Consider the following 144179-nt stretch of genomic DNA (forward strand, 5'->3'; position numbering starts at 1 on the left):
GCGTTTTTCAACCAAAGTGGATTCATATCCAGCCCCTCCATAAGTAGGTCTGACACGCGAAAACAAAGATTCCAGAGGAGACACGCCAAGCACTTTAAGATCTTCGTGATTTGCATCACTAGAACGCACCCTTTTAAACCATTCATGTCTAGCGCAAATTTGGGCGGTTCTTTCTTTGCTCTCATTCATGGAGATACGCATAGCTTTCAAAGTTTCATCAAAGTTGATATTGGGAGGAGCGCATCTAACTTTCAAAGCATCAATATCACAAGACATCCTATCAACCCTCTTAGCCAAATCGTCTATTTTGAGTAGTTTTTCATCTATGGACGCATTGAAAATATTTTGAGAGTTGATGAACTCTTTGATATTACTGTCTAGATCAGAGGGTAATTTGTTATGATTTCCATAAGTGTTGCCGTAGGAATTGCCATAATTGTTAGAGGGGTTACTAGGAAAAGGCCTAGGAACATAGTTTCCTCTAAAAGCATTGTTTTTGCCAAAAATGTTCCTACCAACAAAATTCGCGTCCAAACTAGCGTTGCTACTCTCAATAAAAGAAGATAGTGGCATGTCATTAGGATCTACGGTAGCGTTTCTACTAGCAACCAAATTCATCAACTCGTCCATCTTAGCACTAAGTGAGTTAATCTCTTCTATAGCGTGCACCTTTTTGCTAGCAGGCGACCTTTCAGTGTGCCCCTGAGAGTAGTTGGTCATGATATTGTCTAGGAGTTTTGTAGCGTCTCCTAACGTGATTTCCATGAACGTTCCACCTGAGGCGGAGTCCAAGATATTGCGAGAAGCGAAATTCAAGCCAGCGTAAAAGATTTGTATAATCATCCACAAACTCAAGCCATGAGCAGGACAATTTCTAATCATAAGCTTCATCCTCTCCCAAGATTGTGCAACGTGTTCATGATCAAGTTGTTTGAAATTCATGATATCGTTACGTAAGGAGATGATCTTAGCCGACGGAAAATACTTGGATATGTAAGCATCTTTGCACCTATCCCAAGAATCGATACTATTTTTAGGCAAAGAAGAAAACCAAGTTTTTGCGCGATCTCGCAACGGGAAAGGAAAAAGTTTCAACTTAATCACGTCATTATCCACATCTCTTTTCTTTTGCATATCACAAAGCTCAATGAAGGTATTGAGATGGCCAGAGAATTTCTCTTTCATAACAAGATTCAGCAGAGCTGCGTTGGTTTCATACGATTCCGCACTAGTGGCGGAAGCAATCGGAGTACTAATAAAATCATTATTATTAGTGCTCGAGAAGTCGCAAAGTTTGGTGTTTTCAGACATGATGTCTTCAACAAACAAACAAGCACACAAGCAAGCAAGAAACCGGCAAAGGAAAAACAGCAAGGGAGAAAGGCGAATGAAAACGATAAATGTGAAGTGGGGGAGAGGAAAACGAGAGGCAACTAGCAACAAAAGTAAATGCAAGAGAAGAGTTTGTGAGACCTACTTGGATAGATCTTGATTTCTACTCCCCGGCAACGTCGCGAGAAATACTTCTGCTACTTAAAAAAGAACCCCTACAATGGTGCCAGAAATACTTCTGCTACTTCAAAAATATCCCCGGCAATGACGCCAGAAATACTTCTGATGTTTGTTGTGTATCCCTTGCAACGGCGCCAGAAATAGTTGTGTCGACGGCACCAGGAATCTTTCAGCTACGGCTACGCCTTAAGGGACTTCCTAGGAAAGTATGCAAAGGATTTCCCCCGTGGCCTTGGAGCCTTGCGTTGGTGTTCCCTCGATGCGGAAAGGGTGATGTAGCACAGCGACGGTAAGTATTTCCCTCAGTTTGAGAACCAAGGTATCAATCCGGCGGAAGAATATCTCAAGATCCTGCACAAACACAAAAGCTTGCACCCAACGCTATGAAGGGGTTGTCAATCCCTTATAGATTGTTTGCCAAGTGAGAACTGAAAGCAACAAAGTAACAAAGCAAAGTAAAAGCGGAGATGTAAATGATGGATGTGAATAGACCCGGGGGCCGTAGTGTTTACTAGTGGCTTCTCTCATGAAAGCAAGTAGACGGTGGGTGAACAAATTACTGTCGAGCAATTGATAGAACTGTGTAGAGTCGTGATGATATCTATGCAATGATTATTTCTATAGGCATCACGTCCGAAACAAGTAGACCGATACTTTCTGCATCTACTACTATTACTCCACACGTCGACCGCTATCCAGCATGCATCTAGTGTATTAAGTCCATAAGAACAGAGTAACGCCTTAAGCAAGATGACATGATGTAGAGGGATAATCTCAAACCAATGATAAAAACCCCATCTTTTTACCCTTGATGGCGACTGCTTGATGTGTGCCTTGCTGCCCCTACTGTCACTGGGAAAGGTCACCACATGGCAGAACCCAAAACCAAGCACTTCTACCATTGCAAGAATCATAGATCTAGTTGGCCAAACAAAACCCAAGAGTCGGAGAGACTTACAAGGATATCAAATCATGCATATAAGAAATCAGCAAAGACTCAAATATATATCATAGATAATCTGATCTCAAGTCCACAATTCATCGGATCTCGACAAACACACCGCCAAAGAAGATTACATCGGATAGATCTCCATGAAGATCATGGAGAACTTTGTATTGAAGATCCAAGAGAGAGAAGAAGCCATCTAGCTACTAACTACGGACCCGTAGGTCTGAAGTGAACTACTCACGAGTCATTGGAGGGGCGATGATGATGACGAAGAAGCCCTCCAACTCCAAAGTCCCCTCCGGCAGGGCGCCGGGAAGGGTCTCCAGATGAGATCTCGCGGAAACGGAAGCTTGCGGCGGGGGAAAAGTATTTTCGAGGCTCCCCCCGATTTTTTGCGGAATATTTGGGAATTTATAGGCCAAAGACCTAGGTCAGGGGGCGGCCAGGGAGGCCACAAGCCTGCCCACCGCCGCCTCCCCGTGGTGGCGGAGTGGGGGCTTGTGGGCTCCATGGAGCCCACCTGGCTTGGCCCAAATGCCCCTGGACTTCTTCCGTTTGAGAAAAAATCATTTTGGGGTTTCTCTTCCGTTTGGACTCCGTTCCAAAATCAGATTTGAAAAGAGTCAAAAAACACGGAAAAACAGGAACTGGCACTTGGCACTGAATTAATAAGTTAGTCCCAAAAAGATATAAAAAGGTACATAAAACATACAAAGAAGGCAAGATAACAGCGTGAAAACATCAAAAATTATAGATACGTTTGAGACGTATCAAGGAGATCAACGATCGTCGTGGTACTCGGGTCTCGTCGACGGTAGTCGAACACGTTCCGGGGGTCGTCGAGGACGTAGTCGTACACGTCGAACTTGTCGGTTCCTCGGCGCGGGGATGGTCTAAGCGGAGACGACAGGCGACAAAACATCAACTTGCCGCAATCTAACAACAACAACTAGCTTAGAAGCAAGGCATCGCTAGCATCTATCTATCGGCAGCAAGCAACAACATAGCAACGACATCAAGCAGTAGCAACCTACATCAACCGGCATCAGGCGGCAGCAACAACATGCGGCAACAACAAGGCAAACTAGCATCGGCTAGCATTAGCAGCAAAGCAGCTAGCACAGCATCAGGCAACAAGCACGCAAGCACCTACATCAACACCATGCATCGGCCAGCAACTACAGCAGCTCAAACAACAACAGTAAGGCACCAGCGGCACATGCAACATCAAATTGGCAGCAGGCAAGATTCAGCTAGCAGCAAGAGCAGTGGCACAATAAACCGCAAGCAGCAATACATGGCAGCAGCAACGACATCAAGCGACATCAGGCAACAGAGCAGCGGCGCATCAAGCAAGCTAGCAGCAGCGGCTACAACTTCGACCGCAGTAGGCAAAGCAGCAACACCATGCAGCGACACCGCAAGGCAACAGAACAGCAGGCAGCAACATCTCCATGGCGGCGCGACACTGGTGAGCGGACGACGGCCAACGAGGTTGAGGAGAGTCTCGGGACGAGGCCGACGGGCGAAGTCGAGCACCGGCGAGCACGGCGGCAGCAGGCCACGGTGGGGCGAGGCCGAGGGCGAGGGCGACGACCGGCTCGAGCAGGGAGGTCAGGCCGGCGTGGAGCAGGCGGGGCGGCGGCGGCGGAGGCCTACATGCGGCACGGGGACGGCACCGGCGGGGGGAGGGAGGTGCCATGGCGCAGGGGAGCAGAGGGGGGACCGCATCCCAAGGGAACGGCCAGCGGCTGCGGGCAGCGAAGCGGCACGACGAGGGGACCAGCTGCTGGCAGCGGGGAAGCACGGGAAGCGAGGGGTCCCTGGCGCGCGGGAGAGCCGAGAGGCGGGGGGGCTGCGAGCAGGCGAGGCCGAGGGAGAAACAAAGGGATCGGGGGAGGAGAGGCTGCGCGAGAAGGAGGCTGCGCGAGGGGAGGGATCGGGACAGAGGGGGCCAGCTCGCTAGGGTTGGGCGGCGACTGGGCTGGTTCCCTCTCAACCTTTTGTTTTTTTCCTTTTCTTTTTAAAACAGGGAAACACCGCAAAAGAAAAAGGTTCAAACATAAGAAAATAAAATAAACGTTTTTGAGCTCCTTTAAAAACCCACACCCCAACTATAAGAAATAGTTGGGATCTTTTTATTAAAAGAAACAAAATGAAACCTTTTGAAGAAATAAATAAAACCTCTTTTATTTAAATAATAAAATAAAAGTTCTTTAAAGGAGAAAAGAAAATGAGACGGTTTTAAAATAAAACAAGAGAAGAAATAAAAGAAAAACCCAAGGGGTTGCCCCCACCTTTTAACAAAAGGAGTTTTAAAAGAAGACGATTTTTAAAAGGGGTTAAAAGGGAAACTTTTACGCAACCCCAAAACAAATAAAAGGGAAGAGAGGAGGGGAGTTACTATCACACTAAGACTCGGAGAGCACTCGAAGCACACACACTCAAAACACCACACACGACAAACGATGCAAGATGCCATGCATAATGCGACGATGCAAACTAAATGATGATGCAACAAATAAAAATAACACATGACGGAAACGAAATAGAAGGGGAAATCTTCTGGGGCGTCGGTATCGGGCTGTCACAAGCACCTTACTCGTCCTCACCACAGGACTGAGCTCCTTCGTCCCGCACCACCTTGGTCATGCCCGTCTTCTTCTGCCCCATGCACTCCGCCAGCTCAGCTTCACCGTCAGCTCCCTACCATTGAGGAGTTCAATCAAGTCATTGCTCCTGCCCCCATTAAAGTTGCTATGCCTGCTAGTCCTGTGCATGCTTCGCCGTCTCGTGCAGTCCGCTTAAAGCCAGTGCAAGAGGAAGTGAACTCCCCAGCTCATCATCTGGGACTTTCCTTGGGTTAGCCAATCCAGGTTCCTTCCGACTCTGCCTAGAGATGGTGCAGCAGATCGCTAGTACGCTTGTATGATATGTATCATATGTATGATGTTGTGCTCCTAGACCAAAGTGGAGTAGTCGTGTTGCGTCATGTAGGACAGGAGAAGTGCACTAGCTTAAATAACAAGTCAGGCATACGAGAGTACGACCTGAGGGACGTGTAAGATTATGTACGATATAAGATGTACCGCAGTCCTTCTCCGAACACGACAGTTTAATTCGGATAACTCCTTGGAGTGTTCCTTTGGAAAATATTTCTAAATTTTTTATTTCCCCCCGAGCTTCAATTTTATTATTGGTTCTTGCAACATTAACCCAGCTTTGAGATAATGAGCCGTCCCTAGACACGCTCGATGCAAAGGGATCATGGAGAGAATCAATCCGCTGAGACAGGGAACAACTTCACACAGGGTCAGTCAAGCCAGCAAGAAAGCAACACAGTACTTTCAGAGGTCTGATGTTTATACGAGCAAAGCCAGCATCAACATCACGAATGATGAATCAACTGATGAATATGGGGAATCAGTGTGGTCCGCACCCACAACACTCCCGACTGACAGAACTGCAAAAGACACGTCCGCCAACATTTTGGCACACGGACAAACCAATGGAAGCAGACGATTGGCTGCGTGACATTGAAAGGAAGCTGACAATTGCACAATGTTCAGATCGTGAAAAAGTACTTTATGCACCCCACTATTTGACTGGAGCTACAGCCTCGTGGTGGGAAAATATCCTCCGCGTGCATCCAGACAAGAACAACATCACGTGTGCCGAGTTCAAGGAAAGTTCTCCTGGGGCACACATCCCCAACAGCGTCATGAAAATCAAGAAGAGGGAATTTCAAGACCTGAAGCAAAGAAGTTCCAGTGTGATGGAATATCTGGATCAGTATAATCAACTGTCCCGTTATGCAAGTGAGGACTACAAGACAGAGGAAAGAAGGATGGAGAAGTTTCTGGATGGACTTGCACCGGCATTAAAATGCCAGCTGGTTGTTCACACGTTTCCAGATTTTAAAACACTCATAGACAAGGCCAATGTGCTAGAAGCTGAATGTCGCAACTTGGATGACATTCGCAAATGTCGTCGCAATAATTCCGCCCCACTACGCAACATCAAGCACAAAACAGAGGACACAAAGATTCAAGCTCCGCGTACTCCAGCACCAACAACTAAATGCAACGACAACTCTTATGCACGGAACAAGGATCTTACTCCTCGTCCTAGTATCACTTGTTTTGCATGTGGAGAAGCAGGACGCTACACCCGACAATGCCCAAAAGCCGAAAATTGTATGACCAAGACCAACACTTCCAACTTTGATTCAGCACCAAAGCGCAACAATTTCAACCCCAACAACAATCACAGGAAGGGTCACGTAAATCTTGTCACCAAGGAAGATGCTCTGAACGCGCCTGAAATTGTACTCGGTAAGTTTCCTGTCAACAAAATTCCTGCCCTGGTTTTGTTTGATTCTGGAGCTTCCCATTCATTCATCTCGAAAAGATTTGTTTCGAAACACAAGTTTTCAACCCTTCCCTTGGAAAATTCAATGACTATCAAGTCCCCGGGAGTACCACAAACTACACAAGAATATTGCAAGGATGTTACTATTGAGATCAAAGACTTGGTGTTCTGGGCAAATCTTATTGTAATTGAAAGCAACAAGGTGGATATTATGCTGGGAATGGACTGGATAAACACCAACAAGGGATTTATTGACTACTTCAATCGGACGGTCACCCTCACCCACAATCAAGGTAAAAGAGTAATAGTTGCAGCCTTACGGAGGGAAAAATCAAGCAAAGCAAGGTTAAATCAGACAGAAGCTAGTGAGTTGAAAGACGTCCCAATGGTATGTGAATTCCCGGATGTATTTCCTGACGAACTACCAGCGCATGCCACCGGACCGGGTAATAGAATTTGTTATTGAGCTTGCACCGGGTACCATACAAGAAGTCGTACCGCATGGCACCAACTGAGTTAGTCGAGCTCAAGAAGCAAATAAAAGAACTATTGTACAAAGGATACATTAGACCAAGCTCTTCACCTTGGGGATCACCAGTACTGTTTGCCAAAAAGAGAGATGGGACACTGAAACTGTGCATCGATTATCGAGCCCTCAACATGGCCACTATCAAGAACAAATACCCACTGCCCCGAATAAATGATTTGTTTGATCAGTTAGCTCAAGCAAAGGTATTTTGAAAGTTCGATTTGAGGTTAGGGTATCATCAGCTTAAGATCCGCTTAGAAGACATTCCAAAGACAACCTTTACATCTAGATACGGATTGTATGAGTCTATAGTAATGCCTTTCGGACTAACAAACGCACTAGCTTACTTCGTAAATTTGATGAATAAGGTATTCATGAAGTACATGGATAAGTTTGTCGTAGTCTTCATAGAAGACATACTTATCTACTCCAAAAGCCCCGAAGAGCATGCGGAACACCTGAGAATTGTGTTGGGAGAACTGTGTAAACATCAATTATACGCAATGTTCAGCAAATGTGAGTTTTGGCTTAAACAAGTTGGATTTTTGGGACATGTAATGACCCAAGATGGCATGGCAGTGGACCTAGAGAAGGTTAAGGCCGTAAGTGAATGGCCGCAACCAGCCAATGTGACAAACATTCGGAGTTTCCTCGGGTTAGCAGGATATTACCGGAGGTTCACTGAATTTTTTTCCACTATTGCCCGACCCATGACCCAGTTGCTCAAAAAGGAAAAGAAGTTTGAATGGACCGAAGCTTGTGAAAGAAGTTTCTAGGAGTTGAAGAAGAGATTTATTACAACTCCCGTGTTGATTGTGCCAGACTTAAACACGGATTTTGAAATATACTGTGATGCCTCTAGGAAAGGCCTTAGATGCGTACTCATGCAAGATTTAAATGTCACGGCTTATGCATCACGACAACTACGGTGACACGAAGAAAACTACCCCACTCACGATTTGGAGTTGGCTGCCGTGATTCACGCTCTCAAGGAATGGAGACACTTTCTGCTTGGAAATCACTGTGAAATATACACGGATCATAAGAGTCTCAAGTATATTTTCACGCAACCAGATCTCAACCTTCGACAACGGGGATGGTTGGAGTTAATTAAAGATTATGATGTGGGCATTCATTGGGACCCTGGTAAGGCTAACGTAGTAGCAGCTGCTCTTAGCCGGAACCCCGCCTCAGGCAAGAACCCTGTACCAAATATGAGACCTGAGCTTGCAAAAGAGTTTGCTCTGCTAAACCTGCTTCTCGTTCCAGAAGGTACATTGGCACAACTTGAGGTACAACCCACTCTAGACGGGAATATCAAGGAAGCTCAAAAAGGGCACCCCAGCATAGAAGGCATAAAGGAAAAAATGATCCTCGGGAAGGCCCCCGAATTTATTATTGATGAGCAAGGGATCCTATGGTACAGAGACCGACTGTGTGTACCGGACCAAGAAAACCTCAAAACTCAAATTCTGGAAGAAGCTCACAACGTGCCATATTCTATCCACCCAGGAGGCACAAAAATGTTCAAGGACCTTTAGACAAAGTATTGGTGGCATGGGATGAAGATAGATATTGCCTCTTTCATTGCTCGTTGTGATTCATGTCAGCGAATTAAGGCAGAACACTAGAAGCTAGGAGGGCTATTACAACCTATGAAGGTACCCGAATGGAAATGGGATGAGGTAGGAATGGACTTCATTGTCGGACTACCCCGGTCATGGCAGGAACGCGATGCTATATGGGTGATCACAGATCGACTCACAAAAGTGGCTCACTTCATTCCAGTAAAGACTACGTACCCCACTCAGAAGCTAGCAAGACTATACCTCGCCCGTATTGTGTGCTTACACCAGATACCTAAGACTATTGTATCCGATAGAGGCACCCAGTTTACTTCAAGATTTTGGGAGTATTTGGAACAAGCCTTGGGAACTAGATAGTATTCAGCACAACATATCACCCTCAAATTGGAGGACAAACCGAACGTGTAAATCAGATTCTCGAAGATATGCTCAGGGCTTGTGTGCTCACATATGGGAACGGTTTGGAAGACAGTTTGCCCTACGCTGAGTTCTCATACAACAACAGTTATCAGACAAGCTTGGAAATGTCACCTTTCGAAGCCTTATATGGAAGAAGATGTCGAACTCCTCTAAATTGGTCAGAAACCGGAGATAGCCGTATCTTCGGCCCATAGCTACTTCAAGAGGCAGAGGACAAGGTAAAGATCATAAGAGAGAAACTCAAAACATCCCAAAGCCGTCGGAAGAGCTACTACGATCAGAAACACCGTGATATAGCCTTCAGTCCTGATGATTATGTGTATCTTAAGGTATTTCCCATGAGAGCACTACAAAGGTTAAAAGTCAAGGGCAAGCTTGCGCCCCATTTCATCGGACCATTCTGCATAATTGCTCAGAGAGGACAAGTTGCCTATCAACTGGATCTACCCGCAGAAATGTCACATGCACACAATGTGTTCCACATTTCCCAACTAGGGAAGTGTGTGAGGAACCCCGAACAACAGGTAGCCTGATGACCCACAAGTATAGGGGATCAATCGTAGTCCTTTCGATAAGTAAGAGTCTGGAACCCAACGAGGAGCAGAAGGCTCTGATAAACGGTTTTCAGCAAGGTAATAACTGCAAGCACTAAAAGTAGCGATAACAAGTGATGGTGTAGTGAGGTGAAACGTAGCAAGCGAAAAGTAACAAGTAAAAAGTAGTAGCAACGGTGCAGCAAGTGGCCCAATCCCTTTTGTAGCAAGGGACAAGCCTAAACAAAGTCTTATAGGAGGAAAAACGCTCCCGAGGACACACGGGAATTTCTGTCATGCTAGTTTCATCATGTTCATATGATTCGCGGTCGTTACTTTGATAGTTTGATATGTGGGTGGATTGGCGCTTGGGTACTGCCCTTACTTAGACAAGCACCCCACTTATGATTAACCCCTCTCGCAAGCATCCGCAACTACGAAAGAAGAATTAAGACAACGTCTAACCATAGCATTAAACTAGTGGATCCAAATCAGCCCCTTACGAAGCAACGCATAGACTGGGTTTAAGCTTCTGTCACTCCAGCAACCCATCATCTACTTACTACTCCCCAATGCCTTCCTCTAGGCCCAAGTATGGTGAAGTGTTATGTAGTCGACGTTCACATAACACCACTAGAGGAAAAGACAACATACAACATATCAAAATACCGAACGAATACCAAATTCACATGACTATTATTAACATGACTTATCCCATGTCCTTAGGAACAAAAGTAACTACTTACAAAGCACAATCATAATCATGATCATAGGTGTAATGAATAGCATCAAGGATCTGAACATAAACTCTTCCACCAAGTAATCCAACTAGCATCAACTACAAAGAGTAATCAACACTACTAGCAACCTTACAAGTACCAATCGGAGTCGCGAGACGGAGATTGGTTACAAGAGATGAAATAGGGATTGGAGAGGAGATGGTGCTGATGAAGATGTTGATGAAGATGCCTGCCCTCCGACGAGAGGAGTGTTGGTGATGACGATGGCGACGATTTCCCCCTCCGGGAGGGAAATTTCCCGAGCAGGATTGTCTTGCCGGAGCTCTAGATTGGATCTGCTCAAGTTCCACCTCGTGGCGGCGGCGAAATCACGAAAAAGCTCCCTCTTGATTTTTTCTGGAACGAAACCCTTCATATAGCAAAAGAGGGGGGCCAGTGGGCCGTCAGGGAGCCCACAAGCCCTGTAGCGGCCACCAGGGGGTGGCGGCTACCAGGCTTCTGGGCCCCTGGTAGCTCCCCTCTGGTACTTCTTTCGCCCAGTATTTTTTATATATTCCCAAAAAATTCCACGTAAATTTTTAGGGCATTTGAAGTTTGGCAGAATAGAGGACTCAGATTTGCTCCTTTTCCAGTCCAGAATTCCAGCAGCTTGAATTCTCCCTCTTCAAATAAACCTTGCAAAATAAGAGAGAAAAGGCATAAATATGGTACCACAAAGTAATATAACAACCCATAAAGCGATAAATATCAACATGAAAGCATGATGCAAAATGGACGTATCAACTCCCCCAAGCTTAGACCTCGCTTGTCCTCAAGCGGATACCAAGTTCCGTAAACCTGTCCACATGTTTAGGGACGAAGGTGTCGATAAAACATAATACGGACATGAGGGCATCATGAACACACATAGAACAACAATACATCATAAAGATTCTTATGGGAAAGTAACAATTCCTTCACAAAGCAAAGTATGAAGCAAAAACCTTACCGAAAAGTAACCAACACCAGTCCAAAGTCATTGAAGCAATTGCAATTTATCATAACATCAGAAAGAGTCAAATAAGAGCTTGTAAGGCAAACCCACATACTCAATCATCTCTTTTATTCTCCACAATTGTTACAACTAACGTGGTACTCATGGTATCAAAGTTTCAGTTGGACACAGAGGAAGATAGGGGCTTATAGTTTTGCCTCCTAACTATTTACCTCAAGGGTAAAGTCAACAATAATACAGCATAAGTACTCAACTCCAAGTTGATATAAGAATATAGATCTTTCCCAAACATGTGACGGTAGCCAAGACAAAGGAAAAAATAGGGAATTGGTGAAGATCACCATGACTCTTACACGGGCAAAAAGTAAAGGTACAAGATAGGCCCTTCGCAGAGGGAAGCAGAGGTTGTCATGCACTTTTGAGGTTTGAATGCGTGTCCTCTTAGTGCGGAGGAACGTCACTTTATATTGCCTTGTGTGATAAAGAACTTTATTATGAAGTCTGTCGCTTTTATGTCTTCCTCATCACAGGTTCGTACAAAGCTTATTTTCCACACACTAGTAGATCATACATATTAGAGAGCAATTTTTATTGCTTGCACCGATGACAACTTACTTGAAGGATCTTATTCAATCCATAGGTAGGTATGGTGGACTCTCATGGTAAAACTGGGTTAAAGGTTTATGGATGCACAAGTAGTATCTCTACTTGGTGCAGGAGTTTTGGCTAATATGAGGTGGAAGCAGTCGTCACATGCTAAGTGATCTCTAATCATATAACATTGTTTGGAACCAAGCAAACACAATTCATTATGTTGTCTTCCTTGTCCAACATCTACTCCTAAGCATGTAATAGTTTGGTGAGTGCTCACAATTGTAAAAACTGTCTAAGATGCTATATTTATATGTGAACCTCTCTTTCCTTATTACTTATTATTAATTGCAACAATGACTGAGGTCTATGTTGATTTATTCTCAACAAGTTTCAATCATCATACGTGTCATATGTGAAGCTATCACTTTCCATAAGATCATCTCATGATCTTTCATGCTATCGTTCTTTTCATACTTTTGATCACGACACAAAGCAAAGCCCTTGACTAAGATACTCTTAATTATATAGCTCGTAAGCTCGAATACATCGGGGGACACACAAGGCAAAAGACTCAAACTAAACACTAAAGACTTATTTCTTTAAGAGAAGAAATAAAAACTGAAAAGGGAAGAACTAAAACAAAGGTAAAAGAAAAAGATATAAAGGTGATACAATACCAGGGAAACTCCCCAAGCTTGGCAAAAGCCAAGGGGATTGCCCATACCAATGCTTAGTTGTCTTCCTTTGGTGGTGATGGTGGTGGTGTTGTTGAAGAAGTCTGATCCTCCGTCTTCCAAGGCATAGGTGCTCCATCATGGCAGGATGAACGAGTCGCAGGAATCCTGAAATCTGCAACCAACCTTATTGATTTAAATCTATACTCATACTCACAGTTTTGGTTCTCCAGGTCATAGATCTGGCCCTGAAGTTGGTCAACCCTGTCATAGAGCCTAGAGAGGTGTTTCCCAATGTCAATGGCATCCATCTTGTGATTGCTGTAGAACTCCGTGATCATCATGTGGTTGGCGTTGAGTCCACGCTCCACCATCCCTTGGCACTTGAAGACTTGTTGCTCCATTGCTTCGACCCGTCTCCACGCTTCCGGTCATCTTAGGCCCCTAAACATCACGGATGTGCAACATCCCCTCGCTCATATTGATAGATTGTGGGTGTTTCAGCACTTCCGTTAGGTAGAAATTGATGACCTTCTCAAAGATCTTGTCCTTAGGAGCATTTGGGGAAGTCATGATGATCTAGATCTGCCACAGAAACAGGCTCGAAACAAAAACTGAGGAAAACTACATGATACGGAGATCAAAACCTTCGGGCATATATATAATGATTTTTTCTGGGCCAGAAGGAGAGCTCCGCAAGAAAACGGAGTCCGGGAGGCACACGAGGTGCCCACAAGCCCTCTAGCCGCCACCAGGGGATAGGTGGCGGCTACCAAGCTTGTGGCCGCCTCGTGCGCTCTCCGGACTGCTTTTTATTTTTCTAATTTTCCAAAAATTCCAAAACGGAGGAAATTTCCTATTGGAAAAGTTTCGGAGTCCAATTACTTACCGAAACAGATACCTTTTCATTTCCAGGGTCTGAAATAGGCTGATAAACATCCCTTATGTACTCCTTTGGAGTTATGATATTGATGATATTGGTCTCAACATTTATGGGAGTACCAGAGATATAATGCTTGATTCTTTGCCCATTTACCACTCTAGGAAAATTTCCTTCCGTGTTATTGATTTTGATGGCGCTGGAACGATATACTTCCTCGATAACGTAAGGACCTTCCCATCTAGAGAGAAGCTTGCCTGGGAAGAATCTTAAGCGAGAATTGTATAGCAGGACATAATCACCTACATTGAACTCTCGTTTCTATATTCATTTATCGTGCCATCTCTTAACCTTTTCCTTGAACAACTTGGCATTCTCATATGCCTGAGCCCTCCATTCATCTAATGAGATGATATCAAACAACCGCTTCTCACCGGCAAGTTTGAAATCGAAGTTGAGATCTTTGCTTGCCCAATAAGCTTTGTGTTCCAGCTCAAGAGGTAAATGACAGGCCTTACCGTAAACCATTTTATATGGCGACATGCCCATGGGATTCTTATAAGCAGTCCTATAAGCCATAGTGCATCGTCAAGTTTGCTAGACCAATTCTTTCAAGATCTATTGACAGTCTTTTGTAGGATCAATTTGATCTCCCTATTACTCAACTCCACTTGACCACTAGACTGAGGATGATAAGGAGATGCAACTCTATGGTTGACATCATACTTAGCGAGCATCTTCTGGAAAACACCATGAATGAAGTGTGAACCGCCATCAGTCATCAAATATCTAGGGACTCCAAATCTTGGGAAAATGACTTATTTAAGCATCTTAATAGAGGTGTGGTGATCAACATTTTTAGTGGGGATAGCTTCTACCCACTTAGTGACGTAATCCACAGCAACTAAGATGTGAGTGTACCCATTGGAACTCAGGAAGGGTCCCATATAATCAAAACCCCAGACATCGAACGGTTCAATGACAAGTGAATAGTTCATAGGCATTTCCTGACGCTTACTGATGTTCCCTATTCTTTGGCATTCGTCACAAGACAAGACAAACCTATGGGCATCCTTGAAGAGAGTGGGCTAATAGAAACCTGATTGCAATACCTTATGAGCAGTTCTATCTCCAGCATGGTGTCCTCGGTAGGCTTCGGAATGACACTTCGGCACGATCTGTCCCTGTTCATGTACAGGCACACAACGTCTAATAACACCATCTACTGTTTCCTTATAAAGGTGAGGATCATCCCAAAAGTAGTGTCTCAAATCAAAGAAGAATTTCTTCTTTTGCTGATAGGTGAAACTGGGTGGTATGTATTTGGCTACGATATAATTTGCGTAATCGGCATACCACGGTGCACTATGTGAAGTGCGGATGACATTTAGTTGCTCATCAGGAAAGCTGTCATCAATAGGTCATGGGTCATCAAGGACATTCTCTAGCCTGGACAAGTTATCTACTACAGGGTTCTCAGCACCCTTTTGGTCAACGACGTGCAAATCAAATTCCTGTAGCAGGAGAACCCATCTGATTAGCCTAGGCATAGCGTCCTTCTTCTCCATAAGGTACTTAATAACAGCATGATCAGAGTGAATAGTGACTTTGGAGTCAACTATATAAGATCTGAACTTTTCACATGCAAACACGACTGCTAAAAACTCCTTTTCTGTAGTGGTATAGTTTCTTTGGGCACTGTCTAGAGTTTTACAAGTGTAGTGAATAACATTCAACTCCTTGTCAACTCTTTGTCCTAGAACAACACCAACAGCATAATCACTAGCGCCGCACATGATTTCAAAGGACAAGTTCCAGTCAGGTGGTTGAACAATAGGTGCGGTCATCAAAGCCATCTTAAGTATTTCGAAAGCTTCCTCACAATCCTCATAAAAAACAAAAGGAACATCCTTCTACAAGAGGTTGGTAAGAGGCCTAGAAATCTTAGAGAAGTCTTTAATAAACCTTCTATAGAAACCAACATGACCTAGGAAACTTCGTATACCTCTGATATCTGTGGGGCAAGGCATTTTCTCAATTGCATCAACCTTAGCCTTATCAACATCAATGCCTCTTTCAGAGATTTTGTGTCCTAAGACGATGCCTTCATTAACCATAAAGTGGCACTTCTCCCAATTCAAGACGAGGTTGGTATCTTTGCATCTTTGTAAGACTCGATCAAGGTTGCCTTGTTCAGTTTCCGGAAGTCTATCACCATCCTATAGCCAGTAATAATCCTTTGTGGGATTAATTCATTATTATCATTAGGAACGACGGTGATACCTCCGTTCTTAGGTACGCAATGTACTGGACTTACCCAATCACTATGAGCAACAGGATAAATGATTCCTGCTTCCAGAAGCTTTAATATTTCTTTTCTAACGACCTCTTTCATCTTAGGATTTAATCTCCTTTGATGATGAGCAACTGGTTTAGAATCAGGATTGGTTTTAATCTTTTGCTGACATAGAGTGGGACTAATACCCTTAAGATCATCAAGAGTATATCCAATAGCAGCCCGGTGCTTCCTCAGAGTTTTTAGTAACTTCTTCTCTTCGTGCTCTGAGAGGAGAGCACTAATAATAACTGGATATATCTCCTTCTCATCAAGATAGACATACTTAAGAGAATCAGGCAACCGTTTAAGCTCGAACACAGGATCACCCTTTGGTGGGGGAGGATCCCCAAGCAGTTCAACAGGTAGATTATTCTTGAGAATAGGATATTGTTCTAAGACAATTTTATCTATCTCATCTCTTTCCTCCATATGCATATCATTTTCATGCTCAAGCAGATACTGCTCTAAAGGATTTGTAGGAGGTACGGCAGTAGAGGCAAGAGCAATGATGGGACAAAATCTATCTTGTGTAGTACCAAGGACGAGGAAATCAGCAGGATACTTCGCCTTACCACATAGGACTTCTACGTCTCTCACAATTCCCAGAGGGCAGATAGTGTCTCTATTGGCTAGCGTAATAGTGACATCAATGGGTTCTAGCTCAGCAGGTGCAATCTCATCTTTGATTTCGTCATATAAGGAATGGGGTATTGCACTAACACTAGCTCCCATATCACATAAACCATGGTAACAGTGATCTCCTATCTTGACAGAAACAACGGGCACGCCAACTACAGGTCTGTATTTGTCTTTCGCGTGAGGTTTAGCAATTCTAGCGGAGTCCTCACAAAATTTGATAACATGCCCATCTATGTTTTCGGCTAAGAGATCTTTGATAATAGCAACACTAGGTTCAACTCTAATCTCCTCAGGGGGTGCAAGTGGTCTAATGTAACCCCTACGTATCATAGTTGGAGCTTTAGAATAATCATTTTTCCTAGCAGGGTAAGGTGGTTTCTCAGCGTAGGCACAAGGAACAATAGGATCACTAAAAGCAATGACTTTCTCCTCAAATAGATTGGTTTTGACTATGTTACTTTCTACAGGAGGATGATACTTAAACCACTTCTCTTTGGGAAGATCAACATGAGCAGCAAAAGATTCACATAGAGAAGCTACTATCTCAGAGTCAAGTCCATACTTAGCGCTAAAATCTCTAGAAGTGTTTTTCTCAACAAAAGATTTAACGCAATCAAACTGGAAATTCATACCTCACTCCTTACCTTCTTCCAGCTCCCAATCTTCAGAGTTACGTTTGATTCTTTCCAATAAATTCCACTTGTGGTCAATATCCTTCTTCATAAAAGAACCGGTACAAGAAGTGTCAAGCATGGTACGATCTTCATGAGAAAGCCGAGCATAAAACTTTTGGTTGATAATTTCTCTCGAGAGCTCATGATTGAGGCATGAATATAGAATTAATTTAAGCCTCACCCAAGCTTGAGGTATGATTTCCCTGTCACGAGGCCAAAAGTTATAAATATAATTCCGATCACGATGTACTAAATGCATATGATAGAACTTTTGATGAAATTCTAATTTCAACCGATTGTAGTCCCATGATCCAGTATCATCACATAGCCTATACCATGTCAACGCCTTATTCTTCAAAGATAAAGGAAATACTTTCTTATTTACCTCATCCTCGGGCAAACCTGCAAGCTTAAATAAACCACAAACTTCATCTACATAGATCAGATGCAAGTCTGGATGTGAAGATCGATCTCCTGTAAAAGGATTAGCCAGCAGTTTCTCAAGCATACCCGAAGAAATTTCATAAAAGATATTTTCAGGTACCTCAGGTTGAGGAACAACTCCTCGTGCTTCCGTTTGTGGTGAAGATACCTCGAACAAACTCCTCAAAGGAACAGTTTCCATAGTGACAAGTGACAATAAATTTCAGCACAATATATAAATGTTTCCTTACCAAATTCCACTTACCAAAGGCACCTACCTCCCCGGCAACGGTGCCAGAAAAGAGTCTTGATGAACCACAAGTATAGGGGATCAATCGTAGTCCTTTCATAAGTAAGAGCGTCGAACCCAACGAGGAGCAGAAGGCTCTGATAAACGGTTTTCAGCAAGGTAATAACTGCAAGCACTGAAAGTAGCGGTAACAAGTGATGGTGTAGTGAGGTGAAACGTAGCAAGTGAAAAGTAACAAGTAACAAGTAGTAGCAACGGTGCAGCAAGTGGCCCAATCCCTTTTGTAGCAAGGGACAAGCCTGAACAAAGTCTTATAGGAGGAAAAACGCTACCGAGGACACACGGGAATTTCTGTCATGCTAGTTTCATCATGTTCATATGATTCACGTTCATTACTTTGATAGTTTGATATGTGGGTGGACTGGCGCTTGGGTACTGCCCTTACTTGGACAAGCATCCCACTAATGATTAACCCCTCTCAGAAACATCCGTAACTATGAAATAAGAATTAAGACAACATCTAACCATAGCATTACACTAGTGGATCCAAATCAGCCCCTTACGAAGCAACGCATAGACTGGGGTTTAAGCTTCTGCCACTCCAGCAACCCATCATCTACTTACTACTCCCAAATGCCTTCCTCTAGGCCCAAGTATGGTGAAGTGTTATGTAGTTGACGTTCACATAAAACCACTAGAGGAAAAGACAACATACAACATATCAATATACCGAACGAATACCAAATTCACATGACTATTATTAACATGACTTATCCCATGTCCTCAGGAACAAAAGTAACTACTCACAAAGCATAATCATAATCATGATCAGAGGTGTAATGAATAGCATCAAGGATCTGAACATAAACTCTTCCACCAAGTAATCCAACTAGCATCAACTACAAAGAGTAATCAACACTACTAGCAACCTTACAAGTACCAATCGGAGTCGCGAGACGGAGATTGGTTACAAGAGATGAACTAGGGATTGGAGAAGAGATGGTGCTGATGAAGATGTTGATGAAGATGCCTCCCCTCCGACGAGAGGAGTGTTTGTGATGACGATGGTGACGATTTCCCCCTCCGGGAGGGAAGTTTCCCCAACAGGATCGTATTGCCGGAGCTCTAGATTGGATCTGCTCAAGTTCCGCCTCGTGGCGGCGGCAAAACCACGAAAGAGCTCCCTCTTGATTTTTTATGGAACAAAACCCTTCATATAGCAAAAGAGGGGGGCCATTGGGCCATCAGGGAGCCCACAAGCCCTGTAGTCGCCACCAGGGGGTGGTGGCTACCAGGCTTGTGGGGCCCTGGTAGCTCCTCTCTGGTACTTCTTTCACCCAGTATTCTTTATATATTCCCAAAAAATTCCACGTAAATTTTCAGGACATTTGGAGTTGTGTAGAATAGAGGACTCAGATTTGCTCCTTTTCTAGTCCAGAATTCCAGCTGCCTGAATTCTCCCTCTTCAAATAAACCTTGCAAAATAAGAGAGAAAAGGCATAAATATAGTACCACAAAGTAATATAACAGCCCATAAAGCGATAAGTATCAACATGCAAGCATGATGCAAAATGGACGTATCATAGCCCATGACAACATAGAAGTGCAACTAGACCTATCCTATCAGGAACACCCCGTGAGGATATTAGAGGAATCAGAAAGAAGGACACGACAAAAATTCACCAAGCTATTCTGAGTACGGTGGAGCAACCACTGAGAGGATGAGGCCACTTGGGAAAGATAGGATTACCTCCAGAAAGAGCAACCGCTACTTCTTGAGGACTGGGTGAAATCTCGGGGACGAGATTTTTCTTAAGGGGGTAGGTGTTGTAACACCCAAGATTTTTAAATTTGGATTCCCTTGATTTCCTTGGATTTTGAAATTTTTGGCCTTGATAAAAACTTTTAAGCTCTTTTACAAACCTTCTTCAGAAAACTTTTGGAGCCTTCTTTCTCCACAAAATAAGTTTTAAAGATATTCTTTTAGCCTCTTCTCAAAATAAATTGGTTTAGAAGAATAATCATTTTTTGCAACTTTGGAAATTATTCCATAAACCTTCTATTCTTTCTGTCAAAAAGTTTTACTTCAACCCCATTGTGTTTTAAATATTTTTACACCTCTCCTAGCCCTAAAGATTCATTTCTTATTATTTTCCGAGACTTTAGAAGGGCTGGATCACCCTTCATATTTTATTTTGATAAAAAGGGATTTTTTGTAATCATTTTGATCCCGTGCCATTTTACAAAGGAACTCTTTTATTCCTTTGGATTCTTGACCCCAAACTTATACAGTTTGTATCCCTTAGTATCTCCATTCATTTCCATAAAAAACTTTGAGTCCACAAGTTTGAAAATTTCAAATTTGTTTGACTAAAGTTTGACAATAGAATCTTGTTTCTTTTCAAACCTGTCTTAAACTTCTCCAAAAATTCTGAAAAATTTATGAAATGCTTCTGCACCCAAAGAGAATACTTTCCAAAAAAAAAATCAGCTCGAAATTCATTCAAGAGCTACCACTTTCAATTCACCAAACACCTCACCTACACTCTGAAACTGCACTTGTCGGAATTTAATTTCACACAAGGTTCAGTTCAGAGCCGCAACTCCAAACCTTTGTCAATCTCGCCAGTATCATCGCATGCACCGTCGATCTTGTGCCCAAGCTTATCCATTGCGCTGCTCGAAGCTTGGATTCATCCCAGTGTCGGTGACAAGCGGGCAGAGCCAGCCAAGCTCCGGCAGTGGCCCTGCATCAGCCGCATCATCTCCTCTGCTGCAGCCCCATAACGCTCGGCACCGTCCAACGCCTCTACAACCTCCGCGTGTCCTCCATCGCCAATGCACACCGTGAAAGCCGTCGCCATGCACCGAGATGCTCAGAGCGCATTTTCGGCTACTGCAACACACAACAAGAGCCGCGTCGTCGCCGCGCTCCCACCGTCGATGACCAGCCCGTCTCTGGTCAAAAATGAGCCCCCATGGTAGTTAGGTATGACCCGCGCCACCTAAATGCCTGCCCGAGCTCCTGCTTCACCGAAATCGCTCGCCGGAGTAAATGGCGAAGCTCCTCCCGCGGCGCCTATATATAGAGCGTCTCCCTCGATCTTCGGAGTTGATCCCGCTCCTCTCGACACCTCTTCTTCACTCCACAGCACCACACGATCCAGGAAGGTGTACTCAAGGGGCCTTCTTCCCTAACTCCGGCCACCCGGAGCTACTTTGGGATCCGGCCATTCCTGAGCTGGGTAAGCTGTGGTAGGACCTCCAGAGGCTTCCATTTGCACCGAGGAGCCCTTCCCCTCCTAACCCCTCGTCCAAATGATCACAGGAACTTCTCTGTCATCGAATCCCGATCTTACCGGAGCTTCCATCCGCTGGAGTCTTGCTGCCGTCGACGTGGAGCTTCCCCCTTAGCCAAAACCATCTCCATCAGACGGGCGGGTCGAAGGTGAGTGCAGCCGCACCCTCAGCCACCCCTCTCCTCCCTCCTATTGTCGCCGGCGGCCACCGTGTGCTTCTAGCACCGGTGAAGCCTTCGAACCTGCAAGCCCACCCCCCTTGTCAGTGTCTCCCCCTCCTCTGAAACATATTCTGTCAGAAGTTATTTTCCTTTCAGGGAAACGTCTTTCTATTCGGGCGCTTTGACTTATCTCAAGCTATCCCGTGTTTCTATTTATTCTTATTACAAATGAGTCCCTGAAACTGTTTTAGCTATAACTTTTGATCCACAACTCATTTTTCAGTGATTCTTTTTGCATAATGATCCTTATAATGCCTAGTGTATTTTAAGGGTTTTCTAAAAATATTTTGGAAGCAGTAGCTAGGCAGTGCCACTTACGTCATTGTTTGCTTTATACCGTAGATTCCGACACAATGAATACCGACGTTAACTGCATCGAGCTTGATCCCGACTACGTGGAACCACACAAGCATGTTTGAACACTTGATGTGCTGTTTGCTAACCTAACTCATATTTAATATTCATCAGCTTTTATGTTTCATACAAGCTACTTATATTATAACAATGGTAAAAAACATGGTGATGGCATGTGATAGTTATGAGAGGTCGTGGAATAACCTAGTCACGTGGAACGTGATAGGTTATGGCCTGGTCATAACATGCGCACAATTGTGCCGGTAAAACTTGGTTAAACTCCAGTATCGACCTAGATCGAGTCTTGTCCGTGTCATAATTCTATAACGTGCTACCATAGTTTCGTGGATAATGGATTCAGCAAAGTCAGTTGTAGACCTATTATCAGTCACACACCAAGTAGAGGGCTGGTATGAAGGTATCCATGGCCCTGGCCTAAATCCAGTCATCCGTTTAGGGGGCATGGGTGTTTCCGATCTGGGACCGGAAGGGAGGGCACTCCCCGTGAGCGCGCGATATAAATTTTCATCCCATGCTAGTCGAGGTTGGGGCCTCCCCGTCTTATGGTTTTGCCTTGGCAGCGTAGTCCGGGTGAAGCCGGGCTTCGCGTAGTTAAAATGGGTGTGTGCTAGTTCTGAGTGTCCGCTTCTAAAATGCCCTACGCGGGATTATTCTTCTTGACTATCGAAATCTGTGAGCTATGGGTAAAGAGTACACCCTCTGCAGAGTCAAAACTATTCGAGTAGCCGTGTCCCCGGTCAAGGACGTTGTTTTACAAGTCAAGTTTCGGTTCCAGAGTCGGTCTTTGGAGTATAAGTGATGGGAATAATAATGGTTGTGGAAAATTATATGATTATGTGGAACATGATTAAATATTTTTATTGGTTCAAGAATTATCCTGAAGGTTGGTTGTACCACCCGGATACTTCTTGTTATTTATTTATTATGCCCTTTCTACGGTGTCGCTGAGACGTCCGACTGCGGCTTGTTATTTATTTAATATGCCCTTTCTGCGGTGTCGCTGAGACACCCGTCTGCGGCCTGTTATTTATTTATTATGCCCTTTCTGCGGTGTCGTTGAGACGCATGACTGCGTCTTGTTATTTATCTATTATGCCCTTTCTGCGGTGTTGTTGAGACGCCCGACTGCGGCTTGTTATTTATTTATTATGCCATTTATGCGGTGTCGCCAAGACACTCGACTTTGGCACGTTATTTATTTTAGGCCCTTACTATGGTGTCGCTAAGACGCCCGTTTGTGGCTTGTTATTTATTTCATTTTTTATGTTATCTCGTGTATGTGGTGTCGCTCAGACGCACGACGGTGGTTTTACTAACCCCTGTTGACCTTTCGAGGCGTCGCTCCAGGCACCCGATCGGTGCATTTGTTTCTTTTCTGTTAAGGATATCTCGGGAGGACTACCGCTTGATTTATCCAGTAACATAATTTACTTTCAGCACTTATATTTTAATATAACCTGATTTTAACCATGCATATTAAAAATGAACTACATGCATCTCATCTTTTGTGCAAACTTTTTGTGAGTACTTTTGAAAGTACTCATTGGCTTGTTGATATGGTCAGATATGGATGAAGGAGACCTCATGGACGAGGAGTTCGATAGCGAGTCCGATGTCTAGAGGAGTCCCAGTCAGTCTTCGATCCTGGAGTCTGTCACTGTATTATTTCAGTACTTCTGCCACCTCTTATAAATCGTCGAGCCTCACTCTGATGCTTGACGCATAGTAGTACTTGTCATGTCACATTATTCCGATGTGACGTGCCCCTTTTATTTTATGAGCAGTAGAGTCACCCTAAGACCACTGTAACATTCCATGTGATTGAGACTTGGATATGTTGTAATAATTGTGGAGCAACCCTTGCTCTACTTGTATAATATTAAGTACTACTGGTTTTCTATATCAAGATGAGTATGTCAGTAAGAAATATTTTTCTTCACTGGGGACACACATGGCTGATTTCCAAGTAATTATTTATTTGGAAACCGGTCGTGACAATGGAGGGCCAAGGAAAATGCTATTAGGATGTTGTCTGGTGGTTACGAAGAAGCATACAACCAACTCCCGTGATTGTTGGGAGCGGATGCACATAGGAACCCGGGCATGTATCATGTGGTCGATGATAAGACGGAGTGTTCCACCGTGCCTTTTGGAGTTATGGACAATGTGTGGCACCATTTAAGAATTATCATCCGGTCATGTGTGTAGATGGAACCTTCTTGACCAACAGATACAAAGTTACACTAATGGTAGCAATGTCTCACTCGTCGAACGACAATGTGTTGCCAGTTGCATTTGCTTTGGTGCCTTCCAAGCACCCAGACAACTGGGACTGGTTCATGGGTCATGTGAGGCACAAGGTGATTGGTGATAGGAAGGTATGCATCATATCGGACCGACACCATGGCATACTCAAGGCAGTGGACATTGTTATTCCAGGATTTTTAAAGCTTCACCATATATGGTGCATGAGGCATTCGTGGCCAACTTTTACCGGGCATATTAGAGCAAGGAGTTCAATAAAGACCTTACCCATTTATTTGTGGACTTCACCACCCAAGCTTTCGATGCTCGCTACAACAAACTCTTTGCAGCAGTGAACGAAGGGGGAAAAGAAATTTTAACAAGGATTTTCAGCGAGAAGCACAAGTGGGCACACACTCATGATGATGGAGGTAGGCGGTATGGCGACATGTCTAGCAACTTGGTTGGATGTTTCAACGACGTGCTCAAGGGTGCTCGTTCATTACCGGTGACTGCAATAGTGGAGTATACATTCTTCAAGCTTAATGAGTACTTTCAGAGGCATTTAGAAGAGACTATCAAATGGATAGGTGAGAAAATGGATTATCTGGAGAAGGTTGATGAATGGCTTGAGTTACAAGCAAGCAAGTCTTCGCAACAACAAATTATCACATTCGACAGGACTGAAATGAAATATCAAATCGATGAGCTAGGTGGCACAACACGAGACGGTCATTCATATGGTGGTGCCGCATTTGAGGTGCACCTCAAGACATGGTGCTTCTTGTGTGAGAGGCCTAGTAAGTATCATTGGTCATGCTCACATTTGATAACAATGGCGAAGGCGGCACACATATCAGTTTGTGATGGGAAACAGTTCAGATGCAAGAGTTCCATGTGGAAGCTACTAGGATGACATGGGCGCCTCGGTTTCACACTTTCTTAGAACAATCACAATGGCATGATTATCATGCCACACATATTATGCCAGACCCTCTCTTGAAGGTGGAGACCAAGGGTAGAAGGAGAACTAAGAGGTTCAAGGGTGATATGGATGACCTTGATGCTCGCATGAATCAATTTGGTAGCGGTCATTTCATGGAGGCTCCTGATACTATCAATTGTGGGGGTGCGTTGAAGGGCGACACAATGCATGGACATGCAATAAAATGAAAACATCAAAGGGGGCATTCCTAGCAGTAGCCATAGAGAAAGGACAAGTCGTGGAGGAGGATCTGATGGTGGTTGTCGAAGAGGAAGGACAAGTGTTAGAGGTAGTGGTGGTGGTGTTATAGGAAGGACAAGTGATAGAGGTGGTGGTGGTGGTCGGACAGGAAGGACAAGTGCTAGAGGTGGTGGTGGTGGTCGTAGAGGAAGCACAAGTGTTAGAAGTGGTGTTCATCATAGAGGACAGGTTGATAATGGATCAACATTCAGTTATTTGCTCAATCCAGATGGTTGATAGAAGAAGAATGGTATATATATATGTTCATACAATTCATATGATTTCTTGTTTTATTGTATTTACACATTTAGTTTGTTTTTGTATTTTGCTAACAGTCATTCATTTTGTAGGCATGGCTTCATCCGGTTCCATGACGAGGCAGTCGTGCGTCGACCGAGATGACATGCCAAAGATGTGGAGAGAGGCAAAGTTGGACAAGATCAAGGAGAAGGATGTGCCTACACCACCATGTTGGTGTGGTGATGTCTGCAAGGTGAAGGTGTCCACTCACCGTAAAAAGTCATGGACAGAAGGCAACAGATTTTTTGTGTGTCCTAACTACGCACATGACCGTGCGTGGCTAACTAACGCATATGACATTCCACCGATATGTTAGATGCGAAATCCAAACAATTTCGATTTGTTTGAACTCATATTAGTAATTCAAACATGTTCTTTATGTAGTCGCCTCCGCCTCTTTGCAAGTACTTCAATTGGATAGATCATGAAGTACAAGAACGCATCGAAGAGGACCAATATCGAGATTGCATGTCGAGGCAACACCTTTTCAATGAATACTCAGCACATGTTGAGGAGAGGGAGCATCATGAGAAGGAGAAGAAGGAGCAGAAGAAGCGTGAGGAGGAGAGGAAGCGCAAAGAGAAGGAGGCTCGTTAAGAAGAGAGGGCAAGAAAGCTTGCAAGGTCTCGTGATGCACAAGCAAATGATGAGGCACGCGACAAGAAGGGAAAATGGTCATGTACTGCTCAGTAAACAGGGGGTTCATGGCAACGGCATCAATGATGGACTTTACTCTTGTGTGTGATGAACTTTTCATGTTATTTGGGACCTCTTGTGTGTGATGAACTTGTCGTTGTCGAGACTATGTATGTGTACCAAGTGCGTGACGAACTTGTCGTTATCGAGACTATGTATGTGAACCAAGTGTGTAATGAACTTGTTGTTGTCGATACTATGTATGTGAACCAAGTGTGAAACTACAATTCTATTGGTATGTCTTATGCACATTGAGACACCAAGGATGGTGGCATTTGGCACTAACGCCCACATCACCACAGACGCCAGGGACCTTGGCCTCTCGGTCCTTAATGAGAGTGTAATTTCTCTGGTATCTCTTATGCACACCCAGACACCAAGGATGGTGGCATTTGGCACAAAGGGACACGTCACCACACGTCGGGGACCTTGGCGTTTGGGTCCTTAACCAGAGTGCAATTTCTCTTGTATCTCTTATGCGTACCTAGACACCAAGGACGGTGGTGTTTGGTACTAAGGGACACATCACCAGACGCCAGGGACCTTAGCGTCTGGGTCCTGAATCAAAATGCAATTTATTTAGAATCTCTTATGCACACCCAGATGCCAAGGATGGTGGCGTTTTTCACTAAGGGGCACATCACCAGACACTAGGGACCTTGGCGTCTGGGTCATGAACGAGAGTGCAAGTTCTCCGGTATCTCTTATGCACACCCACACGCCAAGGGCGATGGCATTTGGCACTCAGGGCACCAGAGGCGAGGGACCTTGGCGTCTGGGACCTGAACAAGAGTGCAATTTATCTGTTATCTCTTATGCACACCGAAACGCCAAGGATGATTGCATTTGGCACTAAGGGCCACATCACCAGATGCGAGGGACCTTGGCGTGTGGGTCATGTTGAAGGCATGATAACCTTCTGCAGCTGACGGGCACTAGTAGAAAACAGGGCTATAGTCCCGGTTGGTAAGGGCCTATAGTCCCGTTTCACCAACCGGGATTATTAACTTGGGACTAAAGGCCCCCCCCTTTAGTCCCGGTTTTCCACGAACCGAGACTAAATCCCTTCCACGTGGTTGTCAGAGTGTGCCAGGGGGCAGGGACCTTTAGTCCCGGTTGGTAACACCAACCGGGACTAACAGATTCTATGATTTGGGGTTTTGGGGTTTTGGGATTTGGGGGTTAATTGTTTATTTTTGCTGTTCATTTTTTGTTTTCCATTTAATTCTTTCTCATTTCAAACATATCATAGAATTTGGTACATATATATATCTCTGTCTCTGTGTGTGTGTGTGTGTGTGTGCATACACACATGTATATATATATACAATTTGGTATATATAATTTCTCTTACAACTTGCGGGTCAATTACATGCATGCATTAACACGTGAAGTGGTTTTCTCCCGTGGGATCTATGACGTCATCGAGCAAAAATCCGGGAAATTCCTCTTGAAGTGCTCGCATGCATTGTGTTCGGAGGAGTCCCTCTCGCTTCTCCATCATCTTTTAAAGAAGGAGACCAATACGAATATTTTATATGTGCGTATATATATATTAGACCATGAATATAAAAATTGTGAATAATGTTTATGTACCGCAAGAGTTCCTGGTTTAATGGGCAGTTCGATCGTAAAGGAGCGAATGTTATCGCAAACAAAGTATGCACATAGATTATTCCCTGGTTGCTGCCGCATGCAAAACTTTACGAGAATAGAATTCAGTCAGATAATAATCAAGCATTATAATGATATTGAAACTAGAACTAAAGAGATGCACTGACGTAGCTAGTACTACTTAATTACTTTGGACGGTGTCCATCGCAGCTCTGGTTTCCATTCACCGCGAACAGTCTTGATGAACCGGCTCCAAACCCTGCCCGACAAAGAAAAATAATAAAAGGATTCATTGATTAATTGATATCAGTGAATGAACTAAAGATGCCCACATAGTGCGATAATGATTGACATTACCGGTCTAGCATCAACTTCAGGGACTTCTACTCGCCTTCGTCTTTTCTTAGTGAGTCGAGTACTTGAACTTTTCCGTGGTCAATCGTAATGACGAGTAGGATAAAGTGGAATTTGTGTTGTATAAACGGGCATGCATGCAACTCATCAAGAACTATACGTAAACTTAACATCGACCAGGTAAGAAAAATAAAATTTATAGTACAAGACAGCAGTAACACTTACTTGAAGTTGTAAGGAAATAATTTTTTTCATTGTGACTTAGTATCTTGAAAAATCGAAACAAGTTCTCCTCTGTCTCTTCTGGGTATTATACTACTGCCTATTCAAAAATGATATTTGGGTCAATGAAGCCAATGCCATATAGTCCATCTCTTTTCATTTCAAGCATCTTCATTTTGGATAACACCACAACCACAAAAGAATATAGTGAGGATAATTAGAGGCAAATGAACGAGCCGATGAGCTAGAGACTTGAATTACAGAAAGAAATCACTTACAAACAATAGGAACTGACGAGAGATTTTTTGAGTGCGTCTTGATTGTATAACTTCCAAAATTCTGGCATCTTAACCTACAAATCTTTGCAATTGAAGAAATGCTCTGGCTTGACTGTCAACATTAGAGACTGATGCCCGAGTTCTGCTTCCTTCATGCACCAGTTATGCAATTTGTACATTTTCGTTGGTAGCTACTTGACAAGCTCAGGCATGACGAGAGGTTTCTTGGGTTGAAATTTCCATACTAGTTGTTTATCCACCGTGGTGGGAATGCTCTCGTTGCCTAGGAGTTGTGCAAGAGTGACACCGGCAATCATAGCCATCTTTTGAGCAACAGCAGGATCGACTTCGGAATAATCTGTACCCACCTTGAGTGGCGGGATTGATTGCACTGGCTGTTCTCCTAGCTAGGGAATGGTATTCCTGCTTCTTCTATTAAGGAGCGTCGTCTTTGTTTGCCCTTTTTGATATGACTTGGCAATAGAGTGGTCATAGTCTGATTTAAGTCTCTTCGGAGGCAGCGGGTCGGCAAGATTGGCCAGAACGCGCTTGACGTCTTCCTGAGGTGTTATATCCTTTGGTACATGCTTTCTCTTGTCTTTATGGGCCCGTAACTCAACAACCATTGTCTTGTCTAATTCCTCTCTGGTCTCTTGTAAGCCAACTTTGGCGGGGGAGGTGGGGTGCGTTTCTTCCTAGGCTTATTCTCCTTTAGAATTTGGTTCTTTGACATAAAATGAAATGGCTTTTCGGTGGCGGGTTGGCAGGGTGGAGTCGACTGGCGGGGTGGAGTTGGCTGGCGCGGTGGACTTGGAGGAGGACTCGATGGCCTTCGAAAGACGATGCGGTCCTTTCTCCATAAGCAGAGGCCACATATGACTTCTTGCAGTGTTTGCTGCCCTTCACCTCCAGGAATGTCGAGATGTAGTGACTCATATCCCGGCATCACTTCAACCACCCCAACACGATCATAGCCAGGTGGAATCGAAGTGCTATGAAAGGTTGCACTAGCGGGATTGGTTAAAGCATAGCCGACCGCTGCCTTCACGAATATGTTCTTGAGTTTCATGTGAAGCTCACAACTTTGTGTCTCTCTGATTTCATCAACGGGGTAGCTAGCCAATAGTGCATCGTCGGCAAGGACCCCCGTGGAACCCACACTGCTTTTCGATATCAATGGGACGGTATTATCCAATGCTGGATCGGCTGGTTGCTCTCACAGCTGAGGCGTCCTTTGCTGGCTAAGTGTGTCGATCAGCTCCCACGGCTGCAAGAATTTGTGTTCCAAATCCGCAAGCCGGTCAGCATCCTGCTTCTTCCTGGCTAACTCAGGATTCTTCTTTCTCGCACGGATTCTGTAATCACCCCAGTCCTTAAACCCCCTCAATCCACGGAATAACACCATTGCCTCGTGTTCGTCCCGGGTGTTCAGGTTTCTTGAGGGCGCGTGTAATCTCGTCATTCTCTCTCTCGGCCTGGAATACCCCCGTTCGAGCATCTTCTATTGTAGCAGGTATAACTTCAGAGGCATTTTTAAGACTTGCCTGCTCCACAAGCAACCATGTCTTTGGTCCCAACTTTCTCCCATGCCAATAAAACCAATTCATGCACCTTTCAGGCCAAGTGGATGTTTGTGGAGTGACCCCTGCATCAATCATCTTCTGCTCAAATTCATCCCACTTGGGAATGCCACTCTTGTAGCCACCTGGCCCTAGAGAATGGTGATACTCTTTTTTCTCAGCATCTTCCTTGTTTATCCTAGCCCGCTCCTTAGCTGTTTCTGATTGCTTGAACTGCATGAATAAGTCCAAGTGATCTTTTATCTTCTCGTATTGTCGAGTGAATTCTGGAGTCTTGCCTTGTTTGCCAAAGTTGGCCCACAACCTTTTCTTCCAGTTGCAGAATTGGGTGGCCATCTTCTTAAGAGCAAACTTCTTGACTTTCTCACGTTGTTTATCTAAGAAATTCTATGGTATGGTTAAATGTGTCATGAGCGTATCCCAAAGCAGAATTTTTGCTCTTTCGTCCACAAAACTAACTTCTCGATCTTGCTTTGGCCTATTCCATACTTCAATGGAGATAGGGATTTCGTCTCTGACAATAATTCCGCATTGACGTACAAGTTTGAATGCATTCTTTTGGGGATCAGTTGGGTCTCCACCTAATGTTGTACCTTGTGCCCTCGGGCAACTTTTTGGCTGGGCCTCGTACTGCCCTACTCGCAGAAGATTTGCTCAATACGGAGGGCTAGGAGAGGAGATTCGTTAATTAATATATATATATATATATATATATATATATATATATATATACAGACCAATTAATACACATTTAATGATCACCACTTGCCAAGTATATACCTCGCCGAACTTTGATAATTCAAGAAAATTTCTTCAGCATCATCGTCATCTGGTTCCCCTTCGTCTCATGGTTGTTCTTCCTCAATTCCCCCACCGGATGGGTTAAGGTATTGTGAGCAATCATCTTCTTCTTCATTCTCTTTGTTTCCACAGCGTATCATGTTGTACAAGACATGCTCTTGATCATGGTCCTTGTCTCTACCGTCCATAGCTTAACTAACCGAGAAAAAGATAAAACAATTTAGTATTCACTTTAGCTAGCAATATCATCATATATATATATATATATAATATCACTAATACGTCAAATAATTCACTTAAATAATGCATCATCCAATAATCCACTTAATTTTACCGAATATATAATCTCGAATACATCACTAATACATCTCTCGGATAATATCTAACCGGTCAACCAACAAAGAGCTGCCGCTGTACTGAGATGCGGGCGATAGACATCTAAAGAGCAGGAACCATCACCGGATCATAGCTTAGGTGAGATCCTTGAAGAACCTGCCAGGTATTGGAGAACCTGGCTTCCAACGCCTCTATGTAGTGATGGACGTGCTCGTCCTCCTCCCTCACACGGACGTACCTCCTCCTCGGATGCCGGGAGCCTCGGCACGAAAGTGGCCCACGCGACCGCCACTAAAGAAGCTCCGGGTCGATGACGGGAGCCCGGTTCCTCACCAAGCTGTACGCCCCGGAAGGTAGCTCCTCCCAGTGCCAGCCAGGCGGAGCCCGGTCCCGCACATGCTGGAGCCTATCAAGCAGGTGGTCGCCACCGAGTCGACGACGAGGATGCGGGCCAGGCATTATCGACGTCGAGAACCAATTCTACAACTATTTAAATTCCTACTTGAAATCAGGCTATTTAAAGAAAAGAATACTATATTGTGTTGTTTTGACTTGCTAGTTTATTGTTATGGTTCTATTGAGCAAGAGGAAGATAATAAAGCAACTATACGCTCACGAAAAATAGCAAGCGTGCAACCACCAGGACTACACTACATCAAGTTTCCGTCAATCCTTATTAAAGAAACCACCAAATGTGACAAATTGGCAGAGAAAATCATCAATAATTAGCCAGCTAAATTTCGGATTGACTAGAAGGAGCACTATCCAACAAATTGAGATAGCACTCACCCCTACCCAAAGCTAAATTTCGGATTTTCCTATATTTTGTTTTTGATTCAACACATGTTCTTATTGCTAAAGCAGTCCAAGTGACATTTTCCATTGAACTCATGTACTGAAACATGAACTCATCTACTAAAAGAGGATTCAAGTACGCCGTACCTTCTTGCCAATTTCCACTATCATCATTTAAACGACTAAATCTATTTCTCTTCTTTCGAGTAGAGACAAAATATTCGTTGTTCTTCCTTGTAGGTTATCATGTGAAGAAGAAATGACTACTATTATCGAGAGGAGAGGAGAGGCTCACCGACAGGGATGGTCGCCAGAGACGAAGGAGGAGGCCAGAGGCGGGAAGGAGCGGCTCCAATGCGGGATCGGGACGCGGCGGCGCTTGGAGGATCGAGGCGGGCGCCCACGGAGGACTGGCGACAGCGTCGGCACGGGCTCGGGCGACGCTTTGGAGCAGACCAGCCGGACGGTGACGTCGAGGGCGCGCACTGGTCGCCTGTGAAAATGGGAAGCCTGACGGCGTCGGGATGGAGAGGGCGGCGTCGGCTCTGCTCTGTTTGATGGGCGGTGAAAATTGGCGGCGACGGTGAAACTGATGGTCGATTGGGAAGGGGAGAAGGCAACGGTTATATATGCCCGATACCTTTAGTCCGAGTTGGTGCCATGAACTGGGACTAAAGGGTCTTTAGTGCCGGTTGGTGGTACCAACCGGTATTAAAGGTTGGGCGCGTGGCCCACTGGCAAGGACCTTTAGTCCCGATTGTAACCACCAACCGGGACTAAAGTTCTATTTTCGACGGCTCAAATTCCGTGCGGGAAGGGACCTTTAGTCCCGGTTGGTGGTTCCAGCCGGGACTAAAGGTCAATTTCCACTTTTTTATTGTTTTTGTTTTTCTAAACAAGACAATTTCTGTTTTAAAATTTTAAATAACGGTTAGACTATTTATAGTTTTTGAATGAATCTTTTTGTTTTAGGTCAAAAAACTACAAAATTTCTTTTGGTGCTAGTATTTTTCAAATTTACATAGTTTAAATTTGATTTTTTTTTTTGAAATTTGTGTGAATCACTAGTTTGTGAATAACTTTACTTTAAAATATATTTTTAGTCATTCTTCTTTGTGATGTTTAATATTAGTGTGTTATATCATTATATTAATTTTGGTAATTTTTAGGTTATTAAAAAAATGAAATGTCTTTGTAAGAGATGAGTATTCGTCCAGAACCCTCATACTTCGAAAGACATGGTTTAGTTTGTACACGAAGTGTATCCTGTTTTTCCCGTAACCCTTCCAACTTTTTATCACATGCCATGTCGGTGAAATGATGATACCATGCCTAGTTTCAGCCTTTTCTGAGTTGATTTGTAGTGCTTTTCAATTTCAGGGTCATTTAGCTAAAAAAACATTTAATGCATGGAAAATAGCAAATGAGGCGAGAAAGGGTTGAAAATTTATGAGGTGGGTTTGAATGATGCATATTGAGGGCGCAAAAAGTCTGAAGTTCAAATAAGATTAAAAAATGAAATGGCTTTGTAAGAGATGAGTATTCGTCCAGAACCCTGATACTTCGAAAGAGATAGTCCAGTTTATACACGAACTGCATCCTGTTTTTGCCGTAATCCTTCCAACTTTTTAGCACATGCCATGTGGGTGAAATGATGATACCATGCCAAGTTTCAGCCTTTTTCGAGTTGATTTGTAGCGCTTTTCAATTTCAGGGTCTTTTAGCTCAAAAAAGATCATTTAATGCATGGAAAATAGGAAATGAGGTGAGAAAGGGTTGAAAATTTATGAGGTGGGTTTGAATGATGCATATTGAGGGCACAAAAATTCTGGAGTTGAAAAGATTAAAAAAAGGAAATGGCTTTGTAAGAGATGAGTATTCGTCCAGAACTGTGATACTTCAAAAGAGATAGTCCAATTTGTACATGAACTGCATCATGTTTTTGTCGTAACCCTTCCAACTTTTTAGCGCATGCCATGTGGGTGAAATGATGATACCATGCCAAGTTTCAGCCTTTTCTGAGTTGATTTGTAGCGCTTTTCAATTTCAGGATCATTTAGCTAAAAAGTCATTTAATGCATGGAAAATAGCAAATGAGGTGAGAAAGGGTTGAAAATTCATGAGGTGGCTTTGAATGATGCATATTGAGGGTAAAAAAAGTCTGGAGTTGAAATAAGATTAAAAAAATGAAATGGCTTTGTAAGAGATGAGTATTCGTCCACAACCCTCATACTTCAAAAGAGATAGTCTACTTTGTACACGAACTGCATCCTCTTTTTGCCATAACCCTTCCAACTTTTTATATGAAAGAGATACATAATGTTTCTTCGCATTTCAAATGCCATAACACACACATATATATAGTCGGAAACTCACTAAGAAGAAAGTGATGATAGTGATAGTTGGTCACATCCGAGATTGGGATGTTGGGGTATAAAACTTTTCTTCGCATGTGTCCCTTTGTGTCGTAACCATGGACAATCTTCATCATTTAACAGGATGCTTGGGTCAGTCTTCACTGTGAAGGGAGGAATTTTGTGAAACTTTTCATAATCTTCTGACATGTCTGTCTTGTCCTCCACTCCCATGATGTTTCTTTTCCCTAAAAGAACTATGTGGCGCTTTGGCTCATCGTATGATATATTCGCTTCCTTACCTTTTATTTTTCTCTTCTTGGTAGACATGTCCTTCACATAGAAAACCTGAGCCACATCATTGGCTAGGATGAATGGTTCATCTGTGTACCCAAGATTGTTGAGATCCACTGTTGTCATTCTGTACCGCGGGTCTTACTTTACCCCGCCTCCTTTCAGGTTGACCCGTTTGCACCGAAACAAAGGGACCTTAAAATTGTTTCCATAGTCAAGTTCCCATATCTCCTCTATGTAACCATAATATGTGTCCTTTTGCCTATTGTTGGTGTTTGCTGCATCAAAGCGGACACAACTGTTTTGGTTGGTTCTCTTTTTTATCTTGGGCGATCGTCTAAAATGTATTCCCATTTATCTCGTACCCTTTGAAAGTCGATATAGTCGAAGATGGTAACTTCACCAGTAAGTACAGGTCATCTCAAACTTCAGGGTCATGCATGAGACGTGTTTGCAACCAACCGCCGAATAAAGACATGTGTGTATGTTTGGTCCAGGGATCAGACTGCTCCGGATTCTTGGAGCGTACAATATCCATATGTTCCTCGATATACGGAGCCACCAAGGTGGAATTTTGTAGAACTGTGAGTTGTGCTTTCGCCCAAGAATGCCCGTCCTTACATATTATTAAATCCTTTCCTAGTGTGCCTTTTCCACCCAGTCTGCCCTCATGCTTCGATTCAGGAAGACCAATCGACTTAATATCAGGAATAAAGTCAACACAAAACTCAATGACCTCCTCTGTTTCATGGCCCTTGGGGATGCTTCCTTCTAGCCTAGCATGGTTGTGAACATATTTCTTTAAGACTCGCATGAACCTCTTGAAGGGGAACATATTATGTAGAAATACAGGGCCCAAAATGGCAATCTCTTCTACTAGGTGAACTAGAACGTGCGTCATGATATTGAAGAAGGATGGTGGGAACACCAACTCAAAACTGACAAGACATTGCACCAAATCATTCTGTAACCTTGGTAGGGTTTCTGGTTCAATTACCTTCTGAGAGATTGCATTGAGGAATGCACATAGCTTCACAATGGATGATCGAATGTTTTCTGGTAGAAGCCCCCTCAATGCAACCGGAAGCAATTGCGTCATAATCACGTGGCAGTCATGAGACTTTAGGTTCTGGAATTTTTTATCTGCCATATTTATTATTCCCTTTATATTCGACGAGTATCCAGACGGGACCTTCATACTGAGCAGGCATTCAAAGAATATTTCCTTCTCTTCTTTGTTAAGAGCGTAGTTTGCAGGACCTTCATACCGCTTTGGATGCATGCCGTCTTTTTCGTGCATACATTGCTGGTCCTCCCGTGACTTTGGTGTATCTTTTGTCTTCCCATACATGCCCAAGAAGCCTAGCAGGTTCACGCAAAGATTCTTCGTCATGTGCATCATGTCTATTGTATAGCGGACCTCTCGGCTTTTGTCTTCCCATACATGCCCAAGAAGCCTAGCAGGTTCACGCAAAGATTCTTCGTCATGTGCATCACGTCTATTTGATAGCGGACCTCTCGGACTTTCCAAAAAGGTAGGTCCCAAAATATAGATTTCTTCTTCCACATGGGTGTGTGTCTGTTAACGCCATTCGGAACCGATTGTCCGCGAGGACCCTTTCCAAAAATTAATTTTAAATCCTTGACCATATGAAGTATATGATCACCAGTACGATGGATAGGCTTCTTTCGGTAATCTGCCTCACCTTTGAAATGCTTGCCTTCTTTTCTTAAGAGATGCTTGATTGGAAGAAATTGACAATGTCCTAGGTACACATTATTCTTACATTTATCCAATTATATATTTTTGGTATCATCTAGACAATGCGTGCATGCATGGTATCACTTCTTTGTCTATCCTGAAAGGTTACTAAGAGCAGGCCAATCATTGATGGTTAGAACCAACAATGCTCGTAGTTCAAATTCCTCCTGTTTGTGCTCATCCCACACACGTACACCTTTGATAGCCCACATGTGTAAAAGTTCTTCAACTAATGGCCTCAGGTACACATCAATGTCGTTGCCGGGTTACTTGGGGCCTTGGATGAGCACTCGCATCATAATGAACTTATGCTTCATGCACAATAAGGGAGGAAGGTTATAGATACATAGAGTCACGGGCCAGGTGCTATGATTGCTGCTCTACTCCCCAAAAGGATTAATGCCATTTGCACATAAACCAAACCAACAGTTCCACGGGTCATCTGCAAAGTCCGGCCACTCTCTCTCAATTTTCCTCCACTACTACCCATCTGCGGGTACTCTCAACTTCCCGTCTTTCTTAGGCTGGTCTTTGTGCCATCGCATCAACTTGGCATGCTCTTTGTTTTGGAACAAACGTTTCAACCGTGGTATTATAGGAGCATACCACATCACCTTGGCAGGAATCCTCTTCCTGGGGTGCTGGACCTCAACATCATCACTGATACGTCTCCAACGTATCTATAATTTTTGATTGTTCCATGCTATTATATTATCAACTTGGGATGTCTTATACGCATTTATATGCCATTTTATATCATTTTTGGGACTAACCTATTAACTCAGTGCCCAGTGCCAGTTTTGGTTTTTTCCGTGTTTTTGACCTTTTTCAGATAAGAATATTAAACGGAGTCCAAATGGAATAAAACCGGCGGGATGATTGTTTCCATAATAGAAGATACCCAGAAGACTTGAGAACCAAGGCAGGGGGTCTCGTGGGAGGTCACGAGCCCCTAGGCGCGCCCAAGGGGGCGCCTAGCAGGCTCATGGGCCCCCCCGTGCCTCCTTTGCCCTACCTCTTTCACCTATAAATTCCCTAAAATCCCAAAACCAACAGGGAGAGCCACGAAAATACTTTTCTGCCGCCGCAAGCTTTTGTTTCCATGAGATCCCATCTGGGGACCGTTCTGGTGCCCTGCTGGAGTGTGATTCGGACATGGAGGGCTTCTTCATCAACACCATTGCCTCTCCGATGATGCGTGAGTAGTTCAACATAGACCTTCGGGTCCATAGCTAGTAGCTAGATGACTTCTCCTCTCTCTTGGATCTTCAATACAAAGTTCTCCATGATCTTCATGGAGATCTATCCGATGTAACTTTCTTTTGCGGTGTGTTTGTCGAGATCCGATGAATTGTGGATTTATGATCAGATTATCTATGGATATTATTTGAGTCTCCTCTGATTTCTTATATGCATGATTTCGTATCATTGTAATTCTCTTGGAGTTATGGGTTTTGTTTGGCCAACTTGATCTATAATTTTTTCAATGGGAGAAGTGCTTGGTTTTGGGTTGATATCGTGCGGTGTCCTCGCCTAGTGACATAAGGGGCAGCGAGGCACGCATCGTGTTGTTGCCATCAAGGGTAAAAAGATGGGGTTGATATCATATTGCATGAATTTATCCCTCTACATCATGTCATCTTGCTTAAGGCGTTACTTTGTGTGTTATGAACTTAATACACTAGATGCATGCTGGATAGCGGTCGATGTGTGGAGTAATAGTAGTAGATGCAGAAAGTATCGGTCTACTTGTCTCGGACATGATGCCTCTATGTATGATCATTGCCTTAGATATCGTCATCACTTTGCGTGATTCTATCAATTGCTCGACAGTAATTCGTTCACCCACCGTAATACTTGCTATCATGAGAGAAGCCTCTAGTGAACACTATGGCCCCGGGGTCTATTTTACACATTATATATTCAGATTTACATACAAAAATACGAAAAATAACTTGGTGCACTTTTATTTATTTATTTATATTTATCTATTATCACTATCAGATCTCACCTTGCAAGTAATCGTAAAGGGTTTAACAACCCCTTTATCGTGTTGGGTGCAAGTTTGTTTGTTTTAGCGCAGGTGAATTGGTGCCTCATCTTGATACTCCTACTGGATTTATGCATTGGTTCTCAAACTGAGGGAAATACTTATCTCTACTTTGTTGCATCACCCTTTCCTCTTCAAGGGAAAAACCAACGCAAGCTCAAGAAGTAGCAAGAAGAATTTCTGGTGCCGTTGCCGGGGAGTATTCAAGTGAAGCATATCTACCAAGTACATATCGCAAACTCATGTCTTGAATTTACATTATTTGCCATTTGCCTCTCATTTTCCTCTCCCCACTTCTAAAACAAAATTTACAAAAATATTTGCCTTTTTCGTTCGCCCTTTCTTTTGCTTGCTTTCTGTTTGGTTGTGTGCTTGTCTGCTTGCTAAGTCACCATGTGTGAAAACACTAAATTGTGTGACTTCTCTAATACTAATAACAATGATTTTATTAGTACTCCAATTTCTTCCGCCACTAGTGCGGATTCATATGAAATTAATGATGCCTTGTTGAATCTTGTTATGAAAGAGCAATTTTCCGGCCTTCCTAGTGAAGATGCCGCATCACATCTTAATACCTTTATTGAGTTATGCGATATGCAAAAGAAGAAAGATGTGGATAATGATATGATTAAATTGAAGCTATTTCCGTTATCATTACGAGATCGAGCAAAAACTTGGTTTTCATCTTCACCCAAAAATAGTATTGATTCATGGAACAAGTGTAAAGATGCCTTTATTTCCAAGTATTTTCCACCTGCTAAGATTATCTCTCTCCGTAAAGATATCATGAATTCTAAGCAACTAGATCATGAACATGCTGCACAATCTCCGGAGAGAATGAAATTGATCATTAGAAATTGTCCCGCTCATGGCCCAAGTCTTTGGATGATTATACAAATTTTCTATGCTGGTTTGAATTTTGCTTCTAGAAATATCTTGGATTCCGCCTCTGGTCGAACTTTTATGGAAATCACAATAGGAGAAGCTACAAAACTCTTAGATAATATCATGACAAATTATTCTCAATGGCACACTGAAAGGTCACCTACTAGTAAAAAAGTGCATGCTATAGAAGAAATTAACTCTTTGAGTGCTAAGATGGATGAGTTAATGAAGTTGTTTGCTAGTAAAAGTGCTCCTCTAGATCCAAATGATATGCCTTTATCTTCCTTGATTGAGAATTGCAATTAAAATTTGGATGTTAATTTTGTTGGTAGGAATAATTTTGGTAACAACAATGCTTATAGAGGTAACTTTAATCCTAGGCCTTTTCCTAGTAATCCCTCTAATAATTTTGGCAATTCCTACAACAATGCTCATGGAAATTATAATAAAATACCCTATTATGTGGAGAGTAATATTAAAGAGTTTGTTAATTCACAAAATATTTTCAATGCTTCCATAGAAGAAAAACTGCTTAAAATTGATGACTTGGCTAGGACTATTGATAGAATGTCTCTTGATATTGATGCTTTCAAATTGAGATGTGTTCCTCCCAAGATTAATATGGATGAAACTTTGAAAGCTATGCGTGTTTCTATGAATGAGAGTAAAGAAAGAACGGCCCAAATTTGTGCTAGACATGAATGGCTTAAAAAGGCGTGTTCTCGTGATGAGAATCACGAAGATCTTAAAGTTCTTGGTTTGACTCCTATTGAATCCTTGTTTTCTAATGTAAATCTTAATTATGATGGGGCTGGATGTGAATCCACTTTGGTTGAGAAACGCCCCAATCATTTGGAGTCTATTTATCTTGATGCTAAAAATACTAAAAGTGGAGTAGAGGATATCATAACTTTGAATAGTGATGAAATTACTGCTTTGGATTTCAAGGAATTTAATTATGATAGTTTCTATTTGATTGAATGTGTTTCCTTAATGCAATCCATGCTAAACTCTCCACATGCTTATAGCCAAAATAATGCTTTTACCAAACATATCTTTGATGCTATGATGAAATCTCTTGAAGAGAAACTTGAGTTGGAAATATATATTCCTAGAAAACTTCATGATGAGTGGGAACCTACTATAGAAATTAAGATTAAAAATTATGAATGCCATGCTTTGTGTGATTTGGGTGCTAGTGTTTCCACAATTCCAAAATCTTTATGTGATGTTCTAGGTTTCAATGAGATTGATGAGTGCTCTCTTAATTTGCATCTAGCGGATTCTACTATTAAGAAACCTATGGGAAGGATCAGTGATGTTCTTACTATTGCAAATAGGAACTATGTGCCCATAGATTTCATTGTGCTTAATACGGATTTCAATCCGACATGTCCCATTATTCTTGGTAGACCTTTCCTTAGGACTATTGGTGTTGTTATTGATATGAAGGAAGGGAATATTAAATTTCAATTTCCATGAAAGAAGGGAATGGAACACTTTCCTAGAAAGGAAATAAAATTTCCTTATGAATCCATTATGAGAGCTACTTATGGTTTGAGCACTAAAGATGACAATACTTGATTCTATTGCCTTACGCCTAGCTAAGGGCGTTAAACGATAGCGCTTGTTAGGAGGAAACCCAATGAATATATTTATTTTTTCCTTTTTACTTCCTTTTTTGTTGAGTCCACACCATCATGATTCTGTTATGATTGTGTTTTTTATGTTTTAGTTAGTTTTTTTGCCAAGTAGAACCTTTATGATTAGTTTTGGTGATAGTTGTTTAATCATGCTGAAAAAAGACAAAAACTTTATGCTCACAAAATTATTTGTAATTCCTATCCAGAAAGAGATTGTGAGTTGATTATTTTTGCTGCTGATTGATATGCAAATTTCCCTAATTTTCGTAATTGTTTCAGAATTTTTGGGATAGCATAGGTATACGAAATATACATATTGCTACAAATTGTTCTGTTTTTGACAGATTCTGTTTTTGTTGTGTTGATTGCTTATTTTGATGAAACTATGGTAAGTATCGGGGGGTAAGAGCCATGGAGAAGTGAGAATACAGTAATATAACATCAATATAAATGGAAATTAAGTTTACTACAGTAACTAAAAAGTTGGTGGTTTGTTTTCTTATGCTAATGATATCACGAGTTTCTGTTTAAGTTTTGTGTTGTGAAGTTTTCAAGTTTTGGGTGATGTTCTTATGGACAATGAAATAAAGAGTGGAAAGATCCTAAGCTTGGGGATGCCCAAGTCATCCCAAGACAAATTCAAGGATACCAAAAAGCCTAAGCTTGGGGAAGCCCCGGGAAGGCATCCCCTCTTTCGTCTTCACTCCATCGGTAACGTTACTTGGAGCTATATTTTTATTTACCACATGATATGTGTTTTGCTTGGAGCGTCGTGTATTATAGGAGTCTTTGCTTTTTGTTTTATCACAATCAGCCTTGATGCACACCTTTTTGAGAGGGATTTGTTAGAATACACAATGAGCTTCACTTATATCTTTTGAGCTAGGCAATTTAGCTCCCATGAGCTTCACTTATATCTTTTGAGCTAGATAATTTTGCTCCCATGAGCTTCACTTATATCTTTTGAGCTAGGCAATTTAGCTCCCATGAGCTTCACTTATATCTTTTGAGCTAGATAATTTTGCTCCCATGAGCTTCACTTATATCTTTTGAGCTAGATAATTTAGCTCTAGTGCTTCACTTAAATCCTTTTAGAGCACGGCGGTGTCATATTTTGTAGAAATAAAAACTCTCGATCTTCACTTATATCATTTTGAGAGTGCTCTCTCTAAATAACTTGGTAATTGGCTTGTGTTATGAAATTAGTCCTAAATATGATAGGCATCCAAAGAGGATATAATAAAAACTTTCATATTCAAGTGCATTGATTAGTAAGAGAAGTTTGATTCCTCACAATTAGTTTTGAGATATGGATATGGTAATATTAGAGTCATGTTAGTAGGGTGTTGTGAATATAGAAATACTTGTGTTGAGGTAAGTGATTCCCATAGAATGCACGTATGGTGAACCGCTATCTTAGGAAGTCGGAGCATAATTGATTTATTGATTGTCATCCTTTGTGTGGCGGTCGGGATCGCGCGATGGTTAACTCCTACCAACCCTTCCCCTAGGAGTATGCGTTTAGCACTTTGTTTCGATTACTAATAGAACTTTTGCAATAAGTATATCAGTTCTTCATGAATAATGTGAGTCCATGGTATAGACACACTCTCACCTTCCACCATTGCTAGCCTCTCTAGTGCCGCACAACTTTCGCCGGTGCACAAAACAGCCACCATACCTACCGATTATGGCATTTTCATAGCCATTCCGAGATATATTGCCATGCAACTTCCACCGTTCTGTCTCATGACATGTGCCATCATTTTCATTTTTCCATTGCATGATCGTAAGATAGCTAGCGAGATGTTTCAAAGTCATACGCTAAGCTAGATCGTTGAAATCCCGGTACACTGCCGGAGGCATTTCATATAGAGTCATTATTGTTCTAAGTATCGAGTTGTAAGTAAATTAAAGTGTGATGATCATCATTATTCGAGCATTGTCCCATGTGAGCAAATAAAAAAATAGGCCAAAGATGCCCACCAAAAAAAAGAGAAAAAAATGAAATGAAAAAAGAGGCCAAAGAGCCCAAACAAAAAAAATGATGAGATAAAAAGAGAGAGGGGACAATGCTACTATCTTTTTCCACACTTGTGCTTCAAAGAAGCACCGTGTTCTTCATGAAAGAGAGTCTCTTGTTTTTTCACTTTCATATACTAGTGGGAATTTACATTATATAACTTGGCTTGTATATTCCAATGATGGGCTTGTTAGGGAACCTCGCATGGGAAACAAAAAATTTCCTACGCGCACGAAGACCTATCATGGTGATGTCCATCTACGAGAGAGGATTATATAGCATAGGGCCCTTTTGAGCTGTCCCACCAGCCCACCAAGGGCTGGTGCAGCACCCCTAAGGCCTATGGGCTTCCCCGGGTGGGCTGGCCCCTCCCGGTGAACATCCAAAACCCATTCGTCACTCCCGGTACATTCCCGGTAATGCCCGAAAACTTTCCGGTAACCAAATGAGGTCATCCTATATATCAATCTTCGTCTCCGGACCATTCCGTAAACCCTCGTGACGTCCGTGATCTCATCCGGGACTCCTAACAACATTCGGTAACCACACATATAACTCAACTATACTAAAACATCGCCGAACCTTAAGTGTGCAGACCGCGCGGGTTCGAGAACTATGCAGACATGCCCCGAGGTACTCCTCGGTCAATATCCAATAGCGGGACCTGGATGCCCATATTGGATCCTACATATTCTCCGAATAACTTATCGGTTTAACCTGAGTCTCAAGGATTCTGGCAATGTCGTATGTCATTCCCTTTGTCCTTCGGTATGTTACTTGTCCGAGATTCGATCGTCGGTATCCGCATACCTATTTCAATCTCGTTACCGGCAAGTCTCTTTTCTCGTTCCGTAATACAAGATCCCGTGACTTACACTTAGTCACTTTGCTTGCAAGGCTTGTGTGTGATGTTGTATTACCGAGTGGGCCCCGAGATACCTCTCCGTCACACGGAGTGACAAATCCCAGTCTTGATCCATACTAACCCAACGGACACCTTCGGAGATACCTGTAGAGCACCTTTATAGTCACCCAGTTACGTTCTGACGTTTGATACACACAAGGCATCCCTCCGGTGCTAGTGGGTTATATGATCTCATGGTCATAGGAACAAATACTTGACACGCAGAAAACAATAGCAACAAAATGACATGATCAATATGCTACGTTCATAGTTTGGGTCTCGTCCATCACATGATTCTCCTAATGATGTGATCCCGTCATCAAGTGACAACACTTGTATATGGTTAGGAAACCTTGACCATCTTTGATCAACGAGCTAGTCAACTAGAGGCTCACTAGGGACAGTGTTTTGTCTATGTATCCACACATGTATTTGTGTTTCCAATCAATACAATTATAGCATGGATAATAAACGATTATCATGAACAAAGAAATATAACAATAACTAATTTATTATTGCCTCTAGGGAATATTTCCAAGAGTCTCCCACTTGCACTAGAGTCAACAATCTAGTTCACATCACCATGTGATTTCAACGAATCCAACACCCATATAGTTTCGGGGTATGATCATGTCTTGCTCGTGAGAGAGGTTTTAGTCAACGGTTCTGAAACTTTCAGATCCGTGTGTTCTTTACAAATCTTTATGTCATCTTATAGATGCTTGTACTACGTGCTATTCGGAAATACTCCAGATATCTACTCTACTATACGAATCCGTTTCACTACTCATAGTTATTCGGATTAGTGTCAAACCTTGCATCAACGTAACCCTTTACGACGAACTCTTTAACCACCTCCATAATCGAGAAAAATTCCTTAGTCCACTTAGTTACTAAGGATAACTTTGACCGTTGTTCAGTGATTCAATCCTGGATCACTCTCTGTACCCCTTAATAGACTTGTGGCAAGGCACACATCAGGTGCGGTACACAACTTGGCATACTTTAGAGTCTATGGATAAGGCATAGGGAATGACCTTCGTCTTTTCACTTTCTTCTGCCGTGGTCGGGCTTTTAAGTCTTACTCAAATTCATACCTTACAACACAACCAAGAACTCTTTCTTTGCTGATCTATTTTGAACTCCTTCAAAAACTTGTCAAGGCATGCATTTCATTTGAAAGTTTTGTTTAGCATTTTGGTCTATCTCCATAGATCTTGATGCTCAATATTCAAGTAGCTCTATCCAGGTCTTCCTTTGAAAACCCACTTTCAAACAACCTTTATGCTTTACAAAAATTCTACATTACTTCTGATCACCAATATGTCAACCACATATACTTTATCAGAAAAACTATAGTGCTCCCATTCACTTCTTTGGAAATGCAAGTTTCTCATGAACCTTGTACAAACCCAAAAGCTTTGATCATCACATCAAAGTGTATATTCCAACTCCGAGATGCTTGCACCAGTCCATAAAAGGATCGCTGGAGCTTGCATACTTGTTAGTATCTTTATGATTGACAAAACCTTCTGGTTGTATCACATACAACCTTTCCTCAAGGAAACTGTCGAGGAAACAATGTTTTGACATCCTATGTGCAATATTAAATAATGCAGCAACTACCAAGATAATTCCAACAGACTTTTAGCATCTCTACGAGTGAGAAATTATCATCATAGTCAACTCTTTGATCTTGTCGGAAACATCTTTGCGACAAGTCGAGCTTTTCTTAATGGTGAATAGTCACCATCATCGTCTGTCTTCCTTTTAAAGATCCATCTTTACTTAATAGTCATACGACCATCAAGTAGTTCTTCCAAAGTCTACACTTTGTTTTCATACGTAGATCCTCTCTCGGATTTCATGGCCTCTAGCCATATGTCAGAATCCGGGCCCACCATCATTTCTCCATAGCTCGTAGGTTCATTGTTGTTCAACAACATGACCTCCAAGACAGGGTTACCGCACCACTCTATAGTAGTACGCGACCTTGTCGACCTACGAGGTTTGGAGTAGCTTGATCCGAAGCTCTAATGATCACCATCATCACCTTCCACTTCAATTGGTGTAGGCGTGATAACCCTGAAGTATAGGGGATGGCAACAATTTTTGAGGGTAGAGTATTCAACCCAAATTTATTGATTCGACTCAAGGGGAAGCGAAAGAATATTCTCAAGTATTAGTAGTTGAGTTGTCAATTCAACCACACCTGAAAGATTTAGTGTCTGCACCAAGGTATCAGTAGCAAGGTGGTATGAAAGCAGCAGTAGCAACAGTAACCAGTAGAAGCAAAGTAACAGCAGTAAGAGCAAAGTAACAACAGTAGCAGCAGAGTAACAGCAGCAGCAGTGACAACAGTAGCAGCAAAGTAACAAAGCAAGGACCAGTAGTAAAAGACTCGTAGGCATTGGATCGGTGATGGATGATTATGCCGGATTTGATTCATCATGTAACAGCTATAACACGGAGAGATAAGTAACTAGCTCCCGTTCGTCAATCTAATGTAGGCATGTATTCTGTATGTAATCATACGTGCTTAGGGAAAAGAACTTGCATGACATCTATTGTCCATCCCTCCCATGGCAGCAGGGTCCTAATGGAAACTACGGGATTTTAAGGTTCTCCTTTCAATAAAGAATCGGACCAACGCATTAGCACGTGGTGAATACATGAACTCCTCATACTATGGTCATCTCCGGGAGTGGTTTCGGCTATTGTCACTCCGGGGTTGCCGGGTCATAACACATAGTAGGTGACTACAACTTGCAAGATAGGATCTAAAACACACATATATTGGCGACAACATAATAGGTTCAGATCTGAAATCATGGCACTCGGGCCCTAGTGACAAGCATTAAGCATGGCAAAGTAGTAGCAACATCAATCTCAGAACATAGTGGATACTAGGAATCAATCCCCGTCAAAACTAACTCGATTACATGATAGATCTCATCCAACTCATCACCGTCCACCAAGCCTACGATGAGATTACTCATGAACGGTGAAGAGCATCATTGAATTGGCGATTTAGGAAGGTTGATGATGACGATGGCGACGATCTCCCCTCTCCAGAGCCCAGAACGAACTCCAAATCTGCCCTCCAGATGAAGAACAGGAGATGGCGGCGCCTCCGTATCATAAAACGCGATGAATCCTTCTCCCTGATTTTTTTTCCCGGGCGAAACGGAATATATAGAGCTGATATTGGAGACGGTGGAGCCTCGGGAGCCCCACAAGCCCTCACGGCGCAGCCAGGGGGGTGGCCGCGCCCCCTGGGCTTGTGGCCCACTGGATCACCTCCTCCGGTGGATCTTTGCGCATGTATTTTTCATTAATTCCAGAAAAATTCTCCGTAAATGTTCAGGTCATTCCAAGAACTTTTATTTCTGCACAAAAACAACACCATGGCAATTCTGCTGAAAACAGCGTTAGTCTGGGTTAGTTCCATTCAAATCATGCAAATTAGAGTCCAAAACAAGGGCAAAAGAGTTCGGAAAAGTAGATACGACGGAGACGTATCAATTCCCCCAAGCTTAAGGCCTTGCTTGTCCTCAAGCAATTCAGTTGACAAACTGAAAGAGACAAAAGAAAAACTTTGACGAACTCTGTTTGATCTTGTTGTTGCAACAATGTCTAACTCACAACCAGAATTTCAGCAAGATCACAAGCTAACCACATAACCAAATGACATCTAGGTCTCACGGTAAACTCATATCAATGGCATAAGCAACTAGCGAGCAAATAATAATAAGCCTCAAATGTCAACACTTCAATCAAAACAACATGAAGCAGTATGAACAGGTGGTATCTTGCTAGCTCTTTGTGAGACCGCAAAACATAAATGCACAGCACCTTCAAAGACCAAGGGCTGACTAAACATTATAACTCATAGCAAAGAAGATCCAGTCACAGTCATACTCAACACAGTTAAAAGCAAAGCATAAAAACGACAGAGGTGCTCTCTAATTGGTGCTTTTATAACTGGAGGATGACTCAACAGGAACATAAATAGACAGGCCCTTCACAGAGGGAAACATTGATTTGCAGAGGTGCCAGAGCTCAAGCTTTTAATACAGAGATAATAATTTTGGGTGGCATTCTCTCATTTTCAACGCAATGGCTAAGAGTTCTCAACATGTTCCACGCTACACATTCTATAGGAGGTTCCCAAACAGAAAAGTAAAGTTTCGACTCCCCCACCACCAATCAATCACACTCCATGGCTAGTCGAATCCTCGGGTACCGTCCATACCAACATCAATCCTGGGGGAGTTTTGTTTGCAATTATCTTTTCGATTTGAGCATGGAACTGGGCATTCCAATTACCGACCCCTTTCTCGTGAATGATAGTGAATAAACACATATCAAGGATAACACGCCTAGCATGGAAGATACTGATAGCCCCTTGTCACCACATGACCGGTTCGGGCACACAAAACATATTATTTCTTGAAGGTTTTAGAGAGTGGCACAGGCAAATTTACTTGGAACGGCAGGTAGATACCGCATATAGGTAGGTATGATGGACTCATATGGAACAACTTTGGGTTTATGGGGGTGGATGCACAAGCAGTATTCCCGCTTAGTACAAGTGAAGGCTAGCAAAAGACTGGGAAGCGACCAACTAGAGAGCGACAACAGTCATCAAAATGCATAGAGATTAACTAACATTGAATGCAAGCATGAGTAGGACATAAATCACCGTGAACATGAACATCATAGAGGCTATGTTGATTTTGTTTCAACTACATGCGTGAACATGCGCCAAGTCAAGCCACTTGAATCATTCAAAGGAGGATACCATCCTATCATACTACAACACAGTCATCTCAAAATTCATGTGGGCATCCAAGACAAACCATTATAAGCTCCTAGCTAAGTAAGCATGGCATAAGCAACTATGATCTCTAAGTTGTCATTGCAAACATGTTTCTCTCACAACAAAGCTGAATCAGGCATGATGAGCTAGTCATATTTACAAAAACAAAATAGATCGAGTTCATACCAGCTTTTCCAGGCTCAGTCACTTCATCATATATCGTCATTATTTCCTTTCACTTGCACGACCGAACGATGTGAACAATAATAAGTGTGCTCGTGCATTGGACAAAAGCTGGAATCTGCAGGCAAACAGAAAGGAGAAGACAAAGTAATATGGCTCTTTAACAGCTAAACAGGTATGCATGCGAGAGCCATTAAACATTGTAACCATGGTCTTCTACCTTGACCCAAAGCAAAAGTAAACTATTTACACAGGAAAGCTCCCAACAAGCAAAAGAAGAATAAGAAAATCTTTTTGGGTTTTCTCAAACTAGACAAACACACGAAAAGAAAACGAGAAAAAGAAAATAAACTAGAATGGATGATACAGTGGCAAGGTGTGAACACCGGCTAACAAAGTGAAAGCATAAGAAAAAATGTAAAGTCGGTGAGAACATGTACTCCCCCAAGCTTAGGCTTTTGGCCTAAGTTGGTCTACTCCCAAGGAGGGAAATAACCAGCTCCGGGGTACTCCGGAGTGGATTGAGGATGCCACTGCTGTGTGAGCTCCTCTGGCTCCCACTGATAAACCGGCGTCTGGTACTCGACTGGTGGCTCAGGCACGGGCACCTGTGGTTGGGCTAAGCCCCAATATGCGTAGATGTCCGAGGGCATAATAATGTACCTGTCTGCATGAAGATTGAACAAAGAAGGAGCAGGCAAAGTAATAGTCTCATGAGTACCCTGACTAAATGCCAGGTTATAAATCATCCTTCTATTTATATCTCTATCAAGGAAGTCATGGAGAACCATGCTATCGTAATCTAGTTATCTCTCGGGAAGAAGAATCTCTTCTTCCTCTTCCAGTCTAATAGGTATCTCGAAGTGTCCAAGAAGACGAGTAGCATAGATACCTCCATAGACAATGCCTTTAGAACGGTTCGTGTTCAACCGTTGAGCTACTATAGCGCCCAAGCTATAAGTTTTTTCATTATAAAGAGCTTCGCGCAAGACCGCAAGATCTGAGGAACTGAGTGACCCAGCTTTCCCACGGCCAATCAAACATTTTCCCACAAATAATGAGAAGTACCGAAGCACGGGAAAAATGTATGCTAGCAGCTCTAGAGCAAGGCAGTCCTCTCTCCTCTCCTACAACAATTGTATCGATGAAAGCTTCCAAGTCCCTGGACGAGGTTCATGAATATCCCCAATGTAAGGTAATTTGCAAACATTGCAAAAATCTTGGAGTGACATGCGTTGGGGGATATCATAAAGTTTGAACTCAACCATAGGAGGGTTCTTCCTCAGATAGAAGTTAAATATTTGTACGAAGATATTAGTGAGGAGGAGGTATTGCAGACACTTATCTTGAACGAAGGCGGTAAGGCCTACGTTTTCCACCAAATGATAAAAGTCCTCATAAATTCCAGCGACGCGTAAGAACACGTCGCTTGGCCACTCGCAAGCTCAAACTTCTACGACTCGAGGGACCAGATACTTGGGCTTCTTCTCACTCCCATCATCCTTGGGGTCACGGCTTGAAGAGCGTCTTAAGAACCTGCTCATCTTTTCCCTTTTCTATCTCTGAATTTTTTTGAAATTCTTAGTGATTCTAAGGAAAAGTGAACAAGGCTCAACGGAACTCGTAGAAACTGCTCCCACAAGTGCCTAGAGGCCATATTTCGCATCAAAACTACTTGGGACCAGCTAAAATCAGCATGCAAAGCTCAAGAACATGGTCACCAAGGCAGCAAAAGTACGCGGAGTATAAGGCACTAGAGCAAAAACTAATTGGACCAATGGAGGAGTCACTTACCAAGGAGTAATTTCCCCAAAACAATTCGGAGAATGGTGCTTTGAGCAAAGAGATCAAAAATCCTAGCAAGAGGAGCAAGAACACGGGTTTGAGCTACGAAACGATTTTTTCTGGAGATAGGAGAACCAGATGAGAGCAAGAATGAGTGGAGGGGGTGCCTGTGGGCCCCACAAGCCTGGGTAGCGCGGCAAGGGGGGTGCCCGCGCCCCAAGGGCTTGTGGCCCACTGGTGCAGCCCCCAGACAAGCTCTTTGTCTCATAATTTTTCAAAAATTCCAGAAAAAATCATACTTGATTTTCAGGACGTTCGGAGAAATTTTATTTTCACGGTACTTTTCTATGGGACGCTAAAACTGAAAACAGGGAAAACTAAACTAAACCTGTCATTTTCTTCTAAGCAACCGAAGGTGAAAACTTGGAACAGAGGTTTGTGACTCCTCAATTCATCCATCTCATGGTCATCGAAAGAAATCCGTCAGTGAGGTTGATCAAGCCTCCTCGACAAACCTTTTCGTATCGCAAAAGAGAACGGAGAATTTTCGAATAGCCACTAGGTCACCTCAATGGGGATGTGTATCTCCCCAACAAGCAAATCATACTTCATCTTGACACGAGGAATAGGGCATTCAAAGCTCCCAATAAGAATCGATGAAGTTTTTTCGATAGCATTGATGCAATGTACTCGATATTGTTTCTTCGGAAAGTGCACCGTATGCTCATTACCGTTGACATGGAGAGTGACATTTCCTTTGTTACAATCTGTAACAGCCCCTGCGGTGTTTAAAAAGGGTCTTCCGAGGATGATCACCATGGCATCGTCCTCGGGAATATCCAAGATAACAAAGTATGTTAAGATAGTGACATTATCAACGACAACAGGCACATCCTCGAAATGCCAATAGGGAAAGCAGTTGATTTGTCGGCTATTTGCACAGAGATCTCAGTGGGTGTCAACTTATCTAGTTCAAGTCTACGATAAAGAGAGAGAGGCATAACACTAACACCGGCTCCAAGGTCGCATAACGCAGTTCTAACGTAGTTTCCTTTAATGGAGCAAGGTATAGTGGGCACACCGGATCACCTAGTTTCTTAGGAGTTCCACCCTTGAAGGTATAATTAGCGAGCATGGTGGAAATCTCAACCTCAGGTATCCTCCTCTTATTAGTCACAATATCTTTCATGTACTTAGCATACGGAGACATTTTGAGCATATCTGTCAAACACATTTGCAGAAAGACCGGTCTGATCATTTCAACAAAGTGCTCAAAATCCTCATCATCCTTTTTCTTGGATGGTTTGGGAGGAAAGGGCATGGGTTTCTGAACCCATGGTTCCCTTTCTTTACCATGCTTCCTAGCAGCAAAGTCATTCTTATCATATCTCTTATTCTTAGGTTGTGGGTTATCAAGATCAACAGGTTCAATCTCCACATCCTTATCATTGCTAGGTTGAGCATCAACATGAACATCACTATTGGTATCATCATTAGGCTCATGTTCATCACCAGATTGTGTTTTAGCATCAGAAACAGAGGCATCGTTTGGACTCTCAGGTGTAGCAGCATCTGGGTTGCTAGCGTGCAGGTTCCTATCATCTTTCTTCTTCTTTCTAGGATGACTAAGTGCATCAGTGCTAACTCCTTGAGAATCTTGTTCAATTCTCTTCGGATGACCCTCAGGATGCAAAGGTTCCTGGGTCATTCTACCGCCTCTAGTGACGACTCTGACAGAATTGTCATTCAACTCATTGAGAAAGTCATTCTGAGATTTAAGTACTTGTTCTACCCGAGTAGTAACCATAGAGGCATGTTTACTCAGAAGCTTAAGATCATTGACATTTCTGTCCACACAAGCACTTAAATGACTAAGCATACGAGCATTCTATTCCAATTGTTTGCTAACAAAATCATTGAAGCTTTGTTGTTTGGCAACAAAGTTATCAAATTCATCCAGGCGTAGGCTAGCACGTTTATCAAAAGGAATATCACTCTCATCAAACCTACGCAGAGAATTTACTTCTACTACCTGCATCGGGTTATGAAGACCATGGATCTCTTCGATAGGTGGTAGATTTCTGACATCTTCAGATTTAATTCCTTTCTCTCGCATAGATTTCTTGGCTTCTTGCATATCTTCAGGACTGAGGATTAGAATACCTCTTTTCTTCGGAGTTGTCTTAGGAGGCGGTTCGGGAATAGTCCAAGCGTTCTCATTGCACAAGATGTTATTCAGTAGAATCTCAGCTTGTTCTACGGTTCGTTCCCTAAAAACATAACCAGCACAACTATCTAGGTGGTCTTTGTAAGCATCGGTAAGTCCATTATAGAAGATATCAAGTATTTCGTTCTTCTCAAGAGGGTGATCAGGCAAAGCATTCAGTAGCTGGATGAGCCTCCCCCAAGCTTGTGGGAGACTCTCTTCTTTAGCTTGAGCAAAGTTGTATATTTCCTGCAAGGCAGCTTGCTTCTCGTGGGCAGGGAAATATTTTTCAGAGAAGTAGTAGACCATATCCTGGGGGCTACACACACAACCAGGAGCAAGATAAGTGAACCAAGTCTTAGCATCATCCTTTAGCGAGAAAGGAAACAACTTGAGGATATAGTAGTGTGGATCTTTTCCTCACTAGTGAATAGGGTGGCTATATCGTGCAGTTTGGTAAGATGGGCTATAACCGTTTCAGACTCATAACCATGAAAAGGATCAAATTCGACCAGAGTGATTAACTCAGGGTCGACAGAGAATTCATAGTCCTTATCGGTCACAAAGATAGGCGAAGTAGCAAACTTCGGGTCGTATTTCACCCTAGCGTTCAGAGATTTTTCTTTCCACTTGAGCAGTAATTTCTCAACATCATAGCTATCCTTACACGCAAGAAAGTCCTCAGCTATCTCTCCTTCCATAACATAGCGTTCAGGCATAACAGGCAAGTCAGGCATAGTAGCAGGTTCTACTTCAATAGTATCAACAGTTTCAGAAGTATCATCACATCTAGCAGCAACTCTAGCAATTTGTGCATCAAGGAATGCACCTAGTGGCAAAGCAGTATCAGGCATAGCATCATCAGGGAAAGCAGTATCAAGCATAGCATCATCAGGCAAAGCAGTATCAAGCATAGCATCATCATAAGCATCATGGGCAACAGAAGTAGCATCATCAAGCACAGGCAACATATCAAGATTTCTAGAAGGAGGTGATGTTGCAAACTTACTCATAACTGAAGGTGAATCAAGTGCAGAGCTAGATGGCAGTTCCTTACCTGTCCTCGTAGTGGAAGGCAAGATTTCAGTTCTTGGATCTTTCGGATTCCTCATAGTGACCAGCAAACGTCAATCCCAAGTGACTCAGGGAATATAGCTGTGCTTCCCGACAACGGCGTGAGAAAAATGTCTTGATGACCCTCAAGTATAGGGGATCGCAATAGTTTTCGAGGGTAGAGTATTCAAACCAAATTTATTGATTCAACTCAAGGGGAAGTGAAAGAATATTCTCAAGTATTAGCAGTTGAGTTGTCAATTCAACCACACCTAAAAGATTTAGTGTCTACAACAAGGTATCAGTAGCAAGGTGGTATGAAAGCAACAGTAGCAACAGTAACCATTAGCAGCAAAGTAACAATAGTAGCAGCAGAGTAACAGCAGCAGCAGTGACAGCAGTAGCAGCAAAGTAACAAAGCAAGGACCGGTAGTAAAAGAATCGTAGGCATTGGATCGGTGATGGATGATTATGCCGGATGTGATTCATCATGTAACAGCTATAACACGGAGAGATAAGTAACTAGCTCCCGTTCGTCAATCTGATGTAGGCCTGTATTCCGTATGTAGTCATACGTGCTTAGGGAAAAGAACTTGCATGATGATACGTCTCAAACGTATCTATAATTTTTGATGGTTTCACGCTGTTATCTTGTCAACTTTGGATATTTTGTTTACCTTTTATATCTTTTTTGGGACTAACTTATTAACTCACTGCCAAGTGCCAGTTCCTATTTTTTCTGTGTTTTTGACTCTTTCCAGATCTGATTTTGGAACGGAGTCCAAACGGAATAAAATCCCCAAAATGATTTTTTCCAGAACGGAAGAAAATCAGGAGGCTAGAGAGCCAAGCAAGTGGGCCCACAGGGAGCCCACAAGCCGTGTTGCCGCGGCCAGGGGGAGGCCGTGGCAACCAAGCTTGTGGCCTCCCTCGCGCCGCCCTGCCCTAGGTCTTTGGCCTATAAATTCCCTAAAAATCCAGAAAAAAGCAGGGCGTCCACGAAAAACTTTTCCGCCACCGCAAGCTTCCGTTTCCGCGAGATCTCATATGGAGACCCTTCCCGGTGCCCTGCCGGAGGGGAATTTCAAGTTGGAAGGCTTCTTAATCAACATCATCGCCCCTCTAATGACTCGTGAGTAGTTCACTTCAGACCTACGGGTCCGTAGTTAGTAGCTCGATGGCTTCTTCTCTCTCTTGGATCTTCAATACAAAGTTCTCCATGATCTTCATGGAGATCTATCCGATGTAATTCTCTTTGGCGGTGTGTTTGTCGAGATCCGATGAATTGTGGATTTGTGATCAGATTATCTATGATATATATTTGAGTCTTTGCTGATTTCTTATATGCATGATTTGATATCCTTGTAAGTCTCTCCGAGTGTTGGGTTTTGTTTGGCCAACTAGATCTATGATTCTTGCAATGGAAGAAGTGCTTGGTTTTGGGTTCTTACCGTGTGGTGACCTTTCCCAGTGACAGTAGGGGCAGCAAGGCACACATCATGTAGTTGCCATCAAGGGTAACAAGATGGGCTTTGTCGTAGATATGAGATTGTCCATCTACATCATGTCATCTGCTTAAGGCATTACTCTGTTCTTTTGGACTTAATACACTAGATGCATGCTGGATAGCGGTCGACGTGTGGAGTAATAGTAGTAGATGCAGAAAGTATCGGTCTACTTGTTTTGGACGTGATGCCTATAGATATAATCATTGCCATAGATAAAGTCACGACTTTGTGCGGTTCTATCAATTGCTCGACAGTAATTCGTTCACCCACCGTCTACTTGCTTTCATGAGAGAAGCCACTAGTGAACACTACGCCCCCCGGGTCCATTCACACCTATCATTTCCACTTTTGCTTTTACTTTGCTTTGTTACTTTGTTGCTTTGAGTTCTCACTTGGCAAACAATCTATAAGGGATCGACAACCCCTTTGTTAGAGCATATATCTCCATATGTGGTTTCGTTAATTGATGACAATTCCTATGGACTAATGGTTGCCTTAAGTTACATTTATAGGATTTGTCCATAGGCACTTCTTGAAGTCCATCTGTTGGGTTCAAGGAGTTTATATAATGACCAAGATGTTATTCAAGGTATTATCCAAAGAATGGTCATAGAGACACATGGTTGATCAAGATCTCAGACAAAGAGTAAATCAAGATGATCAACACACAAAGTGTACAAGATGTACCGAGAGGAATCAAGTGATCCCATGGTATGGTAAGCATTGTCCATTACGTGTTTGTGTACTAACCCATGGTCTTCGTGAGAGTTCTATGTGGTTGTTAGGTGTGTTTCCATGGGCTTGCGTCAAAGGGAAGATCTCATACAACCCATGAAGTATGACGTCAAGTTGTGATCGTCATCAAGATTGCGATGTGCAAGTTCAAGTGGATCGGCACGAAGATATCATGCTTGAAGCTTGCCATCCATTGTGGTGGCAATGGACTTGTGAAGATATGCTGAAGAGTGGCTCACCCATAGTGAGTATGGGGGAGCAATCAACTAGTCTTCATCAAGCCAACGCAATCAAGAAAGGTGGTCCATCTTGAGGAAGCCAAGATCATCATCATCTAGCTCAAGAGGACGAGGTGCAAGGTATAGGTTTGCCCTTGATAGGTTTTCTGTTTAGGATAGATTGCTGTACTATCAAGGGGGGCTCTCAAGTGAGTAGCTTGATTGTATCGTTCGTTGAGAGCTCAAACCATTCGCATCCTTGCATCATACTTCTTGCTTCTTGTTTGGTGTTTCTCTTTGTGAGTTTTAGAGCTTATGGTCATCTTCGTGACAAGCTCGAGTTCATCGAAAACGGAGTCCATATGCATCTACAATGATGTTTTGGATGTGGGAGTTTTTTCCGGTTCTTCATTCATAGAGGACCCACATCTCTATATCATTGGCATTTTCATATCTGCATGGTCTTAAGATTTCCAACAAGCTTGGGTTTGCTCGATTCGGAGCTCGTATGCGAAAGTTATGGCTGTTTCAGTGGCGAGCGGTAGTACCGCGGGCCCTAGCGGTAGTACCGCTAGAGCTGGCGGTAGTACCGCTGTCCTAGCGGTAGTACCGCCCCTGGCCAGTGGTAGTACCGCTCCAAGTTTTTAGTACCGTCATCTTTGTGGTTGTACTGCGTCGGACATTTTTGTGAAGACTTTCCTGGCGGTGGTTGGCCCGGTAGTATCTTTGCTCTACCATGGGCTCAGCGGTAGTCCTGCTGCAGCTAGCGGTAGTACCGCTGGAGGGTCAGCGGTAGTACAGCTGCAGCCAGCGGTAGTACCGCCACAGGTTCAGTGGTAGTACCGCTGGAGCCAGCGGTGGTACCGCTGGGCTCGGGCTGTAAGTGGGGGTAACGGTTTGATTCCTTCCCCCCACTATATAAAGGGGGTCTTCTTCCCCCTTGGCCTTATCTATCTCTTGAGCTCTTGTTCTACCTCCATTGTTGACATTCTTAGAGCTTGCTTACTCTCAATCCCTCCAATGATTCTTGCTTGTTCTTGAGGGAAAAGAGAGAGGAGATCTAGATCCACATCTCCACCAATCACTTTCTCCTCTATGTGAGGGGAACCCCATGGATCTAGATCTTGGAGTTCTTTGTGAGATCCTTGTTCTTCCTCTCATATTTCTCCATAGCTTTCGTTGTTGTGGAGGGATTTGAGTGTGAGGGACTTGACCACTTCGTGTGTTCTTGCCATTGCATTGGTTGCATCGGTTTGAGTTCTCCACGGTGATACGTGGAAGTGAAGTTTGAGAATCTTATTACCTTTGGTACTTAGTACCCTAGATATTGTTCTTCGTGGATGCTTTGGCGTCCTAGAAGCTTGGTGGTGTCTCGGATCTCAATCATTGTGGTGTGAAGCTCCGGGCAAGCTTCGGGGTCTCCAATTAGGTTGTGGAGATTGCCCCGAGCAATTTGTACGGGTACCGGTAACCGCCCCCAAGGGTTGCCACGTGTACGGGTTCGGTGACCGCCCCCAAGATTTGCCATTTGTACGGGTTCGGTGACCGCCCTCAAGGGTCCCTTAGTGGAATCACGGCATCTTGCATTGTGCGAGGGCGTGAGGAGATTACGGTGGCCTTAGTGGCATCTTGGGGAGCATTGTGCCGCCACACCGCTCCAACGGAGATTAGCATCCGCAAGGGTGTGAACGTCGGGATACATCATCGTCTCCGCGTACCTCGGTTATCTCTTACCCGAACCCTTTACTTATGCACTTTACTTTGTGATAGCCATATTGTCTCTTGTCATATATCTTGCTATCACTTAGTTGTTTATCTTGCTTAGCATAAGTTGTTGGTGCACATAGGTGAGCCTAGTTGTTTGAGGTTTTGTGCTTGACATATTAAACTTTAGTTTTTTTCCGCATTTGTTCAAGCCTAAACCTTAATTATTTTGAAGCGCCTATTCACCCCCCTCTAGGCGACATCCACATCCTTTCAATTGGTATCAGAGCTAGGTCTCTCTTTATTAGGTTTAACCACCTAGAGAGTAAGGATATCGACTAGGGGTTTAGGATTCACTGACACTCTTAGTTTTGATGGCACAAATTTTGATGTTTGGGTAATTCGATGCTTAATCACTTTAGGGTCATGGACCCAAATTTAGAGCGAATTGTATATATGGGTTTTTCTCCTCCAAAGGATTCTCAAAGTATATCTTTAGAGGATGAGAAAAACTCTTATCTCAATGCTCAAGCTTCTAATGTGCTTTTTGATGCTTTGAGCAATGTAGTTATATTTCAACTCATGCCATTCCGGGATGCTCATGAGTTGTGGACAAAGCTTCAAGAGAAATATGGTGTGTCCCAGATTTGCAGGGATGATTGTTCTCCCTCCACCTCCGGTCGTGTGGTCTTCTCAACTTCATCTACTTCACCTACATGTGGATTGCCACAAGGTAATGATATGGTGAGTAGTGGTGACCATTGCAATAATGAAAGTGGGTTTATTGTTAATGATCCTTCATCACTATATTATTGCAATGCTTCATCTTTGGGCGTTAACACTTCGAGCACTCTAAATGTTTCACATGCTTGTGTTGATAGTCCGTGCATATCATGTAAAAACTGCCTGTCTAAATCTCATGATGATATGCCTCCTATATCTTGTTGCCATGATAAAAATGTATATATTTCCTCGAGTTGTTGTGCTAACAATGTAGAGGAAATTTATCACTCCATGGAACAAGATGTGGCCTTGAATGATGCTTCAAGGGATCCTACATCATCATCTATTGTGACTCACTTTTGCCTTATGGCTAAGGCTTCAAAGGTATCTCCTACTTTGAATTCCAATATATCTCATGATGATGATCTTGATGATAATGGGGATGAGGATAATGATAAAGAGAGTGATAATATTGCATCCTTAAAAATTAAGGGTGAAATGATTTTTAAATCTCTTTATAAGAATAAACTTGCTTGTTCCAACTTCTTGGAAATCATGTCTATTGCCACTGAGGGCAAGAAATACATTGAGGAGTTGGAAGATAATCTTCAGGAGCATGAGGCCACCATTGAGACAATGCAAGGTCATGAGCGTGATTACGCTAATGAGATCGCAGAGCTATCTCAAGCTCTTGATAATGAACAAACCACCAAGGAATCTCTTGAGGAAACCTTTGCTCTAGAATTATCTAGATTAAAGGGATCCTATGATAGAACTCTCGAGGTGGCTAATGATTTTAGAACTAAAAATGATAAGCTTCAAGTTGCACATGCTAAACTCCTTGAGGACTATGAGCACCTCGGAAATGGCTCAAGGGCTATTAAGAGCTCGCTCATCGAACTCACCGAGTCTCATGCTCAACTTGAAGCTTCATATGCTAAAGAGCTTGCCAAGGTGCCTTCTCCTCTTATTGCTAATGAAGATGCTTGTGCTACTAACTCTACTTCTTGTGAAGCATCCATTTTAAAGGATAATGTTGAGCTAAGGGCTCAACTTGAGTTGCTATCTAGCAATTATGGGAAATTGGAAGAAAGTCATGTAATGCTCACAAGCTCTCATGATGATCTTCTAGCATCCCATAATGTGCTAAAATTAGCTCATGAGGCTATTACTACCAAGGTAACATCGAGTGAGCCTCGTGTGGACATTAGCACTACTTCTAGTCAAAAAGCTATATTGCCATGTGCTAGTCCTTGTAATTCATCTACTCATAATGTTGCTACATCTTGTGATGAATTACTTTCCATGCCTTGTTGCTCTAACAATGAAGCTTATACTTCCTCTAGTACTTGTGTTGATACTAACCATGTAGAGGAAATCAAAGAGCTCAAGGCCCAAGTCACTTCCTTGAAGAAAGACTTGGAAAAGAGTCATGAAGGGATGTCCACACTCAACAATGTCTTGTGTGGACAAAAATCCCCGAATTATAAAAATGGACTTGGATTCAACTCCAACAAGAAGAAGAAGTCCAAAAGCTTCAAGAAGAAGGGCCAAGAACAAGTCAAGAATTTGGCCAAGATTATTTGATTCAAGTGCAAAATTGAAGGGCACCATGTTAGATCTTGCCCACTAAAGAAGAAGCCCCAAAGTCACAAGCAACAAGGGAAGAGGCCACAAGTGCACTCACATACTCAACTACAAGTTGAAGAAAGGCCCCTTCCCAAGAAGACCCAAGCCAACACTCCTCATGTTGAGAAATCAATAGGGAAGAAATTAAAGGGTAGATGTTGCTACTTATGTCGTGAGAAGGGTCACTTCGCTTCTTCTTGCACGAGAGGTAATTTATCCAACCCAATCATTATTGATGATATCTATTCTCTTGGGAAGGATAAGGTTGGCAATGTGTTTGCCAAGTTTGTTGGTACTCAAAGTGGTGTCAAGAAAAGTACCATTTGGGTTGCCAAGCCTATTGTGACTAACCTCTTAGGACCCAACGTGGTTGGGGACCAACAAGCTCAAACTTGATCAATAGGTGAATATGGAGGACATTAGAGACTTGTATACATAATGAAGAATTAAGGGGTCTTCATCATTCATATTATATCAAGCCAAGTCATTTGGATTATCGAGTTTCTATCTTATATCCAATGTGCCTCCTTACGGTAACTTGTACTTAAACTATTTACATTGTTAGTTGATTGCCCCTCTTGCATGTTGTGGTTTTGTACCTTGCATGTGTTAGTATATGTTGTGCTTCCAACTTGCTTATCTTGAGTAAACGAATATGTGTATGTTGGTTTGCATATCATGTACATGTGAGTCTTGTATTGAGCCTTATTGCATCTTGTTTGTATCTTTGATTGGCTCTTGTCAGAGATTAATGGATTATTTCATTATGGGGGAGTGATGTGCTTTGCACACCTCACGATCCTATAAATGTGTATACATGGGGAATACCACTTAGTATTGATATTTCAAGATTATCTAGTTTCTGTGTGGTATGTCTTACTCATGAGAAATTCAAATTCTAAATGGTCCATTAATTATCTCTTGTTGGTTTTTCGTTTGCCACTTGTTAATTGTTGGGTTATCACATTATGGGGGAGTAATATGCTATGTGCATATTACAAGCCTAGAGAATGTGTACATTTGAGGTATTGCCACTGAGTGTTGATATTGTAAATTATCTTGTTCCTAGGTGGCATGTTTGCTCTACAAGTGTCATTTGCTTGCGTTTTATGGGTAAAGATGATCTTGGATATATTTGCGATCTACCAATGAGTATCATTTCCAAAATACTTCTTGTCCTTGACAATTGGTATTCCCATCATGTCGTAGGAATTGCTAATCGTCTTTACATTGGATTTTGTGTTTCGTTTGTCTTCCTTGCCTCGTGTGGATCTATTTTAACTTGTCTAGTGTTTTTATAGATATAGATAAAGTGATGATCCCATCTTGTGCATTTTGTATTTAAATGCAAATTCTATATAATGCACAACCCTTGGGGGAGCTATCCTATTTTCTTTAGAACACTCTCTTTATTCGCCCATCATAAAATCTTTTGATCCCCATCAAGTGTATGTTGATGGGCGAATAAAGAAAGTGATGATCCCATCTTGTACATTTTGTATTTAAATGCAAATTCTATATAATGCACAACCCTTGGGGGAGCTATCCTATTTTCTTTAGAACACTCTCTTTATTCGCCCATCATAAAATCTTTTGATCCCCATCAAGTGTATATTGATGGGAGGCAAGTCTTGCTCTTTATGATGCTTTGTGCCATCATGAAAATTTGTCGAGGGTTTGGTTTGTTGGAACCTAGTTCTCTTTTGGAAACTAGATACCCCGTGTCTGTTTTCCTTCAATTGGTATCTTGTTTCCTTTTTATTTGGCATGTGTCAATGGATATCTCATTCCTTGTTGTATATTTTAATTGATATCCCTCAAGTGATAGTTTTTCATTTGCTATCTTATTATCACTTGATACCTTGTCTTTTGGTATCTTATCAACTATATGTTGATTGGATTCTTGAAAGCCTTGAGCATGCATATTTACTATATGTATTTCCTTTGGCATACTTTCTTTCTTTGACCCAATATATAGGGGAAACTCCACCTTATCATAAAATGGCTAACGTGTGCATGAAATTCAAATTCATATCTATATGCACATATGTATGTGGAGTTTGTCCTATGTATTGTTGGTTTTCTAACTCTTTGGTCCCAATGAGTTTGGGCACCATTTTGTTTGTTTTGTTGTTCCAGGAACAATTGGAGATGCATTGGATGCTCGGCTCACCTATAAGGAAGGTGTTGAGACCATGTGATTATTGGAGCCAAGTTAGGATGATCAAAGAACAACTATATACTACATCAATCCAATGTTGTCTCGGTAACAAGTATCTACTTCATGCATTCTTTTCTTGCAAAGGCCCCTGTCTTTTCTTTGCAGGTTGCATCATGGCATGAATCTCTTGATTCGTTCTTGTAGTACTTGTTTCCTTTCTCAAAGCATCCTAACGATGATGTCTTATTACTAGTTGGGATGTCTTTGATGTTCGTATGTTGGAAGTTCATATTGTACAATAAGAAAATATTAGGCCATGTTCTATGCTTCCAAGCAAAAGATCTTATTGATATATTTATGACTTCCTTTTGGATATCTAGTTTGTTCCTTCTTGTAACCATTTCGTGTGTACATTCTTCTTTGTGGATATATATCATCATGATTGTCTTCTACTTAGAATCTTTTACACATGAGAGAAGTTACATCTCTAATTTATATCCTCTTTTCTTTTACGTCCACCGTTGAATTTCCTTTCTCAGTTTTTGGTGGCTTCGTGAAAGGATTTGTCTTGAGTGCGTATCTTATTTTCCTACATCTTGATGCACTCTTTGGCCGTGAAGATTATTTTTCCTCATGCCTGTCTTGATGAGGGTTTTGCCATTTCGATTGGTGTCCCTCCTCTCTTGACAAGGTTCTTATTTCCTATCTTCACCATGGGTTGTCACAAGCGTTGGTTCTTATTTTGTTTATTAGTAAGCTTGTGAACCCATTTTCTAGTATGTGTGTGTGGGAATGATATGTCTTGCACTTTGTGTCTCATTTCATCAAGACTATGTTGATGAGTAATGTTCATCCTTATCTTAGTCTTCTCAAGTGCCTTGCCATGACTCACACACATTATTTTGGTTGAGCCTAATCTTAAGTTGCTTCTTTTACATGTTGCTCAACCACTTGTTTTGTGCAAGAGATTTGCTTATTGTCTCATCTTTCTTCTTGCACCCGTTGTGTGTTTTTATTAATTTTGGGGGAGCAAAGATCCTATTTTGTGCACTTGTATCATATACAAAAATCTCTTATTAGTGCACAAATCATGGGGAGCTTCTCTAGTTTTGATAAAACACTCCGTTGCTTTTATCATAATATCTTTTATTCATGTGGTTCGAAGGACCATATGATTGTTTGTTCCATCCGGTATCTTTTGATTGCTTGCCTCTATTTTGGTATGTCCTTGTAGCATACGATTCTTTTATTTGCAATCTTTGGGTCCTCAATATAGTTTGTTTTCCTCCAACTACTTATCATTGTATTTGTGTATTTCTATGAACTCATTTGCTGAGAGGTACACACTTTTTGGAGGACCACCAAGTATATTGGCTTTCTAAACTTTTCGTCCATTTTGGCAATCGATGCCAATGGGGGAGAAGTTTAGAGAGTTTACTTTGGATATGTTTAGAGGGGTTTGCTTTTATTGTGTAAGCATTTACATCTTGCACGCATGCATTATTGTTTTGTATGTGTGCGGTTGGTTATGCTTATTTCCTTATATAAACTCTCTTGAAGTAGTTGTCATCAATTACCAAAATGGGGGAGATTGTTAGAGCATATATCTCCATATGTGGTTTTGGTAATTGATGACAATTCCTATGGACTAATGGTTTCCTTAAGTTACATTTATAGGATTTGTCCATAGGCACTTCTTGAAGTCCATCTGTTGGGTTCAAGGAGTTTATATGATGACCAAGATGGTATTCAAGGTATTATCCAAAGAATGGTCATAGAGACACATGGTTGATCAAGATCTCAGACAAAGAGTAAATCAAGATGATCAACACACAAAGCGTACAAGATGTACCGAGAGGGATCAAGTGATCCCATGGTATGGTAAGCATTGTCCATTACGTGTTTGTGTACTAACCCATGGTCTTCGTGAGAGTTCTATGTGGGGGTTAGGTGTGTTTCCATGGGCTTGCGTCAAAGGGAAGATCTCATACAACCCATGAAGTATGACGTCAAGTTGTGATCGTCATCAAGATTGCGATGTGCAAGTTCAAGTGGATCAACACGAAGATATCATGCTTGAAGCTTCCGTCCATTGTGGTGGCAATGGACTTGTGAAGATATGCTGAAGAGTGGCTCACCCATATTGAGTATGGGGGAGCAATCAACTAGTCTTCATCAAGACAACGCAATCAAGAAAGGTGGTCCATCTTGAGGAAGCCAAGATCATCATCATCTATCTCAAGAGGACGAGGTGCAAGGTATAGGTTTGCCCTTGATAGGTTTTCTGTTTAGGATAGATTGTTGTACTATCAAGGGGGGCTCTCAAGTGAGTAGCTTGATCATATCGTTCGTTGAGAGCTCAAACCATTTGCATCCTTGCATCATACTTCTTGGTTCTTGTTTGGTGTTTCTCTTTGCGAGTTTTAGAGCTTATGGTCATCTTCGTGACAAGCTCGAGTTCATAGAAAATGGAGTCCATATGCATCTACTATGATGTTTTCGATGTTGGAGTTTTTGCCGGTTCTTCATTCATAGAGGACTCACATCTCTATATCATTGGCATTTTCATATCTGCATGGTCTTAAGATTTCCAACAAGCTTGGGTTTGCTCGATTTGGAGCTCGTATGCGAAAGTTATGGCTGTTTCAGTGGCGAGCGGTAGTACCGCTGGACCTAGCGGTAGTACCGCTGGACCTGGTGGTAGTACCGCTAGAATTGGCGGTAGTACCACTGGCCCTAGCGGTAGTACCGCTAGAGCTGGTGGTAGTAGCGCTGTCCCAGCGGTAGTACCGCCCCTGGCCAGCGGTAGTACCGCTCCAAGTTTTTAGTACCGTCATCTTTGCGGTTGTACTGCGTCGAACATTTTTGCGAAGACTTTCTTGGCGGTGCTTGGCCCGGTAGTATCTTTGCGCTACCATGGGCTCAGCGGTAGTATCGCTGGAGGTTCAGCGGTAGTACCGATGCAGCCAGCGGTAGTACCGCCGGAGCCAGTGGTAGTACCGCTGGGCTCGGGCTGTAAGTGGGGGTAACGGTCTGATTCCTTCCCCCACTATATAAAGGGGGTCTTCTTCCCCCTTGGCCTTATCTATCTGTTGAGCTCTTGTGCTACCTCCATTGTTGACATTCTTAGAGCTTGCTTACTCTCAATCCCTCCAATGATTCTTGCTTGTTCTTGAGGGAAAAGAGAGAGGAGATCTAGATCCACATCTCCACCAATCACTTTGTCCTCTATGTGAGGGGAACCCCTTGGATCTAGATCTTGGAGTTCTTTGTGAGCTCCTTGTTCTTCCTCTCATATTTCTCCATAGCTTTCTTTGTTGTGGAGGGATTTGAGTGTGAGGGACTTGACCACTTCGTGTGTTCTTGCCATTGCATTGGTTGCATCGGTTTGAGTTCTCCACGGTGATACGTGGAAGTGAAGTTTGAGAAGCTTATTACCTTCGGTACTTAGTACCCTAAATATTGTTATTCATGGATGCTTTGGCATCCTAGAAGCTTGGTGGTGTCTCGGAGCTCAATCATTGTGGTGTGAAGCTCCAGGCAAGCTTCGGGGTCTCCAATTAGGTTGTGGAGATTGCCCCGAGCAATTTGTACGGGTACCGGTAACCGCCCCCAAGGGTTGCCACGTGTACGGGTTCGGTGACCGCCCCAAGGTTTGCCATTTGTACGGGTTCGGTGACCGCCCTCAAGGGTCCCTTAGTGGAATCACGGCATCTTGCATTGTGCGAGGGCGTGAGGAGATTACGGTGGCCTTAGTGGCATCTTGGGGAGATTGTGCCTCCACACCGCTCCAACGGAGATTAGCATCCGCAAGGGTTTGAACTTCTGGATACATCATCGCCTCCGCGTACCTCGGTTATCTCTTACCCGAACCCTTTACTTATGCACTTTACTTTGTGATAGCCATATTGTCTCTTGTCATATATCTTGCTATCACTTAGTTGTTTATCTTGCTTAGCATAAGTTGTTGGTGCACATAGGTGAGCCTAGTTGTTTGAGGTTTTGTGCTTGACATATTAAACGTTAGTTTTATTCCGCATTCGTTCAAGCCTAAACCTTAATTATTTTAAAGCGCCTATTCACCCCCCTAGGCGACATCCACGTCCTTTCACCCTTCATAGCGTTGGGAGCAAGCTCTTTCTGTTTGTGCACGCACTTGTGATACTCCTTCACTGGATCGATACCTTGGTTCTCAAAACTGAGGGAAATACTTACCGCCGTTGTGCTACATCACTCTTTCCGCTTCGAGGGAACACCAACAGAAGGCTCCAAGGCCACGGGGAAATCCAATGCATATTTGCCTAGGAAGTCCCTAAAGGCGTAGCCGTAGCAGAAGGATTCCTGGTGCCGTTACTGAGGAGAATCAAGACAAGAATAGTCTCCCGTCAGCACGCTTTTTTCTGGCGTCGTTGGAAGGTCTTTTGTCGCAGTAGCAAAAATAATTTCTGGCGCCGTTGCCGGGGAAGGGGAGATCTATCCAAGTAGGTCTCACAAACTCATCTCTTGCATTTACTTTTTTTGCCAGTTGCCTCTTGTTTTCCTCTCCCCCACTTCACATTTGCCGTTTTCATTTGCCTTTCTCCTTTACTGTTTTCTTTTGCCTTTTGCCTTTTTGCCGTTTTCCTTTGCAAGTTTTCTTGCTTTCTTGTGTGCTTGTTTGTTTGTTGAAGTCATCATGGCTGAAAACACCAAACTTCGCGACTTCTCGAGTACCAATAATAATTATTTTATTACTACTCCGATTGCTCCCGCCACTAGTGCGGAATCGTATGAAATCAACGCAGCTTTGCTGAATCTTGTTATGAAAGAGCAATTCTCTGGCCTTCCTAGTGAAGATGTCGCATCCCATCTCAATACCTTCATTGAGCTTTGCGATATGCAAAAGAAAAGAGATGTGGATAATGACGTGATTAAGTTGAAGCTTTTTCCTTTCTCGTTGCGAGATCGCGCAAAAACTTGGTTTTCTTCTTTGCCTAAAAGTAGTATTGATTCTTGGGATAAGTGCAAAGATGCTTACATATCCAAGTATTTTCCGCCGGCTAAGATCATCTCCTTACGTAACGATATCATGAATTTCAAGCAACTTGATCATGAACACGTTGCACAATCTTGGGAGAGGATGAAGCTTATGATTAGTAATTGTCCCACTCATGGCTTGAGTTTATGGATGATTATACAAATCTTTTACGCTGGTTTGAATTTCGCTTCTCGCAATATCTTGGACTCCGCCTCAGGTGGAACGTTCATGGAAATCACGTTAGGAGACGCTACAAAACTCCTAGACAATATCATGACCAACTACTCTCAGTGGCATACTGAAAGGTCACCTGCTAGCAAAAAGGTACACGCTATGGAAGAAATTAACTCGCTTAGTGCTAAGATGGACGAGTTGATGAATTGGGCTGCTAGTAGAAACGCTCCTTTAGATCCTAATGACATGCCACTATCTTCCTTGATTGATAGTAGAAACGCTAGTTTGGACGTTAACTTTGTTGGTAGGAACAATTTTGGCAACAACAATGCTTTTAGAGGAAACTATGTTCCTTGGCCTTTCCCTGGTAACTCCTCTAACAATTATGGCAATTCCTACAACAATACTTATGGAAATCACAACAAATTACCATCTGATTTAGTGAGTAATATCAAAGAGTTTATAAACTCTCAAAAGATTTTCAATGAGTCCATAGAGGAAAAACTACTCAAAATTGACGATTTGGCTAAGAGCGTTGATATGATGTCTTGTGATATTGATGCTTTGAAAGTTAGATGTGTTCCTCCCAAGGTCAACTTGGATGAAACTTCGAAAGCTATGTGTGTCTCCATGAATGAGAGCAAAGAAAGAACTGCCCAAATTCGCGCTAGGCATGAATTGTTTAAAAGGGTGTGTTCTAGTGATGCAAATCACGAAGATCTTAAAGTGCTTGGTGTGTCTCCTCTTGAATCTTTGTTTTCGTGTGTCAAACCTATTGATGAAGGGGCTGGATATGAATCCACTTTGGTTGAAAAACGCCCCAATGATTCGGAGTCCACCTATCTTGATGATAAAGATGTGGAGAGTGGAGTAGAAGAAATCAAAATTTTGGGTAGTAATGAAACTCCCACTTTGGATTTCAAGGAAATCAATTATGATAATTGCTCCTTGTTTGAATGCATCTCTTTGATGCAATCCATTGCAAACTCTCCACATGCTTATAGCCAAAGCAAAGCCTTTACCACGCATATCGTAGACGCTATGATGAAATCTCTTGAAGAGAAGCTTGAACTAGAAGTCTCTATACCTAGAAAACTTCATGATGAGTGGGAACCTACTACCAAAATCAAGATCAAAAACTATGAGTGCAATGCTTTGTGTGATTTGGGTGCTAGTGTTTCCGCGATTCCAAAATATTTATGTGATATTCTTGGTTTTCATGAGATTGAAGAGTGTTCTCTTAATTTGCATCTTGCAGATTCTACTGTCAAGAAACCCATGGGAGGGATCGATGATGTTCTTATTATTACAAATAAGAACTATGTACCCGTGGATTTCATTGTACTTGACATAGATTGCAATCCTTCATGTCCCATTATTCTTGGAAGACCTTTCCTAAGGACTATTGGTGCTATCATCAATATGAAGGAAGGGAATATTAGATTTCAATTTCCCCTAAAGAAGGGCATGGAGCAATTTCCTAGAATGAAAATAAGATTGCCTTATGAATCTATGATGAGGGCTACTTATGGTTTGAGCACCAAAGATGACTATACGTGATTCCGTCACCTTTTGCCTAGCTAAGGGCGTTAAACAATAGCGCTTGTTGGGAGGCAACCCAACGAATCTATCCTTTTCTTTCTGTTTTGTGTTTTCCACACTTTCATATGTCTGTTATGATTGTGTTTTTTGTGTTTATTTTTGCGTTTGTGCCAAGCAAAACCATTATTATTAGTCTTGGGGATGATCGTTTGGTCATGCTGGAAAAGACAGAAACTTTCTGCTCACGAAAAGAATTTTCATTTTTTATGTAAGAGCTTTTGAGTTGATTCCTTCTGCTGCTGATTTCTAAGCAAAATATTCAGACTGTAGTAATTTTTAAGAATTTTGGAAGTACCAGAAGTATACGAAGTATACAGATTGCTACACACTGGTTTGTTGTCAACAGATTCTGCTTTTGTTGTGTTGGTTGCTTATTTTGATGAAACTATGGATAGTATCGGGGGGTATTAGCCATGGAAGATTGAAAATATAGTAACCCAACATTAACATAAGTAGAATTCAAGTTTTCTACAGTACCTAAGGAAGTGGTGGTTTGCTTTCTTATACTAATGTTATCATGAGTTTCTGTTTAAGTTTCGTGTTGTGAAGTTTTCAAGTTTTGGGTGAAGTTCTTATGGACAAAAAGATAAAGAGTGGCAAGAGATCAAGCTTGGGGATTCCCAAGGCACCCCAAGATGATTCAAGGATGCCGTAAAAGCCTAAGCTTGGGGATGCCCCGGGAAGGCATCCCCTCTGTCGTCTTCAATCCATCGGTAACGTTACTTGGGGCTATATTTTTATTCACCACATGTTATGTGTTTTGCTTGGAGCGTCTTGTATCGTAGGAGTCTTTTATTTTTGTTGTGTCACAATCATCCTTTCTACACACCTAGAGAGAGATACATGCACTCACCGTGATTTTGTCGAGCTTCACTTATATCCTTTTGTTAGACAATTCAGCTCACATGTGCTTCACTTATATCTTTTGAGCTAGTTGATTTTGCTCTGTGTGCTTCACTTATATCTTTTAGAGCACGGCAGTACGTGGCTTGGTAGTTGATCTATGCTTTGAAAGTAGTCTCAAAAGGGGTAGTTATCCAAAGGGATACGAAAACTTCCACCTTCATGTGCATTGAATAGTTAGAGAAGTTTGATTCATCTCAACTAGTTTTGAGTTGTGGTTATGGTAATATTGAAGTTATATTAGTAAGGTTTTGTGGATCTAGAAATACTTGTGTTGAAGTTAGTGATTCCCGTAGCATGCACATATGGTGAACCATTATGTGATGAAGTCTGAGCATGATTAGTCTATTGATTGTCATCCTTCGTGTGGCGGTCGGGATCGCGCGATGGTTTATACCTACCAACCCTTCCCCTAGGAGTATGCGTTGAATGCTTTGTTTCAATTACTAATAAAATTTTTGCAACAAGTATATGAGTTCTTCATGACTAATGTTGAGTCCATGGTTTAGATGCACTTTCATCTTCCATCGTCACTATCTTCTTTAGTATCGTGCAACTTTCGCCGGTGCACAAAACCCACCATTAGCCTCCCTCAAAATAGCCACCATACCTACCTACTATGGCTTTTTCAAAGTCATTCCGAGATATATTTCCATGCAACTACCACCATGACATGTGCCACCACGTCTACATTGCCATTGCATGATTGTAAGATAGCTAGCATGATGTTTCCATTAATGCCCATGCCATGCTAGATCATTGTCACGGTACACTACCGAAGGCATTCCATAGAGTCATCGTTGCTCTAAGTTTTGATTTGTAAGTGTGATGATCATCATTGATGGAGCATTGTCCCATGTGAGGAAACAAAAGAGGCCAAATATTCCCACCAAAAAAATGAGGCCAAAGAGCCCATTCAAAAAAATGAGAGAAAAAGAGAGAAGGGACAATGCTACCACTTTTTCCACACTTGTGCATATTAAGCACCATGATCTTCATGATTGAGAGTCTCTCGTTTTGTCACCACCATATAGCTAGTGGGAAATTTTCATTATATAACTTGGCTTGTATATTCCAATGATAGGCTTCCTCAAATTTGCCTTAGGTCTTCGTGAGCAAGCAAGTTGGATGCACACCCACTAGTTTTATTTAAGAGCTTTCACATACTCTTAGCTCTAGTGCATCATTTGTCTGGCAACCCCTACTCATTCACATTGATATCTAATGATGAGCATCTCCACAGCTCATTGATATGCCTAGTTAATGTGACCATCTTCTCCTTGTTTTTCTTGCACCCTCCACCACACTCCACACCACTTATAGTGCTAAAACCATGGCTCACGCTCATGTATTGCATGAGAGTTGAAAAAGTTTGAGAAAGTAAAGGTGTGAAAACAATTACTTGGCCAATACCGGGGTTGTGCATGATTTAAATTCGTTGTGCAATGATGATAGAGCATAGCCAGACTATATGATTTTGTAGGGATAACTTTCTTTTGGCCTTGTTATTTTGAAAGTTCATGATTACTTTGCTAGTTTGCTTAAAGTATTATTGTTTCCACGTCAATAGCAAGCTATTGTTTTGAATCTAATGGATCTGACCATTCACGTCACATAAGAGGAGTTACAAAGGACATCTATGCTAGGTAGCATGAAAGCATCAAAAGTTCATTCTTTATCACTTCCCTACTCGAGGACGAGCAGGAGTTAAGCTTGGGGATGCTTGATATGTCTCAAACGTATCTATAATTCTTGATGGTTTCACGCTGTTATCTTGTCAACTTTGGATGTTTTGTTTACCTTTTATATCTTTTTTGGGACTAACTTATTAACTCAGTGCCAAGTGCCAGTTCCTGTTTTTTCTGTCTTTTTGACTCTTTTCAGATATGATTTTGGAACGGAGTCCAAACGGAATAAAATCCCCAAAATGATTTTTTTCAGAACGGAAGAAGATCGGGAGGCTTGAGGGACAAGCAAGTGGGCCCACAGGGATCCCACAAGCCCTGTTGCCGCGGCCAGGGGGGAGGCCGCGACAACCAAGCTTGTGTCCTCCCTGGCGCCCCCTGCCCTAGGTCTTTGGCCTATAAATTCCCTAAAAATCCAGAAAAAATCAGGGCGTCCACGAAAACACTTTTCCGCCGCCGCAAGCTTCCGTTTCCGCGAGATCTCATCTGGAGACCCTTCCCGGTGCCCTGCCGGAGGGGACTTTGGAGTTGGAGGGCTTCTTCATCAACATCATCGCCCCTCCAATGACTCGTGAGTAGTTCACTTCAGACCTACGGGTCCGTAGTTAGTAGCTAGATGGCTTCTTCTCTCTCTTGGATCTTCAATACAAAGTTCTCCATGATCTTCATGGAGATCTATCCGATGTAATTCTCTTTGGCGGTGTGTTTGTCGAGATCCGATGAGTTGTGGATTTGTGATCAGATTATCTATGATATATATTTGAGTCTTTGCTGATTTCTTATATGCATGATTTGATATCCTTGTAAGTCTCTCCGAGTCTTGGGTTTTGTTTGTCCAACTAGATCTATGATTCTTGCAATGGGAGAAGTGCTTGGTTTTGGGTTCTTACTGTGTGGTGACCTTTCCGAGTGACACTAGCGGCAGCAAGGCACACATCATGTAGTTCCCATCAAGGGTAACAGGATGATCTTTGTCGTAGATATGAGATTGTCCATCTACATCATGTCATCTTGCTTAAGACGTTACTCTGTTCTTTTGAACTTAATACACTAGATGAATGCTGGATAGCGGTCGACGTGTGGAGTAATAGTAGTAGATGCAGAAAGTATCGGTCTACTTGTTTTGGACGTGATGCCTATAGATTTAATCATTGCCATAGACAACGTCACGACTTTTCCTAGTTCTATCAATTGCTCAACAGTAATTCGTTCACCCACCGTCTACTTGCTTTCATGAGAGAAGCCACTAGTGAACACTACGGCCCGTAGGTCTATTCACACCTATCGTTTCCACTTTCGCTTTTACTTTGCTTTGTTACTTTGTTGCTTTCAGTTCTCACTTGGCAAACAATCTATAAGGGATTGACAACCCCTTCATAGCATTGGGAGCAAGCTCTTTGTGTTTGTGCAGACACTTGTGATACTCCTTCACTGGATTGATACCTTAGTTCTCAAAACTGAGGGAAATACTTACCGCTGCTGTGCTACATCACCCTTTCCACTTCGAGGGAACACCAACGCAAGGCTCCAAGGCCACGAGGAAATCCTTTGCATATTTTCCTAGGAAGTCCCTAAAGGCGTAGCCATAGCAGAAGGATTCCTGGTGCCGTTGCTGAGGAGAATCAAGACAAGAATAGTCTCCCGTCAGCACGCTTGTTTCTGGCGCCGTTGGAAGGTCTTTTGTCGCAGTAGCACATGACATCTATTGTCCATCCCTCCCGTGGCAGCGGGGTCCTAATGTAAACTACGGGATATTAAGGTTCTCCTTTTAATAAAGAACCGGACCAACGCATTAACACGTGGTGAATACATGAACTCCTCATACTATGGTCATCTCCGGGAGTGTGGTTCCGGCTATTGTCACTCCGGGGTTGCCGGGTCATAACACATAGTAGGTGACTACAACTTGCAAGATAGGATCTAAAACACACATATATTGGCGACAACATAATAGGTTCAGATGTGCAATCATGGCACTTGGGACCTAGTGACAAGCATTAAGCATGGCCAAGTAGTAGCAACATGAATCTCAAAACATAGTGGATAGTAGGGATCAATCCCCGTGAAAACTAACTCGATTACATGATAGATCTCATCCAACTCATCACCATCCAGCGAGCCTACGATGAGATTACTCACGAACGGTGAAGAACATCATGGAATTCGCGATGGAGGAAGGTTGATGATGACGATGGCGACGATCTCCCCTCTTCGGAGCCCAGAACGGACTCCAGATCTGCCCTCCAGATGAAGAACAAGAGGTGGCGGCGCCTCCGTATCGTAAAACGCGATGAATCCTTCTCCCTGATTTTTTTTCCGGGCGAAACGGAATATATAGAGCTGAGATTGGAGGCTGTGGAGCCTCGTGGGCCCCACAAGCCCTCACGGCGCGACCAGGGGGGTGTCCGCGACCCCTAGGCTTGTGGCCCACTGGCTCACCTCCTTCGGTGGATCTTTGCGCAGGTATTTTTCATTAATTCCAGAAAATTTCTCCGTAAATTTTCAGGTCATTCTCAGAACTTCTATTTCTGCACAAAAACAACACCATGGCAATTCTGCTGAAAACAACGTTAGTCGGGGTTAGTTCCATTCAAATCATGCAAATTAGAGTCCAAAACAAGGGCAAAAGAGTTCGGAAAAGTAGATACGACGGAGAGGTATCATGGCACCAGAGGAACAACTTCCTGCGCCCTGCTACACACTGGTTGAAGTGACGATTCAATAACCTCATCAAGTTCCACCACTCTCCCACTCAATTCTTTCGAGAGAAACCTTTCCTCGAGAAAGGATCCGTTTCTAGAAACAAACACTTTGCTTTCGGATTTGAGATAGGAGATGTATCCAACTGTTTTGGATATCCTATGAAGATGCATTTATCCGCTTTGGGTTCGAGCTTATCAGACAGAAACCTTTTCACATAATCACCGCAGCCCCAAACTTTCAAGAAACGACAGCTTAGGTTTCTCTAAACCATAGTCTATACTGTGTCATCTCAACGGAAATATGTGGTGCCCTATTTAAAGTGAATGCGGTTGTCTCTAATGTATAACCCATAAACGATAGTGGTAATTTGATAAGAGACATCATAGTATGCACCATATCAAATAGGGCGTGGCTATGACATTCAGACACATCATCACACTATGGTGTTCCAGGTGGCATGAACTGCGAAACAATTTTCACTTTGTCTTAACTGCGTACCAAAAACTCGTAACTCAGATATTCATCTCTATGATCATATCGTAGACAGTTTATCCTCTTGTCACGATGATCTTCACTCTCAAATTGCTTTGAACTTTGCAATATTTCAGACTTGTGATTCATCAAGTAAGTACTCCCGTATCTACTCAAATCGTCAGTGAAGTAAGAACATAACGATATCCACTGCGTGCCTCAGCACTCATTAAACTACACACATCAAAAATGCATTACTCCCAACAAGTTACTCTCTTGTTTCATGTGGCATGTTTTGCATGTCTCAAGTGATTCAATATCAAGTGAGTCCAAACGATCCATCTCTATGGAGTTTCTTCATGCATTTAATACCAACATGACTCAAGTGGTAGTGCCACAACTAAGTGGTACTATCATTATTACTTTGTATCTTTTGGCACCAATATTATGAACATGTGTAACACTACGATCGAGATTCAATAAACCATTGGGGGTAATTATTCAAGCAAATAGAATAACTATTATTCTCTTTAAATGAATAATCGTATTGCAATAAACACGATCCAATCATGTTTATGCTCAACGTAAACACCAAATAATAATTATTTAGGTTTTACCACCAATCCCGATGATAGAGGGGGCGTGCAATGTTTGATCACATCAACCTTGGAAACACTTTCAACACATATCGTCACCTCGCCTTGAGCTAGTCTCCGTTTATACCGTAGCTTTCATTTCGAGTTACTAATCACTTAGCAACCGAACCAGTATCCAATACCCTCGTGCTACTAGGAGTACTAGTAAAGTACACATCAATATCATGTATATCAAATATACTTCTGTCGACTTTGCCAGCCTTCTTATCTACCAAGTATCTAGGGTAGCTCCGCCTTAGTGACCGTTCCCCTCATAAGAGAAGCACTTAGTATCGGGTTTGGGTTCAATTTTGGGTTTCTTCATTAGAGCATCAACTGGTTTGCGGTTTCATGAAGTATCCCTTCTAGCCCTTGCCCTTCTTGAAACTAGTGGTTTTACTAACCATCAACAATTGATGCTCCTTATTGATTTCTACTTTCGCAGTGTCAAACATTGTGAATCGCTCAAGGGTCATCATATCTATCCTTGATATGTTATAGTTCATGACGAAGCTCTAGCAGCTTAGTGGCAGTGACTTTGGAGAACCATCACTATCTCATCCGGAAGATTGACTCCCACTTGATTCAAGCGACTGTTGTACTTAGACAATCTGAGAACATGCTTAACGATTTGAGCTTTTCTCTTTTACTTTGTAGAGAAAGAATCTTGTCGGAGGTCTCATACCTCTCAACAAGGGCACGAGCATGAAATCTCAGTTTCATCTCTTAGAACATCCCATATGTTCCGCGACGTTTCAAAACCTCTTTGACGCCTTGCTTCTAAGCTATTAAGTATTATGCACTGAACTATCATGTAGTCATCAAAAACGTGTATGTCAGATGTTCGCAACATCCACAGACGACGCTCGAGGTGCAGCACACTGAGCAGTGCATTAAGCACATAAGCCTTGTGCGCAGCAATGACGACAATCCTGAGTTTTACGGACTCAGTCCGCAAAGTTGCTACTATCAACTTTCAACTAAATTTTCTCTAGGAACATATAAAAACAGTAGAGCTATAGCGCAAGCTACATCGTAATTCGCAAAGACCATTAGACTATGTTCATGATAATTAGTTCAATTAATCATATTACTTAAGAACTCCCACTGAAAAAGTACATCTCTCTAGTCATTTGAGTGGTACATGATCCAAATCCACTATCTCAAGTCCGATCATCACGTGAGTCAGGAATAGTTTCAGTGGTCAGCATCTCTATGCTAATCATATCAACTATATGATTCATGCTCGACCTTTCGGTCTCATGTGTTCCGAGGCCATGTCCGCACATGCTAGGATCGTCAAGCTTAACCCGAGTGTTTCGCGTGTGCAACTGTTTTGCACCCGTCGTATGTGAACGTTGAGTCTATCACACCCGATCATCACGAGGTGTCTCGAAACGTCGAACTGTAGCAACGGTGCACAGTCGGGGAGAACACGATTTCGTCTTGAAATTTTAGTGAGAGATCACCTCATAATGCTACCGTCGTTCTAAGCAAAATAAGGTGCATAAAAGGATTAACATCACATGCAATTCATAAGTGACATGTTATGGCCATCATCATGTGCTTCTTGATCTCCATCACCAAAGCACCGGCACGATCTTCTTGTCACCGGCGCCACACCATGATCTCCATCAACGTGTCGCCATCGGGGTTGTCGTGCTACTCATGCTATTACCACTAAAGCTACGTCCTAGCAATATAGTAAACGCATCTGCAAGCACAAACGTTAGTTTAAAGACAACCCTATGGCTCCTGCCGGTTGCCGTACCATCGACGTGCAAGTCGATATTAACTATTACAACATGATCATCTCATACATCCAATATATCATATCACGTCATTGGACATATCATATCACAAGCATACCCTGCAAAAACAAGTTAGACGTCCTCTAATTGTTGTTGCATGTTTTACGCGGTTGCAATGGGTATCTAGTAGATCGCATCTTACTTATGCAAAAAACCACAACAGAGATGTGCAAATTGCTATTTAACCTCTCCAAGGACCGCCTCGGTCAAAACCAATTCAACAAAAGTTGAAGAAACACACACCCGCCAGTCATCTTTATGCAACGAGGTTGCATGTCAATCGATGAAACTAGTCTTTCGTAAGCGTATGAATAATCTCGGTCCGGGCCGCTTCGATCCAAAAATACCATTGAATCGAGAAAATACTAAGGAGGGCAGCAAATTGAACATCACCGTCCACAAACCCATTGTGTTCTACTCGAGATAACATCTACGCATGAACCTAGCTCATGATGCCACTGTTAGGGAACGTCGCATGGGAAACAAAAAATTTCCTACGCGCACGAAGACCTACATGGTGATGTCCATCTACGAGAGGAGATTTGGATCTACGTACCCTTGTAGATCGCACAGCAGGAAGTGTTAAGAAATGCGGTTGATGTAGTGGAACGTCCTCACGTCCCTCGCTCCGTCCCACGAACCGTCCCGCGATCCGTCCACGATCCGCTCTGATCTAGTGCCGAACGGACGGCACCTCCGTGTTCAGCAAACGTACAGATCGATGATGATCTCTGCCTTATTGATCCAGCAAGAAAGACGGAGAAGTAGATGAGTTCTCCGGCAGCGTGACGGCGCTCCGGTGGTGGTGAAGGATCTACTCCTTCAGGGCTCCGCCCGAGCTCCGCGGAAATATGATCTAGAGGAAAAACCGTGGTGTTTGTGGTCGGGCTTCCGTGGCAAAAGTTGTCTCAAATCATCCCTAGAGCTTCACTATATATAGGAGGAGGGGTGGGAAGGCTTGCCTTGGGGTCCAAGACCCCAAGGGTCCGCCGGCCAAGGAGGTGGAGAAGTCCACCTCCAATCCTAGTCCAACTAGGATTGGAAGGTGGAGTCCTTCCCTTCCTTCCCACCTTTTTTTCCTTTTCTCTTTGATTTTCTATTTCCTGCCCATATGTCCCTTTTAGGCTGTCCCACCAGCCCACCAAGGGCTGGTGCGGCACCCCTAAGGCCTATGGACCCTCCCGGTGAACATCGAGAACCCATTCGTCACTCCCGATACATTCCCGGTAATGCCCAAAAACCTTCCGGTAACCAAATGAGGTCATCCTATATATCAATCTTCGTCTTCGGACCATTCCGGAAACCCTCGTGACATCCGTGATCTCATCCGGGACTCCGAACAACAATCGGTAACCACACATATAACTCAACAATACTAAAACATCGCCGAACCTTAAGTGTGCAGACCCTGCGGGTTCGAGAACTATGTAGACATGCCCCGAGGTACTCCTCGGTCAATATCCAATAGCGGGACCTAGATGCCCATATTGGATCCTACATATTCTCCGAATAACTTATCGGTTGAACCTCAGTCTCAAGGATTCAGGCAATCCCGTATGTCATTCCCTGTGTTCTTCGGTGTGTTACTTGCCCGAGATTCGATCGTCGGTATCCGCATACCTATTTCAATCTCGTTACCGGCAGGTCTCTTTTCTCGTTCCGTAATACAAGATCCCGTGACTTACACTTAGTCACATTGCTTGCTAGGCTTGTGTGTGATGTTGTATTACCGAGTGGGCCCCGAGATACCTCTCCGTCACATGGAGTGACAAATCCCAGTCGTGATCCATGCTAACTCAACGGACACCTTCAGAGATACCTGTAGAGCACCTTTATAGTCGCCCAATAATGTTGTGACGTTTGGTACACACAAAGTATTCCTCCGGTGTCAGTGAGTTACATGATCTCATGGTCATAGGAATGAATACTTGAGAAGCAGAAAACAATAGCAACAAAATGACACGATCACATGCTATGTTTTTTCCATCACAGTGGGCCCCAAGATACCTCTCCGTCACACGGAGTGAAAAATCCCAGTCTTGATCCATACTAACCAATGGACACCTTCGGAGATACCTGTAGAGCACCTTTATAGTCACCCAGTTACGTTCTGACGTTTGATACACACAAGGCATCCCTCCGGTGCCAGTGGGTTATATGATCTCATGGTCATAGGAACAAATACTTGACACGCAGAAAACAATAGCAATAAAATGACACGATCAATATGCTGCGTTCATAGTTTGGGTCTTCTCCATCACATGATTCTCCTAATGATGTGATCCCGTCATCAAGTGACAACACTTGTCTATGGTTAGGAAACCTTGACCATCTTTGATCAACGAGCTAGTCAACTAGAGACTCACTAGGGACAGTGTTTTGTCTATGTATCCACACATGTATTTGTGTTTCCAATCAATAAAATTATAGCATGGATAATAAACGATTATCATGAACAAAGAAATATAATAATAACTAATTTATTATTGCCTCTAGGCCATATTTCCAACAGGTCTTCCTTAAAATTGCCCTAGGTCTTCGTGAGCAAGCAAGTTGGGTGCACACCCACTAGTTTTCTTTTTGAGCTTTCATACACTTATAGCTCTAGTGCATCCATTGCATGGCAATCCCTACTCATTCACATTGATATCTATTGATGGGCATCTCCATAGCCCGTTGATACACTGAGTCGATGTGACCATCTTCTCCTTTTTGCCTCACAACCTCCACCACACTCTGTTCCACCTATAGTGATATACCCATGGCTCACGCACATGTATTGTGTGAGAGTTGAAATTTTTTGAGAAGGTAAGAGTGTGAAAACAATTACTTGGCCAATACCAGGGTTGTGCATGATTTAAATTCTTTGTGTGGGGATGATGGAGCATAGCCAGACTATATGATTTTGTAGGGATAACTTTATTTGGTCTTGTTATTTCAAAAGTTCATGATTACTTTGCTAGTATGCTTGAAGTATTATTGTTTTCATGTCAATATTAAACTATTGTTTTGAATCTTATGGATCTGAACATTCATGCCACAATAAATAAGTTACAAAGAACAAATATGTTAGGTAGCATTCCACATCAAAAATTCAGTCTTTATCACTTCCCTACTCGAGGACGAGCAGGAGTTAAGCTTGGGGATGCTTGATACGTCTCCAACGTATCTATAATTTTTGATTATTCCATGCTATTATATTATCAACTTGGGATGTCTTATATGCATTTATATGCCATTTTATATCATTTTTGGGACTAACCTATTAACTCAGTGCCCAGTGCCAGTTTCTGTTTTTTTCCGTGTTTTTGACCTTTTTCAGATAAGAATATTAAACGGAGTCCAAACGGAATAAAACCTGCGGGATGATTTTTTCCATAATAGAAGATACCCAGAAGACTTGAGAACCAAGGCAGGGGGTGTCGTGGGACGTAAAAAGCCCCCTAGGGGGCACGTCTAGCAGGCTCGTGGCCCCCCGTGCCTCCTTTGCCCTACCTCTTTCGCCTATAAATTCCCTAAAATCCCAAAACCAACAGGGAGAGCCACGAAAATACTTTTCCGCCACCGCAAGCTTCTGTTTCCGCAAGATCCCATCTGGGGACCGTTCTGGTGCCCTGCCAGAGGGGGTTCGGACACGGAGGGATTCTTCATCAACACCATTGCCTCTCCTATGATGCGTGAGTAGTTCACCACGGACCTTCGGGTCCATAGCTAGTAGCTAGATGGCTTCTTCTCTCTCTTGGATCTTCAATACAAAGTTCTCCATGATCTTCATGGAGATCTATCTGATGTAACTTTCTTTTGCGGTGTGTTTGTCGAGATCCGATGAATTGTGGATTTATGATCAGATTATCTATGAATATTACTTGAGTCTCCTCTGATTTCTTATATGCATGATTTCGTATCCTTGTAATTCTCTTCGAGTTATGGGTTTCGTTTGGCCAACTTGATCTATAATTCTTGCAATGGGAGAAGTGCTTGGTTTTGGGTTCATACCGTGCGGTGTCCTCACCTAGTGACAGAAGGGGTAGCGAGGCACACATCGTGTTGTTTCCATAAAGGGTAAAAAGATGGGGTTCATATCATATTGCATGAATTTATCCCTCTCCATCATGTCATCTTGCTTAAGGTGTTACTTTGTTTGTTATAAACTTAATACACTAGATGCATGCTGGATAGCGGTCGATGTGTGGAGCAATAGTAGTAGATGCAGAAAGTATCGGTCTACTTGTCTCGGACGTGATGCCTATATGTATGATCATTGCCTTAGATATTGTCATGACTTTGCGCGATTCTATTAATTGCTCGACAGTAATTCGTTCACCCACCGTAATACTTGCTATCATGAGAGAAGCCTCTAGTGAACACTATGGCCCCCGGGTCTATTTTACACATTATATATTCAGATTTACATACAAAAATATCAAAAATACCTTGCTGCACTTCTATTTATTTATTTATATTTACCTATTATCACTATCAGATCTCACCTTGCAAGTAATCGTAAAGGGATTGACAACCCCTTTATTGCGTTGGGTGCAAGTTTGTTTGTTTTTGTGCAGGTGCATTGGTGCCTCATCTTGATACTCCTACTGGATTGATACCTTGGTTCTCAAACTGAGGGAAATACTTATCTATACTTTGCTGCATCACCCTTTCCTCTTCAAGGGAAAAACCAATGCAAGCTCAAGAAGTAGCAGTCACCAGGGTCATCGCGCCCGATCTTATAGCGCTCGGCACCGCATACTTAGCATGCATTCAAATTCTCGTACTCCTCATCGCGGTACAGGATGCAGTCATTAGGGCATGCATATATTCAGCTTCTCATGTTCACTTGCGCAGTTTCTCTTTACATCAGCAATGGCCCGACCAAGATCATCAACGGGCTCATCTGGTGCCTCTACTTCAGCTTCTTCCCCCATTATAGGACCATCGCATTTAGGGGACGAAGGATAGCCGTCATCATCCTCTTCTTCTTCATTCTCTTCCATTAGAACCCCTGTTTCTCCGTTCTTGGTCCAACAGTTATAGCCGGACATGAAACCGGACGTAAACAGGTGGACGTGAATGATTTTTTGACTTAGAGTAAGTTTTATCATTCTTACGGACATCACATGGACAACACATAAAACCATCCCGCTTGTTTGCTTGAACCGTACGTAGAAAACTCTGCAAGCCATTAATGAACAGGGGGGAGCGTCCGTCTTCGTACATCCATTGCCGGTTCATCTTCATTAAACAAGACCGAAAAGACCAAATTAATACAAGTTCACACATAAGGTTCATACACACTTATTCTCATAAAATAACATACAAGAGTTTCTAGCTAAAGCATTTAAATGCAACAACAAATGTGATCAAGATGGCAACTAAGGTAACAATTGATCCAACAACATAGTGAAACCAAGCCTCTTTATTAAGAGCATAATTTCTAAACCTAATAGTATTGAAGCGCATTGCATCTGTCTTGATCTTGTGATCATCGACGACTTCGGCAACATACAACTCCAATTTCATCTTCTCTTCTCCACTTCTTTTCAATTTTTCTTTCAAATACTCATTTTATTTTTCAACTAAATTTAACTTCTCGACAAGAGGGTCGGATGCAATTTCCGCTTCACACACCTCCTAGATAAAAATATCTATGTCAACTTGATGGGAATAATTGTCATATAAACGAGACATGCAACAAATAGTTATAAAAGAGAATATACCACATCCGAATCATAAACCGGACGAGGGCCGGTGGGGACGGATATCAAGACCATGACACTATGTATAACGAAATCATACAGGTAAGAAAACTATATAAATCATACAAAAATAAGATTTTTTTTGGAATAAAAAGGATAAGAACAAGAGGATCACCAAGGTGGAGCCGGCGACGGGACGGTGCGGGCGATTGACAGTTGTTAGGACGGAGACGGGAAGGCACTAAGTAAACCACACTTACACATATGCAAACTAAGAAGTTAATTTGAGCCCAAATTGCATATAAATCAAATAAACTCCCACATAATTACTCCCAAACTAAAACCCATAAATCACTATACTTATAAAGCATTGCACGAGCCGATCTAGCAATGAGAGATGAAAGGACAAAGTTGCTAACCTTTGTGAACACTTGGAGAGATGGGGTGCCTCAAATCTTCACAAATCTTGGTGAAAATTGGAGGGTGAGCTCGAGCAAGGGGAATAAGAGAGAAAAGAGTGGAGAAAACAGAGCAATGAGCTCGGGCTGGACGAAGGGGTTTATATAGGAAACGCTTTAGTCCCGGTTTGTATAATGAACCGAGACTAAAGGTCCACATATAGGCCCGGTTTGTGATACAAACTGGGACTAAAGGTGCTAGTAGGCCCCCCCCCCCGGCCTGACAGAACACTGCCACCACCCCTTTTGTCCTGGTTTGTGACACAAACTAGGACTATAGGTCCAAAACGAACCGGGACTAATGATGCCCGAGCCCACCGACGGCTCCTAGCCTTTGGAACCGAGACTAATGGTCATATTAGTACTAGTTCAAAACCAAACCGAGACTAAAGGTTCAAAGGAAAGGCCTATTTTCTACTAGTGGGGTCTTTCGACACCAACTCGGACCACTCCTCCTCGATCCAATCGGGCTTAAGCTTCAACCGGTAACGCCGCCCATACCACACAAGATACTTCTAGTATGCGGAATCATTGTGGGGTCTATTTTCTTACTCCAGTAATGTCTGTCTCTGATTCCACATTTCTATCCATTCATGGTGTTTGTTCACCCAATCCGATATATCCTTATTGTTCCTTCAACTAAACCTACAAAGGATGCACGTTCTCAAACATTAGCAAACATAGATTTTCACAATGCTAGAGTACAAATCTCATAGACATTTTTTGTCACTGATGTAGCTTTGTGATTATCTCCTTGATCTTCTCAATTGTAATACCTCATCGTTTCCCAAATTTCTTGGCAATACGGTCTACAAAGTGCCACTTGACAGCGTAAAAGCATATCATTGGACACCTCGCCCACCAAAGAAGATTATCACGCGTGCACATCTTGTTGAGGTCGAACTGACGATCATTCACGTAAGTCTGCTAGAAAACCTACAATAGGAGGAGCTAAGATGTTAGGTACACATTTCGGTACTTAGTACATCAGTATCCGAATTATCTAATATGTCGGTACCTGCTTAGCAGTTAAGGTGTCCAGCTTGTTCATATAGCACTTGTATCGCACATGGGAGCATCATGTGTAAACAGACACCTGATCCCAACAATAGGCAATTGTGGGGCACCAATATGGATCTTGATAATGAAGCCCTTCATGCTCATTGGGGTTTGGCTTATCAGGGTTCTTTAACATGGGCCGTCCAACCGGCAACTGCTCCCACATCCACCAAAGAGGCTCCACACAAACCGAGACAATGAAGATGTGTCATTTGTCCTCGTTGACGCCTGGTCCAACTACTATTAAACATACATGTTAGCAATGTGTGGCGCATGGCAAATGAAAGATAAATGTCTGCAAATAGCTCTTACCTGACGATACAAGTATGCTAGTGGTAATAAGCCCCAGGTATACTGAGTATCCCACTCCCTGAGTAGCTCCAAATACATCCAGAGGGCTAAGTTCCTGGTTGCATGTGTGAAGACTACTTTGGTTAGTACATACCAAAGATAGGCCCGAGCATACTGCTATACAACCATCTCATTGGCATCCACAGGGCACGGATTGTTTACTCCTATGACTTCTTTTCTACATGAATGTTTCACTTTAGATCTATGAGCCTTGCCTCGCAGAGGGGGAGGGGGCTGAACAGCAATTAAATCGCCAACCCGATCTCGCCAGTTAATGATGCTGACATGACCCGTAATAGCAAAGTCGCTGATAGGAAGCCCGCTTATCATGGCCATTTCCTCTAGGGCCATCGTCATCTCCCCACACGCAAGGTGGAAAGAGTGTGTCTCGGGCTTCCAATGATCTGTAAGTGCGGTGAGCGCCACATGGTTCACTGATGGCGGGGGTCGCTTGAATTGCAACACAAAGGGAATAAGACCCAATTTGGCAATGTACAACTCGTATCACACGTCGTACAGAAAGTCATTCACACCATGACCCCTCATGCGCATAGCTACTACAAGTTGCAAACAATGTGAGCTTCATATCAGTACAAGAAGACACATGAAAAACACAAATAATTGATAAGTCTCCCTTCTTACCTTCTCATTCTCAATGGCACAACCACGATGCTCTCTGCCGAACACATCGATTAACTTGTCATACCAAGTGCCATCATCATCCACCATCCTACCCAAAAATCACATCATCATCTTTAAATACATGAACAATACATGCAATATTTCATCATATGAAACATCTATCTAAAACATTCCTATTGAAAAAAAATATGCAAACACATATTATTTAAAGTACACAAATAAATGTGTTTAACAACCAATTCATCACATGACCATCATATTTCGTCATCTCTTTTTGTAAAAAAATGTGACAATAATATTTCCATCTACATATTGAACAAAATAAAATATAAGTGCATACATATTAAATAACACATCATCTACTACGTACAAATCATCTATATCATCTATCAACTACACAAAATTCCTAATACAAAGAAATCATATACTAATCTAACATCACCCAATCTTGAAGAATACTTTAAAAGTAAGATGTTATAACAAACAAAATTGAAGGGATTGGAGGAGAATACCTCAAGGATGCTTAGGGGGCTCAGATCCATAGATTTGGATGGAAGATGGAGTAGATCAATAGGGTGTTGGTGTGAGGAGGGAGAGGGGCGATAGAGAGGAGATGGAGCTGTTTGTCTCGACCACGAAGAAGATGGGAACGGGTGGGGTGGGCCCGTGTGCGTGATTCACTTACCAGGGCCAGACGCCAGGGTCCCTTGTGTCCGGCCCTTTGCCACGTCAGTGAGTCAATGGGCCTAACGGCCGAGCAGGCCCCATATCAGACACCAGGGATGGCATCTCTCGTGCAACCCAGACGCTCGGGATGTTGGCGCCACGAAAAGAGGTCAGATTCGATTTTTTTGAATGTGAGGTCAATTCAGGAATTCGTTAGCCCCAAAGGTCAAAACACAAAAAATGTTCTCACAAGTCAGATTCATTTCTTTCTTATCTTCTTCTTCCTCTATCCTATCGTCTCCCGATCCCCTTTCCCTCTTCAGCCCCCAACTTTCTTTTCCCTCTCCACTACTCATCCCTCTTTCCTCTCCTACGAGGCTAGCTGAGCTGCGCACTAGCTGTGGCAGGCGATGGGGTCTCAGCGGAGTGCGACACAGCCAGCTGGTCCTGCGCGTGATGTAGCTATGGCTTGGCAATTGCGGCGGGTGGTGTCGGGCACGAAGCCGAAGCATGGCCCATGGGTGTCAACAAGCCGAGGCAAACGACGACGTGGTTAGCAAGTAACATGACGACTAATGACACGATGGACGCATGTATGCGTGCGTGCATGTATGTGCACAACCATATGTGAGTGCAACCTGCAAGACGTTGGCTTGGGACGTCAAGGCTTGAAGGTGTCAACGAAAGCCGCCTCTTGCTCGACGTCGGTCGGTCCAGCACCGTCCGACACACTCATCAGGTCGGATCGTATGTGAGCTTGGCTACAACGCCGCCCTGAGCTTAATGAGAAGATTTTCATAGCCATCACTCATGTTGCTGACCACGGTCATCATCGAACTGGGCTTTCTCGGTGCAGCACTCTGTTGAGGAGTTTGTTGGGCACTGATGTCGGTTACCACTGCACTACACCTAGTTAGTTGGGGAGTGACTTCATGGGGGATGCATATGATAGTCGGGCCCATGTAGTAAGTCACTATAAAAATCAATCCTCTTTGGGACCACACCTTCCAAATTACATCAAACAAGGATGTACTCATGCGGGGACAGGATTCCCGAAGATAAGTATATGGTACCAATTTCAGGGATTTAAAGTTGAGGCTTATTTATGTCGGCCTCTACAACCTTAAAAATTATTTCAGACTTCACTTAGCCACACGTCCTAGCACCGGTCGGACACCGGAGCTGTGCAGACCGCATGGCTGCATGTGCATGATTGACATGTCAGTGTAATGAACCGATGAAGCTTTTTTTGTAAACTTGTGTCCTTCATAGAGTGTCAGCCCACTTTTGTTAGAGCATCTACAAACATAAATGAAAAATATGATCCTTTAAATGTCTGCGGAGCATCCGCACATAGTGACGGGGCATGCCTCAAATTAGCATCACTTCATCGAGACATCTCATACTAGATTACTATATTCACACAAAAGCAGGCAAACTAAAAAACCTACATAGCTACTCCTTGTGAGTGATGCCGACGATCTCCGCGCCCTCCGGTAGTTACATGCACCACAGTTGTAGCTCTGCTCCTCCGGCTGCTCCACTTCGGCCTTCTCCGCCGTTATCTCCACGTCAAGCTCGTCGAAGAGCGTGTCTGCCTCTGCATGCTTCTGTCATATGAGCGCCTGGTTGGCCTCCACCTCCGCCTCATCCTGGATGAACTCCATGGCGTGCTGCTCCGCCATCTCCTTGGCTTAGGCGACGATGAATTCTGCATCCACCTCCATCATGTTGAACCCCGGAGCAGGCTCGTCCTCATCTGGATCCGCCACCTTCATTGGCTCCGACTCCTCCTCCTCCGTCGGCTGCTCCGACTCCTCCTTCGTCTTCGGCAAGTCCGGAGGCAGACACACGGTGATGCAGGCGGCGTGCCTAGCCTGGATCTCTGCCTCGATCTGCATCCGTTGCCCCGTTGTGAGCATGGACTAGGTCGTAGTCTTACGCCAAACCATATTGATGCCAGAGAGCATGGGGGAGCTTGGGAGAGGAGGCGGACGGGCTCAGGTAGCAGCACAAAGAGGAAGGAGGCGGATGTGCTAGGTCTAGGGGTCGTCGACCGACTTAAATAGTCAAATTTGGCCTCGGACCGCGAGCCGAAGCGGTGCCATGCGGCTTTGACATCGTGAAGACGAATGAGGCGTTCATCGGACCGCCGGATTTTTGGGCGAGTCCGCGTAGGACTCCATCGTCGGACTGACGTGGCGGGCATGCCCGGGCGTGCCCAGACGTCCCATATTTGGACTGGACATGAGCGGTGTAGGTCAGCCCGGATGTTTGAGCCTCGTTTGAGGCATTCAGTTGGGGTTGAAATTCGTGACCGATAAGTGATCGAACGGCCTGTCCGGACGTTTGAGATGGGTATAAGAGGCCTGATTGTAGATGTTCTTATATTGTAAACTGGGCCGGGACCTAGAAGATTACAAGATCGGCACTAGTACATATTACACGCAAAGCAAAAACAAAAATGTTGCTTAAGAAAAGGAAAACAAAAATGTCGGCGCCTTAACGACAAGAATATGGGCCGCCCCATCTAACAGCTAAGCACCGGGGAGCTCCAAGTCGGCGCCTTAAGCGCCGGCTAGGAAACCAGCGCCCGCACGTCCTGCATAATGCACCGGCCCAATTTCAGGGTGGAAATTTTTATAGAAGCAAAGCAAAAAAAAAGTGAACATAAAATGTTCGTAAAAGGGAAAAATGGTTCATAAATTTTGAAACAAAAAGTTCCCGAATTTGCAAAATTCACTATGATCTAACAAAGTTCACAGAATTTGGAAATTAGTTCATGAATTTGAAAATACTTTTTAAAAAGTTCATTGAACTGAAAAAAAAGTTTACAAATTTTTAGAAGTTCACGGAATTTGAAAATTAGTCCATGAATTTGAAAATATTTTTAAAAACTTCATTCAACTGAAAAAAAAAGTTCACAATTTTTTAAAAAAGTTTATTATTTTTGAAAAAAGTTCATCAATTTTCAAAAAAATCATCAAATCTAAGAAAAGTTGATCAAAATTTGACAAAAAATTCATCGATATTCAAAACATTTCATAGATTTTTCCTTTAAAATTCATAAAATTTTGAAAAGGGTTCATTGATTTGGAAAAATATTTGTACGTTTGAAAAAAATTAATCAAAAAAAATGTCAGATTTTTTTCGAAAAATGAAAAGTTATATTAAAATTAAAATGAAAATGAAATGGTAATAAAAATAGTAAAGGTAATAAAAAAAAATAAAAAAAGATAAACCAAGAAAAGCTAGTATTGAAAAAACCATATTTGGAAAAAACCATCTAAGAAGCTTCCGGAACCTTCACAAAACCGAAACCACCTCCCCTGTCTCGCTGGGCCGGCCCATGACTGAACGCTGCAGGTGCAAGTTAAGAAAAATGCACTTTAACCGGCGCAGCAGCGCCAACTTGGATTTACCCTCTACACGATCTCAATTGAAGGTTCCAAGTCATGTTTTCCTCTTTGGGAACCTTTGAGGAGGGTCCTGGATTGATTTTTTTCCGGTTTATTTTTCTTTTTTCCTTTTTTTCTTCCTCTCCTTTTACCTTTTATTTTTCCGTTTCCTGCTGTTTCCTTTTACATTTTTGTATTTTTACCTTTTTTCATGTTTATCTTCCTTTTTAATAAATATTCCTGATTTTTTTTAAATATTCGACGATTTAAAAAATATTTGTGCTTTTCATAAATTCTTCAAAGCTTCACAATATGTTCTAATTTTTAGCTATTATTGATGAGTTCAAAAAATGGTGTGGGTTTTAAAAACATTTGCACTTTTCAAATTTTTATTCAACATTTCAAAAAATGTTCCTGATTTAAAAAGAAATCACATTATGAGAATTTTTCAAAAATTCTGAAAAAAATTCATGAATTAAGAAATGTTCCCGTATTTAAAATTTATTCTCAAATTTATAAAAATGTTTATGTTTTCAATTTCCGTTCACAAGTTTGAAAAATGTTAGAGAATTTCAAAAAATGTTTGCAAGTTGAAAAAATGCTCTTATGTTCGGAAAACGGTTCAGTATTTCAAAAAGAGTTTGTGCTATTAATAAAAAATATAAATTCAAAAATATACATGTTTAGATTATTTATAAATTCAAAAATCATTGGGAATTTCATAAAATTATTGTGTATTGAAATTGTGTTCATGTTTTTGAAAAATGTTAAACAAATTTAAAAATTGTTCATGTGTTTTATAAAATTGTTAATTTTAAATAATCAAGTTTTTATTTTGTTTGTAAATTCAAAATATTTAAGAAACTTAAAGAGTGTTCACATTTTTTGGAAAAGTTATGATTTTTTCAGAAATGGAATTATATAGTGACGTTGTTGTGTGCTCTTATATATTTTGTACCATTTAAAATCACAAGCACGTGTCAGGCCTAGTGGCTAGCTGCGCGCGAGCTCAAGTCATCTTGGCAAGATCTTCGTTTTCACATTATTTTTACGTCGCTCGTTACATAAAATGTGGTAGGAGGGACGTGGTTTAAACCCGGCCCAGTCGCTCTCACGTGTGCTAACTACGGGCAATTCGATATAGAGAGCGTCATATAGGAGGTCTTGACTGGTTGCACCACATGGTGGAGGTCCTCACTCTCAAAGTCTAGGGTGTATCTCTACTAACGGGAGTTGATTGGCCGGTACACATGATTTATTTTCACCTCCATCTCCCACCAGCACCCCTCATGTTGATTTTTCGTGCTTGTTTTGGCAGGTGTCAATTCTATTCAGTCACGTAAATATTAGGCAATTAAGCATGCATATGCATCATATATGTGAAATCACCTTCCTAAGAGACAGACAATAGGACATCAGTTAGAGAGGAAATTACTTATATTAGGTAGGACATCAGTATACATTAATTATGTGATTGCTTTGACGTTATATATGATAGAATATTAATTGCATGCTAAATATGTTTAGTGTTGATGGAGTAGTTTAAGTTGTTGGATTGATATTGTTCGACGGCCGGAGTTAATTGGATTTGCCTTTTTGATTATTTTTATATTGATATTGTTTGATGGCGAATGATACGAGCGGTTCAGTCGGGTGCACCTTCTGATGGGAGAGAGCCCGGCAGGCATGGTGGACCGACAATGCATGTTCATTGGGGGCGACACGAGCATGGGGACACGATGCATACGAATGTTTTTACCCGAGATGGCAATTTTGAAGGAGTAATGTGGTGGTATGTGTGTGATGCGTGATTCTTGGCTGATTTTTTTTCCTTTATGTGATATATGATGCGACAATTTGTTTCCTTACGAAAGTGTATTAAGTTGCAATCATAAATTGTGACTGATGTGATGATTTGTATTTTAATTAAATTGCAATTATTTGACTCCTATTAATGTGTTGTGGGGATGATCAAAAATAGTTATTAGATATGCGAATTTTATGTGATACAATGTTTTGGCAATCCGATCCATTGATCAATATTGAATATGTGGATGAGATACAATGTTTCTGCCTCAACTCGCTTATTTCATAATAGTAGAGATAATTAAGGTGTAATGATTTCTATTAAGATGTTTTTGAGATGATTAAAAATAATTAGTAAATATGTGAATTTGATGTGATACAATATTGGAGCAATCCGTTCCATTGATGGATGATGGATATGTGACCCAGATACAATGTTTCCGCCTCAACTCGCTTGTTTAATAGTATTGGAGATGAAGATGAAGATAAATGTGATTATCTTTACTATTGAATCATAATCATCACTTCTCGTTCAATAATAGTGAATTAGAGATGAGCATTTTTTTATTAATTCATGGCAATGCAGGAATATTTAGCTAGTTTGGTAAGTTGCATTAGTTTTGGGCATCCTTCACAAGTGGCTCGTTGGAGCGTGGGTGGGGTGAAACATGGTTTAAGGTAATGTTGTGCACTGTGTTTGATAGACCGCATCGTGTTACTAGCTATTTTTGTGTTGCACTGCACCAAATATGTTGATCATATCACGCCCTACACATCATAACAAGCATCACCCGTAAACACACGATCTAAAGACAAGACCAACACACCTCATATTAACACCAACAGGGGCATCCCATGTTTGTGCACACTAAATAACAACGATGATTTAGACGCAATATCAAACTATGCTAACATTAACACAGTTTTAAGACAGGGAGGTGCATGACCCATGTATACACACAATATCAGGGGTGACGTCTCGTGAATAAATATGTACAACTTTTCAACAAAGACAATACTAACATTAGGACGTGATGCGATTTTGACTCTCGAAGCATATGCTCCCTGAATAGTAAATGAAAATAAATAATAAAATAAATTTTGATAATTCTAAATTTTTAGATGTTCATATTATATAGTGTAGCAAGTGTGTTTAACAATTTTCATGCCATATGGGATAGGAGTACTTCGCCGATGAAAAAAAATAAGTGTAACATTTAAAGGTAACATTTGGCATTTGACTTGTTTTTTTGCACGGGTCAAAATGCTTTAGTTTTTTCCGTGAAAATTTGCATGTACCATTTGAGTGTGACAAGCAAACATACACACGCACGCACGCACACACATATTCCAATTTTTTTTGACATTTGTTAAATGCATTTTTGGCACGCGGGAGCATGTACTCCCCAGAGCCAAAATGGATTTCCGTTAACATTACTATTACTTAGTTCACAAGGCACTCAACCACCTTGTTGTGCTTAACGCAGTGGTAGTGGTACCGTCTAATGACACATCTTCAATGTATCTATAATTTTAATTGTTTCATGCGATAATATTATCATTTAGGATGCTTTTTAGTCATTTACTTGTTGTTTCATATTATTTTTGAGCACTAATTTATTAAACCCGTGCCAAGTGCCACTTGTTGTTTTTCACATGTTTTTGGCTTTTCACGTTTACAGTACCAAAAGAAGTCCAAATACCCCGAAACTTTTTGATGATTTTTTCTAGACCAAAACAGGACGTGGAAACTTTAGTAGGAGACTCGAGGCCGCACGAGCCAACAGGGCGCGCCGAGGCGGGTGGTCGTGCCCTGTTAGCTTGTGGCCCTCTTCCGGCTCTCCTGACCTCGTACCATGGCTTATAAATTCTCATATATTTCAAAATAGCCCTAAGTGAGTTCCTGAAACACTTTTTCCACCGCCCCAAGTCTCTGTTCCGCCGTGTGCTCATCTAGAGCCCTGTTCCGGTGCCTTGCTGGAGGGGGATCGATCACGCAGGGCCTGTACATTAACCTTGTTGCTCCCATGATGATGTGTGGGTAGTTCACCACAGGTCTACGGGTCCATAGCTAGTACCTATATGGCTCTCTCCCCTTCGCTCTATGTTCTTCATTGCCAAGATCACTGCGATTCTGGGAGTGATCTATATTATGTAATCACTTTGTGGAGTGTGTTTGTTGGAATCCAGTGAATCATGGGTTTATGTTCACATTATTCATAAAAAAGATTTGAGTCTCCTCTAAATTACTATTTGATTCATATTTACATGATCTTTATAGCTTCGTAATTATCTCCAATCTATTTATTTGATTTGGCCAACTAGACCGATAAGTGAGAGAGGTGCGTTCTAGCGGGTTCAATCTTGCGGTGCTCTATAACCCAATGACAAAGTAGGGGACAAGACACGTATATGTATTGCTGCCACTAAGGATAAAATGATGGGGTCGATTAATATTAATTGTTCTTCAAGCATTACTCTGTTTTACTTAATACTCTAGATGCATGCTGGATAGCGGTCGATGGGTGGAGCAATAATAGTAGATGCAGGCAGGAGTCGGGCTATTTGTTTATGGACGTGATGCCTATATACACATGATCATTGTCGTGAATAAATATTGCATAACTACACGCTTTTCTATCAATTTCCCAATAGCAATTTGTTTACCCACCGTATGCCTTCTTTGATAGAGAAGCCTCTAGCGAACATTATGGCCCCCGCGAATATTCATACATATATTTACAAACGCTATCAATACCTTGATGCCTTTATTTAATTTTTATTTATTTTCTATTTTCTATTTATAAACTACCAACCGCACTACTCATTTGCTTGCAAGTTACGAGTTCAAGGGGATTGACAACCCTCTTATCCGCATTTGGTGCAAGTGTGTGCTCTTTTGTATGAAGGTGCTGAAGACGGGAAGTTGTGTGATCCTCCTATTGGTTCGATAACCTTGGTTCTCATTGAGTGAAATACTTATGTATACTTTGTTGCATCATCCCCTCCTCTTCGGGGGAAAACCCAACGAAGATCACAAGTATCGGGATGGATTTGTGGTATCGTTGGCGGGAAGTATCATCAACTTACTATCAAGTACCTTTTCACGAGTTATCATTCACTTTTTCTATTTTTTATTTTATGTTATATTTTGCTTGCTATAAAAATAAAAAATACAGAAATATTTTTCTTTGTTATTATACATGTTTGCTTGTTACTATGGCTAGTTCTTCCTTTGTTCCCTTTACTCCTGATAATGAGGTGCTTAATTTTAAACAAAGGGGAGGAGAAAGTTTAAGAGATGCTTGTCATAGAATTTGCAATGCTCAAAATAAATCAACTCGTAAGAAATCCCCCAACATCTTGCTTCGTAATTTCTGTGTGGGTATTACTACTTGGTATAGAGTACTTGATACTATTACTGGTGGTAATTTCTTAATGAGTCACACCCCGGATGTTTATAGAGCCATGGAAAATTTAGTCGGGTCCCACCTATTAACATTAATGAAACTATTTTGACCTTGGACCATGTTATGAAAGGCTTGGTATTATTGAAAATAAAATGACCACTAAAGAACAAATTGAGGAGTTGGATAAAAAGCTTCATAATCATATCACTCAATTTGGGTCACGAGTAGGAATTGCTGTGAAAGCATTAAAGGAGAAAGATGCAACTATTGATGAGCGGGTAGAGCAAGGTTTAAATAGAATTTGATATAATGGAGGAGGTCATTGATAAAGTGGGTTCTGATTTCACTCCCTCCAAAGCTAATGCTAGTACCTCTCAAGAGAAAAAACCCAAGGTTATATATGTTCCCAAGAACACTAGTATCACTCATGTCAAAAGAAATGAAGATCTTGAAATGATTAGTTTGCATCCCAATTTTATAAACTTTATAAGAGACCCTATGTTCAAGCATCCTATTTTTTCTAAGCCTGGTTGTGTTATTGAGTATCTTAATAAGAAGGATGAAAACACATGAAATTATGCATTATGCCTAGCTAGGGGCGTAAAAGAATAACGCTTGTTGGCAGGCAACCCAATAGTTATCTTATTTTTATTCTTCTACTTTCTATTTGTGTGATACAACATGATTATTTCTACTGCAATGATTGTGTTTTATGTTCAACTTAGTGTTCGTGCCAAGTAGAGCCGTTGGGATGATTTGAATGATAAGTAGAATTGGTACGATGCAAAAACAGAAACTTTTATTTCGAGTGCAGAATTTCTCTAAGTCTACGGAAACATCTTTTTGATTTGAATTTTTTACATAGAACTGCTATACAAATTCCTTGGGTGTCCTAATGTTTCAATTTTTTTGGAGTTAAAGAAGTTGGGTGTCTTTGCTGATCACTACAGACTCTTCTGTTTTAGACATATTCTATTTTTTGCTTGCATAATTTAATTGTTTTGATGATGCTATGGATTATATCGGGGGTATAAGTCATGATAAGTTAGAATAAAGTATGTTATGCAATAATAAAATATGAATCAATTTGTAACAATTGCTAATATTTATGGTTCGCCTATCATACTAACGGATCTTATGAGTTTTCTGTTGAGTTTAGGGTGCTGAAGTTTTGAAGTTTCGGTTCTTATCACGATGGATGAAGGAATAAGGAGCGACAAGGGACTAAGCTTGGGGATGCCCAAGGCACACCAAGTCAAATTCTAGGAAGATTTGGGCATCTAAGCTTGGGGATTCCCCGACAGGCATCCCCTCTTTCGTCTCAATCCAATGGTATGTCACTTGGAGCTATATTTTTATTCATCACATGATATGGGTTTTGCTTGGAGCGTCGTGTGATACGTCTCCAATTATTTTTGGAACATATAATGAATTATGGGCCAAAGATCCATCAGAGGAGGGTTGTGTGTGGGCCACAAGACAACATGGCGCGCCCACCCGCCTGGGTGCGCCGTGTTAGGTTTGGGGCCCACGTGGCTCCTCTAACCCTAATTCTAGTCCTATAAACTCACATCTTGAGAGGAAAAAATCAGAGGGAAAATTACATCGTGTTTTATGAGACAAAGCCGCCGCCACCTCCCGTTCTTCCTCGGGAGGGCTCTTATGGAGTCCGTTTGGGGCTCCGGAGAGGGGGATCCGTCACTGTCATCATCACCAACCCTTCTCCATCAACAATTCCATGATGCTCACCATAGGGTTAAGGGTTTAGAGTTGTTGGGCGGTGATGAGGTTTGGATGAGATTGATCATGTAACCGAGTTAAGTTGATAGGCCTTGATCCCTAGTATCCACTATGTTCTGAGATTGATGTTGCTATGACTTTGCTATGCTTAATGCTTGTCACTAGGGCCCGAGTGCCATGATTTCAGACCTAAACTTATTATGTTCTCTCTGAACATGAAATTTCTTTAGATCCTATCTTGCAAGTTGGATGCACCTAGTACGTGTCTTGACCCGCATACCCCAAGGTGACAATATTTAGGATTATTTCCGGTGATTGGCGTAGTATGAGGAGTTCATGTCTTCACTATGCGTGAATGCTTTGTTCTGGTTCTCTATTAAAAGGAGGCCTCAATAGCCCTAAGTTTCCAATAGGACCCCGTTGCCACGGGAGGGTAGGAGAATATATGCCATGCAAGTTCTTACCGCAAGCACCTATGACTATATACGAAATACATGCCTACATTATATTAATGAATTGGAGCTAGTTCTTTGTTACATGATTGATGTCATCCATATCTTTCCATCGCTAATCCATGTGCCTATGTTTTACATATACTGAATCTTGCTAAGTTACTACTGATGTTGTTACTGTCACACTTGTTACTCAATCGCTATTGTTACTGTTGTTACAAAAATTTCCGCTATCAATGTTACCTTTGCTGCAGAGAGATATCCAAGTGCGGTTGAATTGACAACTCAACTGTCAAGGCCTATAAATATTCCTTGGGTCCCCTTGTATCGAACCAATAAATTAGGGTGGCATACTACCCGTGAAGACTCTCGGGAGACCCTATACTTGTGGGTTATCAAGACCTTTTTCTGGTGCCGTTGCGGGGGAGAATAGCTATATTATTGTATTAGCTTGAGGATATCCAATTGGTACTATAAAGAATCTGAAAGATACTCGAACTAAGATCATCCCCTCTCGTATGAGAGGAGGTAAGGAACAACCATCTAGCTCCGTGTTTGATTCACCTACTGTTTTGGATTAGCTTGTTATACCACCACCTATTTATCGTTCCAAATTGTCACATGAACTTGATGATGTTTCTTCTGAAACTAATGATGATACTAGTGCTACACATGCTGAAACTAAAACTATACTAGTGTGTGAATTACTTGATGATCATATTGCTAAAGGTAGAGAACTTGAAAATGCTGATATTGATGAATATTTTGAATCACGTGTTACACCTCGCTCTCCTAATAGATATGAGTTTCCTTATGTACTTGAAGGTTATGTTATGTACGTGGAAGTAGCTAGGGAATTTATTGCTTGCGGAAATAAAGATGATTTGAAGAAACTACTATGCAAACTAAAAGAAAAATTTATGATAAAGAAAATCAAACATGATCCTAAGTTTGCCACTTCTCCTATATTTGTCACTCATAAGGACTATGAATTTTCTCTAGACCCTCAATTGATTCCTATAGTATAGTGTGATCCTTCCTATGGATATGAAAAAGAACTGTTGTCGAACACCTCATGAAGTTGAATGATATTGCTGCTTTGTTTACTAATCATGAAAGGATACACTACTATTATATCCTTAAGCTTTTTTCCTTTCTTGCTCAAAGGCGAGGCCAAGGAATGGTTCATTTCTCTGGCTCCTGGTTGTATGCGTAGTCCCCAGGATATACTTTATTACTTTTCTGAAGAGTATTTTCCTGCTCATAAGAAACAAGCTCCCTTAGAGGAAATATTTAATTTTGTGCAAATTGAAAATAGAATCTACCTCAAGCTTGGGGGAGGCTTCTCCAGTTACTTAGAGCTTTGCGTGATCAACCTCTTAAGAAAAATGAAATTCTTGATATCTTTTATAATGGACTAACCGATGCCTCTAGGGACTTCCTAGATAGTTGTGCTGGTTGTGTTTGCAGGGAAAGAACTATTGGACAAGCTGAAGAATTATTGAATAATATATTGCAAAATGCTGATGATTGGACACTCCGTGAACCACCTCCGGAACCTATTCAAAAGAAGAGAGGTATTCTATTCCTCAACCCGGAAGATATGCAAGAAACAAAAATATCTATGAAAGAGAAAGGTATTAAAAGTGACGATGTCAAGAAATTACCACCCATCGAAGAAATACATGGACTCGATACCCTAACACAGGTAGTAGAGGTAAATTCTCTTCGTTGCTTTAACAAAAGTCATATACCTTATACTAAGACTCCATGTCAATGCATGGATGGATTTGATAATTACATTGTTAAGCAAAAGCACTTCGATAATCATGTTACGGACCAATTAAGACGTAATGCCATGATGATAGACTGCTTAAGTGATTTGATGTTTATAACTACTAATGATGTCAAAGGTCTAGGTAAACATGCTTCTATGGTTCACACCCAATTAGACCAAGTTGCTAAGTGAGATAATGATTTGCTTGATAAAATAAATAATAAATACGAATGACCATGTTATTAGAGTAGTGACTAGAGGAGGTAGGATGACTCATGAACCTCTTTATCTTGAGGGTCACCCTAAAATAATTGACAAGATTCTCAGATAATTAATGAAAATTCACCTATATCATCTAATAAGAAAAAGAAAAACAAAGATGATAGGGCTTTGCATGCTTCTAGTGAACCCATTGAGAACATAATGAATTTTGTATGTTTGATGCTGTGACACAATCTGGTAGTGAAGATGAACTTAGTGATAATGATATTGATAATAATGATGTTCACGTGGAAGCTCCACCATATAGTAATAAGGAACCCAATAATGATGTGGAAATAGTACTTGCTGAAAATCTTGATAACCCACACACTAAGAATAAATGCTATGATAAAATAGACTTTGTTGCTAGAAAGCATGGAAAAGAAAGAGAGCTATGGGTTCAGAAACACATGCCCTTCCTAAGCTTTCTAAAAGTAAGGATGGGCAAGAATTTGAACGCTTTTCTAAAATGATTAGACCTGTATTTTTGCGCACTCGCTTGAATGATATATTCAAAATGCCTGTGTATGATAAGTATATACAGGATATTATTACCAACAAAAGAAAAATACCTGAAACTGAAATTGCTACTATTTTTGCTAATTATTATTTTGATGGTGGAGTACCTAAGAAGTTGGGAGGTCCTCGCATACCCACTATACGTTGCTCTATTAAAAGAAATTATGTTAAAATCGTTCTATCTGATTTAGGATCCGGTGTTAGTGTTATGCCTTTCTTTGTATATAAAAGACAATATTTGAATAAGCTTACACCCACTGAGATATCTTTGCAAATGGCTGATAAATCCACTTCTTTACCTATTGGAATTTGCGAGGATGTTCCTGTTGTGGTTGCAAATGTTACTATCTTAACAGACTTTGTTATTTTTGATATGTGTGAGGACAAAAATATGTCGATCATGCTTAGTAGACCCTTTCTAAATACTGCATGGTCTCTTATTGATTGCAACAAAAGCAAGGTTACTTTTCATGTCAATAGCAAGCAACATACCATGCATTTTCCAAAGAAGCAAACTTTGGTTAATAATGTTAATGTCATTGAGCCTAGTGCCACAGTTATCATTGGAGATTTTAAAACTCCTCTATCTACTACCAAGAAAGGATATTACAATCTTGTTGTTGGGAAGATGCAAATCCCCATTGAGGTAACCTAGTGTTATACGAAAATTCTTTGGTTTCCTGTCAATCGGAAACTGCTGTCAATAAGACTTGACAACCTTATTAATGGATCCTTCCTTAAAGACATGTGATTGATGAAATGAGTATTCACAATTGTGTGTATCACAAGTTTATTCTCTCTTATTCGTAGTTAAGGAAAATGAAATGCCATTTTTATCCTGTTTTGTGAGTTTTTTCATGCAATATAAAACTGACCAAAAAATAAAAAGTCTCACATTGCCACAAAATTTTAACATGATTTTTTATGGAATATATAAGAATTTTTGGCACAAAAATTACAACAAGGAGGTGCACCTATGGGCCACAAGCCAACAGGGCGCGCCCACCCCCTAGGCGTGCCGAGACGGCTTGTGGGGCCCACACGCCCCCTACCTTATCCCGTGAGCTCACTTCATCACTTAGCTCGATAAAAAATTCTCTAGCCCTCTCTCTCGCGCTCTTCCTATAGAAACTAAAATTCTCGACCTCTTTGCTTGGAACTCCGTTTCTGAAACTGTTTTGAGGAATTGTTAATTAGTATGTGACTCTTGTGTTCCTCCAATTAGTTTTTGACTTAGTGGTTTATATTTTACATATTTTTCTGCACTTGGTGCTACTGAAAATTGTTGGGGAACGATGCATGGCAAACAAAAATTATCCTACGCACACACAATAACTATCCATGGTGATGATCATCTATGAGAGGGGAGAGTGAATCGACATATCCTTGTAGATCGCTAAGCGGAAGCGTATATAACGTGGTTGATGTAGTGGAACATCTTCGTGATCCAAATCGCAGTCGGTCCTGCGATCTCATCATGAACCGTCCCGCGATCCCATCACGATCCATCCCGATCTAGTGCCGAACGGACGTCACCTCCGCGTTCAGCACACGTACAAATCAATGACATCACCGCCTTCTTGATCCAGCAAGAGGGCGGAGAGGTAGATGAGTTCTCCACCACGAAGGTGTCGTGGTGGTGGTATTGTTGAACTAATACAGCAAGGCTTTGATACGTCCATTTTGTATCATGCTTTTATGTTGATATTTATCGCTTTATGGGTTGTTATTACACTTCACGGTACAATACTTATGCCTTTTCTCTCTTATTTTATAAGGTTTACATGAAGAGGGAGAATGCCGGAAGCTGGAATTCTGCCTGAAAAAGGAGCAAGTTTGAGATACCTATTCTGCGCAATTCCAAAAGCCGTGAAAATCAACGAGGAATTATTTTGGAACTTATAAATAATACTGGGCGGAAGAAGTACTAGAGGGGAGCCACCAGGAGGCCACAAGCCTGCTAGGCGCGACCTTCCCCCTGGCCGCGCCTAGGGGGCTTGTGGGCTCCCTGTTGGCCCTCTGGCTCCCCTCTTTTTCTATAAGGAGGGTTTCGTTCCAGAAAAATCAAGAGGAGGCTTTCGGGAGGAATCGCCGCCGCCACGAGGCGGAACTTGAGCAGAACCAATCTAGAGCTTCGGTAGGGTCGTCCTGCCGGGGAAACTACCCTCCCAGAGGGGGAAATCGTCGCCATCGTCATCACCAACACTCCTCTCATCGGAGGGGACTCATCACCATCAACATCTTCATCAGCACCATCTCATCTCCAAACCCTAGTTCATCTCTTGTAACCAATCTCCGTCTCGCGACTCCGATTGGTACTTGTAAGGTTGCTAGTAGTGTTAATTACTCTTTGTAGTTGATGCTAGTTGGATTACTCGGTGGAAGATTATATGTTCAGATCCTTGATGCTATTCAAAACCTCTCTGGTCATGAATATTATTATGCTTTGTGAGTAGTCACTTTTGTTCCTGAGGACATGGGATAAGTCTTGCTATAAGTAGTCATGTGAATTTGGTATTCGTTCGATATTTTGATGTGTTGTATGTTGTCTATCCTCTAGTGGTGTTATGTGAACGTCGACTACATAACACTTCACCATTATTTGGGATTAGAGGAAGTCATTTCGAAGTAGTAAGTAGATGATGGGTTGCTAGAGTGACAGAAGCTTAAACCCTACTTTATGCGTTGCTATGGTTAGACTTTGTCTCAATTCTTCTTTCATAGTTGCGGATGCTTGCGAGAGGGGTTATTAATAAGTGGGAGGTTTGTACAAGTAAGGGCAGTACCCAAGCACCGGTCCACCCACATATCAAGCTATCAAAGTAGCGAACGCGAATCATATGAACATGATGACAACTAGCTTGACAGAAATTCCCATGTGTCCTCGGGAGCGCTTTACCTCTTATAAGAGTTTGTCCAGGCTTGTCCCTTGCTACAAAAGGGATTGGGCCACTTTTCTACACCGTTGTTACTATTGTTACTTGCTACTCGCTACGAATCATCTTATCACACAACTTTCTGTTACCGATAATTTCAGTGCTTGCAGAGAATACCTTGCTGAAAACCACTTGTCAGATCCTTCTACTCCTCATTGGGTTCGACACTCTTACTTATCGAAAGGACTACGATAGATCCCCTACACTTGTGGGTCATCAAGACTCTTTTCTGGCACCGTTGCCGGGGAGTGAAGCGCCTTTGGTAAGTGGAATTTGGTAAGGAATCATTTATATAGTGTGCTGAAATTTATTGTCACTTGTCACTATGGAAACTAATCCTTTGAGGAGCTTGTTCGGGGTATCTTCACCTCGAAGGAAAGCACAAGGAGTTGCTCCTCATCCTGCTGCACCTACTAAAAATATTTGTTATGAATTTCCTTCGGGTATGCTTGAGAAACTGCTGGCTAATCCTTTTAAGGAGATGGAACATCACATCCCGACTTGCATCTAATCTATGTAGATGAAGTTTGTGGTTTATTTAAGCTTGCATGTTTGCCCGAGGATGAGTTCAAGAAGAAGGTCATTCCCTTATCTTTGAGGGATAGAGCATTGACATGGTATAGTCTATGTGATGATACTGGATCATGGAACTACAACCGACTGAAATTGGAATTTCGTCAAAGGTTTTATCCTATGCATTTGGTACATCGTGATCGGAATTATATTTATAGTTTTTGGCCTCGTGACAGAGAAAGTATAGCTAGATCTTGGGGAGACTTAAAATCAATGTTATATTCATGCCCCAACCATGAGCTCTGGAGAGAAATTATCATTCAGAACTTCTATGCTCGGCTTTCTCATGATAATCGCACCATGCTTGACACTTCTTGTACCGGTTCTTTTATGAAGAGAGATATTGACTTCAAATGGAATTTATTGGAAAGAATTAAACACAACTATGAAGATTGGGAGTTTGATGAAGGTAAGGAGTCAGGTATGAATCTCAAGTTTGATTGCGTTAAATCGTTTGTCGAAACAAATACTTTTTGTGATTTTAGCGCTAAATATGGACTTGACTCTGAGATAGTAGCTTCATTGTGTGAATCATTTGCTTCTCATATTGATCTCCCCAAAGCGAAGTGGTTTAAATATCATCCTCCCTTAGAAGTCAATGTAGTTAAACCCAATCCAGTTGAAGAGAAAATCATTGCTTATAATGATCCTATTGTTCCTAGTGCTTACATTGAGAAACCACCTTTCCCTGTTAGGATAAAGGATCATTCTAAAGTTTCAACTGTGATACTTAGGGGCTACATTAGAACAGCTACGCTCCCTGAGCAAATTATAGTTGAACCTAGCATTGCTATTATCAAAGATCTCCTGTCCGACAATGTTGATGGCCATGATATTCACTTCTATGAAGATGCTGCTAGAACTGCTAAACCACATGCTAGAGACAAACATAGGCCTGTTGTTGGCATGCCTGTTGTTTCTGTTAAGATAGGAGATCATTGTTATCATGGTTTGTGTGACGTGGGTGCTAGTGTTAGTGCAATGCCTCAATCCTTATATGATGAAATTAAAGATGAGATTGCCCCTATTGAGATGGAACCTATTGATGTCACTATTCAGCTTGCCAATAGAGATACTATCTGCCCTTTGGGAATTGTTAGAGATGTTGAAGTCTTGTGTGGTAAAATGAAGTATCCTGCTGATTTTCTCGTTCTTGCTACCACACAAGATAGCTTTTGTCCCATCATATTTGGCAGACCCTTCCTCAATACTGTCAATGCTCATATTGACTGTGAGAAGCAAACTGTCACTGTTGGCTTTGAAGGTGTGTCACATGAGTTCAATTTCTCCAAGTTTGGTAGACAACCTCATGAAAAAGAGTTGCCTAGTAAGGATGAAATTATTGCCCTAGCTTCTATTGCCGTGCCTCCTACTGATCCTTTAGAGCAATACTTGCTTGAGCATGAAAATGATATGCATATGGATGAAAGGGATGAGATAGATAGAGTTATCTTTGAACAATATCCTATCCTTAAGAATAATTTGCTTGTTGAACTACTTGGAGATCCACCCCCACCAAAGGGCGATCCTGTGTTCGAGCTCAAACAGTTGCCTGATAATATTAAGTATGCTTATCTCGATGAAACAGAGATATATCCTATTATTATTAGCGCTAGCCTCTCACAGCATGAAGAAAAGAAGTTACTAAAAACTCTGAGGAAGCACCGTGCTACTATTGGATATACTCTTGATGATCTTAAGGGCATTAGTCCCACTCTATGCCAGCACAAGATTAAAACCGATCCTGATTCCAAACCAGTTGCCGATCATCAACGGAGATTAAATCCTAAGATGGAAGAGGTAGTGAGAAAATAAATACCAAAGCTCCTGGAAGCAGGTATTATCTATCATGTTGCTCATAGTGATTGGGTGAGTTCGGTGCATTGTGTCCCTAAGAAGGGAGGTATTACCGTTGTCCCTAATGATAAGGATGAATTGATCCCATAGAGGATTATTACTGGCTATAGGATGGTGATTGATTTTAGGAAATTGAATAAGGCCACTAGGAAAGATCATTACCCTTTGCCTTTTATTGACCAAATGCTAGAAAGACTGTCTAAACATACACACTTCTGTTTTCTAGATGGTTATTCTGGTTTCTCCCAAATACCAGTTGCACAATCTGATCAGGAGAAAACCACTTTCACCTGCCCTTTCGATACCTTTGCTTACAGACGTATGCCTTTTGGCTTATGTAATGCACCTCCTACCTTTCAAAGATGTATGATGGCTATATTCTCTGACTTTTGTGAAAATATTGTTGAGGTTTTCATGGATGACTTCTCCGTTTACGGGTCTTCTTTTGATGATTGCCTCAGCAACCTTGATCAAGTCTTGCAGAGATGTAAAGATACCAACCTTGTCTTGAATTGGGAGAAGTGCCACTTTATGGTTAATGAAGGCATCGCCTTAGGACATAAAATTTCTGAAAGAGGTATTGAAGTCAATAAGGCTAAGGTTGATGCAATCGAGAAAATGCCATGCCCTACAAATATCAAAGGTATAAGAAGTTTCCTTGGTCATGCTGGTTTCCATAGAAGGTTCATTAAGGACTTTTCTAAGATTTCTAGGCCTCTTACCAATCTCTTGCAAAAGGATATTCCTTTTGTTTTTGATGATGATTGTGAGGAAGCCTTCGAAATACTTAAAAAGGCCTTGATAACCGTGCCTATTGTTCAACCACCTGATTGGAACTTACCTTTTGAAATCATGTGTGATGCTAGTGATTATGCTGTTGGTGCTGTCTAGGACAAAGAGTTGATAAGAAATTGAATGTTATTCACTATGCCAGTAAAACTCTAGACAGTGCCCAAAGAAACTATGCTACTAGTGAAAAGGAATTTTTAGCAATCGTGTTTGCATGCGAAAAGTTCAGATCTTACATAGTTGATTCCAAAGTCACGATTCACACTGATCACGCTGCTATTAAATACCTCATGGAAAAGAAAGACGCTAAACCTAGACTTATCAGATGGGTTCTCTTGCTACAAGAATTTGATTTGCATGTTGTCGATAGGAAGGGTGCTAAGAACCCCGTAGCAGACAACTTGTCTAGGTTGGAGAATGTTCTTGATGACCCACAACCTATTCATGATAGCTTTCCTGATGAGCAATTGAATGTCATCAATACTTCACGTAGTACACCGTGGTATGCTGATTATGCAAATTATATCGTTGCCAAATATATACCACCTAGTTTCACATACCAGCAAAAGAAGAAATTCTTCTTTGATTTGAGACATTACTTTTAGGATGATCCTCACCTTTATAAGGAAGGACTAGATGGTGTTATTAGACGTTGTGTACCTGAACATGAACAGGGATAGATCCTACAGAAGTGTCACTCCGAGGCTTACGGAGGACACCATGCGGGAGACAGAACTGCACACAAGGTATTGCAATCAGGTTTCTATTGGCCCACTCTCTTCAATGATGGCCGTAAGTTTGTCTTGTCTTGTGACGAATGTCAAAGAATAGGTAATATCGGTAAACGTCAGGAAATGCCTATGAACTATTCACTTGTCATTGAACCATTTGATGTTTGGGGCTTTGATTATATGGGACCTTTTCCAAAATCCAACGGGTATACTCATATCCTAGTTGTTGTTGATTACGTTACTAAGTGGGTAGAAGCTATCCCAACTAGTAGTGCTGATCACAACACTTCTACCAGGATGCTTAAAGAAGTTATTTTCTCTAGATTTGGAGTCCCTAGATATCTAATGACTGATGGTGGTTCACATTTTATTCATTTTGTTTTCCGTAAAACGCTTGCTAAGTATGATGTCAACCATAGAATTACATCTCCCTATCACCCTCAGTCCAGTGGTCAAGTAGAGCTAAGTAATAGAGAGATTAAACTAATTCTGCAAAAGACTGTTAATAGGTCTAGAAAGAATTGGTCTGAGAAGCTCAATGATGCACTGTGGGCTTATAGAACTACTTATAAGAATCCCATGGTGAAAGTGCATGCTATGCCCCTAATAGACTTTTGGTGTTAATGATAACACATACATAGGAAACTAATCCTATTTGTTGAGTGTATCTCAGGATGGCAAGTACTTTAGTAGATTGAGAATTATGTGCCAAAGGTGGTCTAAGAAGATCGGGATTTATATTTCAAGAAGGCTCGGGATTGAGAAAAGATGATGTAGATTATCCTTTTGAGTTTACTATTATTGAGTATAGGGATCCCGCACTATTAAGAGGGGATCACAGGTTTTGCGATGAACTTGCTCATACCACATCTTCACTATCCTACCCAATACCACATATTCTCTACTCTGTTCCTATCTCAAAACAGGTCTATTGCCTCGGACTTCCGGCACCCTACGGACGTCCGAGGGCCGGACGACCGGCAGGCTTCGGAAATCCGGAGCCCTCCACCAGAAGTATTTGAGTCATATAACTCGGAATTCCGGCTCCCTCCGGACATCCGAGGGCCAGACGTCCGACCAACTTCGGAAATCCGGAGCCCTGCACCAGAAGAACATGAGCTCTATAACTCGGATTGCCGGCTCCCTCCGGACGTCCGAGGGCCGGACGTCCGTCCTCGTTCGGAAATCTGGAAGCTCCCACCAGAAGAAGTTGAGTCGAATAACTCGGATTTCCGGCCTTCTCCGGATTTCCGGTCGCTGTTCAAATTCACAGTGTTTCCAGTCATAGCTACAGCCCTCGGACGACCGACGCCTGTCGGACGTCCGACCCCTTGCGGACGCCCGGACTTCCGAGAACTACCGGACGTCCGGACCCTGTCTGACTTAAAGTGTCCCCAACGGCTGTTTTACACTCCCCACTATATATACCCCTCACCCACTTCGTGAGTGGGTGTTCAACACAGCTAGAATACATCCAAGAACACCTTTCTTCTCACTCACTCTTGTCTACACCAAATCTTAGATCCCAAGAGCATTTGTGAGTCCCTTTGATTGTTGTTCCAATCAAAAGATAGATCGTCTCCCTCTCCTCCTTCCCACCAAAGTGATTTGTGATTTGAGCAAGTTTTGAGCAATCCCCGTGATCTTGTTACTCTTGGAGGTTGGAGACTCCTAGCTGGTAGGAGTCTTCGGAGAGGAATCAAACCATTGTGATTTCCCCCGGAAAGTTTGTGAAGGTTTGGAAGCCACCTCAAGGCTTACCACTAGTGGTTGAGAAACGCCTTCGTGGAGTTATATAAAAGGGAGAATAGGGTGAGCCTTCGTGTAATTGGTGTGCCTTCGTGGTAACATCCGCCCCTCTAACGGTGACGTAGCTTCCCTCCAACGAAGTGAACATCGGGATACATCCTTGTCTCTCTTGGAGTTTCGGTTATTCCTAACCCTAACTCTCTACTTGTGTTAATCCTTATTACGTACTTGTATTTGATTATTGTTTACCGCTTGTCTTACTTCACTCTAAATAGCTTACTCCTTGTCGTAGCAATTATTAGGCCTACACTCATATTCCGCACTTTTGCCTAAAATTGCTAAGTAATTATTAAAATTTGGAACTGTACCTATTCACCCCCCTCTAGGTCCATCTCGATCCTCTTCAATTGGTATCAAAGCCTCGTGCTCTATTCTTGTGGCTTGACCGCCCTAGAGCGAGATGGATGGGGTTCCAGCTATGGTAGCTCCAGTGCAGAGGGACGGGACTTCCACGGAAGTCAAGTCTTTCACCTCTGAGGACCTGGAACGGGCCCTTGCCAAGCAAAAGGAGGAGCATGATGCTTCTCTTGATGCCATGGTCCAAATGAGACAGGCATCACTAACCACGGGGACAACCACGTCCTCGAGGGCCTCAGGGCCACATGTGCACGGTACTTCATTTTGCCAACAACCTCCGGAAAGGAACCAAACCAGTGTTCCATGGCTTTATGCTAGATCTCAAATTGAGAAACCTACGTACAATCCTGGAGGAAAACCTCCCTTGCTTGATGAGAATTCCGATTTTGCTTTGTGGAGAGTTGGTATGCAGGATCATCTTAGGTACGCCAATGATGAGATGTTGGACATCCTCGAGCATGGGTACAATCCTGTAGATCCAAGGTGCCTCACTCCTAGAGAAACTTATGTCAAGCATCTGAATGACACTGCGATCATGTGCATAAGAAAAGGAATGAATGACAAGCAACAGAGACCTTACATTCACATCACAAGTGCCAAGGAACTGTGGGATAGCATTATAAGGACCAAGACCGGTACCTCCACTCTTCGGATTGCTCAATATGAAATTGCCAAGGGGCAATTACAGAATTTCTGTATGGAAAAGGGTGAATCTCCCAAGCAACTACTAGAACGGCTCATGACTCTCGCCGCAGACATTGAGTCATGTGACTGTGACAAGACGCAAGATGGTTTCAATCTGACCAAGAGATTTCTCGTGGACAAGTTACTTCGTGCTCTTGCTCCATATCACCATGAAATGATATGGGACATGAGGCAGCACCATGGGTTCAGAGAAATGACTCCAGATGACATCATATCCACTTTCCAATTATTTGAAGAGTCAAAGGTGAATGCAACAAAGCACCTTGCCATGCATGGCACTTCAACATCAAAGATCAATCTTGCTTTGGAAGCGTAGCATGAATGTGATGAAGAAGAAAGTGAAGAGGAAGAGGGTGATGATGACTGCGAAGATGGTGATGATGTTGACTCTGATGAAAGCCCATCTTATGAGGACATTGCTCTCTTTGTAAAGAAGTTCAGTGCAGGAAAATTCAAGGGAAGATTCCCAAAGAAGAAGGTAAGGAAATGCTACAACTGTGAGGAAACCAACCACTTCCCCATTGACTGCACTTATGAGAAGAGAGAAGACAAACCAAGGTTTCCAAAGACCTTTGTCAAGAAGAAGTTGCCAAACCCTATGAACTCCAAGCTCAAGAGGACAGATGGAAGAGCAATGGTTGCACAAGAAGAATCAGATCCAGAACATGTTGGTGGGGTTGCCGGAGTAGCTCAGGATACACAAAACACCTTGAGGCTAGTCAACAAAAGTGGTGATGTTGTTCACTACAACTATATGAAGGACTACAAGGGCAACGCTCACAAGTGTTTGATGGCAAAGACTGCCATGGGAGATGGGGAAGACCAAAGCTCCCATGATAAGGTTAAGGTAACTCCACGGTTAAACTCTTTCAGTCTAGCTTCTACCCCATCTGATGAGTATCTTGATGCGGAAGATCACTATGAGGATAATGATCTAGATCATCCCATGTTTGCTAAAATAAACAAATTTATGTGCTCTCTTAAAGGAAAGAAGCTCACTATGTTTCGCATACTTATGGAAATGGTGAGTAAGCACACCAAAACCATCAAGGAACTTGAAACCCTCGTCAGTGAGGAGAAGGAAAGAAATGAGATCCTTGAGCAGAAAGTCCTGTATGAGGAAGCACAAAATGATGCATTATGCTCGAAAGTAGGTGAAAACCTTGATAAACATGCTAATGATCTTGCCTCCTTGAAAAAGCCTGAATCTGTGTGCAAAGAGTTTCTAAATGATAAAAACCGACTAGTGAACTGTCATGCTTCCCTTTCTAAGGAATGTGAGCGTCTATCCTTGTCTCTCAAAGACAAGGAAGAGAAACTCACTGTTCTTACAAAGAGCTTTGAGGCACTCAAGGTTACTTATCTTGACACTTTAGCTAAGGCCTACTCCTCACCTATTATTAATGTTGATACCTGCACTACTAACTCTAGTAGTGAACTGACATCTATCCTTGAGGAAAACTGTTCGCTAAAGGCACAGCTAGACAGAGGTCTCATGACATGTGCACAAGGACAAAAGACTCTCAATGAGATCTTAAGTCGACACAATGGAGGCCTTGCCAAGGAAGGGCTTGGGTTCAACCCAAGGACCGCCAAGAAAAGTGCATCTCCTCTCAAGTGTACCACTCCACTTAAAGAAATATTTGTACGAGAGGGACACAAGGAGAAATGTAAGGTTGTGAGTGGGTCGGCCACTAGGGGTTCGCCTACTCACAACAAGACAACTGAGTTCATGCCTCCATCCTATGTACTACGCAAATCAAAGGAAGGAGAGGTTTATGCTAAATTCGTTGGTCCCTGTAATGCATTCCGATTCTATGCTATTTGGGTCCCTAAGACTCTTGTAACTAATGTGAAAGGCCCCTGACGAAATGGGTACCTCAAACCAAGTCTTAATTCGTTACACGCTGTTTTCTCCGGAGGAGCCAAATGGGTGATCGACAGTGGATGCACCAATCATATGACCGGAGATAGTAACTTGCTCTATGACTTCATGCAAGCCATTCGACCATACATGAGCATTGTATTTGGTGGAGGGTCGAAAGGGCAGGTAATTGGGTTGGGCAAGGTGGCAATCACTAATGACATGTCTATTGCAAATGTCATGCTTGTTCAATCTCTTCAATATCATTTACTTTCAGTTCGCCAATTGGCTTCCGTCGGTTATGACACATTACTTGGACTAACGGATGTGAAAGTCTTTAAGAGAGACACTCTCGAAGTGGCCTTTGTTGGAGAGTTGGATGGCAACCTTTACACGGTTGATTTCTCAAAAGAGAGCACCTTCCCTACAACTTGTCTAATGGCCAAGGCCGACATGGGATGGCTGTGGCATCGCCGGCTCGCCCATGGTGGCATGAAAAATATTCAAAATCTCTTAAACGCCAATCACAACCTTGGACTAACAAATGTATCTTTTAAGAAAGATCGTGTGTGCAGTGCATGCATAGCTGGGAAACAACATCAATCAAAACATCCACCCAAGAACATTGTATCCACTTCGAGGCCGTTAGAGCTCCTTCATGTGGATCTGTTTGGGCCTCCTTCATGGGCAAGTCTTGGAGGGAAAAAGTATGGCCTAGTCATTGTTGATGATTACTCAAGATATACATGGGTGTTCTTTCTCAAGTCCAAGGACGAGACGAAGATCACCTTCATTGATTTTGCCAAACAAGCCCAGCGGAAGTTTGACAAGGACATCAAGGCAGTAAGAAGTGATAATGGCTCTGAGTTCAAGAACAACACCCTAGAAGAATTTCTTAGTGATAAGGGAATTGAACATCAGTACTCTACACCTTACACACCTCAGCAAAATGGTGTGGCAGAGAGGAAGAACCGGACACTTGTGTAAATGGCAAGGTCCATGTTAGACGAATACAAGTCACCACATAGTTTTTGGGCTGAGGCCGTCAACACAGCATGCCATGCATCAAACCGGCTCTTCCTTCGATCAATATTGGAGAAGACTCCATATGATCTCCTAACTGGGAACAAGCCCAATGTTAAGTACTTTCGTGTGTTTGGATGCAAGAGTTTCATCCTCAACAAACGGGAACGGTTAGGAAAATTTCAATCCAAAGCAACTGAAGGGATTTTTGTTGGCTATGGGTCAAACTCTCACGCCTACAGAGTCTACAACAAATCCACTGGATGTGTTATAGAAACATATGACGTGACGTTTGATGAATTTAACCGCTCCCATGGGGAGCAAGTTGATCTAAATGATGTAGGTGAAGAAGACTCCCCACACGATATCTTAAACATGGGTGCAGGTGCACTTCTTCCCATGGAACAAAGACCCCATGATGATGATGAAGATGATGAGAGTATTTCTCATCCTCAAGACAGTTCACTGCCCGTACCTCCACAAGATACCAGCACACACATCATGCCAGTTGTTGAGGATCAAGTGGGAGAACATGTATCTCACCCTGATCACACTGAAGAACAAGTTGATCTTCAAGAGCTAGACCAAAGTATGTGTATGTTTGATGATGAACCTCAACAGGTGCAACGCGAAGAGGAATATCTTCCTCCGCACATAAATGATCCATATGTTGAGGACGTTGATGATGGAAACGAAGTCGAACCTCGTGAAACCCTGACCTCCATCATGCCATGTGTGGCCGGTCGTGTTGATATTGATCAAATCCTCACCGGCGTGTCGGAAGGTAGAGTGACTCGTGAACAATTAACAAACTTTTGTGCTCACTTTTCGTTTGTCTCTAGTACCGTGCCACACAGGGTTCAGGATGCATTGTGCGACAATGACTGGCTCCTTGCTATGCAAGAGGAGTTAAACAGTTTTACACGCAACGAAGTATGGTCATTGGTAGAACGACCAACTGAGGAACATAATGTCATTGGAACTAAATGGATTTTCAAGAACAAGGAAGATGAGAATGGGACTGTCCTACGCAACAAGGCAAGGTTAGTAGCATAGGGGTACTCCCAAGTTGAAGGTTTGGACTTTGGTGAAACTTTCGCCCCTGTTGCTCGTCTTGAGTCCATTCGCATTTTATTGGCCTATGCTGCTTTCAATGGTTTTACTTTGCATCAAATGGATGTGAAAAGTGCTTTTCTTAATGGTCCTCTACAAGAAGAGGTATATGTATCACAACCACCTGGGTTTGTTGACCCTCACCACAAAGACCATGTATACAAACTTCACAAGGCTCTGTATGGCCTCAAACAAGCACCCCGTGCTTGGTACGATCATCTTAAGAAGTTCCTACTCGATGATGGCTTTGTGGTGGGGGTGATCGATCCGACTCTTTTACTAAGAGAGAAAATGGTGATTTGATCTTATGCCAAATCTATGTAGATGACATCATTTTTGGTTCTCCTAACATCCATTTATGCAAGAAGTTTGCGGCTTCCATGACCAAGACCTTTGAGATGTCAGTCAACACGGACTTGAAGTTCTTTCTTGGTTTTCAAATACAACAATTTCAAGAAGGGATTTTCTTATCTCAAACTAAGTACCTCAAGGACATTCTTGAAAAATTTGATATGACAAATGCTAAACCAATGAAGACACCCATGGCCACAGATGTAGTTCTAAATGAAGACACAAACGGTATTCCTTTTGACCCATCTACTTACCACTCCATGATTGGTTCGCTACTTTACCTTTGCGCATCTAGACCGAACATCATGTTAAGTGTAGGCATATGTGCTAGATTTCAAGCTTCCCCTAGGGAAAGCCATCATACGGCGGTTAAGCATATTCTTAGATACCTTGTTCACACCCCAAAGTTAGGCTTATGGTACCCTAAGGATGCAAAGTTCGATCTTATTGGGTACTCCGATGCGGATTGGGCCGGTGACAAAGTGGGACGGAAATCCACTTCCAGTGCATGTCAGTTTCTTGGACGCTCCTTAGTAAGTTGGTCCTCGAAAAAGCAGAACTGTGTTTCTCTCTCCACGACCGAGGCCGAATATATTGTAGCCGCAAGCTGTGCAACCCAACTGCTATGGATGAGGCAAACACTAAAGGATTATGGTATCACCTATCGACACGTTCCTCTTCTCTGTGATAATGAAAGTGCCTTAAAGATCTCCGAGAACCCCATTGATCACCCTCGCACAAAACATGTTGATATTAGGTATCATTTCCTGAGAGACCATGTGCAAAAGGGTGACATTGATATTACCCATGTGGGTACCGACATGCACCTAGCCGACATTTTCACCAAGCCACTTAGCGTAGCTAGGTTCTGTCGACTTAGGCGTGAACTTGGTATCTTGGAGCTTGACAACATAAATTGAAACCTTACACACATACACACACTCACATTATGTTTGTGTCTTGATGTGGGCATGCATTTAGGGGGAGTGAGTCTTAATTTTCTGTTTTTGACCTTACGAAGTACGCATAAATCAATTTCTGTCCACAAGTAGTATATGTAATGCTTATAGGCAACTATGTTCGTACTTTTTGTGAGAAACCATGAAAATCATCATCTCATCATCAAAGATTCCAGAATCAGCCTCTGCCTCCTCCTCTTTCTCGGTCGTCCGACGTGTCTCGGACGTCCGGCGGCAAATCTCCTTCCAGTCGTCCGACCAGTGTCGGTCGTCCGGCGGCACAATCCTCTCCGGACGTCCGACGCATCGGGGCCTATAAATAGCTGGGCGCGGGGCTGGGCTTTTCCCTAGCCCTCACGCGCCCCCTTTTTCCCCTGCTGCCGCCGCCGCCAGCTCCCGGAGCACTCGCCAGCGCCGCCACTCCTGAGATCTGCCCGATCTCCTCCGCGGATCCTTCTTTTCTTCCTCTTCTTCCTCCGCGGGATTCGTCTACAGGTAGCTCCTCCGTTCCCCTCGCGTTTGGTTCCCTCTCTTCCAAGTCCACATGTTCGTTCCTATGGTTTGACCATGTTCATTCCTTATTTGGGATTTCCATCCGTGTAGGATATTGTGCACCATGCCCAAGACCAAGCACGCCGCTCGGAAGAACGTTGCTGGCTCATCCTCTCGCGCCCCTACTAGCACGGGGTCAGACTCGGATGGGCCACCTCGTCCCTTCAAACGGACTGCCCGGCGTTCTCCGTCTCCACAGCTCCCCTCGTCGTCTGATGGTGATGACTCCGACTTCGAGGATGAACTTGCCGCCGAGGACCTTGCTGACCAGCCCGCCGATCGGATGTCCAAGCCAAAGCCCGGGACTCGCAGGGCGTCCTACATGCCACCACCTCCTCCTGCTCAGCCCGCAGGTGAAGCTCGTCGCATCTCACTAGAACCCCCTGCTACCTTAGGTCGTGCAAACACTAACTTCACCAGACTTGCCAAATCATCATACCTCACTTTCCGCCGCGACATTGATCAATACGCTGTCGTACGTGACTCTACGGACTCACGTTTCCGCACACATGTCCAGGCGGACATTTTTACTACAGTCATAGTTCATAAGGGTTTATCTGTTCATCTCTATATAGATCTTGAGCATATTCGCATGCACCCGGCGAAATATCCGGGTGCCATTGAGCTTATTGAGGCATCGGGGCTTGCCGCTCCGTTTGCCTTTCATCGCGACTTTAATGCTGCTGCCATTCACCAGTTCTATGCCACATGCTTCTTCGCTCCAAACCACACTGTTAGCTGGATCACCTCTAACGTTCGCTTCACAGCTTCTTATGATACATTTGTTGCCGCACTTGGTTTCCCCAACTCCGGCTTCAAAATACATAGGGATGGTCCTAACCATGCGCCTAAGTCCATTGAGGCGTGTGGGTATCTTCTCAAACCACTAAGTGAGCTTGATGCGGATGAACGCATGAAGGATCTTAACCAGGTATCCATCTGGCGCTCACCTTACTTCATCATCTTTCAGTGTCTTATCCGCACCCTCTATCCCAAGATGGGTGATAAGGGATCTTGCAATGGGTATTGTATTGACATCATGTCTCACTTGTACGAGCACCCGAAGAGCAAAATTAATGTGCCTCACTTTCTATGGCATGAGATTCGGCTTGCTAGCTTTCAGTACAAGCGAGCCTTTCCTCATGCCCCCTTCATTCAGGCTCTTATTAATAATGTTGCTGATTTCTCTGTTGCTGTCACTCACACACATCGCAAGTGGGTCATTCCCGCTCACATGGCGGATAACTATGCTCCCAAGAAATCCCCATCCTCCACATCCACTCGCCGCACTGCTGCCCGGTCAGCCACCCCCTCATCTAGCTCTGCTCCGCTCGGTCGCATTGCCAAATTCCTTGGCAAGGCACATTCTGCTATGATGAAGGCAGTCTCTTTCTAGTGTGGTCAAACCCATGATGTGGTTTCTCGCCTAGTCTCCTCCAAGAATGCCCTCAAGGCTCGTCTGAGAGCCTCGGGTGCTCTTGATGTGAGTGATGATGAGGCCCCTCCTGCTGTTCCTCCTTCTGACTTCGGCTTTCCATCTGGTCCTGAGTGGGCTGATTTCCTTGACGAGGCTGGTGGCAGTGGCTTGCCTGATGATGGTGATGATGTTGATGATGATGCTGATGAGCTCTGAGCGTGGTTGGTGCTGTTGGTGCCTCCCTTTTTGGTACTTGGTGCCAAAGGGGGAGTAATGTATCGTAATTTTTAGTCTTTGGAGATTTAATGTAATGGATAAACTCATGTATAGCTACTTATGAATGATTGTGATTGCTATGGATTGCTATGATATCATCATAGACTACTATGTTTTGCTCCACTACTTCTATGATGATCTAGTGTCTTTCTATGATGATCTATTATCTTTACATGATGGTCCATTATATGTTCGATAAACACATTAAAAGGGAGCTCTGATATTTTATCATGCACATACTAAGGGGGAGCTCCGTACTAAATATCTCATAGGCTATAATGTATGTTAAATCTTTTTGAGACACTATGTATATGTTGTCATCAACTACCAAAAAGGGGGAGATTGAAAGTGCATGCTATGCCCCTAATCGACTTTTGGTGTTAATGACAACACATATATAGGAAACTAATCCTACTTGTTGAGTGTATCTCAGGATGGCAAGTACTTTAGTAGATTGAGAATTATGTGCCAAAGGTGGTCTAAGAAGATCGGGATTTATATTTCAAGAAGGCTCGGGATTGAGAAAAGATGACGCAGACTATCCTTTTGAGTTTACTATTATTGAGTATAGGGATCCCGCACTATTAAGAGGGGATCACAGGTTTTGCGATGAACTTGCTCATACCACATCTTCACTATCCTACCCAATACCACATATTCTCTACTCTGTTCCTATCTCAAAACAGGTCTATTGCCTCGGACTTCCGGCACCCTACGGACGTCCGAGGGCCGGACGACCGGCAGGCTTCGGAAATCCGGAGCCCTCCACCAGAAGTATTTGAGTCATATAACTCGGAATTCCGGCTCCCTCCGGACATCCGAGGGCCGGACGTCCGACCAGCTTCGGAAATCCGGAGCCCTGCACCAGAAGAACATGAGCTATATAACTCGGATTGCCGGCTCCCTCCGGACGTCCGAGGGCCGGACGTCCGTCCTCGTTCGGAAATCTGGAACCTCCCACCAGAAGAAGTTGAGTCGAATAACTCGAATTTCCGGCCTTCTCCGGATGTCCGGTCGCTGTTAAAATTCACAGTGTTTCCAGTCATAGTTACAGCCCTCGGACGACCGACGCCTGTCGGACGTCCGACCCCTTGCGGACGCCCGGACTTCCGAGAACTGTCGGACGTCCGGACCCTGTGTGACTTAAAGTGTCCCCAACGACTGTTTTACACTCCCCACTATATATACCCCTCGTGAGTGGGTGTTCAACACAGCTAGAATACATCCAAGAACACCTTTCTTCTCACTCACTCTTGTCTACACCAAATCTTAGATCCCAAGAGCATTTGTGAGTCCCTTTGAGTGTTGTTCCAATCAAAAGATAGATCGTCTCCCTCTCCTCCTTCCCACCAAAGTGATTTGTGATTTGAGAAATCCCCGTGATCTTGTTACTCTTGGAGGTTGGAGACTCCAAGGCGGTAGGTGTCTTCGGAGAGGAATCAAACCATTGTGCTTTCCCCCGGAAAGTTTGTGAAGGTTTGGAAGCCACCTCAAGGCTTACCACTAGTGGTTGAGAAACGCCTTCGTGGAGTTATCTCAAAGGGAGAACAGGGTGAGCAATCGTGGCGTTGGTGTGCCTTCGTGGTAACATCCGCCCCTCTAACGGTGACATAGCTTCCCTCCAATGAAGTGAACATGGGGATACATCCTTGTCTCTCTTGGAGTTTCAGTTATTCCTACCCTAAGTCTCTACTTGTGTTAATCCTTATTACGTACTTGTATTTCATTATTGTTTACCGCTTGTCTTACTTCACTCTAAATAGCTTACTCCTTGTCGTAGCAATTATTAGGCCTACACTCATATTCCGCACTTCTGCCTAAAATTGCTAAGTAATTATTAAAATTTGGAACTATACCTATTCACCCCCCTCTAGGTCCATCTCGATCCTTTTCAATTGGTATCACAGCCTCGTGCTCTGTTCTTGTGGCTTAACCGCCCTAGAGAGAGATGGACAGGGTTCCAGCTACGGTAGCTCCAGTGCAAAGGGACGGGACTTCCACGGAAGTCAAGTCTTTCACCTCTGAGGACCTGGAACGGGCCCTTGCCAAGAAAAAGGAGGAGCATGATGCTTCTCTTGAGGCCATGGTCCAAATGAGACCGGCATCACTAACCACGGGGACAACCACGTCCCCGAGGGCCTCAGGGCCACATGTGCACGATACTTCATTTGGCCAACAACCTCCGGAAAGGAACCAAACCAGTGTTCCATGGCTTTATGCTAGATCTCAAATTGAGAAACCTAAGTACAATCCTGGAGGAAAACCTCCCTTGCTTGATGAGAATTCCGATTTTGCTTTGTGGAGAGTTGGTATGCAGGATTATCTTAGGTACGCCAATGATGAGATGTTGGACATCCTCGAGCATGGGTACAATCCTGTAGATCCAAGGTGCCTCACTCCCAGAGAAACTTATGACAAGCATCTCAATGACACTGCGATCATGTGCATAAGAAAAGGAATGAATGACAAGCAATGGAGACCTTACATTCACATCACAAGTGCCAAGGAACTGTGGGATAGCATTATAAGGACCAAGACCGGTACCTCCACTCTTCGGCTTGCTCAATATGAAATTGCCAAGGGGCAATTACAGAATTTCTGTATGGAAAAGGGTTAACCTCCCAAGCAAATACTAGAACGGCTCATGACTCTCGCCGCAGACATTGAGTCATGTGACTGTGACAAGGCGCAAGATGGTTTCAATCTGACCAAGAGATTTCTCGTGGACAAGTTACTTCATGCTCTTGCTCCATATCACCATCAAATGGTATGGGACATGAGGCAGCACCATGGGTTCAAAGAAATGACTCCAGATGACATCATATCCACTTTCCAATAATTTGAAGAGTCAAAGGCGAATGCAACAAAGCACCTTGCCATGCATGGCACTTCAACATGAAAGATCAATCTTTCTTTGAAAGCCAAGCATGAATGTGACGAAGAAGAAAGTGAAGAGGAAGAGGCTGATGATGACTGCGAAGATGGTGATGATGTTGACTCTGATGAAAGCCCATCTTATGAGGACATTGCTCTCTTTGTAAAGAAGTTCAGTGCAGGAAAATTCAAGGGAAGATTCCCAACGAAGAAGGTAAGGAAATGCTACAACTGTGAGGAAACCAACCACTTCTCCAATGACTTCCCTTATGAGAAGAGAGAAGACAAACCAAGGTTTCCAAAGACCTTTGTAAATAAGAAGTTGCCAAACCCTATGAACTCCAAGCTCAAGAGGACAGATGGAAGAGCAATGGTTGCACAAGAAGAATCAGATCCAGAAGATGTTGATGGGGTTGCCGGAGTAGCTCAGGATACACAAAACACCTTGAGGCTAGTCAACAAAAGTGGTGATGTTGTTCACTACAACTATATGAAGGACTACAAGGGCAACGCTCACAAGTGTTTGATGGCAAAGACTGCCATGGAGATGAGGAAGACCAAAGCTCCCATGATAAGGTTAAGGTAACTCCACGGTTAAACTCTTTTTGTCTAGCTTCTACCCCATCTGATGAGTATCTTGATGCGGAAGATCACTATGAGGATAATGATCTAGATCATCCCATGTTTGCTAAAATAAACAAATTTATGTGCTCTCTTAAAGGAAAGAAGCTCACTATGTTTCGCATACTTATGGAAATGGTGAGTAAGCACACCAATACCATCAAGGAACTCGAAACCCTCATCACTGAGGAGAAGGAAAGAAATGAGATCCTTGAGCAGAAAGTCCTGTATGAGGAAGCACAAAATGATGCATTATGCTCGAAAGTAGGTGAAAACCTTGATAAACATGCTAATGATCTTGCCTCCTTGAAAAAGGCTGAATCTATGTGCAAAGAGTTACTAAATGATAAAAACCGACTAGTGAACTCTCATGCTTCCCCTTCTAAGGACTGTGAGCGTTTATCCTTGTCTCTCAAAGACAAGGAAGAGAAACTCACTGTTCTTACAAAGAGATTTGAGGCACTCAAGGTTACTTATCTTGACACTTTAGCTAAGGCCTACTCCTCACCTATTATTAATGTTGATACCTGCACTACTAACTCTAGTAGTGAACTGACATCTATCCTTGAGGAAAACTGTTCGCTAAAGGCACAGCTAGACAGAGGTCTCATGACATGTGCACAAGGACAAAATACTCTCAATGAGATCTTAAGTCGACACAATGGAGGCCTTGCCAAGGAAGGGCTTGGGTTCAACCCAAGCACCGCCAAGAAAAGTGCATCTCCTCTCAAGTGTACCACTCCGCTTGATGAATGGAGAGCTCAGGCTTATGAAAATGCCAAGTTGTTCAAAGAAAAGGTTAAGAGGTGCATGATAAAAGGATACAAAAACATGAGTTCAATGTAGGTGATTATGTCTTGCTATATAATTCTCGTTTAAGAGTTTTTGCAGGCAAGCTTCTCTCTAAATGGGAAGGTCCTTACATTGTTGAGGAAGTATATTGTTCCGGTGCCATCAAGATCAACAACACGGAAGGTAATTTTCCGAGAGTGGTAAATGGGCAGAGAATCAAGCATTATATCTCAGGTACTCCCATAAATGTTGAAAGCAATATTATCAATACCATAACTCCGCAGGAGTACATAAGAGATATTTATCAGCCTGTTTCACTCTCCGAAAACGAAGAGGTATGTGATTCGGTAAGTAAATCGACTCCAAAACTTTTCTAGTAGGAATTTTTCTACATTTTGGAATTTTTAGAAAAATAGAAAAATTGAAAGTAGTCCGGAAAGCGCACAAGGAGGCGACAAGCCTGCCAGGCATGGGCCACCGCCCTGGCCGCGCCTCGGGGGCTTGTGACCACCTCATGTGCCTCCCGGACTCCGTTTTCTTGCAGAGTTCTCCTTCTGGTCGGAAAATAATAATTATATATTCTCCCGAAAGGTCTGACCCTCGTATCATGCAATTTTCCTCTGTTTTCGTTTCGAGCCTGTTTGTGCCACAGATTTAGAGCAAGATGTCGTCTCAGGAATCTGTAGGGGAGAACGATCTCCCTCAAGTCTATGAAGAAGTAAATGCTGATCTAAAAAGAATGGAGGTCATGCAGGTCAAGGAAAGGCTACCTAAAGAAACTAAGGGCAAAAGTAAGGAGAAGAATCCATCGTTGGACGAAGGGCAATCTGTGCTCAACAAGGAAGAAGCTGAGGAAGAGGATTTTTTTAACCTTACCTCCACCTTTTACCTCCATCCTTGATTGAGCTCTTGAGGTTATGTGAAATAACTTGTGTTCATAATACTTATCTCACTCGTGAAGTTGTTTTGCTGGAGAAACATATCACAGAGCTCTAAGGTATAAATCAAAGATTGATGGCCCTCTTGGAATCAAAAGACAAAACAACTCCACCACCATCACCTCCAAAGGAAGACAACTAAGAACGGGTATGGGCAATCCCCTTGGCTTGTGCCAAGCTTGGGGGAGTTGCCCCGGTATCGTATCACCATCACATATTTTTCCTTTACCTTTTCTTAGTTCGCTCCTTTTTGGTTTTATATTTCTCTAGTAGAACAAAGTTCTTAGTGTTTTAGGCTTGATTTTTGCTTTGTGTCACCCTCGATGTATTCGAGTTCGTGAGTGATATAATAAAGAGTATTTTAGTTAAGGGACTTGCTTCATGCCATGATCTGAAAGAAAAGAATGATAAAAGAACAAAAGCATGAAGGATCATGTAATGATCTTATGGGAAGTGATGACTTCACATATAAAAAGAATGTTGATTGAAACTTGTTGTGGGTGGACAAACGTAGACCTTGGTCATTGCTGCAATTAATAGTAAGTAATAAAGAAAGAGAGGTTCACATATAAATATATCATCTTGGGCAGCATCTATGATTGTGAACACTCACTAAACTATTGCATGCTTAGAAGTAGATGTTGGACAAGGAAGACAACATAATGAATTATGTTTGCTTGGTTCCGATAAATATTATATGACTAGAGATCCCTTAGCATGTGACGCTTGCTTCCACCTCCTATCAGCCAAAACTTCCGCACTAAGTAGAGATACTACTTGTGCATCCATAAACCTTCAACCCAGTTTTGCCATGAGAGTCCACCATACCTACCTATGGATTGAATAAGATCCCTCAAGTAAGTTGTCATCGGTGCAAGCAATAGGAATTGCTCCCTAAATATGTATGATCTATTAGTGTGTGGAAAATAATGTTTGTACGAACCTGTGATAAGGAAGACATAAAGGCGACATACTGCATAATAAAGTTCTTTATCACAGGAGGCAATATAAAGTGACGTTCCTTCACACTAAGAGGACACACATCCAAACCTCAAAAGCGCATGACAACCTCTGCTTCCCTCTCCGAAGGGTCTATCTTGTACCTTTACTTTTTGCCCTTGAAAGAGTCATGGTGATCTACACCAATTCATTATTTTGCCTTTATCTTGGCTAAGGTCATATGCTAGGGAAAGATCTATATTCATATGTCAACTTGGAAGTAAGTATTCATGAATTATTATTGTTGACATTACCCTTGAGGTAAATAGTTGGGAGGCCAAACTATAAGCCCCTATCTTTCTCTGTGTCCGACTGAAACTTTGATCTCATGAGTACCACGTGAGTTGTAGCAATTGTAGCAGACAAAAGGATGATTGAGTATGTGGATTTGCTTTACAAGCTCTTATTTGACTCTTTCCGATGTTATGATAAATTGCAATTGCTTCAGTGACTAAAGGCTATTGCTTGTTAATTCTCAATAAGGTTCTTGATCCATACTTTACTTTGTGAAGGAAATTATCACTTTAGCATAAGAGATGATATGATGATATTGATGTTCTAATTATGATCATGATGCCTGCATGTCCATATCTTGTTTTGTCGACACCTCTTAATCTAAACATGTGGGCATATTTATTGATCTCGGTTTCCACTTGAGGACAAGCGAAGTCTAAGATTGGGGGAGTTGATACGTCCATTTTGCATCATGCTTTTATGTTGATATTTATCGCTTTATGGGATGTTATTACACTTCACGGTACAATACTTATGCCTTTTCTCTCTTATTCTATAAGGTTTACATGAAGAGGGAGAATGCCGACAGCTGGAATTCTAGCCTGAAAAAGGAGAAAGTTTGAGATACCTATTCTGCACAACTCCAAAAGCCGTGAAAATCAACGAGGAATTATTTTGGAATTTATAAAAAATACTGGGCAGAAGAAGTACTAGAGGGGAGCCACCAGGAGGCCACAAGCTTGCTAGGCCCAGCCTATCCCCCTGGCCGCGCCTAGGGGGCTTGTGGGCTCCCTCTTGTCTCTCTGGCTCCCCTATTTTGCTATAAGGAGGGTTTTATTTCAGAAAAAATCAAGAGGAGGCTTTCGGGAGGAATCGCCGCCGCCACGAGGCGGAACTTGAGCAGAACCAATCTAGAGCTCCCGCAGGGTCGTCCTGCGGGGAAACTTCCCTCCCGGAGGGGGAAATCGTCGACATCGTCATCACCAACACTCCTCTCATCGGAGGGGACTCATCACCATCAATATATTCATCAGCATCATCTCATCTCCAAACCCTAGTTCATCTCTTGTAACCAATCTCCGTCTCGCAACTCCGATTGGTACTTGTAAGGTTGCTAGTAGTGTAAATTACTCTTTGTAGTTGATGCTAGTTGGATTACTCGGTGGAAGATTATATGTTCAGATCCTTGATGCTACTCAAAACCTCTCTGGTCATGAATATTGTTATGCTTTGTGAGTAGTCACTTTTGTTCCTGAGGACATGGGATAAGTCTTGCTATAAGTAGTCATGTGAATTTGGTATTCGTTCGATATTTTGATGTGTTGTATGTTGTCTCTACTCTAGTGGTGTTATGTGAACGTTCAGTACATAACACTTCACCATTATATGTTCCTAGAGGAAGGCATTGTGAAGTAGTAAGTAGATGATGGGTTGCTATTGTGACAGAAGCTTAAACCCTAGTTTATGCGTTGCTTCGTAAGGGGTTGATTTGGATCCACTAGTTTAATGCTATGGTTGGACTTTGTCTTAATTATTCTTTCGTAGTTGCGGATGCTTGCGAGAGGGGTTAATCATAAGTGGGAGGTTTGTCCAAGTAAGGGTAGCACGCAAGCACCGGTCCACCCACATATCAAACTATCAAAGTAGCGAACGCGAATCATATGAACATGATGAAAACTAGCTTGATAGAAATTCCCATGTGTCCTCGGGAGCGCTTTACTTCCTATAAGAGTTTGTCCAGGCTTGTCCCTTGCTACAAAAGGGATTGGGACACTTTGCTGCACCGCTGTTACTATTGTTCCGTGCTACTCGCTACGAATCATGTTATCACACAACTTTCTGTTACCGATAATTTCATTGCTTGCAGAGAATACCTTGCTAAAAACCACTTGTCAAATCCTTCTGCTCCTCGTTGGGTTCGACACTCTTACTTATCAAAAGGACTAAGATAGATACCCTACACTTGTGGGTCATCAGGCTTCGCCAAGCTCTACAGAACTAATCAAGAGGAGAAAACGATCTAGAGAGAGAGAGGGCAGCCGTAGCTTATTAGGGTTGGGGCTGTCCTCAAAATCCTCTAGTATATATAGGAGGGAGGGAGGGGAGGTGGCAGCTACAAAAACCCCTAAGGGTTCGACCGAAGTGGATAGGAGGTGGAGTCAGCCACAAAAACCCCTAAGTGTTTGGCCAAAGTGGATAGGAGGTGGAGGAGTCCAGCGCCAAACCTACTCCTAGTAGAATTCCATCTTGTCTCTACCTTCCCTTTTTCCCTTTTCCCCTTATTTTGCTCCTTTACCGAAATAGCCTTATTGGGCTGGCCGCACCAACCCACTAAGGGTTGGTGCACCAACTTTAGGAATATTAGGTTCTCTCCCGGGTGGGTGGCCCCTCCCGGTAAAACCCGGGAACCCATTCGTCACTCGCGGTACTTTACCGGTAATGCCCGAAAACTTTCCAAAAACCAAATGCAACTTTCCTATATATCAATATTTACCTTCGGACCATTCCGGAGCTCATCGTGACATCCTGGATCTCATCCGGAACTCCGAACAACTTTCATTTACCAAGCACACATAACTCAATAATACCGAATCGTCACCGAACCTTAAGTGTGCAGACCATGCGGGTTCGAGAACTATGAAGACATGACCTGAGACACTCTCCGTTGAATAACCAATAACGAGACCTGGATGCCCATGTTGGCTCCTACATATTCTACAAAGATCTCTATCAGTTGAGCCTCTATGTCAAGGATTCAGTTAATCCCGTATGTTGTTCCCTTTGTCCTTCGGTATGTTACTTGCGCGAGATTCGATCATCGCTATCTCCATTCCTAGTTCAATCTTGTTACCGGCAAGTCTCTTTACTCGTTCCATAATCCAAGATCCCGTGACTAACTTCTTAGTCGCATTGCTTGCAAGGCTTGTTGTGATGTTGTATTATCGAGTGGGCCCTGAGATACCTCTCCGTCACACGGAGTGACAAATCCCACTCTTGATCCATGCCAACCCAACAGACACCTTCGGAGATGCCTGTAGAGCACCTTTATAGTCACCGAGTTATGTTGCGACATTTGATACACACAAGGTGTCCCTCTCGTGTCTCGGAGTTGCATGATCGCATGGTCATAGGAACAAATACATTGTAATGCAGAAAACATTAGCAATAAACTGACATGATCATATGCTACGTTCATAGTTTGGGTCTTGCCCATCACATCATTCTCCTAATGATGTAATCCCATTATCAAGTGACAACTCTTGCCTATGGTCAGGAAACCTTGACCATCTTTGATCAACGAGCTAGTCAACTAGAGGCTCACTAGGGATTGTGTGTTGTCTATGTATCCGCACATGTATTTGATTTTCCAATCAATATAATTCTAGCATGGATAATAAACGATTATCATGAACAAGGAAATATAATAATAACCAATTTATTATTGCTTCTAGGGCATATTTCCAACAGTCCCCCACTTGCACTAGAGTCAATAATCTAGTTCATATTACTAGGTGATTGTAATGAATCTAACACCCATACAGTTCTGGGTTCGAGAATGTCTAGCTTGTGAGAGAGGTTTTTAGTCAACGGTTCTGAACCTTGCAGGTCCGTGTGTGCTTTACAAATCTCCACGTCATCCTATAGATGCTACTACCACGCGCCATTAGGAACTATTCCAAATGACTACTCCACTATATGAATCCGGTTTACTACTTAGAGTCATCCGGATTGGTGTCAAAGCTTACATCGATGTAACCCTTTACGACAGACTCTTTTATCACCTCCATAATCTAGAAAAATTCCTTAGTCCACTAGTTACTAAGGATAACTTTGACCACTGTCCAGTGATCCATTCCTGGATCACTCTAGTACCCCTTGACAGATTTATGGCAAGGTACACATCAAGTGCGGTACACAGCATAGCATACTATAGAGCCTATGGCTAAGGCATAGGGGACGCCTCCGTCCTTTCTCTTTGTTCTGCCGTGGTCGAATTTTGAGTCTTACTCAATATTCACACCTTACAACACAAACAAGAACTCCTTCTTTGCCGATCTATTTTAAACACCTTCAAAAACTTGTCAAGACATGCATTTCGTTGAAAGTTTTATCAAGCGTCTTGATCTATCTCTATAGATCTTGACGCTCAATGTTCAAGTAGCTTAATCCAGGTTTTCCTTTGAAAAACACTTTTCAAACAACCCTCCATGCTTTCCAGAAGTTCTACATCATTTCCGATCAAAAATATGTCAATCACATATACTAATCATAAATTCTATAGTGCTCCCACTCACTTCTTTGGAAGGACAAGTTTCTCATAAACCTTGTATAAACCCAAAAGCTTTCATCATCACATGATAGCGTATATTCCAACTTTGATCATTGGAGCTTGCATACTTGTTAGCTTCCTTAGGATCGACAAAACCTTTTGGTTGTATCACATACAACCTTTCCTCAACGAAATCGTCGAGGAAAAAATGTTTTGACATCCTATGTGCACGATTTCATAAATAATGCAGCAATTTCTAACATAATTCCAATAGTCTTTTAGCATCGCTACGAGTGAGATAGTCTCATCATAGTCAACTCTTTGAACTTGTCGGAAACATCTTTGCGACAAGTCGATCATCGTGTGTCTTCCTTTTAAAGATCCATTTGTACTTAACAGTCTTACGACCATCAAGTAGTTCTTCCAAAGTCTACACTTTTGGATCCTCTCTCGGATTTTATGGCCTCCAGCCATTTGTCGGAATCCAGGCCCACCATCGCTTCTCCATAGCTCGTAGGTTCATTGTTGTCTAGCAACATGACCTCCAAGACAGAATTACCGTACCACTCTGGAGTAGTGTGTGTCCTTGTCGACCTATGAGGTTTGGAAGTAACTTGATATGAAGCTTCATGATCACCATCTTTGGCTTCCACTTCAATTGGTGTAGGCGTAACATAAATAACTTCCCACACCTTGCTGCATACCGGTTGAAGTGACGGTTCAACAACCTCATCAAGTTCCACCATCCTCCCACTCAATTATTTCGAGAGAAACCTTTTCTCGAGAAATGACCCTTTTTCTGGAAACAAACACTTTGCTTTTGGATCTGAGATAGGAGGTATTACCAACTGTTTTGGGTATCCTATGAAGATGCATTTATCCGCTTTGGGTTTGAGCTTATCAGGCGGAAACTTTTCCACATAAGCGTCGCAGCACCAAACTTTTAAGAAACGACAACTTAGGTTTCTCCAAACCATAGTTCATACGGTGTCATCTCACTGGAATTATGTGACACCCTATTTAAAGTGAGTGTGGTTGTCTCTAATAACTAACCCAAAAACGATAGTTGTAATTCGATAAGAGACATCATAGTATGCACGATATCCAATAGGGCACGACTATGACGTTCGGACACACCATCACACTATGGTGTTCCAGGTGGCATGAGTTGTAAAACAGTTTTCACATTGTCTTAAATGTTTACCAAACTCCTAAGTCAGATATATATTTACCTCTACGATCACATCATAGACATATTATCCTCTTGTCACGACGATCTTCAACTTCACTCTGAAATTTCTTTGAACTTTTCAATATTTTAGACTTTTTGATTCATCAAGCAAATACACCTGTATGTACTCAAATCATCAGTGAAGTAAGAACATAATGATATCCACTGTGTGCCTCAGCACTCATTGAACTGCATACATCAAAATGTATTATTTCCAACAAGTAACTTGCTCATTTCCATCTCACTAAAAACGAGGCCTTCAGTCATCTTGCCCACATGGCATGATTTGCATGTCTCAAGTGATTCAAAATCAAGTGAGTCTAAATAATCCATCTACATGGAGTTTATTCATGCATATACACAATATGCATGGTTCACATGTCTCAAACGATTAAAAAATGAGTGAGTGCAAAGATCCATCAGCAAGGGGCTTCTTCATGCGTTTTACACCAATATGACTCAAGAGGCAGTGCCACAAGTAAGTGGTACTATCATTATTACTTTGTATCTATTGGCATCAAATATTATGAACATTTGTAATACTACAATCAAGATTCAATAAACCATTCATATTAGGTGCATGACCACTGAAGGTATTATTCAAGTAATTAGAATAACCATTATTCTCTTTGAATGAATAACTGTATTGTAATAAATACAATCCAATCATGTTGATGCTCAACGCAAACACCAAACAACATATAGGTTCAATACTAATCTCGAAAGTAGAGGGAGCTTGCGATGGTGATCACATCAACCTTGGAAACACTTCCAACACACATTGTCACCTCGCCTTTAGCTAGTCTCCGTTTATTCCATAGCCTTTATTTTGAGTTACTAACACTTAGCAACCGAACCGTTATCTTTTACCCCGGTGCTACTAGGAGTACTAGTAAGGTACACATCGATATCATTTATATCCAATATACTTTCGGCGACTTTGTCAGCCTTCTCATCTACCAAGTATCAAGGGTAGTGCTGCTTTAGTGATTGTTCCCCTTATATTAGAAGCACTTAGTCTCGGGTTCAGGTTCAACCTTGGGTTTCTTCACTAGAGCGGCAACTGGTTTACCATTCATGAAGTATCCCTTCTTGCCCTTGCCCTTCTCAAAACTAGTGGTTTCACTAACCATCAACAGTCGACGCTCCTACTTGATTTCCACTTTCACGGTGTCAAACACCGCGAATAACTCAGGGATCATCAACTCTATCCCTAACATGTTATAGTTCATCACGAAGCTCAATAGTTTGATGGCAGTGACTTTGGAGAACTATGACAATCACTATCTTATCTGGAAGATCAACTCCCACTCAACTCAAGCGATTGTAGTACTCACACAATCTGAGCACATACTCAACGATTGAGCTTTTCTCCCTTTCTTTGTAGGGCAATAATGTTGTCGGAGGTCTCATACCTCTTAACGTGGACATGAGCCTGAAATCCCAATTTCAGCTCTTGGAACGTGACGTTCAAAACGTCTTCGGCGCCTCAATTCTAAGCCATTAAGCATTACACACTGAACTATCACATAGTCATCAAAAACGTGTATGTCAGATGTTTGGAACATCCACACACGATGCGCGGAGTTCAGCACACCGAGCGGTGCATTAAGGACATAAGCCTTCTGCGCAACAATGAGGACAATCCTCAGTTTACGGACCTAGTCCGCATAATGAGTTCAATTAATCATATGACTTAAGAACTCCCACTCAAATTGACATCCCTCTAGTCATTCGAGTGTCGCATGATCCAAATTTACTAACTCAAGTCCGATCATCACATGAGTTGAGTTTAGATTCATTGGTGAACATCTCCATGTTGATCATATCCACTATATGACTCATCCTCGACCTTTCGGTCTCTTGTGTTCCGAGGCCATGTGTGTACATGCTAGGCTCGTGAAGTTTAACCCGAGTGTTCCGTGTTTGCAACTGTTTGGCTCCCGTTGTATGTGAACGTAGAGTCTATCACACCCGATCATCACGTGGTGTCTCGAAACGACGAACTGTCACAACGGTGCACAATCAGGGAGAACACAATTTTATCTTGAAATTTTATTGAGGGATCAACTTATAATGCTACCATCGTCCTAAGAAAAATAAGATGCATAAAAGTATTAACATCACATGCAAATCATAAGTGACATGATATGGCCATGAACTTATGCTTCTTGATCTCCATCACCAAAGCACCGACATGATCTCCATCGTCACCGGCGCCACACCATGATCTCCATCATTGTGCTTCCATTGAGGTTGTCTCTCTAACTATGTTGTTACTACTAAAGCTACTACTAGCGATAAATAAAAGCATCTCCAAGCGGAAAATAATTAAAGACAACCCTATGGCTCCTGCCAGATGCCATAGCATCGACGTGCAAGTCGATATTTAACAATTACAACATGATCATCTCATACATCCAATATATCATATCATGTCTTTGGCCATATCACATCACATGCATACCCTACAAAAACAAGTTAGACGTCCTCTAATTTGTTGTGGCAAATTTTACGTGGCTGCTATGGGCATCTAGTATGATCGCATCTTACTTATGCAAAGCTACAATGGTGATATGCAAGTTTCTATTTAACCTTCTCCAATGACCGCCTCAGTCAAATCCGATTCAATTAAAGTAGAAGAAACAGAGACCCGCCAGTCATCTTTATCCAACAAGTTGCATATTAGTAGATGAAACCGGTCTCTCGTAAGCGTACGAGTAATGTTTGTCCAAGCCGCTTCAATCCAACAATACCGCTGAATCAAGAAAAGACTAAGGAGGGCAGCAAATTGAACATCAACCTCCACAAACTCTTTTGTGTTCTACTCCAGATATCATCTACGCATGAACCTAGCTCATGATGCCACTGTTGGGGAACGTTGCATGGGAAACAAAAAATTTCCTACGCACACGCAATACCTATCCATGTTGATGATCATCTACGAGAGGGGAGAGTGAATCTACATACCCTTGTAGATTGCTAACCGGAAGCGTATATAACGCGGTTGATGTAGTGGAACATCTTTGCGATCCAAATTGCAGTCCGTCCCGCGATCTCATCACGAACCGTGTCGCGATCCCATCATGATCCATCCCGATCTAGTAACGAACGGAGGGCACCTCCGCGCTCAGCACACGTACAGCTCGATAACAATTACCGCCTTCTTGATCGAGCAAGAGGGGCGGAGAGGTATATGAGTTCTCCAGCACGACGGTGTGGTGGTGGTGGTGGTGGTGGTGAACTAATCCAGCAGGGCTTCACCAAGCTCTGCAGAACTAATGTAGAGGAGAAAACGATCTAGAGAGAGAGAGGGTATCCGTGGCTTATTTGGGTTGGGGCTGCCCTCAAAATCCTCTAGTATATATAAGGGGAGGGAGGGGAGGAGGCAGCCACAAAAACCCCTAAGGACTCGACCGAAGTGGAGAGGAGGTGGAGGACTCCACCTCCAATCCTACTCCTAGTAGGATTCCATCTTATCTCTTCCTTCCCTTTTTCCCTTTTTCCGTTCTTTTGCTCCTTGGATGAAATAGCCTTATTGGGCTGGCCGCACCAGCCCACTAAGGCTTGGTGCACCACCTTTAGGCATATTAGGTTCTCTCTCGGGTGGGTGTCCCCTTCCGGTGAAACCCCGGAACCCATTCGTCACTCCCGGTACTTTACGCGTAATGCCCAAAAACTTCCAGGAACCCAAATGCAACTTTTCTATATATTAGTCTTTACATCTGGACCATTCCGGAGCTCCTCGTGATCTCCGGGATCTCATCCGGGACTCTGAGAAACTTTCGGTTACCAAACACACATAACTCAATAATACTGAAACGTCACCGAACCTTAAGTGTGCAGATCCTGCGGGTTCGAGAACTATGCGGACATGACGTGAGACACTCTCCAGTCAATATCCAATTGCGGGACCTGGATGCCCATATTGGCTCCTACATATTCTATGAAGATATCTATCGGTTGAACCTCTATGTCAAGGATTCAGTTAATCATGTATGATGTTCCCTTTGTCCTTTGGTATGTTACTTGCCTGAGATTTGATCATCAGTATCTCCATACCTAGTTCAATCTTGTTTCCAACAAGTCTCTTTACTCGTTCCGTGATACAAGATACCTTGACTAACTCCTTAGTCACATTGCTTGCAAGGCTTGTTGTGATGTTGTATTTCCGAGTGGGCCCTAAGATACCTCTCCATCACACGGAGTGACAAATCCCAGTCTTGATCCATGCCAACCCAACAGACACCTTTGAAGATACCTGTCGAGCACATTTATAGTCACCCAATTACGTTGTGTGGTTTGATACACACAAGGTATTCCTCCGGTGTCCGGGAATTGTATGTCTCATGGTCATAGGAACAGATACATTGACATGTAGAAAACAGTAGAAATAAACTGACACGATCATATGCTACGTTCATAGTTTGCGTCTTGTCCATCACATCATTCTCCTAATGATGTGATCCTGTTATCAAGTGACAACGCTTGTCTATGGTTAGGAAACCTTAACCATCTTTGATCAACAAGCTAGCCGACTAGAGGCTCACTAGGGACTGCGTGTTGTCTATGTATCAACACACGTATTTGAGTTTCCAATCAATACAATTCTAGCATGGATAATAAAGTTTATCATGCACAAGGAAATATAATAATAAACAATTTATTATTGCCTCTAGGGCATATTTCCAACAAAAATGAGCTTGCATATCTAATTCTTTGAGTTCCAAGTAGTGAGAATGCCTGATATGTCCTCTATGTATCCATATGAGTAGTTGCTATCAATCTTGCAAAGTTTTACTGAGATAATTTCGTGGACCAAAAATTTCAGAAATTTGTGCGTAAGAAAATGAACTTCTTAGGAGAAGTTCATCAAGGAGGCATTCCTTCGGGTGAGTCATCGAGCGAGGGCTTAGTACGACAAGCTTATGTGGAACCTAGAGCGAGCCTGATAATCAAGTCAGATGCTAAATCATGCCGTTGGCCATGCTATGAGTTCATCAGTGGTGCATGCATCAAGGAGGAATTCAATCAGTACATTTACAATACCGACCTCACTACTTCCTTGCAGATAAGTGTGTGCAACACTATAATCTTACTCGTTCATTCACGCATGGATTTCGATATCATCCTCATACTTCTAGAGTGTTATTTAATCTCTATGATAATTCCTACAGTCCATCTTTCGAGGAATTTTAAGAGGCATGCAAACTCCCGTATTGGGGCTCGCTAGAAAAACTGCGAAAATCTGATTATAATTTGTTCCTAGAAAGTATTTGCGTTGGAGAAGATAGAGGAGTGACACAACTATAATGAAAAGTATTAGTTTTCCCTCTATTCTCTACTTTGCATTGTTTAATGGGACATGTGCACTGGGTAAGAAGGATTGTACTGCATTATGCGCCCCTAATTTGAGCCTTATTCATACCGTGGTGACTCGCGAGAGATATTATAACCTCGGTGCCATTGTTGCACTTAGGTTGCGTACAAATGCATGTAGCGACGACTTATATGGAGACATTTATGCTGCCCGTGTAGCTGCAAGACTGAACATTTCACTCCAACCTAATGAACCTATGCTGCGTGAGAGATATTTACACTTTGAAGCTAAGAACCGTCATGACTCCATTATGGTAGTGCCAGAGGATATGAGTATAACTTAATATTTAATAAATATAATCATGTTTCTATCACTTTGCCTATGCCTCCTCTCTTTGATTTTGAGAATTAAAGGAGATACTACGTTCTTGAGAGCGAAGTGCAAGAGTAGAACACTGAAGTGGAGGCAGCTCGCTTCGTAGAGGAGGCAACACAGAATGCCTCCCCGAGTTACCACTTCGACTACTATCCAGACCAGCGATAGTGATCATCGAGCTAGGCAAAGGCCTAAGCTTGGGGGAGTATGTATTTCTCACCAACATTACATTCATGTTCACACGCTTCATATAAATTGTTGTCGTTCATCCTCTATCATTGTAAATCCATGTTAGCTTTATTTTTCCGCTTTCTTCTTATGTGTATGAAAACCTTAGAAAATCCAAAAATATTTGTTGCTTATTTAAGGTTTTCCTTTTTTGTTTATTTAGTTGTAGTACTACAAAGGAAACACAAAAATATTTCCTTTGCATGTTGGGAGTTTTCCCGTGTAAATAATGTTTCTTGTTCTTGCTTTCCTTGGTTTATTTGCTTTCTTGAGAAAAAAAAAACTCAAAAAAATTATTGTGTTTCTCTGAATTTCTTTTATTTTCTTTGAGTCGTTGAAAGGAGAAGACCACGATGAAAATGTTGAGTGCCTCTCATATGCATTACTGTTGATCTAACAAAGAGCCAATATTACCATGTGTTCTCCTTTGCACAAATACCTTGCAGATTCCAGCTTAGTCCACGACATTCCTGCACTACTATTATTATCACATTGTTCGTTCATGTAAGTGAAAGGAAATAATGACGATATTAGATGAAGTGATCGTGAGAAAGGAAGCTGATATGAACTATTCTTGTTTTCCGTTGTTGTAAATATGTTTGGGTCGTTCGATCTTGATTCACTATATCATGAGTGAACATGCTTACGATGAAAATTAGAGATTATAGTTTCTCATGCCATGCTTAAATAGCTAGGAGTGGATAATGATTTATCTTATGTGTCAACATGAATTAAAATAGTTATGATGTGATATGATAGTATGGTATTTCCGTGTGAGTAATTCGAGCGGCTTGACTTCGTCCATGTGAAAACATGTAGTTGATTCGAAACCAATACAACCTTCATGATATTTAAATTCAGAGTGTCCATATCCTACTCATGCTAATGTACAGTGTTAATTATTCACAGTGCATGCTTATGACCGTTTTTCTCTCTAGCTGTCCGCTTCCTAATCTATTGCTAGCCTTCACTTGTACTAAGCGGGAATGCTGCTTGTGCATCCAAAATCCTTAAACTAAGTTATTCCACATGAGTCCACTTTGTTGGAAATATGCCCTAGAGGCAATAATAAATTAGTTATTATTATATTTCTTTATGATAATCGTTTATTATCCATGCTATAATTGTATTGATTGGAAACACAAATGCATGTGTGGATACATAGACAAAACACTGTCCCTAGTAAGCCTCTAGTTGACTAGCTCGTTGATCAAAGATGGTCAAGGTTTCCTGGCCATAGACAAGTGTTGTCACTTGATAACGAGATCACATCATTAGGAGAATCATGTGATGGAAAAAACATAGCATGTGATCGTGTCATTTTGTTGCTATTGTTTTCTGCTTCTCAAGTATTCATTCCTATGACCATGAGATCATGTAACTCACTGACACCGGAGGAATACTTTGTGTGTACCAAACGTCACAACATTACTGGGCGACTATAAAGGTGCTCTATAGGTATCTCTGAAGGTGTCTGTTGAGTTAGCATGGATCACGACTGGGATTTGTCACTCCATGTGACGGAGAGGTATCTCGGGGCCCACTCGGTAATACAACATCACACACAAGCCTTGCAAGAAATGTGACTCAAGTGTAAGTTACGGGATCTTGTATTATGGAACGAGTCAAGAGACTTGCCGGTAACGAGATTAAAATAGGTATAGGGATACCAACGATCAAATCTCGGGAAAGTAACATACCGAAGGACAAAGGGAATGATATACAGGATTATATGAATCCTTGTCACAGAGGTTCAACCGATAAGATCTTCATAGAATATGTAGGATCCAATATGGGCATCCAGGTCCCGGTATTGGATATTGACCGAGGAGTGTCTCGGGTCATGTCTACATAGTTCTCGAACCCGCAGGGTCTGCACACTTAAGGTTCGATGATGTTTTAGTATAGTTGAGTTATATGTGTTGGTGACCAAAGGTTGTTCGGAGTCCCGGATGAGATCATGGATGTCACGAGGGTTTCCGGAATGGTATGGAAACGAAGATTGATATATAGGAAGTTGATGTTTGGATTCCAGAAGGTTTTGAGGCATTGCCGGCAGTGTACCGGGAGTGACGAATGTGTTCCGGGGGCCCATTGGGTGGGCCCACCACGCCCCAAGTGGTCCACATGGATTTATTGGATGCGCAATAAGGTATAATGGGCTGACAAAGTCATCCAAGGAAAACCCATGAGGAAAAAGTGGAAAATCCAAAAGAGGTGGGAAAATAAGGAAGGAGTCCTAATCCAAGTGAGATTGGAGAAGGACTCCTCCCTCCCACTTCGGCTGACCCAAGGAGGCCACCTTTGGCCGGCGCCCTAGGGCTTTGACCCACCCCTTGGCGCCTCCTATATATACTAGAGGTCTAGGGCTGTTTGAGACACAACTTTGCCACATGCAACTCAAACCTACACCTCATAGTTCTTCCTCTAGATTAGATTTCTGCGGAGCTCGGGCGGAGCCCTGCAAGAATAGATCGTCACCAACACCGGCGCACCGTCACGCTGCGAGAGAACTCATCTACTTCTCCATCTCTCTTGCTGGATCAAGAAGGCCGAGATCGTCATCGAGCTGTACGTGTGCTGAACGCGGAGGTGCCATCCGTTCGACGCTATATCGGAATGAATCGTGGGACGACAGTGATTTGAATCACGAAGCTGTACCACTACATCAACCGCGTTTCTTAACGCTTCCCGCTTTGTGATCTACAAGGGTACGTAGATCTAATATCCTCTCGTAGATGGACATCACCATGATAGGTCTTCGTGTGCGTAGGAATTTTTTTGTTTCCCATGCAACATTCCCCAACATACTATACCTACCTATATACGGTATTACCCTGTCCTTCCAAGTAAATTTGCATGTGCCACCTCTAATATTCAAAAAAGACCTATTTTTTGTGCACTCGTACTGCTCATTAGCGACGGGGCGGTCGATATCTTCCATGCTAAGTAAGTTATTCTCAAGAATGTTGTTTATTCTTCGTCATTGCGTGAGAGAGGTTGGTAAAAAGGATGCCTAGTCCTTCATAATCAAAATTAAATTATACAAAATTCCTTGGGACAATTGATATATTGGAGGGCACCCATGAATTTGGCTAGCCATGGTATGTTTATGGATGGTGGTATGACTAAATTTTACAATTCTGTTTGGGGACCGCCAATAATGAGTTCAGCATGGAAGATACTGAAAACCTTTACCGTGACACTGACAGTAAGTACACCACCCAAAAACTATATTTTCAATCATGCTTTAAAACTTGAGCTCACGCACCTTTGCAAATCAATGCTTCGCTCTGCGAAGGGCCTATCTATTTACTTTTATGTTGAGGCATCATCCTCTTACTAAAAGCACCACACTGGAGAGCACTATTGTCATTGATATGCATTGAGTCTAGTTAATGTTGGATGTGAGCATGAAGTGGATCTTTTCTACCCTGAACTATAATGCTTAGTTGCTACTTGAACCTTAGAGGTGCTCTGCATTTATGTTTTGTAGTCTTAGAAAGGGCTAGAGAGATACTATGTCACCATATTATATCATGACTGTTTTGAAAAATTGTTGGCATGTGAGATATCTTATTATTGCTTGCTAGTTGGTTATGTATTGCCATGATTTAATATGATGCTTAATTGTTATCATGGATATGATTACTTATGAATTATGCTTAAAAAGTGAAAACTAGCTAAGCATATATATGGCAACGAGAATAAAAGAGTTTGTAAAAGTTTTCTTTATCACTTTTAGTTTATCAACTGAATTGCTTGAGTTAAAACAATGAGTTAAGCTTGGAGGCGTTGATACGTCTCCAACGTATCTACTTTTCCAAACACTTTTCCTCTAGTTTTGGACTCTAATTTGCTTGATTTGAATGGAACTAACCCGCCACACGTTGTTTTCAGCAAAACTACCTTGGTCTTATTTTTGTGCACAAATAAAAGTTCCTAGAATTTGATGAAACTTTTTACGAATTATTTTTGGAATATATAATGAATTATGGAGTGAAAATCCACTGGAGGAGGGCTGCATGTGGGCCACAAGCCAATAAGGCATGCCCACCCCCGTGGGTGCGCCCTGATGGCTTGTGGGGCCCACGTGGCTCGTCCGACCCTAATTCCAGTCCTCTAAATTCACATCTCCGGGGAAAACAATTAGAGAGAATATTTCATTGCATCTTACGAGATGGAGCCGCCGCCACCTCCTGTTCTTCCTCAGGAGGGCTGATCTAGACTTCATTTGGGGCTCCGGAGAGGGTGTTTGTCGTCGTTGTCATCACCAACCCTTCTCCATCAACAATTCCACGATGCTCACCACCGGGAGTGAGTAATTACTTAGTTGGCTCACTGTATGGTGATGAGGTTTGGATGAGATTTATCATGTAGTCGAGTCAAGGTGATAGGGCTTGATCCCTAGTATTCACTATGTTCTGAGATTGATGTTGCTATGACTTTGCTATGCTCAATGCTTGTCACTAGGGCCCTAGTGCCATGATTTCAGACCTAAACTTATTATGTTGTATATTAATATGAAAAGTGTGTAGTTCCTATCTTGCAATGTGCATGGACCCCAAGGTGACAATAATTAGGATTATTTTCGGTGATTGCCGTCGTATGAGGAGTTCATGTATTCACTGTGTGTTAATTCTTTATTCCGGTTCTCTTTTAAAAGGAGGCCTTAATATCCCTAAGTTTCAAATAGGACCCCTCTGCCACGGGAGGGTAGGGCAAAGTATGTCATGAACGTTATTATCTTAAGCACGTATGACTATATACAGAATACATGCCTACACTATATTGATGAATTGGAGCTAGTTCTGTGTCGCTCTACTGTGTAACAGTTACATGGTTGATGTCACCCATATCTTTCCATCACTGATCCATGTTCCTACTCTTTACATATACTAAATCTGTAACATCCCAAAATTATAAATTTTGGAATGTTAATATAATTATTAGATTGATTGTTTGTTTGTTTGAGTGATTGAAACTTGAGTGAAATTTGAAACTTTTCAAAAACTTTTGAATGAGAGGGAATAAAATGACTTTCCCCTTTTTCCGATGAATTCAAATTCATCCATTTAAAATCAACGAGAGGAGATAGCATGACTTCTTCAACTATAAAGAATTTGAATGAAGGTGGCATTTGAATTTCTTTTGATTTTTGTTTTGCAATTCTATTTTTTCTCCACTCAAGAAATGCGAGGAATAAATTCTTGCCAAGCAAGAAAGAGAGGAGGAACATGACCCTCCAAAAACCAGGGGCATTCATTGAAATATTTTGAGCCAAGAAAAAACCAAAATTTAATTTAAGAAAATAATTGCAAAAAGAAATAATGCTTTTAGGGATTTTCTGGAAAAACATTTTTTTTAAGTTTTTAATTTGGCCGTGGAAAAATGGCTATCATTTAGATTTTATTTTTCTGATAATTTTAGTATATAGAAACTATTTATTCTGAATTTATTTCGTTTCCTTTTTAATCATTTACTTTCCGGTTTTTGAAAATAGGAAAGAAATCTCATTTATTTGGAAACTATGCTCTGGCCCATTAAGACCTTTTCAAAAGTTGGCCCGACAACTTCTTCTCCCGGTTTTTGAAAATAGGAAAGAAATCTCATTTATTTGGAAACTTTGTTCTGGCCCATTAAGACCATTAAGACCTTCCATCCATGGCCATGGTGACAGAGAGAATAATTTCCCTTCCCGATCTCCCTCGTCCTTCCATCCCGGCGCCTCCCGAGCCCCCTATAAGAACCCCCACACCCTCCTCTATCCATTTTCCTCAAGAACTATACCTCTCCTCGCCTCTAGCCGCAGCCCCCGCCTCGCCGGAGTTCATCTTCAACAGGAACTCGCCGGAGGTCCTGCTGCCTCCTCGTGTCGCCCCACGCCCCGCCGGCACCACCAACCTTCGGCCGGAGCCCTCCTCCCCCGCCTGGACCCCTCCGCTGCCTTGACCAGCCACCGGAGCCACCTTCCCGTCGTCTTCTCCAACTCCGGCGACTAACTCCGGTGAGATTCACGAAATCCCGTATTGCAGTTTTTTTTAGAAAATTGCAATCTTAGAAAATTCATATCTATTAGTCTATAACTCTAAATTAGGTGATTCTTTTTGCATTGGATCAAAAAGTTTATATAGTTTTTGTATATATATAATTTGTCTATGTTTGGATTTATAAAATTTGAATTAGATCAGATTTGATTTAAAGCCTGTTTTGCTTATAACGGGAGTTTAAAAATAGATTTTAAATTAATTATTTTTGCTACTGTTTCCTATTGATCATATATTTCAGTAGTTTAAGTTTCAATTTTTTTTAAATATTTTTACTTGGGTTTTTTACCAAAACAGATTCTGTTTTAGTTCTTTTAGGATTATGGCTATTTCTTTTTCTATAATTGTTTTTAAATTATTTTCTTTTATATTTCAGAAATTTTATATTTTTTTTCTGTTAGTTAACAGTAGGTTTTCAACAAATTTTTATTTTTATTTTTATTTGTTGTCATGAAATCAATTCTAGTTCTCTAATAACTTGCAATTGATTTCTCTACTGTTTCAACTCCCATTTGAAAATACTTTCAAAATAGTTTTATGTAAAATACTTTATTTTATCTTGGTTAAATTTATATCTTAGTTCTCTGTTATTTAATGTTTTATTTTCAGTTAGAACAAAAAAAACTATTTAGTGTTCGATGTAGTAGAAGACTCCTAGTTTTAGTTGAAGTTTCTTTCGGATTCTTATTCGCCCTCTCTTTTGTTTTGATTTCTAGAATGATTGCTAGTATGAGTGCTTATGTGAATGATATGTTTGTTATATAGATTTCATCGGAGAGTGACGAATAGTCTATCAAGTTATTTCTCGAGAACGATAATTCTTCTTCATCAACCTCACCAGGCAAGTCATTTGATCATGTATCACCTATGTTTTATGCATCGTAGTTCCACCATCCTATGCCCAATTTGCTTGCTGACTAGGTACTTGGAAATTATAGTTACATATTGTAGTATCATGTGGTAGGCACCCAACAACCCCGTTACTTGGCCCGGGACGACAAATTTCATACTGCTATGCTTGAGTAGACGGGATTCTGGTTGAGAGTTTATCACGATTGATGCGAGGATACTTTAATAACCAAGACCGGTTATGTCAAGACTTTTCAAGACCTCATGATGCAATGCAACTCTAGGTGAAGGACAGTTGATTGGCTCCCTGGAGAAACCAGTGGATGACCCGGGATGCTGGAGACGGCCATGACATCTTGCGGAAAGCTTCACCCAGGCTCAAAGAGATGGACGGATATTTTAAAGACCCAAGGCTTACCTGCACAGCCACAAGTCATTATGGGCTCTGGCTTGGTTGGACAACGCGGCGACTCTGGACAGGCGGTGCTAGCAGATGTAGAAGAACGGTAGGAATGGATGGGCACCGACAAGGATTCAGAGGGACCCGTTGAAGGACCATGTTTTGATCATCCGGTCTTCAAACACCCTGAAGTGCGAGGACATACACGGAGGCGATCAAATCTTGTGGGGAACGTGTGCAAAACTCTGCAGAGTACTAAAACCTAATCGATTAGCCGTGTCCACGGTCATGGACAACTTGAGGCAAAGGAACTAAAGTTATCTGGAATTCTCAACACCATTACATATATTTGATGAGGGTAATATTGATAACTTGGGTATGAGAACTGGTTGGCGGAACCATCTCATTAACAACCAACAGTGTAGTAATATTTTGCTTTTAGCCCCTCTTGTTGTAGGAGAAAACTTGCTTTTTGCTAAAAACTTATAGCCCCACCGGCCATATATGCATATAGTATAGATGATTACTTTTCACCCCTCTCTTATGTGACTTGCCGGCATATTCAATATGCTGACCTACACGGCTGCAACGTCTTATGTTGCAGATATTTTTCTTCGACGAGTAAGAGTACGATTCAGGGTTACGGTCTACACTCAACTTGCCGTTGGTGTTTATTGGGACTCCACTCCCTTGACTGCTTCCGCTGAAATATTTAAGGTATATATCTGTTCTACGCTATTTACATGTGATTGCACTTTGATATATACATTGATGTACTGTGTGTGCCAGCATACTGATCCAGGGATGGCATAGAAACACAGAGGCTTGACTCGTTTTGAGTCGGATCGCTACACAAATGGTATCAGAGCACATGTGGACTGTAGGACGTGACCCTAGAAATTAGAAATCTCTTAGGAAAGGATCTCTCCAAAAAACTTTATTTTCAAGAACACCTTTTACTTCTCATCTCTTCTGACTTCATCAAATGTTCTCCCTCACCTCCAATAGTTAGACAATACCCTTACCCCTTTGACCTCATGAAGAATCAACAGAGTTCTACTTCAAAGTAAAGAGGATTTCATCATGCATTTGAAGAATTGAAGCTGCGCCAATTGAAGACTCTCAAGACCCGAAGAATTTGAAGACCCTGAAGCGTTCAAATATTTATATATCCATTAGAAGTCCAAACCCCTGTTATATACCCACGTTAGATACGATGATTTGTGAGCCGTCATTGGTGTGTGTTTTTTGACAGCCACAAATAAAACCTATTCTCAAAAATATTGTTTGTATTGTGTGTATCTCCCTCTTTCCCTCTCTCTCTTACTCATCTCATCCCAAAAACGTTGGACCCAATAGATGGCGTAT

This window comes from Hordeum vulgare, chromosome 3H (genome assembly GCF_904849725.1).
Source record: "Hordeum vulgare subsp. vulgare chromosome 3H, MorexV3_pseudomolecules_assembly, whole genome shotgun sequence".
Lineage (NCBI taxonomy): Eukaryota > Viridiplantae > Streptophyta > Magnoliopsida > Poales > Poaceae > Hordeum > Hordeum vulgare.